The sequence below is a fragment of the Ursus arctos genome, unplaced genomic scaffold, assembly GCF_023065955.2.
Source record: "Ursus arctos isolate Adak ecotype North America unplaced genomic scaffold, UrsArc2.0 scaffold_4, whole genome shotgun sequence".
NCBI lineage: Eukaryota > Metazoa > Chordata > Mammalia > Carnivora > Ursidae > Ursus > Ursus arctos.
Genome location: NW_026623056.1, coordinates 1,438,029 through 1,582,207, shown reverse-complemented (window position 1 = coordinate 1,582,207; position 144,179 = coordinate 1,438,029). Strand labels below are relative to the sequence as shown.

General features: G+C 38.7%; 6 protein-coding genes and 4 pseudogenes across 6 annotated transcripts; 2 read left to right on the top strand and 8 right to left on the bottom strand.

Moving 5' to 3' along the window:
* The first annotated feature begins 20,927 nt into the window (after positions 1 to 20,927).
* LOC113249151 (olfactory receptor 11H6-like) lies at positions 20,928 to 21,863 on the top strand. The gene is given in 1 exon segment (XM_026490689.2): positions 20,928 to 21,863. A coding segment is annotated over 1 exon segment (936 nt).
* Positions 21,864 to 32,296: 10,433 nt separating this feature from the next.
* On the bottom strand, positions 32,297 to 35,497 carry LOC113249160 (olfactory receptor 11H7-like; annotated as a pseudogene).
* A 1,795-nt stretch (positions 35,498 to 37,292) lies between these two features.
* On the bottom strand, positions 37,293 to 38,288 carry LOC113249152 (olfactory receptor 11H6). The gene has a single exon (XM_026490690.2). It carries the CDS (start codon positions 38,286 to 38,288, stop codon positions 37,293 to 37,295), a length of 996 nt encoding a protein of 331 aa, XP_026346475.2.
* A 24,640-nt stretch (positions 38,289 to 62,928) lies between these two features.
* LOC125281849 (olfactory receptor 11G2-like) lies at positions 62,929 to 63,960 on the bottom strand. Its single transcript, XM_048215780.1, has one exon. It carries the CDS (start codon positions 63,862 to 63,864, stop codon positions 62,929 to 62,931), a length of 936 nt encoding a protein of 311 aa, XP_048071737.1. The 5' UTR covers positions 63,865 to 63,960.
* Positions 63,961 to 75,220: 11,260 nt separating this feature from the next.
* Positions 75,221 to 79,193, bottom strand: LOC125281848 (olfactory receptor 11G2-like). Its single transcript, XM_048215779.1, has 2 exons — positions 79,180 to 79,193; positions 75,221 to 76,160 (listed from the first exon to the last, which is right to left on the bottom strand). Exon 2 carries the CDS (start codon positions 76,154 to 76,156, stop codon positions 75,221 to 75,223), a length of 936 nt encoding a protein of 311 aa, XP_048071736.1. The 5' UTR covers positions 76,157 to 76,160; positions 79,180 to 79,193.
* A 7,590-nt stretch (positions 79,194 to 86,783) lies between these two features.
* LOC113249156 (olfactory receptor 11G2-like) lies at positions 86,784 to 87,762 on the bottom strand (annotated as a pseudogene).
* Positions 87,763 to 95,075: 7,313 nt separating this feature from the next.
* On the top strand, positions 95,076 to 95,158 carry LOC113249162 (U4 spliceosomal RNA; annotated as a pseudogene).
* Positions 95,159 to 95,324: 166 nt separating this feature from the next.
* LOC113249161 (olfactory receptor 11H6-like) lies at positions 95,325 to 99,281 on the bottom strand (annotated as a pseudogene).
* Positions 99,282 to 112,900: 13,619 nt separating this feature from the next.
* On the bottom strand, positions 112,901 to 113,869 carry LOC125281842 (olfactory receptor 11G2-like). Its single transcript, XM_048215773.1, has one exon. It carries the CDS (start codon positions 113,867 to 113,869, stop codon positions 112,901 to 112,903), a length of 969 nt encoding a protein of 322 aa, XP_048071730.1.
* Positions 113,870 to 125,321: 11,452 nt separating this feature from the next.
* Positions 125,322 to 126,329, bottom strand: LOC125281843 (olfactory receptor 11H6-like). The gene has a single exon (XM_048215774.1). The coding sequence runs from the start codon at positions 126,327 to 126,329 to the stop codon at positions 125,322 to 125,324; it is 1,008 nt and encodes a 335-aa protein (XP_048071731.1).
* Between the last annotated feature and the right edge of the window lie 17,850 nt (positions 126,330 to 144,179).

Here is a 144,179-nt window from a genome sequence, read left to right as displayed (position 1 = left end):
AAAAGAATGGAGAATATGAAATACTGTCCTGGCACAGTACTGGCCTTTGGAATAACCCAAGTTAGCAATATTTCTTTCCTGTCCTCTGAGAGACTACACCCCAGTGATGGAAAGAAAGTTTTCTAACCTTCTTATTTTATAATAGCTTGATTAAAAACAGTTTACATACCATAAAATTCACCTTTTTAAAAGTGGACAATTCAGTGTTTTTAGTTTATTCACATAATTGTGCAACTATCACCACTAACAAATTTTACAATATTTTCATAACCTCAAAAAGAAACCCCATACCCATTAACAGGCATTCCCTACTCCCCTCTTCCTTCAGCCCTGGAAACTGCTAATCTACTTTCTGTCCCTATGGATTTTACCTATTCTGGGCATTTCAAAAAAGTGGGATCATGCACTGTGTGGCCTTTTGTGGCTGGCTTCTTTCCCTTAGCATAATGTGTATCCACAAACAACTCATCCATGTTATAGCATGTGTGAGTACTTTACTGCTTTTTATTGTAAAACAATATCCTACTGTATGGATATACCACATTTTGTTTACACATTCATCAACTGATGGACATCTAAGCTGTTCCTACTTTTTTGTTAATATGAATAATGATAGGAATATCCATGTACACAATTTTATGTGAACATATATATTCATTTCTCCTGGATATATACTAGCCCATGTAGGCTGCCATGACAAAATACCACAGGCTGGGTGGCTTAAACAGTGGAAATTTATTTTATCATAGTTCCAGAGACTGGAAGTCTAAGATCAAGGTGCTAGCAGAGTTGGTATTTGGTAAGGCCTCTTTCCTCGGCTCACAGACAACCACCTTCTTACTGTATCTTCAAATGCCCTTTCCTCTGTACATGCACGGAGGTAGGAGCGGCACTTCTGTGTCTCTTCCTTTTCTTGTAAGTACTGCAGTCTTATCAGATTAAGGTCCTACCCTTTTGACGTCATTTAACTTTACCTCCTTAAAGGCCCTATATACAAATACAGTTGCATTGGAGATCAGGGCTTCAAATATGAATTTTGGAAGGACACAATTCAGTCCATAATGATACCTAAGTAAAACTATTATATCATATGATGACTCTTTTGAAGAATTTCTGGACTCCAAAATTGCTATACTATTTTATAATGCCACCAGCAATTATTAAGAGTCTCAAATTCTCCACATCTCAGCCACACTTGTTATTCCCTCCCTTCCTCATGTCCTCTTTTTTCTTTTTTTTTTTCTGACCTAGACATTATGAAGTAGTATCTCACTATGGTTTTGATTTGCATTTTCCTAATCACTTATATTAAACCTCCTTTCATGTAACTATTGACCATTCATGAATCTTCTTTGAAGAAATGTCAATTCAAATCCTTTGCTCCATTTTTAATTGGCTTAGTTCGTAATTTTTACTGCTGTTGAGTATTAAGAGTTTTTTAAATACTCTCATTATAAGTGTCTTCTCAGATAAAAGATTCGCAAAAATTCTCTCCCATTCTGTGGGTTGCTTTTCACTTTTCTTGACAGTGTTATTTGCAGCATAGAAGTTTTTATTTTAATGAAGTCCAATTTATTTGTGTCTGTCTCTTGTTCTTTTGGTGTCATATCTAAGAAGCCACTGCCTAACCCAACATCACAAGTATTTATGCCTTTTTTTCTCAGAGAGTTTTACAGCTTTATCTCTTACATTTAAGCCTATGGATCATCTTGAAATAATTTTTGTATATGGTGAGAGATAGGGGTCCAACTTCATTCTTTTGCATATGGATACCCAGTTGTCCCAGCACCATTGTTTAGACTATACCCACCCCAACAACCTAGGGACTTATCTCAGCACTCTTGTGGAATAATAAACAATAAATATAAGGATTTATTTCTGGATGCTCAATTCTAAGTATATATGTCTATTATGCTAGTACCACCACAAGCTAGTACAAGATTATTGTATCTTTGTAGTAAGCTTTGAAATCAGGAAGTGAGAGTCCTCCAACTTCGCATTTCCATATGAATTTTAAAGTCAAGTCATTAATTTCTATTTTTTTAGGTAAAACAAATGATGCACTTTATGCATTTCCATTAATTTTTTCACACTTATAATATTTTATAACTTTATATAATTTTCTAAAGTTATGCTTGCCAAACTTTAAAATAGCAATATTAATGTGCTTGGGCCTAAGAACACATGAAGTAAAAACTTAGAGAATTGCAAGGAGGGAGAAAGAAAGAAATCCACTATTATAGTTAAGTTAAACATCTCTTTTTCAGTAACTGATAGATTAGGCAGGCAGAAAATCGGTAAAGACAACATTTACCTGAATAGCACTATTAATAAACCAAATCTACTTGACATTTATAAAATATTCCATCCAACAACAGAATACACATTCTTCCCGAACGTGCATAGAACATTATTTGCCAAGATAGACCATATTCAGGGCCATAAAACACACCTTAACAAAGCTTAAAAGAATAGAAATAATACAAAGTATGTTATCAGACCACATTGAAATTCAAGTAGAAATCAATAACAGAAAGATAACTGGAAAATTCCCAAATATTTGGAACTTAACATACTTCTCTTCTACACATGTGGCAACGAAGCCATTTCAAGAGATTTGAAACCATTTTAAACTGACTGAAAATGAAAACATATCCCATCAAAACTTGAGAGATGCAGCAAAATCAGTATTTAGAGGAAGGTTTATAGCATTTATTGCATCTATTAGAAAAGAAAAAATATATAAAATTAATTACATAATATTCTACCTTAGGAAATCTAGAGAAAGAACAATTTAAGCTAAGACAAGCAGAAAAAATTAATAAAATTCAAAGCAGAAATCAATTGAATTGGAAACAAAAAAAAGATAAAATCAATGAAACAAAAATTAATTCTTTGAAAATATTATTAAAAATTAGTAAACCTCTAGCCAGGCTAAGTAAGTTAAAAAAAAAAAAGGAGCAAGAAGACATAGATGGACATTAAAAGAATAGTAAAGAAACTATAAGTTTATGTCTGCAAATTTAATAATTTAGATGAAATGAACAAATTCCTCAAAAGACACAAACTATAATTCACACAAGGAGAAACAATCTGAATATATCTATATGTATACATCTAGTATCTATTACTATATGTCTATTTAAAAAGTACAATAATAAACTTTTAAAAACGTTATCAACAAGGTCAGATGATTTTACTCGTGAATTAACAAATAAATGATACCAACTTTCCTCAATATATTTCAGAAAATACAAACAGAGGGAACATTTCCTAATTCCTTCTATGGGCTCACCATTATACTATCATCCTATTCCCAAATCCAGATAAAGGCATTACAACAAAGGGAGAGGTACAGGTGGAAAATAAGCACATGAAAAGTTGCTCCCCATCACCCATCATTAAGGAATTATAAATCAACATAATGAGATACCATTACAAGCCATTAAGAAGAACGGCCAAAAGCCAAAAACTGAGGATAACAACTGCTGACAAAGATGCCAAGCAACAAGAACTGCCATTCACTGGCTATTCGCTGGGAATGCAAAATGATCCAGCCACCCTGGAAGACAATCTGGCAGTCTCCTCCAAACTAAACTTAATTATACCATACTATCCAGCAATTGCACTTCCAACCATTCACCACAAGCTGATTCAAAAACATATGCCTACGAAGAAGACCTGCACACAAATACCTATAGTAGCTTTATTCGTAATTACCAAAATCTGGAAGCAACAAAGAAGGCCTTCGGTAGGGGCATGGACAACGAACTCTGATACACCTATACACTGGAATATTTTTCAGTAACAAAAAGAAATGAGCCATCAGAACTTGAAAAAAGATGGAGGTCAAGTCTTTAATTTCTGTTGAAGATAACTCAGGGAGTATTGCCACTTAAGGGTATTAAATCTTCCAATCCTATTGTGGGATCTTTATTTATTTAGATTTATAGTAACTTCTTGCAACAAAGCTTTGTAGTTCTAGTCAGTATTCAAGTCTTGCTCTTTTTTTTTTTGCTAAATTAATCTGTCAGATTTTCATTCTTTTTGATGTTATTGTAAATAGAATCAGGATGCCTTATATTTCTTTTTGTTGCTGAGGCTTAGAACTTCCAGTACAATGTTAAATATAAGCGACAAGAACATTTATCCTTGACTTGTCCTCATGATAGTGGGTAAGCCTTGAGTATTTCACCATTAAATGTAAGGTTAGTCATGGATATTTTATAGATGCCCTTTACCAGATTCAGGAAGTTCCCTCCTATTCTAGGTTGGTCGGTCAGTCGGTCTTTCTTTCTTTCTTTTTTTTTTAAGGATTTTTATAATGAAAGAATGTTGAAATTTGTGAAATGCTTTTTTGGTATCTATTGAAATGATCATATATTTTTGTCCTTATTCTATTCATATGGTAAATAACACTAAATGATTTTCAAAGTGAAATAACTTTGCATTCCTGTGATAGATTCCATGTGGTCATGACATAGTAACCTTCTTATATATTACTCGATTTGTTTTGCTAGTATTTTTTTGACATATTTTTTGTCTAGCTCATAAGGGATATTGGTCTGTAGTTCTATTTACTTGTGACAACTTTGTCTGGTTTGGGTCTCAGAGTAATACTGGCCTCATAAAATGAGTGAGAAATATGACTTCCTCTCCTTTATTTTTGAAATTCTCTTCCTCCATTATTACCTCCTTTTGTGTTAAATATATATTTCTTAGTATACCACCTTAATTCCCCTTTCGTTTTTTTTTTTTTTTTGGTGCATTTTTAGAGATATTTTTTCAGTGGTTCCATCTTAAAACAATCTATGTGGATTAGTTTCAACTTAATTTCAATAGGATAAAAAAAAACCTGGCTTCAGTGTACCTCCTTTCCCTCCTTTCTGCTTTTGTTGTCATACAGATGACATCTTTATACATTATAAACCCACTGACACAGTTTTATAATTATTTCTTTATGCAGTTGTTTTTTGAATCAGAAGAGGAAAAGAGTTACAAGTAAAATACATTTATACTGTATTTTATATTTACCTTCATTGTTATCTTTATTGGTGTTCTTTACTTTTTGTTATGTTCAGTTAACCAGCATATAGTACATCATAAGTTCTTTTTGTAGTGTTCAACGATTCATTAGTTGTGTATAATACCCAGCACTCATCCCAACATATGTCCTCCTTAATACCCATCAGTGTAACCCCCATCCCCCACCCCTCTCCCTTCTGTAACCCTCAGTTTGTTTCCCGGAGTCCAGAGTCTTTCATGGTTTGTCTCCCTCTCTGATTTCTTCCCCTTCAGTTTTCCCTCCCTTCCCCTGCGGTCCTCCCCATCTTTCCTTATGTTTCACATAGGAGTGAAACTATATGATCATTGTCTCTCTGCTTGACTTATTTCACTTAGCATAATCCCCTCAAGTTCCATCCATGTCAATGCAAATGGTGGGTATTCATCTTTTCTGATGACTGAGTAATATTCCATTGTATATATGCACCACATCTTCTTTATCTTTACTTTTTAACACAGATTCAAGTCTAGTCCTTTCTTGTCTACCTAAAGGACTTCTTTTAATATTGTTTGTAATGCAAGTTTGCTAGCAACAAATTATCTCCATTTTTGTTTGAGGAGGTCTTCATTTTTTCCTTCTTCTGTAAAATATAGGTTTACTAGATATAAGGTTACTGGTTGACAATCTTTCTCTTTCAGTCTATTTGAAAATGTCAATTTAGTCCATTTTGCTTTCCATGGTTTTGAATGAGATCAGCTGTTAATCTTATTTAGGATCACTTCTATGTGATGAGTTGTTTTTCTTTTGCTGTTTTCAAAATTTTCTCTGTCTTCTTCTTTCAAGATTTTGACCCTGATGTGTTTAGACATGGATCTCTTTGAATTTATCCAGCTGAAATTTATTAAACTTCTACTATGTGTTAATTCATATTTTTCATCAAATTTGGGGTATATTATTTCTTCAAGTACTTTCCTCCCCCTTTTTATCTCTTTTCTTGTTCTTGGATTCCCATTAGACGTTGGTATGCCCAACAGTACCCTACAGTTCTCTCAAACTGTTCATTTTTCTTCATTTGTCTTTCTTTTAATTTCTAGTTTGGATAATCTCAATCTATTTTCAAATTTACTGATTCCTTCTTCTGCATACTCAAATATTCTTTTGAACCCCTCTATTAAATATTTTTGTCACTGTACTTTTCAACAAAGAGTTTCCATCTGGTTCTTTTTGATAATTTGCATCTCTTTTTTAATATTCTCTACTTGGTGAGATATCATTCTCATTATTTCCTTTAATTCTTTATTTTTTTAATTTTTTAAAGATTTTCTTTATTTGACAGAGACACAGTGAGAGAGGGAACACAAGCAGGGGGAGCAGGAGAGGGAGAAGCAGGCCTCCTGCCGAGCAGGGAGCCCGATGCAGGGCTTGATCCCAGGACCCCAAGATCACGACCTGAGCCGAAGTCAGACGCTTAACGACTGAGCCACCCAGGTGCCTCCCCTTTAATTCTTTAGATATAATTTTCTTCAAATCCTTGAAGTTGTTTATAAAAACTTATTTAAACTCTTTGCCTAGTAAGTCCCACATGTGGGATAGTTTCTATTGACTGCTCTTATTATTATTATTGTTTAAATTCCATTATTGAATGTATAGTACATCATTAGTTTTTGGTATAATGTTCAATGATTCATTATTTGCATATAACACCCAGTGCTCATCACATCTATGGGCCATACTTTTCTGTTTCTTTGCATGTCCTTTTTTTTCATCTAAAACTGGATATTTTAAATAACATAATGTGGCAACTCTGAAAATCAAATTTCCCCCACTCTTCCAGGTGTTGCTCTTGTTCCATGTGGTTGTTCTTGCAGCTGATGATGTTGTTTGTTTCTTCAATGACTTTTTCTTTTTGATAATTCTATAAAGTCTGTATCACCTGTTATATGTAGCTCCTAAAGTCTCTGTTTGGTTAGCTTAGTGGTCAGATCATAATTGCACAGAGATTTCCTTTAATGCCTTTAACCAAAAGGTTATCCTCTCTTTGCAGAGGGACTCTGTGTGAGGACAAAACTTCAGTGTTCCAGGAGTTTATAACTCTGCTTTAACTCTCATTTCCTATTTGTGTGGGGCCTCATATGCAGCCTCAAGTAAAACATTGTGGCCTTCTTAAATCTTCTTTGGAAAAGTGCATAGTCCTTCACATATGTGTGACCTTCTAGATCCCCAGGAATACACTGAGATATTTAAAAGATCGCTATAGACATCTCAGTCCCTAGAGCTACTTTATAAGGTTATTTTTCCTTTCCAGCTTCCCATTTGTCCCAGCTAATAGCACTGCTCCAAACAGCTGTAATGTTGAACAACTACCTTCACTATATTCAAAAATATCCTGGGATAGGGCTTTTCCCACTGATCGAACTCTGCTTCAAGCCAAATAATGAGTACTACACATAGGGTTTTTCCAGGGAGCTGTAAGATGGGCCAAACAGTGAGAGTTCTTTGGTGATGGGGTTTTTTGAGGAGTTCCAAACCTATTCTTCCCTCTCTAGTGGCTGCTAGTCTATTGGTTTTCACAGATTCCATGGTTTAAGGCTACTGGCTTTTAAGGTTGTTGGGAAAGCGGGGAGAGTGAGAATAACGCCAGTTAAAATGCCACAAATTTAACTCTTCTTACCAAAATTCAGCTGATTTATTGAAAAAAAATATTCTTGAATTGTTGCAAGCCTTTAGTTACTTTCCAGAGTTATGACAAAACTTGTTTTGATAATTCTTGCTTGATGCTTTTTTGAAGGAGTGGGTTTTTGAAGGCCCTTACTCTTCCATTCTGGAAGTCCCTTTCTAAATTTCTAACCTCTTACAGTACAATAGTATGAGTTATATAATGACTTGAATGTTACGTAGTCAAAGTGTTTGAATAATATCATAGAAGCAAAGCCATAGCCAATTCTGCCTGTAAGGGTGAATATAAAATGTAATATAAAGGTCATGACATTTGAGTTATATATTGAAAAATAAGCAGAAGATATGTGCACATATATTCTAGGAAAACAACTCAAAGGAAGACATAAAAAAATAGAATCAGTCCCATAGTAATATAGGCAGAAAGCAAACTTAAAGCACTTGAGTTCTACAATATAAGAGAACAGAGTGTCAACTAAGGAAGAGTGACCAGAGAATTATGAAGATACCCATTCTCATGATCCCTTTACTTTGGGTGATCCCTTTAATTTTGCTGTCACCCTACACCAATCTCACCTACAGTTTTCATCATGTTGTTGCTGAGAACAGATTCTATGCTTTATTCTTATTCTTGCCTCCTAAGACATGAAGAATGAATTCTTTCACCATTTCGACAATTTTCTATTACAGTCTTCCTTTTTGCCAGGAATTATTCTAGGTGTTGGCAATAGAGAAGTGAATAAAGGCACAAGACAAAACCTTTGTTCTCATAGAACTTATGCTCTGGAGAGGACAAGAGAATGACAATAAAGAGGTACAGAATTCCATTTACTGTTAAGTGATACAAACAAAATAGAATAAGGAAAGGGAAGCGGTTGATGTGTATTTCAAACAAGGTGATCAATAAGTCTCCTTGAAAGAGATGGAGATTAGAAGTGAATGAAGCAAGGAACCAAGATATATGAATACCTGGAAGAAGAATATTCCAGGCAGAAAAAGATATCTAGCACATAGACCCTCAAGGTGGAGCAAAACTAGCATGTTCAAGGTACATTTCCTGTGCGACTGGCTTGGAGTGAATGAGAATAAGATCATTAAGGTAGCCAGAGCCTGGAATATGTAGATCTTGTAGGCTACAGTAAAGATGATGAGTGTATCTTAAGAAGATATTACTGATAATAATGATAGCAGTAGTAATCATTTTTATAGTTTGCTGCAGCAAGGGAGAATATCCCAAATGAACCACAGGACATCTCAGTAAGAACCTGGAGAGGTTTTATAAGATTTGAGCTTTATGTGATTTGAGGGAAAGTTCACCAAAATGGGAATCTGTTTTAGATAAGCTGCTGTCAGAAAGTGAGCAATTTAGTGATTGGCATCTTAGGTATTTTTACCTAGAAGGTGGGGGGAATTAAGCAAGACTGGAGTTGTCAACAGTAAAGAAGCAGGAGTCACTCACACAAGTGGGGAGAAGGTGACGTTCAGTTATTTTTGTGGTTTTTAGAGGGCCCTTGTCTTTGTCTCTCTTCACATCTGATTACAAAATGATGTTGGTTAGTCTTAATCCACCATAGTCACGGAGTAACCTTATCTGATACTTTATGCAGATACTTAGGCTTAGTGGGGGAACAATACAGTATAGCACTCAGGCACTGGTTCTCTGCACTATATTTTTCTCTTTCTCAGTAATAATAGGAAATGCTTACTTTGTATTAAAAATATGTCAGGCTTTATATATAAATTTATCTGCTTTAGAAATAAACTCATTTAATCTTCATCTCAACCATATTAAGTAAACACTATTACCACTTTAAAGATGATCAAACTTAGAGCAAAGGAAATTTATTCAAAATTACAGACTTCCTGGGGACACTTCACAGTAATCATTCTTAAGACCAAGTCTCCTGAAGAGGCAGGTGCCGAATGGGAGGAACAACTACTCTAGAGCTGTCTCCTTCTCAACTACAAAATGATTCCCCAAGAAGGAAAAAAAAGACAGAATTCACATTCTGCTTATAATTGCTCTTTGAGCTAGCAATGACAGAGTGAGCTGCCCTGCATCTTCACTTTGCAGGGCTTGCTGCCACTCGGTCCTCTCCCTGTTTGGGTGAACATTATTTTTTACAATAATATGATACAGAAGATAGTAAGAGTAGACTTAGACTCAAAATTATTTTATTCTTCTCCCTGTTCCAGACAGGAAAGTGGAATAGTCAATATTCAAACCTGAAAAGAAATATGAACTAGAACACTACCACCCATCCAACCATTTATTTCTGCGGATTCTGTTATCATTCCATGGATGTCATCTCATTCTGTTTGCTCAAGGAAGAAGAAATATTTGAAGCCTTTCCAAAATATTTCAAAAATTTTTGAAAATTAGTAGCAGTCACCAAATGACAGATCCAAGAATCTCAAGGAATAAAATGCTTAATAAATACCCATACATGTGAACCCAGATAAATACTATTTAAACTGCTGTGAAACTATAAGCCAATATGTTTGATGACTATAAAAGCAAATTTTCTCAACAAAATACTAACAGATGTAATTCAACAGCACATTAAAAGAATCATACACCATGATCAAGGGACTTTTCCCCAGGATGCTGGGAAGATTCAACATACACAAATCAATATATGTAGGTGAAATATATATATGTGTATATATACACATATATGTTTCTAATATATAATAGGTTATGTAGGATTTATGTTATGCAGTAATAGAATATATAAATATATATATTATACAGTAATATTAATTATATATATTTAAACATATTTAAAATACATGTTATATATTCTACTATGCATGTTTTATGTGTATTATTATAGAATATTATTCAGCCATCAAAAAGAAGGAAATACTGAAGAGGAAATTTGTGACATCCTTGAATAGTGAAGGCATTATGCTGAGTGTAATAAGTCAGACAGAGAACAACAAATATTGTATGTTCTCACTTACATGTAGAATCCAAAAAACCTCAACCCATAAAAACACAAAACAGATTGGTGGTTATCAGAGATAAAGAGTGGAGAAAATGGGTGAAGGTGGTCAACATATGCAAACTTCCAAGTTATAAGATAAAGAAGCTCTAGGGATCTAAAATACAGCATGGTGACTATACTTAACCATATATTATAATTGCATATTCAAAAGTTGCTAAGAAAATAGATCTTAAAAGTTTCCAACACAAGAGAAAGAAAATTTTGTAACTATGTGTAGTCATGGCTATAAATTAAATTTAGTAGTAATCATTTTGCTATATATACATATATCAAATCATTATGTTTTACAACTTAAATTTATATAATAATTAGGGGAGGAGTTAAGATGGCAGAGGAGTAGGGGACCCCTTTTTCAGCCGGTCCCCTGAATCTAGTTGGATAGGTACCACACCAGCCTGAACATCCACGGAATCAGCTTGAGATGCAGGAAGATACATCTGGATCTCTACAAATGAACATCTCCAGCACTGAGTATTGAGGTATGAAGCAGGGAGCCGTGAAACTGCCCACAGATATTGGAAGATAAACAGAAGGGGGAGGAAGCTGCCATGTTCAGGCGCTGAGAAGCAGTAGCCACCTGCACGGGGGAGAGGGCGGACTCGCGGACCGGCACCCGCGAGAGAGGAGACTGAGACCGTGAGCCGGGGGAACGCGCGCGACCAGACTGAGGGCCGGAGCATCGAGCACGTGGGGGTGGCTGGAGGCTGGCAGCTGGCGGTATTAGAAACACAAAGGACAGAGACACGACAGCCCTGGAAGTGAGGGCTGGGACACCGGGTGTGGGGCGCACATGCCGGGACGCTGCAGGGTTGAGCAGCACCAACAATAACAGAGTTAGAGTGGCCAGAACATCAGTGGAGAACGGTCCGCAATCCCTCTGTTCTGAGACAGAATGAGATTCTGCCACTGCTGCTCTGAATCTCAGAAGAGGCATAGCAAACCGCCAGGGAAAGCCGCCAGAGAACAAAAGCCTGGAAATACTGGCTCACAGTGTGCCCATCCCCATCCCCCCTCGCAGGGGACACGGAGACTCTACCCAAACAGGGTTGCCTGAGTATTGGCGTGGCAGGCCCCTCCCACAGAAGGCAGGCTGAAAAATCAAGAAGCCCACATCCCAGGGCGCCTGGGTGGTGCAGTCATTAAGCGTCTGCCTTCTGCTCAGGATCCTGGTGTTCTGGGATCCTGGTGTTCTGGGATCGAGTCCCGCATCGGGCTCCTCCACTGGGAGCCTGCTTCTTCCTCTCCCACTCCCCTGCTTGTGTTCCCTCTCTCCCTGGCTGTCTCTCTGTCACGTAAATAAACAAAATCTTAAAAAAAAAGAAGAAGAAAAGAAGACCACATCCCTAAGATTCGTATAAAACAAGGGTGCACGGCCTGGGTCCCGGTCAATCATTTGGCCTCTGGACAACCCCGCAACCTCTCCTCATCAGAATGACGAGAAGGAGTAATCGCCCCCAGCAAAGAAAAGACAATGAGTCTGTGCCCTCTGCGACAGAACTAATGGATATGAATATAACCAAATTATCAGAAATGGAATTCAGAGTAACAATGGTCAAGATGATGTGTAGACTTGAAAAAAGTATTAACGAAAATGTTAATGAGAATATAGATTCTCTAAGGGCGGAAATGAGAGTGAATCTGGCAGAAATTAAAAATGCTATGAGCCAAATGCAGTCAAAACTAGAGGCTCTGATGGCCAGGGTGAATGAGGCAGAAGAATGTATCAGCAAATTGGAGGATGGGTTAGTAGAAGAAAAAGGTAAAATAGAATCTGGACTCAAAAAAATCCACGCTCAGGAATGTACATTATGGGAGATTACTGATTCAATGAAACATTCCAATGTCAGAATCATCGACATCCCCGAGGGGCTGTAGAAAAACAGAGGTCTAGAAGAGATATTTGAACAAATTGTAGCTGAAAACTTCCCTAATCTAGCAAGGGAAACAAACATTAGTGACCAAGAGGCAGAGAGGACCCCTCCCAAGCTCAACCACAACAAACCTACCCCATGTCACGTCATAGTGCATTTCGCAAATATTAGATCCAAGGATACAGTATTGAAAGTGGCCAGATCAAAGAAATTTCTCATATACCAAGGCAAAGGTATCAGAATTACATCAGACCTGTCTACACAGACCTGGAATGAGAGAAAGGGTTGGGGGGCATTTTTAAAGCTCTTTCAGAGAAAAACATGCAGCCAAAGATCCTCTATCCAGCAAGGCTGTCATTCAGAATGGATGGAGAAATAAAGACCTTCCAGAATTGCCAGTCATTGACCAATTTTGTAACCGTGAAACCAGCCCTACAGGAGTTATTAAGGGGGGTTCTATAAAGGTAAAAAGGCCCCAAGAGTGATACAGAACAGAAAGTCACAATCTATAGAAACAAAGACTTTACTGGCAACATGGCATCATTAAAATCATATCTCTCAAAAATCAGTCTCAACGTAAATGGCCTAAATGCTCCCATAAAACACCACAGGGTTGCAGATTGGATAAGAAGACATGAGCCATTCATTTGCCATCTACAAGAGACTCATTTTGAACCTAAAGATACATCCAGACTGAAAGTAAAGGGATGGAGTACCATCTTTCACACCAATGGACCTCAAAAGAAAGCTGGGGTAGCAATTATATCAGATAGATTGGATTTTAAAATAAGACTATAGTTAGAGACACAGAAGGGCACTATATTATTCTTAAAGGATGTATCCAACAAGTGGATATGACAATTATAAATACATATGCCCCCAACAGGAGAGGAGCAAGATACACAAGCCAACTCTTAACCACAATAAAGAGACATATAGACAAAAATGCACTAATAGTAGGAGACCTCAACACTCCACTATCAGCAATAGACAGATCACCTAAGCAAGAAATCAGCAAAGAAACAAGAGCTTTGAATGCGATACTCAACGAGTTGGACTTCATATATATATATAGAACACTACACCCCAGAACCAAAGAATACTCATTCTATTCTAATGCCCATGGAACATTCTCAAGAATAGACCATGTTCTGGGTCACAAAACAGGTCCCAACTGATACCAAAAACCAGAAATTATTCCCTGCATATTCTCAGACCACAACGCTCTGAAATTGGAACTCAACCACAAGGAAAAATTTGGAAGAAACTCAAAGACTTGGAGACTAAGAACCATCCTGCTCAGGAATGACTCGATAAACAAGGAAATCAAAAATCAATTTAAACAATTTATGGAGACCAACGAGAATGAAAACACAACGGTCCAAAACCTATGGGATACTGCAAAGGCAGTCCTAAGGGGGAAATACATAGCCATCCAAGCCTCACTCAAAGAATAGAAAAATCTAAAATGCAGTTTTTATATTCTCACCTCAAGAAGCTGGAGCAGTAACAGAGGGACAGGCCTAATCCACGCACGAAGCAGCTGACCAGATTAGAGCTGAAATCAATCAAGCAGAAACCAGAAGCACAGTAGAGCAGATCGACAGGACTAAAAGCTGGTTCTTTGAGAGAATCACTAAAATTGACATAATGCTGGCAAAACTTATCCAAAGAATAGAGAAAGGACCCAAATTAATAAAATTATGAATGAAAAGGGAGGGGTCACAGCAAACACCAATGAAATTGGAAGGATTATTAGAAACTTTTATCAACAGCTATATGCCAATAAATTAAGCAATCTGGAAGAGATGGAATCCTTCCTGGAAACCTATAAACTACCAAGACTGAAACAGGAAGAAATTGATTTCTTAAACAGGCCAATTAATTATGAAGAGATTGAGTCAGTGATAAACAACCTTCCAAATAACAAAACTCCAGGCCCGGACAGTTTTCCTGGGGAATTCTACCAAACATTCAAAGAAGAAATAATACCTATTCTCCTAAAGCTATTTCAAAAAATAGAAACAGAAGGAAAGCTACCAAACTCATTCTATGAGGCCAATATTACCTTGATCCCCAAACCAGGCAAAGACCCCATCAAAAAGGAGAATTACAGACCGATTTACCTAATGAATATGGACGCCAAAATCGTCAACAAGATCTTGGCTAATAGAATCCAACAGTACATTAAAAGGATTATCCACCACGATCAAGTGGGATTCATACCTGGGATGCAAGGGTGGTTCAACATTCGCATATCGATCATTGTGATACATCATATCACCAAGAAAAGACTCAGGAACCATATGATCCTCTCAATTGATGCAGAAAAATCATTTGACAAAATACAGCATCCTTTCCTGATTAAAACCCTTCAGAGTGTAGGGATAGACGGTACATTTCTCAATCTCATAAAAACCATCTATGAAAAGCCTACGGCAAATATCATTCTCAATGGGGAAAAGCCGGAAGCCTTTGCCTTTAGATCAGGAACACGACAAGGATGCCCACTCTCACCACTATTATTCAACATAGTACTAGAAGTCCTTGCAAGAGCAATCAGACAACAAAAAGGGATAAAAGGTATTCAAATCAGCCACGAAGAATCAAAATGACTCTCTTCGCAGATGACATGATACTCTATGTGGAAAACCCAAAAGAATCCATGCCCAAACTATTAGAAGTTATAGAGCAATTCAGTAATGTGGCGGGATAGAAAATCAATGCTCAGAAATCAGTTGCATTTCTTTTTTTTTTTTTTAAGATTTTATTTATTTATGTGACAGAGAGACAGCCAGTGAGAGAGGGAACACAGCAGGGGGAGTGGGAGAGGAAGAAGCAGGCTCATAGCAGAGGAGCCTGATGTGGGACTCGATCCCAGAACGCCAGGATCACGCCCTGAGCCGAAGGCAGATGCTTTAACGACTACGCTACCCAGACGCCCCATCAGTTGCATTTCTATACACAAATAATGAGACTGAAGAAAGAGAAATTAGGGAATCCATCCCATTTACAACAGCACCAAAAAACATACCTTACCTTGGAATTAACTTAACCAGAGACGAAAAGGATCTTTATTCTAGAAACTATAAATCACTCTAGAAAGACATTGAGGAAGACACAAAAAGATGGAAAAATATTCCATGCTCATGGATTGGTAGAATTAACATAGTTAAAATGTCCATGCTACCCAGAGCAATCTACACTTTCAATGCTATCCCGATCAAAATACCGAGGACATTTTTCAAAGAACTTTAACAGATAGTCCTTAAATTTGTATGGAACCAGAAAAGGCTCCAAATTTCCAAGAATCGTTGAAAACGAAAAACAAAGCTAGGGGCATCACAATGCCAGATTTCGAGCTGTACTACAAACCTGTAATCACAAAGACAGCATGGTACTGGCACAAAAACAGACACATCGACCAATGCAACAGAATAGAGACCCCAGAAATGGACCCTCGGCTCTTTGGGCAACTAATCCTTGATAAAGCAGGAAAAAACATCTGGTGGAAAAAAGACAATCTCTTCAATAAATGGTGCTGGGAAAATTGGACAGCTACATGCAAAAGAATGAAACTTGACTGCTCTCTCACGCCATACACAAAGATAAACTCCAAATGGATGAAAGACCTCGATATGAGACAGGAATCCATCAAAATCCTAGAGGAGAGCATAGGCAGCAACCTCTATGACATCGGACACAGCAACCTTTTTCATGACACATCTCCAAAGGCAAGAGAAACAAAAGATAAAATGAACTTGTGGGACTTCATCAAGATAAAAAGCTTCTGCACAGCCAAGGAAACAGACAAAAAAACTAAGAGGCAGCCCACGGAATGGGAGAATATATTTGCAAATGATGCTACATATAAAAGACTGGTATCCAAGGATCTACAAAGAAATTCTCAACTCAATACGTGAGAAACAAATAAATCATAAAATGGGCAGAAGATATGAACAGACACTTTTCCAATGAGGACATACAAATGGCCAATAGACATGAAAAAATGTTCAACATCATTAGCCATCAGGGAAATTCAAATCAAAATCACATTGAGATACCACCTTACGCCAGTTAGAATGGCAAAAATTGACAAGGCAAGAAACAACAATTGCTTGAGAGGATATGGAGAAAGGGAATCCCTCCTACATTGTTGGTGGGAATGCAAGTTGGTACAGCCACTCTGGAAAACAGTGTGGAGGTCCCCTAAAAAGTTAAAAATTGAGCTACCCTATGACCCAGCCATTGCACTACTGGGTATTTACCCCAAAGATACAGACGTAGTGAAGAGAAGGGCCATATGCACCCTAATGTTCATAGCAGCATTGTACACAATAGCCAAATCGTGGAAACAACCGAGATGCCCTTCAACAGATGACTGGATTAAGAAGCTGTGGTCCATATATACAATGGAATATTACTCAGCTATCAGAAAGAACGAGTTCTCAACATTTGCTGCAACATGGACAGCTATGGAGGAGATAATGCTAAGTGAAATAATCCAAGCAAAGAAAGACAATTATCATATGATTTCTCTCATCTATGGAACATAAGAACTAGGAAGGTCGGTAGGGGATGAAACAGATAAAGAAACGGGGGGTAATCAGAAGGGGGAATGAAGCATGAGAGACCATGGACCCTGAGAAACAAACTGAGGGTTTCAGAGGGGAGGGGTGTGGGGGAATGGGATGGACTGGTGATGGGTAGTGAGGAGGGTACGTGTTGCATGGTGCACTGGGTGTTATACGCAACTAATGAAGCATCGAGCTTTACATCGGAAACCACGGATGTACTGTATGGTGACTAACATAATATAATAAAAAAATAAAATAAAAAAATTATATAATAATTATATCTCAATGAAACTGGAAAAAATAAAATAGAATAAGGGAATATTTCACAAATATCTTTTCTTATCAGAAGGGAGAACTTTACTATGTATGGGAATATATATAGTATGCATGTGTTTGTCTCTCTGTGTATTTTTAGATCTATTTTTTTAAAAGATCAAAAGTGCTCCTCAACTCCCTCCAGTTGAATTCTACAGTTTAACACTTCAGTTCAACTATCTGGGGTGGCAGCAGCCACCCAATGAAAGTAGAATAAATTCCTGCTCCCAAATTATAATTTTGGCAGACCTTAGTGTCAAGAAAATTCTTTGTGCATTCAAACATCAAAGGCTCTCAATGAATAAATCACTCAAAAAACGGGCTGTTATGCCGACTAGGATATCAATTTTCATGACTCAAAAAGTGCTGTTACCATGTAAAAGACAAAAACACATCTCTACCTTACAGAGATGATGCTGAGAAAGTGAGCAAACTTCAAGTCATAAACCCTCATGAAACTTTTTGCTCGTGGATGCTGTGTAGCCAATAATAAATTGTTAACAAGAGTGCAGTCTCATTACAGATGGCTCCAAACCAATAACAGAAGAAAAACATTATCAAATATATCATCTAAGTACACTCATACTCATGTACACATGCACACATCAACATAAAAGGAATAAAAATGAAAAGGTCCGAAAGTTCAAGTAGCCTCTTTCAGCAATAACTCACGAGAAAGAAAAAGAAAATTTCAACAATCATACCAACCTTTAGGGTCATTTGCTAAAACAGTCTGAAATAACCTAAAGGGCTACATGGGGACGTGTCTTCTAGAACTGTGGCATTCCATCACATTCCCCATGTTCTCTACTCCTGGAGTTGTTCACCGTGAAATGGAATTTACTTATCAGTGTCATATTAGAAGCACAGAGTGAACCGGGGAGAAAACTTGTTACTATAAAGAACGAATAACCCCTTTCAACCCATGGAGCGAGTCAACAGGAATGAGCATGAGAAATCTGATGCCATGACTCTGATACTGACCTATAGGAGAATCTAAAACTTGTTGCAGACTCAAAAAATGAATAAAATTGAAGGTAAAGGAAGAAGAAAATAAATAAGAAGCTCATGTCCCAGGTCAGCTGGTGTTGCTATAGTGACTGCACCATCAAAAGAGTAACCTGTCCAAACAACAAAATACATTTGTTCTAAGAATAGCATGAGAGTATCTATCTGATCACCACTAGGGAGCCTGAGCCCCAAAGGCCCATCAAGGGGCTCCTGAGGGAAGGAACATTGGCACATAACTGATAATCTTCTCTCATGAACTCTCACTTCTGGAATTCACAAGACACTATATCCCCAGGGAGGAATCGAACACAGATTCCAGAGAAACATAGATAAGTCTCCTGTTGTGCAACAAATATGCCAATTTCTCTCCAAAGCAGTATCATGCCTCCAGCAATGTAAGCACCCTCTCTGGGCTGCTCTCTGCCAAGGACGTCGTGCCCTCCATCGTGCCTGCCTTCTGCAACAGTGAAAGCAGAAGGTCTGTAAGGAGGTAGGTTGAGAAGACATGCAAACATAGGACAGCTCTTAGGTGGGCCCTGTAGCTCTGCCTTCTTTTACGTGTTTGTGGAAACAATAGCACCTCACCTTACATGAAGAATGTGTGGAGGTTCATCTTTACAACTGAAGGGAAGACAGTCAGAAAATGAGAGAGACGAGGATGAGGAAGTATGGAAAGTCCGACCTTATTACCCAGGAGGTGCATCCAGTTAGAACAAGGTCTTTGGGGGAAATAGCATGTTAGTGAACTGACATCTGGAAATGACTGACAAATCGGCTCTGAGGAGCAGGCAGATAAAACTTCATCTCTCTCCAATTTTAGCCGAGTGTGGCTCTGCCACAGAGCAGATGCGCAGGCATCGTGAGGAGGGAGAACAACCTGACGGAGCACTGCTGGGTGGTGGGTTCACTCCCACATGGCTTACAAAGCCCTTGCAAACCTCATACACATTAAGCACCAAATACTCCCTTTAGACCTCTTTCCCAGGGTTTCTTTGTCTTCTGGGTTTCTCCAAATTCTTGACATAGAGAAATTGCTCACAGCTCATTTTACCCAAACATGATCTTGTCACAGACCCAAGAGGAGCATTACGGAGAAGTGTGGTGTAGAAAATTCTGAATTACTCTGATCTCTTGTGTCACTGATTCCAATCATCAAGATCCTCCTCTGGAAAGTAATGCATTTTATAACTAACACAATCAATTTTTCTTTGCTAGAATACTTTTATTAAAAGCATCTGGATCTCTATTCTGTACTTATATTTTATGAAAAAACATCACCACTCAATCATGTCGCTTGGGGCACTTAGGCCCAAATGATGACTGTTCCTCAGTAATGGAGTGGCTCCTAAAATAAACTAATAAGTTAAGACCAGACGACTAATAACAGAATTGTAGGCAATTTCATAGGCTTTGTTTTGCTTTTCTCACCATGGAAATCACACACATCTAAGTCTAACTCAGAGAAGGAAGTTTCCACAACGATTCTCCTTCAACTGCCCAAAACAACGCCAACTTTCCACACCTAGAGTAGGATGAGGGTGACAGAGGGGTGAGGAAGTAGAAGGGGAATCTTTGTCCAGTGGGAAAGTTTATGGCTGCCACCACTGTTCTTGGTTCCCAGAGGCCTCTGCTTGGCATTATCTGACCTTTGGGAGTCTCTGCCTCTATCCATAAGCCAGAAGATTAGAGGCTTTTACAAGACACTTGGTGACACTTCAGGCAAAACCCTCAAAAATCCTTAAATGATACGCTAGATACATTGCTCAGTTTTTCTACCTATTAGTAGAGATGTAACCTAGACCCACGTTTTACAGAAGTATTTTAATTCAACAGGTAGAAGACGGAACTGATATGAAACCCATTATGTAGGTGTCTGGGAGTTCAAATTTTTATTGACTTAACAAAACATGATGAACACTGAAGAATGGATGGTACCTTTGATGCTTTTTGTCTCAGTTATCAGACACCAACACTTAGAATTCAACCCTGATCCAGAGTAACAGTGAAATGCATAAAGATTTCAGTGTGTTTTTACCTTTCTCCCTCTTCTGATGCCTAACAATGGTGTCTCTAATTCCAAAGATTTAAGTGATTGAAATTCTGTGTGCAATATCAAGGGTCTATATCTCTTAATCTATAAATATAAATACATGATTTTCATACCTACTTACATTTGTGAGTACTGTCATTAACCTTTTCCATGCTGCTTATCACATAACATCCTGTCTTTTATTGTGAGAAAATCCTGAAAGAGAAATGTGAGAATACAAAGATTCAAAGTCTGATCATACCAACCACTCTCCAAAGGTCATAGACTTCAGCAGTATAGTTATATTATTTATTTAATGGAATAATAGAATCTGAGGGAGTTAGGGATCTCCAAAAAGGAAATAATCCTGAGGATGGTAGATTAAGGCCATCTTTGTCATTGTCACTTTTCTTCTCCATCCCTTAGGAAGCCATGAATATGTCAGGAGTCAGCACAGTGACTGAATTCGTATTCCTGAGTTTTCCATGCTCCAGGGAGGTTCAGATCCTCCTCTTCATGCTGTTCTTTCTGTCCTTTCTGATGGGGAACGGGGCCATTGTCTGTGCAGTGAAGCTGGATTGCAGGCTTCACACCCCCATATACATTCTGCTGGCCAACTTCTCACTCCTGGAGATCTGTTACATCAACACGACTATTCCCAATATGTTAAAGAACTTCCTATCTGAGACCAAAACCATCTCTTTCACAGCTTGCTTCTTCCAGTTCTACTTCTTCTTCTCCATGGGCACCACGGAGACCTTCTTACTGCCCCTCATGGCTTTTGATGGGTACTTGGCCATCTGCCAGCCTCTCCATTATCCTATCATCATGAACAGCCATCTCTGCATGAAGCTGGTGGCCCTGTGCTGGGTCACAGCCTTCCTCTGCTATCTGATCCCTATCTACTTTATCACACAATTCCCCTTTTGTGGCCCCAACACCACTGACCACTTTGTCTGTGACCCTGGTCCTCTTCTGGCCCTGTCCTGCGTCCCTGCCCCTGGAATTGAGCTTTCCTGCTCTATATTGAGCTCTCTTATTATCTTCATCATCTTCTTCTTCATCCTTGGGTCCTACACCCTGGTTCTCAGAGCAGTGTTGTGTGTCCCTTCAGCAGCTGGCCGACGTAAGGCCTTCTCCACCTGTGGTTCCCATCTGGCTGTGGTGTCTCTTTTCTATGGATCCATCATGGTGATGTACATCAGCCCAACCTCTGGAAATCCAGGTGGGATATAGAAGATTGTAACCTTGCTCTACTCATCGGTGACCCCACTTATAAACCCACTGATCTACAGTCTCTGGAATAAGGATGTGAAAGTTGCCTTGAGAAAAATTTATCCGTGCACAGAAATTAGTCAAAGCAAGTGAGAACTCATGAGTGGACAAAGATCATAAAATTTTTCCTCATTTTTTCCCACTGAAGTGGTCTTTATTCATCCATACACCTGGAGATACAGACTGGAATTCATCTATTTCTGCCTAGTTAAATATAGGACAATAATATGCCCAATTAAACCAGATCTTGCCTTGAAATCAGGGCTTGATTGGTGGTAACTTGAATTAAGTGACCTGGGTGTCTGAACTTTGGACTCTTCTACCCTGACCTCCAATAACTGCTTGCTTGTTATCTGTGGTAACTCACCTAGTCCTTGACCTCATAATTTTTTTGACTTTTATTACACGAATCCATACTTACACTTGGTTTTTCTAGTCAAAAGTCTCTGCTCTACTTCTAGTGGGAGAGAAGAGCATTGACACCTATTACTCACGTTAAAGGAAATTAGTGCTAACCTGAAGTCTAACTGAACCAAATTTTTATTATTTATTTATTTATTTATTTTTAAAGATTTTATTTATTTATTTATTTGACAGAGACAGTGAGAGAGGGAACACAAGCAAGGGAGTGTGAGAGGGAGAAGCAGGCTTCCCACCAAGCAGGGAGCCGAATGTGGGGCTTGATCCCAGGATCCTGGGATCATGACCTGAGCCGAAAGCAGATGCTTAATGGCTGAGCCACCCAGGCACCCCTGGACCAAATTTTTAAATTTAATTGACCCCTTAAAGACTAAAATGTTCTAAAACACTGTGTCTCAGACCTGTCTACCTCATAATTGTTTGTGTATCTTTTAACTTTTTAATTTTAATCTTAATTTTCTTTTAGATTTATTTATTTGACAGTGCAAGTGGGGGCAGGGGCAGGAGGAGAGGGAGAGAGGGTATGGCAGATTTCCTGCTGAGCACAGAGCTCAATGCGGGACTGCACCCCATGACCCTGAAATCATGACCTGAGCTGAAATCAAGAGTCCAATGCATAATGGACTGGGCTATCCACATGCCCCTATTTGTGCATCTTTCTACAAAAACAGTTTCCCAGGTGTTTCTCCTGATCTTCTAAATAAGAATCTTTGAAGTAGACCCAGAAATTCCTGTTAATGTTACTCAGGTGATTCTAGTGCACCTAGACCAGCACCAATCCACGCAGACTGATCTTATAGAGCCACTATAGACACCATAAATAAGTGACATAGAGGAATAAAAGTCTTATATTGGAAAAAGTGAAAGAAGTTACAGTGAATACCATAGGTGACTCAATCACTCATGACAGCAGGAGTTTCTTTTCCTGCATCAGTTTTGAAATCCTCCGTTTATAAAATAAGGACTAGATTACATTCTTAGCTTTTCTTAGCTGTGCAAGAAAATTAAGATACCTGGAAACAGGTCTATATTTTTTAAAGGTTGGCACTTAGAGGTTGGCTGGGTGGCTCAGTCGGTTAAGTAACTGACTCTTGATTTCGACTCAGGTCATGATCTCAGCATCCTGGGATCAAGCCCTGTGTTGGGCTTTGTGCTCAGTCCTGAGTTTATTTAGGACTCTCTTCCCCTGTCCCTCTGCTCCTTCACCCTGCTCTTTCTCTTTCTCAAATAAATCTTGAAAAAAATAAAAAGAATAAAATGAAGATTTGTGACTCATAAGATACTATATTAGTAAGAAGTTCTGTCTCCAGTTATGAATTTCCTTTAAAGTAAATTCAACATTTCCCTATTTAAACTATATTAGATAATGTAGTTAAATGCCCAGCTTGGTATATAAAAATCTAAGTAATTCATAATATACTTGTACATATGAAACTGTATTCCAACTAACACCCATCCTGAGAAAAGTTCTTAGCAATCTGGGGATAGACAGAAACTTCTTTGATCTGTAGCAGACATTTCCAAAAATCTGATCCAACATCATACTTGTGAAAATGAATGATTCTCCTCTAAAATCAGGACAAAATGTCTGCTCTCACCACTTCTATTCAACATTATACTGAACGTGTTAGTGCAAACAGGCAAAGGAAAAAAAGTTATCTAGATTGACACAAATAAGATTTTCTTTCATTAGATGTGGAATGATTATGTAGAAAATCCAGTGAAATCTACCAAAAAAAGGCTACTAGAAGTATTGCATACGTTTTTCAACATTTCAACATACAAGATCCATATACAAAAAGTTTGTACTTCTATATGCCATTGCTAATAACAATCAGAAGTTGATATTAAAAATGCCATATACAAGTCACAGAAACATTTAATAGAGATAAGTCTGATAAAAGATGTGAAAGACCTATGCAATGAAAACTACAAAACTTTGCTGAGGGAAATTGAAGATGTATATAAATGTAAATATATAACTTGTGCATGGGTTGGAAAAGTACATATTTTTTTTTAATTTGAGTATTGTTGATACACAATGTTACATTAGTTTTTGATGTACAACATAGTGATTTAGCAGCTCTATACATTATGCTATTCTCACCACAAGTGTAGCTAACCGTCTGCCACCATATAACACTATTATAACTAAGCTGTATCTTTTATTCACATGACTTATTCATTCTATAACTGGAAGCCTGTACCTTGCACTCCTCTTAAATCTTCATTTTGCCCATCTCCCAACCCCCCTCCCTTCTGGAGGACACCAGTTTGTTCTCTGCATAGGTGTGATTCTGCTATTTGTTTGTTCATTCATTTTTTTCTCTCTTTTTCTTAATAATATTATTTATTATATTATATTAATCACCATACAGTACATCCCAAGTTTTTGTTGTAAAGTTCCATGATTCATTACTTGCATATAACAGCCAGTGCACCATGCATACGTGCCCTCCTTAATACCCATCACCAGCCTATCCCATTCCCCCCCCCGCCCCGCCCTGCAGCCCTCAGGTTGTTTCTCAGAGTCCATAGTCTCTCATAGTTCATTCCCCCTTAAGTTTACCCCCCCTTCTTCTTCTCTTTCTTCTACTGATCTTCCTACTTCTTATGTTCCATAAATGAGTGAAAACATATGATAAGTGTCTTTCTCTGCTTGACTTATTTCGCTTAGCGTTATCTCCTCCAGTCCCTTCCATGTCGCAGCAAACGTTGAGAAACCATTCTTTTTGATGGCTCAGTAATATTCCATTGTATATATGGACCACATCTTCTTAATCCAATCATCTGTTGAAGGGCATCTTGGCTCCATCCACAATTTAGCTATTGTGGACAATGCTGTTATGAACATTGGGGTGCATGTGGCCCTTCTCTTCACTACGTCTGTATCTTTGGGGTAAATACCCAGTAGTGCAATGGCTGGGTCATAGGGGAGCTCAATTTTTAACATTTTAAAGGAACCTCCACTGTTTTCCAGAGTGGCTGTACCAACTTGCATTCCCACCAACAGTATAGGAGGGATCCCCTTCTTCACATCCTCTCGAACAGTTGTTGTTTCTTGCCTTGTCAATTATTGCCATTCTAACTGGTGTAAGTTGGTATCTTAGTGTGGTTTTGATTTGAATTTCCCTGATGGCTAATGATTTTGAACATTTTTTCATGTGTCTGTTCGCCATTTCTATGTCTTCATTGGAAAAGCGTCTGTTCATATCTTCTGCCCATTTTTTGATTTGTTTCTTGTGTATTGAGTTTGAGAAGTTCTTTGTAGATCTTGGATACCAGTCTTTTATCTGTAGCATCATTTGCAAATATATTCTCCCATTCCGTGGGCTGCCTCTTAGTTTTTTTGTCTGTTTCCTTGGCTGTGCAGAAGCTTTTTATCTTGATGAAGTCCCACAAGTTCATTTTATCTTTTGTTTCTCTTGCCTTTGGAGATGTGTCATGAAAAAGGTTGCTGTGTCCGATGTCATAGAGGTTGCTGCCTATGTTCTCCTCTAGGATTTTGATGGATTCCTGTCTCACATCGAGATCTTTCATCCATTTGGAGTTTATCTTTGTGTATGGTGTGAGAGAGAGGTTTCATTCTTTTGCATGTAGCTGTCCAATTTTCCCAGCACCATTTATTGAAGAGACTGTCTTTTTTCCACTGGATGTTTTTTCCTGCTTTGTTGAAGATTAGTTGCCCAAGGAGCCGAGGGTCCATTTCTGGGTTCTCTATTCTTTTCCATTGGTCTATGTCTCTGTTTTTGTGCCAGTCCCCTGCTGTCGTTGTGATCACAGCTTTGTAGTACAGCTGGGAATCCGGCATTGTGATGCCCCCAGCTTTGCTTTTTCCTTTTCAACAATTCCTTGGTGATACAGGGCCTTTTCTCATTCCACACAAATTTAAGGGCTGTTTGTTCTAGCTCTTTGAAAAATGTCATTGGTATTTTGATTGGCATGGCATTGAAAGTGTAGATTACTCTGAGTTGCATAGACATTATAACTATGTTAATTCTTCCAATCCATGAGCATGGATTATTTTTCCATCTTTTTGTGTCTTCTTCAATGTCTTTCAAGAGTGATTTGTAGTTTCTAGAATATAGGTCCTTTACGTCTCTGGTTAAGTTAATTCCGAGATAATGTATGATTTTTGGTGCTATTGTAAATGGAATGGATTCCCTAATTTCTCTTTCTTCAGTCTCATTGTTCGTGTATAGAAATGCAACTGATTTCTGACCATTGATTTTGTATCCCACCACATTACTGAATTGCTCTATAACTTTTAATATTTTGGGAGTGGATTCTTTTGGGTTTTCCATATAGAGTATCATGTCATCTGCGAAGAAAGACAGTTTGACTTCTTCTTTGCCAATTTGGATACCTTTTATCCCTTTTTGTTGTCTGATTGCTGTTGCAAGGACTTCCAGTACTATGTTGAATAATAGTGGTGAGAGTGGGCATCCTTGTTGTGTTCCTGATCTTAAGGGAAAGGCTTCCAGCTTTTCCCTATTGAGAATGATATTTGCTGTAGGCTTTTCATAGATGGTTTTTATGAGCCTGAGGAATGTACCCTCTATTCCTACACTCTGAAGGGTTTTAATCAGGAAAGGATGCAGTATTTTGTCAAATGCTTTGTCTGCAACTACTGAGAGGATCATATAGTTCTGGACTCTTTTCTTGTTGACATGATCTATCACACTGATTGATTTGCAAATGTTGGATCCCCCTTGCATCCCAGGGATGAATCCCACTTGGTCTTGATGGATAATCCTTTTAATGTACTGTTGGATCCTATTAGCTAGGATCTTGTTGAGAATTTTGGCGTCCATATACATCAGGGATATTGGTCTGTAATTCTCCTTTTTGATGGGGTCTTTGCCTGGTTTGGGGATCAAGGTAATACTGGCCTCATAGAATGAGTTTGGTAGTTCCTTCTGTTTTTATTTTTTGAAACAGCCTCAGGAGAATAGGTATTATTTCTTCTTTGAAAGTTTGGTAACATTCCCCAGGGAATCCGTCAAGCCCTGGACACTTGTTTTTGGGGAGGTTTTTGATCACTGCTTCAATCTCTTCATAATTAATCAGTCTGTTTAAAAAATCAATTTCTTCCTGTTTCAGTCTTGGTAGTTTATAGGTTTCCAGGAAGGCATCTATTTCTTCCAGATTGTTTAATTTATTGGCATAAAGCTGTTGATAAAATTTCTAATGATCCTTCCTATTTCATTGGAGTTGGTTGTGATCTCTTCCCTTTCATTCATAATTTTATTAATTTGGGTCCTTTCTCTATTCTTTTGAATAAGTCTGGCCAGTGGCTTATCGATCTTATTTATTCTATCAAGGAACCAGCTTCTAGTTCTGTTGATCTGCTCTACTGTGCTCCTGGTTTCTAATTCATTGATCTCTGCTCTAATCTTGATCAACTGCCTTCTCGTGGGTGGGTTAGGCCTGTTCTTCATTTCCAGCTCCAGCTTCTTGAGGTGAGAATATAAAAACTGCATTTTAGATTTTTCTATTGAGAGAGGCTTGGATGGTTATGTATTTTCCCCTTAGGACTGCCTTTGCAGTGTCCCATAGGTTTTGGACCAATGTGTTTTCATTGTCATTGGTCTCCATAAATTGTTTAAATTGTGTTTTAATTTCCTGGTTTACCCAATCATTCTTGAGCAGGATGGTTCTTAGTTTCCAAGTGTTTGAGTTTCTTCCAAATTTTTCCTTGTGATTGAGTTCCAGTTTCAAAGCATTGTAGTCTGAGAATATGTAGGGAATAATCTCAGTCTTTTGGTGTCGGTTGAGACCTGTTTTGAGACCCAGTATATGGTCTATTCTGGAGAATGTTCCATGTGCATTTGAAAAGAATGAGTATTCTGTTGTTCTGGGGTGTAGTGTTCTGCATATATCTATGAGGTCCTTCTGGTCTGTTACTCAAAACTCTTGTTTCTTTGTTGATTTTCTGCTTAGGTGATCTGTCAGAGTGTTGAGGTCCCCTACTATTAGTGTATTTTTATCTACATGTCTCTTTATTCTGGTTAAGAGTTGGCTTGTGTATCTAGCTCTCCCCTGTTGGGAGCATAGATATTTATAATTGTCATATCCACTTGTTGGATACATCCTTTAAGAATAATATAGTGCCCTTCTGTATCTCTAACTACAGTCTTTAGTTTAAAATCGTATCTGTCTGATATGAGAATTGCTACCCCAGCTTTCTTTTGAGGTCCATTGGTGTGAAAGATGGTATTCCATCCCTTTACTTTCAGTCTGAATGTATCTTCAGGTTCAAAATGAGTCTCTTGTAGACAACAAATGGATGGGTCATGTCTTTTTATCCAGTGTGCAACCCTGTGGCGTTTATGGTTGCATTTAGGCCATTCACATTGAGAGTGATTATTGAGAGATATGATTTTAATGATGTCATGTTGCCTGTGAAGTCTTTGTTTCTATGGATTGTAACTTTCAGTTCTGTATCACTCTTGGGGCCTTTTTACTTTTGTAGGACTGCCCTTAATATCTCCTGTAGGGCTGGTTTCATGGTTATGAAATTGGTCAGTGACTGGCGATTCTGGAAGGTCCTTATAATTGCATCAATTCTGAATGAAAGCCTTGCTGGATAAAGGATCCTTGGATGCATGTTCTTTTCAAATAGAAGTTTGAAAATACCCTGCCAACCCTTCCTAGTCTGCCAGGTCTCTGTAGACAGGTCTAACGTTATTCTGATATTTTTACCTCTGTACGTAAGGATTTTCTTCCCCCTGGCTGCATTCAATACTGTATCCTTGGATCTAATATTTGCGAAGTGCACTATGATGTGATGTGGTGTTGGTCTGTTCTCATTGATCTTGGGAGGGGTCCTCTCTGCCTCTTGGACACGAATGATTGCTTCCTTTGCTAGATTAGGGAAGTTCTCAGCTACAATTTGTTCAAATATCTCTTCTAGACCTCTGACTTTCTTCACCCCCTTGGGGATGCCAATGATTCTGACATTGGAACGTTTCATTGAGTCAGTAATCTCCCGTAATGTACATTCTTGAGATTGTGGTTTTTTTTTTTTTATCCAAGTTTCTGTTTTAACTTTCTCTTCTTCCATCCTATCCTCCAATTCACTAATTCATTCTTCTGCCTCATTTACCCTGGCCATCAGAGCATCTAGTTTAGACTGCAATTGATTCATAGCATTTTTTATTTCATCCAGACTAGCTCTCATTTCTGCCCTTAGAGATTCTATATTCTCGTTAATATTTTTGTTAATATTTTTTTTCAAGCCTACACATCATCTTGACCATTGTTACTCTGAACTCCATTTTTGACAATTTGGTTATATCCATATCCATCATTTCTGTGGCAGAGGCCACAGACTCATTATCTTTGCTGGGGGGGGATTTCTCCTTGTCATTCTGATGAGGAGAGGTTGCGGGTATGCACAGAGCCCAAATTATTGACCAGGACCCAGGCAGTGTGCACTTGTTTTATAGAAGCCTTAGGGATGTGGGCTTCTTGATTTTTCAGCCTGCCTCCTGGGGGAGGGTCCTGCTGCACTGATAGTCAGGCAACCCTGTTTGGGTAGAGTCACCCTGCCCCTGTGAGGGGGGATGGGGATGGGCACACTGTGAGCTGGTATTTCCGGGCCTTTGTTCTCTGGCGCTTTCCCTGGCGGTTTTCTGTGACTCTTCTGAGAGTCAGAGCAGCGGTGGCTGAATCCTAGCCTCTGTCTCAGAACAGAGAGATCGCAGTCAGCTCTCCACTGAGCTCTCTTGGCCACTTTAACTCTGTTTCTGTCGGTGCTGCTAAAAACCCTGCAGCGTCCCGGGTTGTGCACCCCATAGCCTGTGTCCCAGCCCTCACTTCCAGGGCTCACACGTCTCTGTCCTTTGTGCTTCTAACACCACCAGCTGCCCCCAGTTCCCGAGCACACTCCCAAGCTCCCTGTTTCAGTGTGGTTTACGCGCGCTCTGGAGTGCCAGTTTTCAGACTGGTTGCATGGGCTCCCGAGCTCCTGGTTTCAGTCTAGTTCGAGTGATCACTCTGGAGCTCCGGTTTTCAGACTGGTCGCATGCATGTTCCCAGGCTCATGTTCTCAGTCTGCTTTCTCGGGGGTGGCGGTCTGGGAGTTTGGCCGTCTCCCCAGTGCAGGTGGCTACTGCTTCCCGGTGCCAGAGCACGTTGGCTCCCTCCCCTTCCATTTATCTTCCAATATCTGTGTGCAGATTCACGCCTCCCCGCTTCATACCTCAATATTCAGCGCTGGAGATGTTCATTTGTAGAGATCCAGATGTATCTCCCTGCATCTCAGGCTGATCTCGTGGGTGTTCAGGATGGTCTGGTAGATATCCAGCTTGACTCAGGGGACCAGCTGAAAAAGTGGTCTCCTACTCCTCTGCCATCTTTTTACCAATCTCCCTGATGTATTTTAGATGCATTATGAAGGACACATAGCACAGCCTGGGAATGTTTGGAAGGCTTTCTAGTGGAAATGATTTCTGAATCACATCTTAACAAAAGAATAGGTGTTAAGTTGCAGTAGGAGGATACGTGTGAGCTGTTTTATACAAAATAATTTCTGTGCCTTTTTTAGCTAACAAGTTCAGTTGAATCACTAAGATATTAGTGCTGAATTAAGGCAAAACTGTGGTGGATAGTTTAGTAGCTTCCCAAGTAGATGTCTAATTCCTGTCCCACCTTTTTTCAGTCCTTCTACTTACCTTGAAGCATAATGCTCTGTAGTTGCACAAGAGTTTCAAAGAGATGTCTTTTGGTCTTCAGGTGAGGGTTTTCTTCATTTCTTAAGCTATAGCGTTTAAAAAACCTTTGTACTCTATTTAATTGCTTGTTTTAGACTTGGTAGGGTCTAAACACAAAGGAACTTTATTTTTTCTCACCACTTTTACTTTGGACACTTTCTGATGTTCTATTCGTCTCCATCTGTGGATAATATCTTGGGCCAATGTGATAGCTTTTCTGATTACTTTTAGTATTAAATAGGGTCTCTTTATCCAGATATTGGAAGTTCTAGTATAATCTAAAACCAAAATTTTTTATTTTTTATCCAAATTAAGATTTATCTTCCAGACTGGGTCTGACTCAGGCTTGATGTACTTCTTCTCCTCTGCCTTTTTACTCCTGTTTCCCACATGACTATACTGCCTCTGGTTACTCTAGATTTCACGTGGGAGAAAAGTAAAGGTAAAAGGCTTTTCCTTGACTGGTATAGTTGCCTTATTGTTTGGGAGAAGTTTGTATGTTGATTTTGGTGGTGGTGTGGGGAGCTCCCTAAACTGCAGTTCTCTGATGTAAGTAATGCTTCATTGTTGGCTGCTTATGACTTCTTTCATCCCTGGATTCTGGTGACCCGTGCTATATAGACTCACTTTGGGGGTTGCTTTATTCTCCAAGTAGTGCTTTTGGGTGAAATCCCTTTCAAGATGGTCTAAGTTGGTTACTTTCCATGAGCCCTAACTAGGCTAAAGGTGAATATTCTGTATTTGCTCTATTAGTGGTGGGAATTCAGTTTGCTCCTGTTATGGCCCATTTTCTTTGTGGGAATCGCATACTAACAGCTCATCAACTATATATTTCCTCATGGCTTACACCAAACTTCCAGTCTCTCTTTGTGCACTGTTGATGAGGGTGAAACTGAAGTTACAGTCTCTTAGTGTAGCCAACATTGATGTGTGGGGTTTCTGCCAAAATTTAATAAAAGGTGAAAGATTTATATGATCTGAAGAGAAACCAGAGTATTCTGCCAAAAATCCAGGACAAAAGGCATTTTATGTGTTATGTGCCTTTTTAACAAAGCATCAGGCAGCCATATAAACAATAACCAATTTGATTAACATCTCTTAACAAAGTTGTATGGGCAGAAATTGCATACTGAAAAAGTCAAAACCTTCCTGGAAGTTAATATTAAAATTTTTAGGAGTTATTTTTTTTCTTTGTAAGGGGTGGCAATCTCTTTCCATGGAAACACATTTATGAAACTAAAAGCACATCAAAGTATGATCAAATACATGATGAATTTTTCTTTGCACCACAGGACCATCATAGTTATGAATAAAGCCAAATCTGGGTTAAAAGAGGAGGATTACCGTTCCACTGTCAGAAAATGAATCATTGTCTTTCACAAAACCTATTCACAAAGGCTGGACGATTCTCATTCCACAAAAGACCTGACAGAGGGCAAATTTCACGTCCTTGTTGTGTAGGCTGTAGATGAGGGGGTTTAAGACTGGAGTCACTACAGAGTATATCATGGTGATGATCTTGTGCATAGCAACTGAGTTGCCAGATGTGGGACTCACATACATCACCATTATGGTTCCACAGACATAAACACTACAACTACATGGGATCTGCAGGTAGAGAAGGTCTTTTGCCGCCCAGCTGAAGAAGGAACTTGAAGCACAGCTCTGAGCACCAGGGCATAGGACCCAAGAATGTACTAAATGGTGGTAATGATGATAAGAGAGCTCACAGAATGGAATACGTGCTCTATGATGGGTTCAGGGGCACATGACAATGCCATCACACAGAATGTGATCAATGATGTTGGGACCACAAAAGGGTAGTTGAGAAATGAAGAAAATAGTAATTGCATGTCCAAGGAAACCAATGATCCAACAAAGAGACACCAGAATGACACAGAGCTCCCCAGTCATAATAGAGGGATAGTGCAGTGGATGGCAGATGGCCAGGACCGATCATAGGCCATGACACAGAGGAAGAAGCACTCGGTTGTGCCCAGGGAAAAAAAGAAGTAGAATTGAGTGAAGCAACCAGAGAACGATATGGTCTTGGTTTTGGAAAGAAAATTGACCAGCATGTTGGGGACTGTGCAAGTCACATACCAGATTTCTAAGAAGGAAAAGTTGGCCAGGAGCACATACATAGGGGTATGGAGTCGATGGTCCCACCTCACCGCACAAATGATGGCTATATTCCCAGTTAGAGTCAAGATCTAGATCAACAAAATCATTGAGAAAAGGATGCTCCATATTTTCCAGGTACCAGGAAAACCCAACAGGACGAAGTGTGTCATAGTAGATATCCCTGACTTATTCACGGTCTCCGGACTGTGGAGAGAAGACAGACAGATTTAGTGACAAGTCACTTTGCTGCTGAAACATTTGACACTTCTTAGGACAGGCAGTTTGAGTGATCAGGCAAGTGTATTACAAATCCTAAAACAAGTCTTGAGTAAATCCTGCTCTGTTCTGAGTGAGCCATTTGGCCCTGATTCTTTGTAACTGTACAATTCTAGGTTGTTTGAACTCTTTGTCAGTGGGCAAAATCAGTTAAATTTCACCTTCTTTTGATAGAAAGAAATACTTGAGTTAGAGGCAAAAATAGTTTGTCTTATATTTAATTTTTTTTCAGTGAAAGTTCATATGTAGCAGTTAGTGCTATAAATTCACTTCAAAATGTGAGTATACTTACGCTATCATTTAAAAATAGGTTTGTATCTAACACATTTTATAGATTTAAATGGCTTGAGCTTCGATGTTATTACAAATTCTCTACCTGTCTGTCTCCCCCCACCTTTTTCTTGAGCTATTTCCATTAGGAGATTTATTTTCTATCACTTTTTCATGATACTGGAAGAAAATCAACAAAGATACCTGGATAATTAATTCTTACTGCTATTTCCTATTTAAAGATTACTTTCACATGATAATTTATCATACACTTCATATCCATTTAAAATATGTCATTAAAGATTAATATAACATATGCAGTGTATTGGGGAAGAAAATTAAAATCACCAGGAGATTGTCTTCTAAAGCTTTTCTCACTGCTGTCACAAGTCTTTCTTCAAGTTCACTGTTTGGAAGATTTTACTTCAGTTTCTTTAAAAAGTACCCCCAATTTTGATAGAAAACAAGACTTGCCCTTATTCCCTTTACAACACCATCACCAAAGATGATGTCTTTTTAAGAATCAACTACAACTCAGAGAAAAGAGCACAATGGTAGCTTTAACATATTGTAACCTCCAGACATTTTTTAACAAGAAACCTCTTTGATAAGAGGAGAATTTTCCTTAAAAACAGTTGATAGAAGTGGTGTACATAGAATATTCATAGTACTCACTGAACATAATCAAATGGAAAAAATCCTCCTATTCAGTCAGGTTATATTAAGTAACATAAAAGTGTTTATAATGAAGCAGCTGTTGCAGGTTCACTAAATGAATAATGCCTAAAGTGAACTATGAACCTATTCCTCTAGAAGCAAACATGACCTTCCTATTGGACTGGTTCAGCCAAAGAAGGTTGTAGTCTTGTGGAAAAGAAACCAAGAGAAAGACATTGAAAGATGGGGATACATTCTTTTTTCTTTTTTGAACTAGGATGATTATAAAGAAGTAAACTACCCTGCATTGATCATCATTTTGATCAGGGTTCCAGAGAATAGATCATCTTGTGAGAAGCAAATGGTTCCTCACTATGGGAACTCCGTGCTTTCCAAGCAAGAGACCTCTGTTCTCAACAAGACAAGAAAGCAATGATGCAGAGAGCAGCCACTTACCACCTGGAACAACAGCCCAATAACTTGAATCAGATTCACAGACTTTGACTCGAAATCAAAATGCACAAGACTTAGGTCTATGTATTTGAGCCATAGACTACTCTTTTAGAAAAAGACCTCACGGAACAACTATTAGCCATAGGGAAAGCATGGTAAATGAATTTCACAAATAATTTCCAACATGATTAAAGAAGCAATTCCTAATATATTCACCATTAAATTATATGTGAATCTTACTCATTATATACACTGATTTGATTTTACCCTTAAAATTTTTTTAATGCCACCTCTCCTGAGGGTGGAGAAGAGTAATGCAATGGACAGAGGGGAGAGCTGAGAGAGGAGACCAAAACAAAACAAAACAAAACAAATCCCTATTTTCTCTTGGTTTTGGTCCCAGTGGATGGAACTAGTTCCATACTGTTTTGTTCAAAATATCTATGAAAATCATACCATTCTTGGTGTTCCAGTCACTTCCTGAGAAGGGGAAGATCTGTGGATGACTTTGGCACCATTTAGTACACTTATCTGGGGGAGTGTGAGTTCCAGGGTTATCTAAATACTCTGAAAGTTCTGTCTTTTGAGTTGTGAGGAACCAATATTCCTTGATACTCAATCTCTTGAGCATATTGAATGAACAAATGTAGGTGAATAGACCCACCTGTGGTGCACAATAGCAACACCCATTAGAGATGCCTTTTCCTGTATATTATGAAGCTTTCCCAGGTCCTGGGGAGAGTTCATAGGGAGGTCACAGATTCTCTCTTTCACTGCCCTTAATGTGGAAGCCCTGTGTGAGAGCTTCATGCAGGCTTATTTCACCTCCCTTGCACCAAAAGGTTCTAGTGGCCTGCTTCCAACAGAGCATGACAGAGATATGTGCTGGTGTTAATTTATGTGTCAGTTATCCATTGTTGAGAATTCTGAGTTATGTCTTCGTATGATCCTAGAACGTTCCATTTCTTCCCTAGGGACCTTCTTTCTTCTTGCCTGGGGGTTTCATCAATATTTCTGATAAGTTGGCCCATAGTGATTAGTAGGTAATGTGCTACATTGACTCTCTGGGGACCCCATAATCTCTTTAAGTTTGTTTTCTCAAACAGGGTATGTGATTCTGTGCCATGGGATACACACAGCCCCTAATTAAATGTCTTCCTGAAGGGACAGTTTTACTCAGACAAGATAATTTTGTATTACACTAATTATGTATGGTGGAACAGAAAGTATAATTTGTGATTATTTTTAAGATAAAGCTTTGACTTTAAAAGAAACATTGTCCCCAGATGCCCATGTTCTCTGACCACGGTGTGCCAAACACTATTTGGTGGTGAAAAGATTTGAGGAATGGTGTATGAGAGTATTTCATCACCTAGCACCAGCAAGCCTATCTTCCTGGCACATCTAATTTCATTTCCAATACAGCCATAACTAAAAGGGTATACTTTCATTTTAAGTAGATTGGCCTCTCAGCTAATGGCTTTTCTGTTTCAACATGGGGTTTGGGCAGAAAGCTGGAATTTGTTCTTGGTATAATTTTCTCTTAATACTTTTCTGACTGAGCCATTGCCCTATAACTTTCTGAGAGGCATAAAAATATGTTTAGGACATTGTTATTCCATATTGCAAGTGGCATTGTCACAGTTTATTTGGGGGAAGTGCTATGAGTAAAGATGTCCAAATGGAAGAACATATAGATAGATCTTTGTGAAATGCAGGCTTAGAAGACTGAATGGAGCAGTGTAGTGAATGAGAGCTTTGACTGGCAGGAGAGTTTGTACTTTACGTAATGCAGGTATGAAGCATACTCTGTTTTTGGTGTAAAAGACAGCTTTAAACAACGGCAATGTCTGTTACTGGGTGGGTTTATTTTTTGGTGCCCCTTTGGTCCATTGTCTTTAAGAATATTTTCTGAATTTAGACGATTGCACTCCTATTGAAAGGCTCCAGGTACACATGCATTTCATTCTTTCCACCAGCTAAGATTAAACCAGGAAAGATACATCAAAAACAACATACATATAATAACAAAATGTAATTACTTAGCAAGGTAATGCATGTTTAAAATGTTTTATTTAGCATTTTTCACTGATGAGTTGAACTTGAACTGCTAAGGAACTATGGGAAAAAAAGTATCTTCCTCTACTTAAGTATGAGCCAGAACATGACTTACTGAAGCCATTCTCTATTGTTTTTATAAATAATGACACATTCTGCTTCTTTCTTTCTTTCTTTTTTAAAATGTTTTATTTAAATTCAATTGAGTTAACATAAAGTATATTATTAGTTGCAGGGGCAGAACTTAGTGATTCATCAGTTGCATATACCAGCCAGTGCTCATTACATCAAATTCCTTCCTTGATGCTCATCACCCAGTTACCCCATCCCCCCACCCACTGCCCCTTCAGCAATCCTGTTTGTTTCCTCGAGTTAAGGGTCTCTTATGGTTTGCCTCCTTCTCTGATTTATCTTATTTTATTTTTCCTTCCCTTCCCCATGTTCATCTGTTTTTGTTTCTTAAATGCCGCATATGAGTGAAACCATAGAGTATTTGTCTTTCTCTGACTGACTTATTTTGCTGAGCATAATACCCTCTAAAAATGTCTCAGTTTTGGTTAGTTCTTAATCCTAGGGCTTTCTTTAGGGCATCTTTCATGTCTTTGTTTCGGAGACTATAGATAAGGGGATTTAAGAGTGGAGTCACTGCTGAGTATACCAAAGTGATGATCTTCTGCATTCCTGTTGGAGTCCCTGATGTTGGGCTCACATACATCACCATAAGGGTTCCATAGAATAGAGACACCACCATTAGGTGGGACCCACATGTGGAGAAAGCTTTAGTTCGACCAGCACCAGAAGGAACATGAAGCACAGCTCTGAGTACCAGAGTGTAAGATCCCAGGATGGAAAGGAAGGGCCCAAAGATAATCAGTGAGTTGAAGGTGTAGCATATAAGCTCAGTGGAAGGAGCAGGGATGCAGGCCAGTGTGAACAATGGGCCTGGGTCACACACAAAGTGGTCAATGATGTTGGGTCCACAGAAGGGAAGTTGGGAGATGAGGACAATGGGGACTGGATAGCAGAGAAATCCACTCACCCAGCAAACACAGACCAGGACCACACAGAGCTTCCCAGTCATGATGGAGGGGTAATGTAGTGGGCGACAGATGGCAAGGTATCGATCATAAGCCATGACCGATAAGAAGAAACATTCTGTTGTACCCAGTGAAAAAAAGAAATAGAATTGGAGGAAGCATCCAGTGAAGGAGATGGTCTTGGTCTCAGAGAGCATGTTGACCAGCATGTTTGGGACAGTAGAAGAACTGTACCAGATCTCTAGGAAGGCAAAGTTTCCCAAGAAGATGTACATGGGCGTGTGAAGCCGCTTGTCCCATTTCACTACACAGACAATAACCCCATTCCCCAGCAGGGTGAGGAGATAGACCACCAGGATGAATGAGAAGAAAAAGTTCTGCATCTCCCCCTGACCAGGGAAACCCAGAAGGACAAACTCAGTCACAAAATGCTGTGTTGTTGTGTTCTGGGATTCCAAAGCTGTTAGAGAAACAGAAGTAACTAAGGAGTGAATAATAATGAACATTTATAGGTTTTGTTAACAATTGACTTGTACAAAGTATTTTTATTTTACATTATCTCATTGATCTTCCAAATGACCCTTTGAGCTGTAGGGAGGTGTGCTTCTTCATCCTTCTCTTTCACAGATAAGAAAACTGGAGTTCAGAGAAATTTAAGGGGTTTACTTAAATGTGCAAAGGCAGGAATTCCTGGATACACTGGCTTATTTGGAGATTGGTTTGGAGCAAACTTCACTTCATTTCGAATATTCCTGTAACATTGAGTCTCAGTAATGTCTCATATTTCATATTAAGATCATTGCCTCTTGGATATTCTACATGTAAGTATACACTTTGGATACATTCTTTTACTTTGAAACAAAATTTGAGAATAAATCTGAAACAATAAATTATCTTCTTAGAATTTCACATTCAAAAGGCCAATAAAAAGAGAAGTAGAACTGTGTGGTGGGAGTCTTGAGCCCCCTTGCATTTCTGCTCTGAGAAAGATGCTCTATAAACCTCAGGATTCTGTAAAATGATGGGAAAATCATTTATGTAGCCCCCTCTAAGTCACATTCTGTTAGGTGGCATCTGGATTTGTAGAACAGTTTAGCTCATTCCCTCTTGAGGAGCTCTGGTTCTCTCAAAGTACTTTATGTTGAGCAAAATCTGTCTCCTTTTTACTTCTATGCATTGATCCTGCTGGGACTCTCTTTTGCTGAAGCTCTACCAAATAAGTCTCATTCCTCTTCCATTATGGTGATGATGGGGGGGGTAAATAACAGATGGAAGCTATTGTGTCCAATATACATGACCTTTTTTTGGATGCCACCATTTTTTCCTGGCTTGTTTCCCCCTAAGCTGCACTATTCTACATCATGGCTAGGCTTTTGAGGTATCTTGCAGCTGGTATGCCAATTTTGTGTAGTAACGAAACCATGTGCCTTTTTTTTTTTCCCTTCTGGGAATTAAGCCTTAAACACCATAACTCACCATTTATCATCTTGCTTTTACCTAAATTAAATAATGAATTAGAAAGTTCACCTTAGGATACGCCAAGACCAGAAAGATCATCCTCATATTGGCTGAGTTAGGAATTAAGACATGAGTATAACTTTGGATGTTGCTTAAAACCTTTCTGAAGCTCTTGATCCAGGCTCACTTGCTTAATTAATTATTAATTAATTAATTAATTATTAATTAATTAATTAATTTTGCAAGGGGTGGGGGCAGAAGGAGAGAGAGAATCCCTGAGATCATGAACTGAGCCAAAATCAAGGGTCGGCCGCCTGACTGACTGAGCCACCCAGGTGCCCCATGTCCAGGCTTAATTTTTTGTCCTAGAGGTTCCTGGTTAAAATTCAAGACATTTGGCTGGGTAAAACCACCATCAGGATTTTAAATTTAGTAATATCATGACTAAAGATATAGGATAATTGACCGTATTATTAATGTTGCTGTTAAGATATGAAATTGCATCTTTATGCCAATTAATCTTCAGAGATCATGAGGCCCGCTTCTCAGTATTTGATCAAACCTGGAGCAAACTGAGAGGTAAATGTTTTACTGTCAAGGTAACTTTGGATATTTGTATTGATCAACAATATTTTTAGAATGATGAGAAAGACTCTAATAAACATGACTTTTATGAAAATCTAAATTTTGTCCAAGTAGGTTCGTTCAATGGACTATAATATGACCATATATATCAAAATTTCTAGAAGAGTTGTAATTTCAAATATACCTCCCATAACTATACCTGTATTTGCTAGACCACATGCTATCATTTTTGATCAGAAAATATAGTTATTTGGCTTGTAATTAAAAAAAAGTTGAATGTTGAATTTAAATTGTAGCATGTTATCCATTTACTTATTCATTTCAGCATTAAACAAATGTTTATTCACTGTTATATTCCCAGCAGTGTGCTACATCCAGGGGTACAATGGTAAGCATAAAAAATAAAATTCCTCCCCTTTTGGAACTTATGACTTACAAAAGCAATCAAGACTGCCACCTCCATCTGTAGTGTCTTGAACTGTGTGTTTCCATAGCACATACCCAGTTATATACTGTGAGCCTGAAAAAGCTATTTATTCCAGCTCATAATAACTTAGATAAATCTATGTAGTGAGGGTAATAGCATGGTTGCCAACCTTATTTGACATAAATGAGCTATTTTTGGCTTTTCAAGACAGTAGGCAGAGACCTGAGACACAAATTGATTTACTTTACTCACAACCCAGGAAGTTCTTGTCACCAAGAAAAGAAATATAATTCCAATTCATGGTTTTTGACTTGGAACCAGACATCATTATTCTTACCTCCTTCCTGGTCATCTGACTTCATGATGTCCAGGACCTTTTGACGTTTGTGCTGCAGTGAAATTTGAGTGACCTATGGAATATAGGATCAGAAAAGGGGGCAGGGGGGGCGCCTGGGTGGCACAGCGGTTAAGCGCCTGCTTTCGGCTCAGGGCGTGATCCCGGCGATCTGGGATCGAGCCCCACATCAGGCTCTTCCGCTATGAGCCTGCTTCTTCCTCTCCCACTCCCCCTGCTTGTGTTCTCTCTCTCGCTGGCTGTCTCTATCTCTGTTGAATAAATAAATAAAATCTTAAAAAAAAAATTAAAAAAAAATAAATAAAAATAAAAAAGAAAAAGGGGCAGGGGCGCCTGGGTGGCACAGCAGTTAAGCATCCATTTCTGCTTCCTTCACCTCAAAGTATATCTATCAGTAGCTCAAAGGGTGAACTTAAATCCACTTCTTTCATCTTTCTATTCACCTCAAGTGATACAATGAATGAACATTTGGAGAGATGAGGAGGAACAAGGAGCGTGGATAGTCCATTCCGTACAAACAGATAAGGAAGCCAGATGCTCCTCCGTAACCCCAACCACTTGCTCGACATTTAAGCCACTTGCCCAGAGAAGTGAGGGATTCTTTTTCCTTTAAATATTTATATATTTAAGGTTAATTTGTGGATTTGGTAATTTGGTAAATCTAAAGGACAAGGGAACCTGCAGATGACTTTCTTGTTTTCCATTTCCCACTTGTCACTTATCAAGAACTCTGAAAAGTAAGAACATTCCGCTTTCGTTGCCCTTGCCGAAGGATATTGTCCAACAAAACTTTACTGAACAATATTAGAAACAAAGTGCAGTGCAAGACTCAGACTACCTTCTAACTGAAGATTTAATGGCCCCCAAAATGTCGAAGACATTTGAACCCCACCTTCCCTAAGTGAGTTGTAGAGTGGGAACTCTGTGATGCTAGAGTGAGTCCTTAATGTGACTATATTACCCCAAACAGAAGTGCGTTAGGAAAAGAGAACTGCAGGGCCTAACACATTGTTCTTTTTTTTTTTTTTTAATTTGCACAAGGTTTTACTAAGTTAGGAAATGGATTGCAACTCAGGCAGTCCCATCCCAAGGCTGGCATCTTTTTTTTTTTATAATGTTTTTGATTATATTATGTTAGTCACCATACAATAGACCAGTGATGGGTAGTAAGGAGGGCACGTATTGCATGGTGCACTGGGTGTTATACGCAACTAATGAATCATCAAACTTTACATCGGAAACCGGGGATGTACTGTATGGTGACTAACACATTGTTCTTAACAAAGAACAAAGGAACAAAGAATGAATGGATTTGCGGAAGAACCAGCATGCTCTTAGTATCTGACAGCAGCGGGTACATGGAGCAGTGATGCCCTGATGCAGGCAGACTCTCCTTACATACCTGGTGGTGCTTCTGGCTCCAAGAGGAAGATGTGAGGGAAACACCAGCCACAAGAGTATCCTCATTTAACAATCTAAAAGGCTCCTTCATGGGTGGAGAGCAGTTTCTGTGGCCCCATAGACTTCCTTCCTTTAGTATTCTGAACCAAATGAAATGCATCTTTCATGCTAGTCGTTATTAAGAATTTACATGTCCCTGGGCGCCTGGGTGGCACAGTGGTTAAACGTCTGCCTTCGGCTCAGGGCGTGATCCCAGCGTTATGGGATCGAGCCCCACATCAGGCTTCTCCGCTGTGAGCCTGCTTCTTCCTCTCCCACTCATCCTGCTTGTGTTCCCTCTCTCGCTGGCTGTCTCTATCTCTGTCAAATAAATAAATAAAATCTTAAAAAAAAAAGAATTTACATGTCCCTCCTGAATAGGATCTATAGTTCCCCCCCATGTTCACTGGTGATCCTCTGTTCATGTATCTCTGTGCATGCATCTAATCCTGTCTGTATTTGTGTATATTTTCCCTAGTGGTTTGATTAGTAAGGCACAGAGGTCAGAATAAATATCCAAGAAAGACAGGGAAAATTGTCCTCTTGATGGAGATATCCTTCCTCTAAGGACCTGATCTACCTGGGGGATGAAGTGGAGGAGAGGAGTGAGTGGGACAGGTTAATGGGAGAAGAGAGGAGAGGAGAGGAGAGGAGAGGAGAGGAGAGGAGAGGAGAGGAGAGGAGAGGAGAGAGATGGAGAGACAGAGAGAGAGGGAGGGAGAGACACAGGGTGTGGGGTGGGTGGGTTTGGGGCCAGGAGGGTGAGCTATCTTTCCAAAATATACCTGTTTTATCTTGGTGCCAAAGTTATAAGCACTTAAATTTTAAAAAATTGTTTCTCTATACATAATTTACTTAATTTTTGTTCAACATAAGGTAAAGAATTTCCATTTTCAATTTTAAGTATAACTTGAACACATTTGTTTGGAAAATAGTCTTCTATAAAAATAGATTTGTAATGTTGTTGACTTACATGATGCAATATTAGTAAAAATGAAGGTTTAGCACTGTAAATGGCTCAGAGGTAGGAAGTATGAATTGTTTTCCTGGTATCAGGAGAAGGAGAACAAAGAAGAGACAGAGCATCTGAGAGGTAGATGAATTCAATCATAGCAAGAACTCCAGGAGAGAACACTACCGGGTTTAGGAGTGAGGCTGTGTAAGGACAGAGCAGGTTCTCAAGAATGTAGTCCCTATACCAGCAAAATTGTTAAAATGCAAGTTCTTGGGCTCCTTTCTGACTTAGAAACTCAGTGTGGGCCCAGCAATCTGTTTTATCAAACTTGCCATGTGTTTCTGTTGCATGCCGATGTTTGAGAACCACTGTGTAGATGATAGAGCATTAGAGTCTGGGTTAAGGAGAGGGTGTGTGAAACAGCTTGGGAGGGATTTCAGTAGGATCAGGAATTAATTGATCATGGTTTGGAGAGAGGGTTAAGAATGATATTTGTAGGGATATTTGTCACTAGAAGCTGAGTTATGGATGACTGCATCTGGAAAAGCTGGATTGGATTGAAGCATGGGGGGGGGGCTTTTGAAAGAGGCCTGGGAGAGGCAGGGAAGTGGGGGAGAAGGTTATTCAGGCATCATATGAAAAGAAGTGACCTGGGATAAAAAGGGGGCATTTTTTATGGGTGGAAACAGAGTTGAACTTAAAGAGAAGGTGGTGGGGTAAAAGAAAACTAGGACACAGAAAATTTTGGTTCTAGCCTAAATGTTTTTACTTACAGCTATGGGAGCTTGGTGGGCTCATTTCACATTTTAAATATTAGACACATAATTTTTCCTTGTATTCTCCATAAGGTTGATATGAAACTGAGATGAGATACTAGATATGAGAATATTTTGTAAATGTCTATATAATCATAGTATGATCAATATGGTTCAAGAACTTCAGGAGTATATTTGTAATTTGCCACTATCTCTTTTTTTTAATTTTTTAAGTTCTTATTTTAATTCCAGCTAATTAACATACAGTGTAATATTAGTTTCAGATCTACAACATGATGCAACCACTTTATAGGTTAGGCTGTGCTCATTACAAGTGTAGCTGCCATCTGTCACCGTACAGTGCTATTACAATATCATTGACTACATTCCCTATGTAACTTTTATTTACATAATTGGAAGACCCTATCCTTCACCCATTTGCCCTACCCCTCCCCTCTAGTAACCATCAGTTTGTTCCCTGCATTTATGGTTTGATTCTGCTTTTTGTTTTTTATACATTTGTTTTTTAAAATTCTACAAAGAAGTGAGATAATATGATATTTGTCTTTCTCTGTTAAAACCCTAGTACATATAAGATAAATTCATTTTTTTAGCTTTGTTTTTTCTTTAAAATTTTTTAAATTTAAATTGTAGTTAGTTAACATATAGCATAATATTGGTTTCATGAGTAGAATTCAGTGATTCATCACTTACATATAAAAACCCAGTGCTCATCACATGCTCTGCTGAATGCCCATCACCCATTTAGCCCATCCCCCGCCCACCTCCCTCCAGCAACCCTCAGTTTGTTCTCTATCATTATGAATCTCTTACGGTTTGCTTCTCTCTCTCTCTCTCTCTCTCTTCCCCTATGTTCATCGGTTTTGTTTTGTTTTATTTCTTAAATTCCACATGCGAGTGAAATCATACAGTATTTGTCTTTCTCTGACTTATTATGCTTAACATAACACACTCTAACTTCATCCACTTTGTTGCAAATGGCAAGATTTCATTCTTTTTTTTTTCATTTTAAAAAGTATTTTATTTATTTGAGAGAGAGAGAGCATTCCCTCAGAGGGAGTAGCAGATTCCCTGCTGAGCTGGGAGCCCAAGACAGGGCTCGATACCAGGACCTTGAAATCATGGTTCGAGCCAAGGTAGACACTTAACAGACTGAGCCACCCAGGAGCCCCTAGATTTCATTCTTTTTGATGGCTGAGTCGTATTCCATCGTGTGTGTGTGTATACCACATCGTCTTTATCCATTTTTTAGCTTTATTTTAAAAATTTTTTATAAGATGAATTCCTGTTTAATATTTCTATAGCATGTTATATATGTCTTCACTAGATCTTGTGCCATAATGATGAAATCATGTATTTGTTGCCCCCTAGATTGAAAACTTTTATAATTAATGAATGACATTAATTTATCTTTATATTCTCAGTTGACTGAGTTTATAATGCATACTAGGCATTTATTGAATGAATTAGTGGTTGAATAAATTTCAGACTTGCCATCTTATCACCAAAAAGCTAATCTACTGAGTTCATGAACTATCATTGAGCACCCAATCTGAGCATCATCAGACAGTCTTAGTGACACTGACCAAATGTGTAGCAAGGTCACATTTAAACCTGTGGCCTACTAATCCTTTCTTGCCTCATATCCCTGTCATGTCAGTGCCCATTCTAAATATAAGCCTCCTTAGTCATTTGCTCTTTTATATTTTCAAATCTATAATCACCATTCTGCTCAATACTTCTTATGCCATCTTTTCCTTTATAAAAGCTCCCTCCCCCTTTTGTATGTTTCTTGGTGCGTGGCTCCACTCTTGACATTTGCCAAAGCCAGAAACTTGATCATTCAAGACATTTTCTAATTCTGTCACCTCCCATAGGCAGGCAGTCACCGTATCCTGTTGATTTTCCCTACCAAATGTTTTTCAAACCCATCCTGGGCACTTAGGAGATCGATGTAAATGCTTTCTTTGTTTGGATGGTCCAGCAATGGAGTGGAGCTGCTATACATGTAATCTAGAAAGAAAAATGGGCTTTATTACAAAGGACTGAGAGCGTGGTTTTAGGAGAAAAGCACCTGGTTTGGTGAGGAAGGAAGAGATCACCCACTCTGGCAATATCTATGTGGTGACATACCATAGCTGTATCAGGTTCACAACTGATTGACTCAATCTAGTACTATATAACTCAGTGGTCCTCTTCTATCACTGTACTTAAAGGAAAATAAATGATAACATCATGTTGATTTAGAATCAATTACCATATGACATACTCTGTGCTCTTGAGCAAGTTAACACCTATTTTTCAGACCTCTTGTGCAGATACTGTTGAATACATACACCTGGTACAGTTCCTGGAATATATTAGACCTGAAAAAATTCATAGCTGTTGTTAACACTACCAACAAATATGATTACAAAGTAGCTAGGATAAAATTTTCAGCATACATTTATAAACCTAAATGAAAAACAATATTAAATGAACCTAAGAAACATTAAAAAGTCATTAAGTTTCAGTGTATCACACAGCAGAGCTATGGGTAGCTCTCTTTTAACTCAGATTTATTTTACTGTCTTTCTTATGTATTCTGGCTCTTAACATAGAGCTTCGTCTGCTATAAAGGAAAAAGACATTAAAACATGGTAGTGTTAATAACTCAAGATATAGAAAATAAATGGTTAAAGGAAGGGCACTACATTACCTGTGATGTACATAAGAGTTAAGGGGGGATAAGTTATATTTAATTTGGGGTGTTGTATGTAGAAAATGAGTTATTGAACACAACACTGAACAGTCTTCTAATACCAAATTATATAATTTATCAAATTTCTGAATAATGAGGCATTCCTTTGTGAATCATTAGGCAAGATATTTTTAGGGATTGTTAAGCTGCAGGTGATCTGAGTCTTGGGCCCTGGAGTCAACAGTTCATGTAACACAACTTATTATTAAGTTACTGGAGATACTGTGGATAAAATCACATATCCAGAGACATAAAATCCACACAAGTTTGCAAAAATGTATTAATATTAAAACGAGATTTTACTGGAGCTAGCATCCTCTTGTAGCTGTCTTAGAAGAAATGCAGTGATGCCTAGACAGAAAAGTTACTTACCCTTCATGATAGGGCTACATGTGGAGAAAGCTGGGAATAAACACTGAGTCTGTATCTTCTCATTGATTCCTCTCTTTCCTTTATGTGCACTAAAAATGCAGCGGCCTGACCCTGAGAACCCTGGGATATACAAATGTAATGGTTGCAACTCCCTTTCTTCCCTTCCTGAAGTGTTCAAAAGAAACAGTTATAGCAATAGGGTACTTATGTTGGGCAACAGTGAAAAGAAGCACAGCCCTATAATCCGTCCTTGAGGTGTGGGCCTCAATTGACATATTGATATTTTCATGAAGAGCTGTCTAAGAGACCTCAGTCACCCCCAGACACCCAGATATTTTATTTGTCTCACTCAGCAGAGGAAATTTAACAGGTGAATTTTATATATTGGTTACTTTTGCTGTAGAATGGCTGAAAGAAGTGAGATCTGAACCTTATTAGGAGATTTCAAGATGGGGATACAGATGAATAAAGGTGAAGAGTGTATTGTTGAGACTCGAGGGTGCAATTAAAGTTTCATCGTAGATTATTGTGAAGTCTTCAGTCTCCCCTTGGGATGGTTTATGACTCCCCCAAGACTGCTTGGTGTGACATCCTTTCTTTATCCATAGTTTTCATACAGTTTGGGTTAAATTGGCCCCCAGCGTGAGGGCGGGAATAATATCTCAAAGGCAATGGTGAGGTGTCTGTGTGATTTGGGGAGAATTTTTGTTTTTGGGAGAAATCTTTTTCACTGTGAAATATAGAAAATGTTTACAACATACATTGTACCCTGGGAGTGTGTTTTCTTCACACATGTGACATTTGTAAATTTTTGCTTCTAATCCTTAATTACTAGTAGAATATTTGTTTTCTGTCTTATCTGTTCTTTGTTTCTTCTTTCTTGCTTTCTTTTGTATTATTTGAGTACTTTTAGGTCTTTTTCCTCTATTACCTCTTTTTCATGGTTTTATAATATTTTGTGGTGTGGTAAAATACATATAACATAAAAATAACCATCTTAACCATTTTAAAGTGTACAGTCCTGAAACATTAAGTTCATTCACATTATAATGCAACCATCACCAACATTCATCTCCAGAACTTTTTCATCATCCCAAACTGAAGCTCTGTACCCATTAAGCAATAATTTCCTATTCCACTCTCCCACAGACCCCGACAATATATTGGGGCAGGTGGAGAAAATGGTATGTGTAAATTCAAGCAACAGTTGAACCATGGTCACAAACTTCCAGGGATGGCTAATTTTTGGTTTTCCTCTGAAAGGTGGTCAGGTTTAGTTCTGGCTCATACTTCCTTGAGGATGAAGACCACTAAGGGTTCGCTTATGATGTTCCATCACCTTGATGTGAGCCCTGGGTTCCCATCTCCATCTCTTCAGCCAGGCATTGCCATGATGCATACGGATTTGAACTATAGGCAAGTGCACTGTGAACATGAATGACTTTAGTGCTTGCCATTCAGACTTCCAAAAAAAAAGTTGACTTAGGAGTTTCGTGTTGTCTTTCCAGATTGTCAATATTTTTAAGTTTTGGTTTGGTTTGTTTATTTATGAATATTTTATTTATTTGACGAGAGAGAGAGAGACAGAGAGAGAGAGAGAGCAAGCAGGGGGAGTGGCAGGCAGAAGGAAAGGGAGAAGCAAGTTTCCCACTGAGCAGGGAGCCTGATGTGGGGCTCTATCCCATGACAGGATCATGACTTGAGCCAAAAGCAGATGCTTACAACTGAGCCACCCTCGTACCCCAAGTTTTACTTTTTTAATTCAGTATTTTTTGGGGTGCCTGACTGGCTCAGTGGGTGGAGTATGTGACTCTTTTTTTAAGGTTTTATTTATTTACGTGACAGAGAGACAGCCAGCGAGAAAGGGAACACAGCAGGGGGAGTGGGAGAGGAAGAAGCAGGCTCCCAGCAGAGGAGCCCAATGTGGGACTCGATCCCGGAACGCTGGGATCACGCCCTGAGCGGAAGGCAGATGCTTAACGACTGCGCTACCCAGGCGCCCCGGAGTATGTGACTCTTGATCTCAGAGTGGTGAGTTCAAGCCCTATGTTGGGCGTAGAGATACTTTTAAAAATTCAGTATTTTTCTTTATTCTTATTGGGATGGTAGATTGATGTAACCAGCTTTCTATTATGAAAACTTGTGTTTACTAAAAATTTTATTTTATCTTAATTATTTGAGAGAGAGGGAGAGAGGGCATGCACACATGTGCGTGTGAGCTAGGAGGGAGGGGTAGAAGGAGAGGGAGAGAGAGAATCCCAAGCAGGTCCCAACACCCAGAGCCTGAGCTGGAGCTCAATCCCATGACCCTGAGATCATGACCTGAGCTGAAATCAAGAGTTAGTGGCTTACCTGACTGAGCCACCCAGGTGCCACCCTACTAAAAATTTTAAAATAATAATTCAGTTTGGACTTCAATTTACATCATATTTTATAGTCATTTTTATGGGGGGAGCTCATTACTCTCTAGGAGTCGTTATATAGTGGCTTATAGAGGAGTGCCTAGACATATTATTTTCCTAAAAAATTAAAATTAATTATTTTATTTATTTATTTTTTTATAATTTTTTTTATTATATTATGTTAGTTACCATACAGTACATCCCTAGTTTTTGACGTAAAGCTCCATGATTCATTACTTGCGTATAACACCCAGTGCACAATGCAATACGTGCCCTCCCTTTTTAACTTCAAGTGTAGTTGACCTTCAATGTTACATAAGTTGCAGGTACAACATAGTGATTCAACAATAATATAACCGCCTTCTATTCCTGTGACTTACTCATTCCATAACTGGAAGCCTGTATCTCCCACTGCCTTTCACTCATTTTGCCCATCCCATCACTCCTCTCCCTTCTGGTAATCATCATTTCTCTGTATTTATAGGTCTGATTCTGCTTTTTTGTTGATTCATTTGTTTCATTTTTTGGATTCCACACATAAGTGAAATCATATGGTATTTGCTTTTCTCTGCCTCATTTTACATAACATAATACACTTTAGGTCCATCATTTGTCACAAATGGCAGATATCATCCCTTTTTATGGCTGTGTAATATTCCATTGTATATACCACATCTTCTTGATCCATTCATTTATTGATGAACACTTAAGTTGCTTCCATATCTTGTCTATTGTAAATAATGCTGCAATTAACATTGGGGGTGCATATGTCTTTTGAATTAGTATTTTTGATTGTTTTTTTGGTAAATACCCATTACTGGAATTATTGGATTCTATGGTATTTCTATTAATTTTTTGAGGAACGCTCATACTGTTTTCCACATTGGTCATGCCAATTTACATTACCACGAACAGTACACAGGGTTACTTTTTCTCCACATCCTCGCCAATCCTTGTTATTTCTTATTTAGCCATTCTGACAGATCTAAGGTGATATCTCATTTTGGTTTTAATTTGTATGTCCCTGATGATTAGTGATGTCAAGCATCTTTTCATGTGTCTGTTGGCCATCTGTATGTCTTTAGAAAAATGTCTATTTAGGTCCTCTGCCCATTTTTAATTGCTATTATTATTTTCTGGTATTGAGTTGTGTAAAGTCTCTGTATATTTTAGATATTAACTCCTTATGTGATACATTATTTGCAAATGACAGATACCTTCTTCCATTCAGTAGGTTGCCTTTTTGTCTTACTGATGGTTTCCTTCACTGTGAAAAGCTTTTTATTTTGTGTAATCCCAGTAGTTTGATTTTGCTTTTGTTTCCCTTGCCTTAGGAGACATATCTAGAAAAATTTTTCTATGGCTGATGTCAAGGAAATTACTGCATATGTTTTCCTTTAGGATTTTTATGTCTTCAGGTCTCATATTTAGGTCTTTAACCCATTTTGAGTTTATTTTTTGTGTATGGTGTTAGAAAGTGGTTCAGTTTCATTCTTTTGTGTGTAGCTGTCCAAGTTTACCAGCACCATTTATTGAAGAGCCTGTCTTTTCCCCATTGTAAATTTTTTACTTCTTTGTCATGGACTAATTGACATATAAGCATGGGTTTATTTTTGGGCTCTCTGTTCTATTGATCTATGTGTCTATTTTTGTGAGAGTACTATGCTGGTTTTTTGTTGTTGTTGTTGTTGTTTTTTTTGGGTTTTTTTGTTTGTTTGTTTGTTTTTTCCAGAGAGAGTGAGTGAGTGGGAGAGGGAGAGAAAAAATTTTGAGCAGGCTGCATGCCTAGCATTCTTTTTGGAGTCTGATGCAGGACTCCATCTCATGACCCTGAGATCATGATCTGAGCTGAAATCAAGAGTTGAACACTCGGAGCACCTGGGTGGCTCAGCCGTTAAGTGTCTGCCTTCGGCTGAGGTCATGATCCTAGAGTTCTGGGATCGAGCCCCACATTGGGCTCCCCACTTGACAGGAAGCCTGCTTCTCCCTCTCACACTCCCCTTGCTTGTGTTCCCTCTCTCTCTCTCTGTCTCTCTCTTTCAAATAAATAAATAAAATCTTAAAAAAAAAAAAAAAAGAGTTGAACACTTAACCTACTGAGTACCCAGGCATCCCTGTGCCAGTGCTATACTGTTTTGATTACTACAGCTTTGTGGTGTATCTTGAAATCTGGGGTTGTGATACCTCCTGCCTTGTTCTCCTTTCTTAGGATTGCTTTGGCTATTTGGAGTCTTTTGTGGTTCTATCCAAACTTCAGGATTATTTGTTCTAGTTCTGTGAAAAATGTTGTTGGTATTTTGATAGGGATTGAATCTATAGATTGCTTTGGGTAGTATGGACATTTTAACAGTATTAATTCTTCCAAAACATGAGCATGGAATATCTTTCCATTTATTTTTTTTTGAGATTTTATTTTTATTTATTTGTCAGAGAGAGAGAGAGCACAAGCAATGGGGAGCAGCAGACTGAGGAAGAAGCAGGCTCCCCACTGAGCAGGGAGCTTGATGTGGGACTTGATCCCAGCACCCTGGGATCATGACCTGAGCTGAAGGCAGATGCTTAACCAATCGAGCCACCCAGGTGTCTCTACCTTTCCATTTATTTGTGTCATCTTCAATTTCTTTCATGAATGTTTCATAATTTTCAGAGTACAGGTCTTTTGCCTCCTTAGTGATGTTCATTTCTAGGTATTTTGTTCTTTTTGGTGGAACTGTAATGGGGATTGTTTCCTTAATTTCTCTTTCTATTACTTCATTATTATTATATAGAAACATTACTGATTCCTCAGTATTAGTTTTGTGTCCTGAAAATTTACTGAATTCATTTATTCTAATAATATTTTTGGTGGAGTCTTTAGGATTTTCAATGTACTGTATCATGTCATCTGAAAATAGTGACAGTTTATCTTCTTCCTTACCCATATAGATGCCTTTTATTAGAAGCACTTTTGTTTTGTAACCTGAGGTGTACTTGCAAAAAGAAAATGCCCTATGATTAGTTATGCTTAAATCTTCTTTCATGTGACACAAATCCATGCTTGTGCACATGCTACTTCTCATGATCTTTCATAGTATTTAGTCTTTCCCCTATTGTACTTGTACCATTTAATAAAAAGAAAACACAATTTTATTATGCATCTCTACTATGAGACTGTGAGCCCTATGAGGGAAGAAAATGTCTCTTATGTACTTATGTATCAATTTCCCAGTTCAATGTCTGGTATTGTAGTTGTTTAACAACAAGAGTATATAGTTGAACAATGAGAGGGAGGATGTCTAAATATAAATGTGATACAGTAGTTACAGTTTGCCACAGGATATTTGTAGAAGCTCTAAGAGGAAAAAAGACATGTCTCATATTTTCTCTGAAGTGCCAAAAAGTCTAAGTGAAAAAATGTAAAGATGTTCTTTGGACCCTACTTCAACTTTTTAATAAATGGATAGGCTCCTAAGGACTCCTAGAGTTGTTGGGGGGGTATTGGGGGAATGATTTTCTATATCGAATTATTTAAAAATTCCTCTAGAAAGTTATTCTTTATTTAAAAACAACTGTATTATTATTTATTTAAAAATTTAAAATACATGGGGCACCTGGGTGGCACAGCGGTTAAGCGTCTGCCTTCGGCTCAGGGCGTGATCCTGGTGTTCTGGGATCGAGCCCCACATCAGGATCCTCTGCTGGGAGCCTGCTTCTTCCCCTCCCACTCCCCCTACTTGTGTTTCCTCTCTCGCTGGCTGTCTCTATCTCTGTCAAATAAAATAAAATCTTAAAAAAAAATTTAAATACATTATTTAATTTAAATGAATTAAATAAATTTTTAGTAAATATTATATTTAATAAATTTAAATAAAATTTTAAATTTGGTTAAGATGGCAGAGGAGTAGGGATGTCTTTTTCAGTCGGTCTCCTGAGTCGAGCTGGATAGGTACCTGACCAGCCTAAACAACCACGGAATCAGCCTGAGATGCAGGAAGATACATCCGGATCTCTACAAATGAACATCTCCAGTGCTGAGTATTGAGGTATGAAGCACGGAGCCGTGAAACCATGCACAGATATCGGAAGATAAACGGAAGGGGGAGGGAGCTGCCGCGTTTGTGCGCCGGGAAGCGGTAGCCACCTGCATGGGGGAGCAGGCGGGCTCACGGACCAGCACCCACGAAACAGCAGACTGAGACCATGCGCCAGAAACACGCGCCACTAGGCATCTCGCAGAACTCTGGAATCCCATTGTGCTCACTGGATTCAGACTGAGACCAGGAGCTCCGGGAGCGCGCGGGGCGGCTGGCGCTTGGTGGCATTAGAAACACAAAGGACAGAGACGCACCAGCCCTGGAAGTGAGGGCTGGGACGCCGGGAGTGGGGCGCACATCCCAGGATGCTGCAGGGTTGAGCAGCACCAACAGACACAGAGTTAAAGTGGCCAGAACATCAGTGGAGAACGGGCCGCAATCCCTCTGTTCTGAGACAGAGGCTGAGATTTGGCCTCTGCTGCTCTGACTCTCAGAAGAGGCACAGCAAACCGCCAGGGAAAGCTGCCAGAGAACAAAAGCCTGGAAATACCGGCTCACAGCGAGCCCATCACCATCCACCTTCGCAGGGGACACGGAGACACTACCCAAACAGGGTTGCCTGAGTATCGGCACGGCAAGCCCCTCCCCCAGAACAGAGAAGGCAGCCTGAAAAATCAAGAAGCCCACAACCCGGGGCACCTGGGTGGCGCAGTCATTGAGTGCCTGTCTCCGGCTTAGGGCGTGATCCCAGCGTTCCGGAAAGGAGTCCCTCATCGGGCTCCTCCGCTGGGAGCCTGCTTCTAGCTCTCCCACTCCCCTGCTTGTGTTCCCTCTCTTGCTGGTTGGCTCTCTGCCACATAAATAAATAAATAAAATCTTTAAAGAAGAAGCCCACATCCCCAAGATCCCTATAAAACAAGGGGCACGGCCTGGGACCCAGTCAATAATTTGGGCTCTGGACAACCCCGCAACCTCTCCTCATCAGAATGACAAGAAGGAGAAGCCCCCCACCCCCAGCCAAGAAAAGACAGTGAGTGTGTGGCCTCTGCCACAGAAATAATGCATATGGATGTAACCAAATTATCAGAAATGGAATTCAGAGTAACGATGGTCAAAATGATGAGTAGAATTGAAAAAAGTATTAACGAAAAGGTTACTGAGAATATAGAATCCCTAAGGACAGATATGAGAGCAAATCTGACAGAAATTAAAAATTCTATGAGCCAAATGCAGGCAAAACTAGAGGCTCTGATGGCCAGGGTCACCAAAGCAGAAGAACGTATTAGTGAATTGGAGGATGGGTTAATAGAGGAAAAAACAAAAATAGAAGCTGGTCTTAAAAAAATCCACGCCCATGAATGTAGGTTAGGGGAGATTACTGACTCAATGAAACGATCCAATGTCAGAATCATCAGCATCCCCGAGGGGGTGGGGAAAAACAGAGGTCTAGAAGAGATATTTGAACAAATTGTAGCTGAAAACTTCCCTAATCTAGCGAGGGAAACAAACATTCGTGTCCAAGAGGCACAGAGGACCCCTCCCAAGCTCAACCACGAAAAACCTACGCCACGTCACGTCATAGTGCATTTCGCAAATATTATGTGCAAGGATACAGTATTGAAAGTGGCCAGGGCAAAGAAATTTCTCACGTACCAAGGCAAAGGCATCAGAATTACGTCAGACCTCTCTACACAGACCTGGAATGAGAGAAAGGGTTGGGGGGGGCATTTTAAAAGCTCTTTCAAAGAAAAATATGCAGCCAAGGATCCATTATCCAGCAAGGCTGTCATTCAGAATTGATGGAGAAATAAAGACCTTCCAGAATCGCCAGTCATTAACCATTTTTGTAACCGTGAAACCAGCCCTACAGGAGATATTACGAGGGGTTCTATAAAGGTTAAAAGGCCCCAAGAGTGATACAGAACAGAAAGTCACAACTGATACAAACAAAGACTTTACTGGCAACATGGCATCATTAAAATTCTATCTCTTAGTTCTTAGTGTCAATGTAAATGGTTTAAACGCTCACATAAAGCCACACGGTTGCAGACTGGATAAAAAGAAATGACCCATCCATTTGCTTTCTACAAGAGACTCATTTCGAACCCAAAGATGCATTCAGACTGAGAGTAAGGGGATGGAATACCATCTTTCACGCAAATGGACCTCAATAGAAAGCTGGGTTAGCAATTCTCATATCAGATAGATTGAATTTTAAACTAGAGACTATAGTTAGAGACACAGAAGGGCACTATATTATTCTTAAAGGAAGTATTCAAAAAGTGGATATGACAATTATAAATATATATGCCCCCAACAGGGGAGCAGCAAGATACACAAGCCAACTCTTAACCAGAATAAAGAGACATATACATAAAAATACATTAATAGTAGGGGACCTCAACACTCCGCTATCAGAAACAGATAGAACACCCTTGCAAAAACTAAGCAAAGAATCAAAGGCTTTGAATGCCATACTCGACGAGTTGGACCCCATACATATATATATATATATATATATATATATATATATATATATATATATATAGAACACTACACCCCAGAACCAAAGAACACTCATTCTATTCTAATGCCCATGGAACATTCTCAAGAATAGACCATGTTCTGGGACACAAAACAGGTCTCAACTGATAAAAAAAGATTGAAATTATCCCCTGCATATTCTCAGACCACAACACTCTGAAATTGGAACTCAACCACAAGGAAAATTTGGAAGAAACTCAGACACTTGGACACTAAGAACCATCCTGCTCAGGAATGACTCGATAAACCAGGATATCAAAAATCAATTTAAACAATTTATGGAGACCAACGAGAATGAAAACACAACGGTCCAAAACCTTTGGGATACTGCAAAAGCCATCCTAAGGGGGAAATACATAGCCATCCAAGCCTCACTCAAAAGAATAGAAAAATCTAAATTGCAGTTTTTATATTCTCACCTCAAGAAGCTGGAACAGCAACAGAGGGACAGGCCTAATCCACTCACAAGGAAGCAGTTGACCAAGATGAGAGGAGAAATCAATGAATTAGAAACCAGAAGTACAGTAGAGCAAATCAACAGGACTAGAAGCTGGGTCCTTGAGAAAATCAATAAAATTGATAGACCACTGGCAAGACTTATCCAAAAGAAAAGAGAAAGGACCCAATTTATTAAAATTATGAATGAAAAAGGAGAGGTCACGACCAAGACCAATGAAATTGGAAGGATTATTAGAAACTATTATCAACAGCTATATGCCAAAAAACTAAGCAATCTGGAAGAGATGGAGGCCTTCCTGGAAACCTATAAACTACCAAGACTGAAACAGGAAGAAATTGATTTCTTAAACAGGCAAATAATTATGAAGAGATTGAATCAGTGATAAACAACCTTCCAAATAACAAAACTCCAGGCCCGGACAGTTTTCCTGGGGAATTCTACCAAACATTCAAAGAAGAAATAATACCTATTCTCCTAAAGCCATTTCAAAAAATAGAAACAGAAGGAAAGCTACCAAACTCATTCTATGAGGCCAATATTACCTTGATCCCCAAACCAGGCAAAGATCCCCATCAAAAAGGAGAATTACAGACCGATTTCCCTAATGAATATGGACGCCAAAATCCTCAATAAGATCTTTGCCAATAGAATCCAACAGTACATTAAAAGGATTATCCATCATGACCAAGTGGGATTCATACCTGTGATGCAAGCGTGGTTCAACATTCGCAAATCGATCAGCGTGATACATCATATCAACAAGAAAAGACTCAGGAACCATATGATCCTCTCAATTGATTCAGAAAAAGCATTTGACAAAATACAGCATCCTTTCCTGATTAAAACCCTTCAGAGTGTAGGAATAGAGGGTACATTTCTCAATCTCATAAAAGCCATCTATCAAAAGCCTACTGCAAATATTATTCTCAATGGGGAAAGGCTGGAAGCCTTTCCCTTAAGATCAGGAACATGACAAGGATGGCCACTCTCGCCACTATTATTCAACATAGTACTAGAAGTCCTTGCAACAGCAATCAGACAACCAAAAGGGATCAAAGGTATCAAAATCGGCAGAGAAGAAGTCAAAATGTCTCTCTTTGCAGATGACATGATACTCTATATGGAAAACCCAAAAGAATCCATGCCCAAACTATTAGAAGTTATAGAGCAATTCAGTAATGTGGCGGGATACAAAATCAATGCTCAGAAATCAGTTGCATTTCTATACACGAATAACGACCTGAAGAAAGAGAAATTAGGGAATCCATCCCATTTACAATAGCACCAAAAACCATACGTTACCTTGGAATTAATTTAACAAGAGCCATAAAGGACCTATTTTCTAGAACCTATAAATCACTCTTGAAAGACATTGAGGAAGACATAAAAAGATGGAAAAATATTCCATGCTCATGGATCGGAAGAATTAACATACTTAAAATATCCATGCTACCCAGAGCAATCTACACTTTCAATGCTATCCCGATCAAAATACCGAGGACAATTTTCAAATAACTGGAACAAATAGCCCTTAAATTTGTATGGAACCAGATAAGGCCCCGAATCTCTAAGGAACTGTTGAAAAGGAAAAACAACGCTGGGGGCATCACAATGCCAGATTTCAAGCTGTACTACACAGCTGTGATCACAAAGACAGCATGGTACTGGCACAAAACCAGACACATAGACCAATGGAACAAAATAGAGAACCCAGAAATGGACCCTCGGCTCTTTGGGCAACTAATCCTTGATAAAGCAGGAAAAAACTTCCAGTGGAAAAAAGTCTCTTCAATAAATGGTGCTGGGAAAATTGGACAGCTACCTGCAAAAGAATGAAACTTGACCACTCTCTCACACCATACACAAAAATAAACTCCAAATCGATGAAAGACCTGGATGTGAGACAGGAATCCATCAAAATTCTAGAGGAGAACATAGGCAGCAACCTCTGTGACATCGGCCAAAGCAACGTTTTTCATGACACATCTCCAAAGGCAAGAGAAACAAAAGATAAAATGAACTTGTGGGACTTCATCAAGATAAAAAGCTTCTGCACAGCCAAGGAAACAGTCACAAAAACTAAGAGGTGGCCCACGGAATGGGAGAATATATTTGCAAATGATGCTACAGATAAAAGACTGGTATCCAAGATCTACAAAGAACTTCTCAAACTCAATACGCGAGAAACAAATAAACAAATCAATAAATGGGCAGAAGATATGAACAGACACTTTTCCAATGAAGACATACAAATGGCTAACAGAAACATGAAAAGATGTTCGAAATCATTAGCCATCAGGGAAATTCAAATCAAATCCACACTGAGATACCACCTTACGTCAGTTAGAATGGCAAAAATTGACAAGGCAAGAAACAACAATTGTTGGAGAGAATGTGGACAAAGGGGATCCCTCCTACATTGTTGGTGGGAATGCAAGTTGTTACAGCCACTCTGGAAAACAGTGTGGAGGTCCCTTAAAAAGTTAAAAATTGAGCTGCCCTATGATCCAGCCATTGCACTACTGGGTGTTTACCCCAAAGATACAGACATAGGGAAGAGAAGGGCCATATGCACCCCAATTTTCATAGCAGCAATGTCCACAATAGCTAAATCGTGGAAGGAGCCAAGATGCCCTTCAACAGATGACTGGATTAAGAAGTTGTGGTCCATATATACAATGGAATATTACTCAGCTATCAGAGAGAACGAATTCTCAACATTTGCTGCAACATGGACGGCACTGGAGGAGATAATGCTAAGTGAAATAAGTCAAGCAGAGAAAGACAACTATCATATGATTTCTCTCATCTATGGAACATAAGAACTAGGATGATCGGTAGGGGAAGAAAGGAATAAAGAAAGGGTGGGTAATCAGAAGGGGGAATGAAACATGTGAGACTATGGACTCTGAGAAACAAACTGAGGGCCTCAGAGGGGAGGGGGGTGGGGGAATGGGATAGACCAGTGATGGGTAGTAAGGAGGGCACGTATTGCATGGTGCACTGGGTGTTATACTCAACTAATGAATCATCGAGCTTTACATTGGAAACCGGGGATGTACTGTATGGTGACTAACATAATATAATAAAAAAAAACCCACCCCCTCCCCTCTGAGGCCCTCAGTTTGTTTCTCAGAGTCCATAGTCTCTCATGCTTAAATTTATTTTTAAATAAAAATACAGGCACATACACAAAAATTTAATTCAAAAGGAGGTATGAAGCAAACACCTCCTTTACAGTCTTTCCTCAGGCACCAAATTCTCCTCACCTGAATACACTCCTCTTATCAGTTTCTGGATCTCCTTCAGGAGATAGTCTATACATTTACATGAAAGGTAGTTACACTCAGCTACTCGCATTGCTTTCTTCACTCAACAGTATATCTTGGATGTCAACTATACTTCAAAAATAATAATAAGTCCCAAAATATAATATATCTTGGAGATATTATACCATGTTACATATAGAACTACTTCACATTCTGTTAGATTGAAGACAGTATTCCATTGCATGACTGAACCATAGTTTGTTTAACTAGTCTTCTATTCATAGGAACTGACATTTTCCTCAGTGTTTTGCTATTACAGCAATACTGCAATGAATATTCATATACTTTCATCATTTCCCACGTGTGTGAGAATATCTGGACTGAGTACCTTAGAAGTTGGATTGCTGGGCTACAGGGTGTATGTCTTCTAAATTTTGATCACAGTTGCCTGATTGTCCTGTATAGAGCTTATAACATTTATTCTCCCACAGGCAAGCATGAGAGAAGCCATTGCACTGTCCTCAACCACACAGTGGTTATCAAACTGCTTAATCTTTGTTATTTGGATGGGTTAAAAATGAGATACCATCATAGGGTTATTCTACCTTTATCTTTTTATGAATGAATTCATGCCCTTATGTTTAAGAATCTTTTCTGCATGTTGTCTATATCCTTTTGCTTATTATCTTATTGGGATATTGTTCTGTTCTCTTACTGTTCTTGGAGTTTTATGTATAATAAGGAAACAAACACTGTTTAATTGGCAGATGATTGAGACTTCCTAAATTACTATGGGAAAATAACTGAAAAGTCCTAAAGATAGAAATACAGGATTAGTAGGTAACAAAAAAGCAACTTGGGCTAGTGAAAAGGGTGGTGGATAGGAAATTTTTATTTTTTACCATCAAAGTTATTATCCTCAACATGCCACTCCTGATTCCCAACCTTTGTTTTCTTCATCTGCAGATCAGGTCATTGAATTAGTAAAGACATTTCAGTATTAAGATGGCCTTTCATTTAGGACTTGGGAGGGAGTTCGAGGAGAACCAGTCCAAGTGACTAATATAACTCCTGGGTAAATATATTTACTGATTTACAATGCTGAGCACCTCCTATACAGAAAAAAAAAAAAAGCCTTAATCTGTTCTCTGTGGTTCTGGTGTTAGCTCTTCTTTTACTGTAAGCAGGACTGCCCTGCCCCCACTTCTCCTTGGGAATCTGTAGCTGCTTGCAATAAAAAGAAAAGCAGGTCTGTATCCCAAACTTGTGTTTATGCCAGTCCCTATATCCACTCATTTCTGATTTGTCTCAGTATTTTTGCTTGGTTTTCTATAAGATCGTCTTTGGAAAGTGAAGGAAGTGAGACCATGTGGAATTTAGATGCAATAAAAGCAATAGAAAAGAATTTCTGATTTTGTCATGACTAAGCAGCTTGTCTTAAACAAACCTTCCCACCAAAAATAACCATAAAATCTGGACAGAATACCATACCTTGAAAGCACTGGAAAACAGTCAACACAGGGGACTTCAGGGGTTACAATTCCAAGAAGGGAAGGACAAGGAAACAAGTTCTACATTCACCTCGAGTGATTTTTTCCTGAGGATGTTTGACAGTTCCCTGGGTGGGGGCAGTATGGGGATATGGAGGCATGTGGGAAAGAATGGTGGAAAGGAAGAATAAAGTCTCAGCAGAAAGCAGGAATTTCACTGATTTGAGAAGATAAAGGGTTTGGTGTTTGTGGCCACTAGAGAAGCTAGAGTTTGAGAACGAAGTCCCGGAGAGAGGAGAACCATAGAGAAGTGAGGCTAAAATATGATGTGGTATCCCTTCAAGGCATTTATTGATTTCTAATCCATTAAATGCAAGATAAGATTTCGAGAACTCTAGCAGAAAGCAAAACTGGGAGGCTAAAGATCTGAGGAGAGGTTTCAGGAGCACGGGGTTCAAGGAGCGCAGAAATAGGAAGCCAGGGTACGCTGAAGTGGAGGGGCCCTGAAAACAGTCCAGGCTAATAGATGAGACTCAGAAGACTTTCCTGGAGTATGAGTCACATTCCAGGAATAAAGGCAACACTGGCCTAGGCTATTTTTATACTTAAATTATAGTCCTTAAATGAAATCAAAATTTTCAGCCTCATTTTCTCTACCGCTACAAGAAAACTTAACTTTTGTTGATTTACTATACCTGTTGTCTTTACAATTTTTGAAATATAATGTTTAGCTTCAGTTAAAAAAATTGCATGCTAAGAAACAGGACAAATGATCAAGTACCAGGGAAAGAAATAAACAACAGATACATTCCTATAGGTGCTTAAGGTTTTTGGTCAGCAGTACAATGAATACTTTTGGGGAAAAAATTATTTTTTTTTATGTTCAACATCTCTGATCATCAGGGACAATGTAAATCAAAATCGCAATGAGATATCACCTCACATCTGTCAGAATGGCTAAAATAAAAAACACAAGAAACAACAAGTGTTGGCAAGGACGTGAAGAAAACAGAATCCTTGTGCACTATTTTTGGGAATGCAAACTTGTGCAGCCACTGTGGAAGACAGTATGGAGGTTCCTCAAAAAATTAAAAATAGAAATACCATAAGATCTAGTAATTCCACTACTGGATATTTAACGAGGGGAAACAAAAATACTAACTCGAAAAGATATGCACATCCCTATGTTTATTGCAGCATTATTTACGACAGCTTAGACATGGAAGCAAGCCAAGTGACCAACAACAGACAAATGGATAAGGAAAATACACACAATGGAATATTACACAGCCACAGAAAAGGGTGCGGTCTTGCCATTGAGACAACTTGGATGGACCCTAGAGGGCATTTCTCTAAGTGAAATATGTTAGAGAAAGACACAATGCCATATGATTCCACTTACATTCCACTTGTAAGTGGTATTTTAAAAAATGAATAAACAAAAAGCAGAACCAGACCTATAAATATAGAGAATAAACAAATGGTCGCCAGTGGGGAGTGGAGTGGGGGTTGGGCAAAATGGGTGAAGAGGAGAGGGAGGTACAGGCCTCCAATTATGCAATGAGTAAATCACATGAATAAAAAGCCAGAGCATAAGGAATACAATCAGTGATAATGTAATAGCAATGTAATGAGACAGATGATAGCTATACTTGTGGTGAACATAGCATGATGTATAAGCTTGTCAAATTGCTGAGTTGTATACCTGAAACTAGTGTAATATTGTGTGTCAACTATACTCAAATTTTTAAAAACAAACTAGTTTTTTTAACCTGAAAATAAGTTAAATACAATTTTTGTAAATAAGTTAAATATAATATTGGGCTCTAATTTCCCAAGAGCCTTTTTGGTGAATACTGTTTACATGCCCAGAAGTTTCTGCAGTGCATTTTTCATATCTTTGTTCCTAAGACTGTATATCACAGGATTAAGGAGTGGGGTCACAACAGAATAGAACAGAGTCACAATCTTTTGTGTTCCAGCTTCATGCTCAGATGTTGGGCTCCCATACATAACAAGTACTGAGCCATAGAACAGTGGAACCACGGCCAGATGAGACCCACAGGTGGAGAAAGCCTTTCTTTTCCCAGCTGCTGAAGGGACTTTGAGTACTGCTCTTAGGACCAGAGCATAAGACACCATGATTAATAGAAAGGGAATGACGAGGGGCAGAGGACTTAAAGTGGAGAAGACATGCTCTACTACAGGAGCTTTTTTGCAAGTGAGTGCTAGAAGAGGACCCGGATCACACAGGAAGTGGTCAATGACCCTGGATCCACAGAAGGACATTTGGGAGATGATGATGATGGGAATCAAGAACCAGAAGAAACCAAGTATCCAGCAACTGACCACAAGATTGGTGCAGAGACGTCCTGTCATAATGGTTGGATAATGTAGAGGCCGGCAGATGGCAAGGTACCGATCAAATGCCATAATAGCCAAGAAAAAACATTCTGTAGAACCCAAGGAGAAGAAAAAGTAGAACTGGAGAAAACATCCAGAGAAGGAGATGACCTTGGTGTCAGAGAGGAAGTTGGCCAACATGTTGGGGACAGTGGAGGTGACATACCAGATCTCTAGGAAGGAGAAGTTGGCGAGCAAGATGTACATGGGAGTGTGGAGTCTCTGATCCCAGCGCACAGCACAGATGATAGATGCATTGCCCGTGAGGGTCAGGAGGTAGAGAAGGGAGAAGAGCAGAAAGAGGAGGATCTGCCCTTCCCTGGGGCAAGGGAAGCCCAGGAGGATGAAGCCAGTGATGGTGCTGGAGGTGTTGGGGGTGTTGGAGATTTTCATGGGTCTGGGAGCTGTAAAAAGACCATCAAATTACTGAATGACAGTGTAAAGACAGGTGGGAACCCAGATTATATTTAAACCATCTTGGGAAAGAAAATAGAGACCTATATCTTAATAATTACTTTTTGTCCTTGAATCTGAAATATTGATCTGGGTTACTTTTTATTCTCACCGACATTTTCACTGTGGACTCAAGATAACTTTGGTTAGAATTGATAAGGTCTTGAAGGACAGTGTTGTAGAGGTGTTTTAAGAGTATATTAGACCTTATATTTAATAGAGTTTCTATCCACCTACTTACCTATTCTTACAAAAATGGAATTTTTTCCATTTTCAGAAGAGGTGACATTGCAGTTGTGGCAGAAACTATTATGTAACACAAGCTAGGAACTTTTTTGAATGACTTCTTTTACATGATTTTTGAAACTGGCCTTATTTAAAACTAAGTGATTAACTTAATAATATTATATGCCAATTTTATGTGTAAAACAGTCAAGGCAACTGAAGGGAATTAGCCTTAGTTTCTGTTGTGTTGAAACAACAATTTTAGCCATCCACAGTTGACCAAGGTGAGAGAATTGTTAATAGGCCATGTAGAAACAGGTCTGTGCTTACCAGAAAAAGAGATGTGAATTTTCCCAGTTTACAGTTACAGATATAATTCTATTTCAATAATATAAACTATGGATATTATTAATAACATGGAATTCTAAATAGTGGTGGGTTTGTAGGGGATGCAGAGCTAAACTTCACTCCATCCCTCACTAACTACTGAGGATGATCTCAAGGCAGAGTGACTTTTAAAGGTTGAATATTACATATAATGCTTTCCTTTTGTTCTAAATGAGTTAGAATACCTTTGTTAAGCAATTATGCACTTGGGCCTTGGAATCAATTAGAAATCTCTGTAAATAAATGTATAAATAAGCAAGAGAAGGTCTGTGTTCCCCACCCCTCCTTTTATGTTAAGTCTATATTTTGCTTTTGGAAATTTGGCACAGGGACCCAGGCAGTCTAATAATTTCTTACTGTGAGTAGTCAAGTCCTGAGAAAACTGTAGGACCAAGAGCAGAAGGTGACAGCAAGCAGCTGATACTCCTCAAGTATTAGGTCTGGGCACTTAGAGAGTTGCATTGGAGGGAGAACACAGTTGTGTAAAGGGAGGTGGCAGGGGATGAGACTGGAGGAATTGCAACACAATAAATATTCTTTTAAAACCCTTTCTGGGTCATTTTAAACTCAGAATCCCCTGTTCTGATGGCATGGGGGATTCTTGGGGCTGATAAAATCTCCACAGATCTGCCCAGCTCTATTTAACATGTAAAAACTGGAATAAGGTTTAATGGACTCTGCTGTTGGTGGGGGAAAAGTAAGCTAGATTCTTCTGGTACCTGCACAATGAACTTCCATTTCCTAGAAGTCTTTTCTTTTTCTGCTTTTAAACTCATTTGTGTAGGGGCCTAGTAAATTTCTGAGACCACACATTTATCTTTTAAAAAAGGGAGTTGGAAGCAGGCAACAAAAGAGTGTAATATATTTTTTAAAGTCACTCTGTACCAGCTTCACTCATAATTAAGGATGTTAAGCATTTAGCCTTTTTTTTTTTTTTTTTTTTTTTTGCAGCACACCCTGCGGTGTGTTCTCAAAGTTATGTTGGAGTCACATGAGCCCGTTGATTGCTAAAGAATAAAACAGGGACACACAGGAGGCATTCTGCTATGTGTAAAGGTTCTTAATGGAGTCTAAAAAAAGGTTACGTCTGTAAGTCTAGTACCAATTCAGATGAAGATGACTTAACTATGATCATTTAAAAACAAGGGTTACTAATAATGATTAGTATTTTTGACCAGGGTTGTTTTGCTGGTATTTGTGAAATTTCATTTTAGGAGTAAGCATCTGCTCAACAATCTAATAATTGGCCCCTGGATTAAATGTTTAAGAACTCTATTCCCCCCTGGTAGAACTTATTTCAGTGTGGTATTTCTTGCCTTTCTTTTGCCCTCACATCTCATTCATCAGCAATTTCTGTTCATTTGTCTCCAAAATAAGTCTCTGGTCCACCTACTTCTCTGTAGTTCAAGCTGGACCAAGGTGATGCTGTCCTGACTGCTTCTACCCTTCCTCTCTACAACCTGCTAAGCATGCCACAGCCAGAGTGACTATTTAAAAAAGGAAAGTCAGATCAGTCCTTTTTCTTGCATGGAGACTTCAATTAACTTCCCAAAGCACTTAGAGTAAATAAAATCTCCAAACAAGCGTCTTTGATTTGACCCTGCTTAACATCTCCAACTTCATCTCATAATTCTGTACATGTACATACTTTCTTTGTCCATCATACACACATGCCCCCCGACATACACTGTTGTGCAAAGGGGGTGCACACACTTCACTGACACCAGGACTTCAAATATGAAATAGGGTTCAACAAGCAGAGGTGTTGCAGAGTGTGCCCTTCTCTGTGCTGATCTCACTGAGGGGTGTACATATTTGGATTATACTCACACTAGCCAGCATTTCAGTAAATACGGACCCATTTCTGTAATGCTTTACACCAAGGGTCAGCAAATTTTGTCTTAGAAATTTTGGCCTGCAGGGGCGCCTGGGTGGCTCAGTCAGTTAAGTGTCTGCTTTAGGCTCAGGTCTTGATCCCAGGGTCCTGGAATTGAGCCAGTGGCCTCAGGCTCTCTGCTCAGTGGGGAGCCTGCTTCTCCCTCTCCCTCTACCTGCTGCTCCCCCTGCCTGTGCTTTCCCTCTCTCTCTTTCAAATAAATAAATAAAAATCTTAATTTTTTTTTTTTTTTTTTGGCTTGCAGGCCATGTAGTCTCTAACTACTCACCTTTGCTGTTCTGTGAAAGCAACTATGGACAATACCCAAGTGAATGCACATGGCTGTGCTCCAATAAAATGTTATTTATGTCCACTGAAATTTGAATTTCATGTAACTTTCATGTGTCGCAGAATGTTATTCTTATATTGATTTTAAAATGTAAGTTAAAAATGTAAAAATTCTTAGTTCACTGGTCATAAAAAACAGGCAGCAGGCCAGGTTTTTTCCATTGGTTATAGTTTACTGACTCCTGCTCTTTGTATTTATAATAGGAAGGCAAGGACCATCCATTTGTCTGTGGGATGATGGCAACTTGGTCCAACAATAATGACATTTTAAGAAAAAGAGGGGTTAGCAATTGGAATCAGCTTGTTCTGCTGAGCAGACCTGTTTGGACAGCTTTCAGCTAAATTACAAAAATGAATTTATAAAGCTATCAGGATTTGCCTTTTTCTCTCTGTCTCTTTACACACACACACACACACACACACACACACACACACACACGTATGTGAACACAGTGGTTCAGAAATATAACACTGGCCTTCCTCTAGTTTCTAGAAGCAGTCAAGTACTTTCCTGACTCAGGCTCTTTGTTTTTTGTCCTTCAAGTTCACTTTTTATCCCCAGTGCCCAGCACCATTTGAAGAAAATAGTATTTTGTAAATATTTGTTAAAGAAATGATTATCTACATTGTTACAGAGTATAGATAGATAAGTATTTACCAATTATTTCATTTGAACTTGAAAAATCCTGTGAGATGAAATTTTAGGTAATGAAGTGTAGAAGAAAGACGCCAAATGACCTGAGACTACCAGACCATTGGCCCGGACTTGAGAGGAATTCCGTTCAAAGGAAGCAATGCAAGATGAATGTTCTGGATAGTAGGACATGTTTCCACCCCGACCCGGAGATTTTCTCTCGACTGCTAAAGATAGTTGTGGTCCCACAGCTCTGGAAGTTGAAGTAGGAGAGAGTGGGATGGAAATTCTAGATTCAGTGTCACAACAGAGTTTCTTAGTGGCTCTAATGGAGGTTTTTGTTTTGTTTTTTGTTTTAAATCTTTATAAGCTTTGATTTCTTTATATGAAAAGGGAGTAACAGCATATGATTTTAAATCAATTTTATTATAAAATGCTTACTCCTATTCCAAGTACAGCAAAAGTACACATGCTATGAAGACTTTACAGACCTGGAGGTGGTATTTTAGTCACATTTATGTCTCAGATAAAACATCAGTTGGATAGATTGTTGCTTGTATAGGAAAACCGAAACATCCAGGCCAACAGCCTGTCAGGGCAATTCTCCCATGTTGAGAGTCTGGCAGAGCTGCCCTAGAAAACAAGAAGAGTGTCAAAAAGGATTCTCTGTGTGCCATCACGATTTTATGCTTGACCTAACTAAACTGACAGTGAGTGAAAAAAAAAGACATTTTGAACAAGACTGCATTGTTACTCACCTTTTATTAGTTGGCATATCTGTACAGAGAGCAGCAGCGTTTTTCTGGCATGGGGCTTTGGTCAATGGCAGAAAGATTCTCCAGACTCAGTTTTAGAAAGTACTGTGTCCGATGTAGTGCACATATGGGTACAGTGCTGTCAAAGCTGTGGTAGGTACTCAGCATGTGTAGACTGAGTTAATTAAAAAGTCCAACAAAATAAACTACACTCTCACCTTCATTATATCTTGGAAAGGTTGGGAAACGCCCAATCTAGGACAGCCAGGTCCTGAGCTGTAAGATGAAAGACGTCTCTCTGATATGTCGCTTTTTTCCTGAGGCAGGTCCAAGAAGACACCACAGTATGGAAGTACTATCGGCCTGCTCTCATAGTAGCACACCCATCTACTTCATTTGGTTTGGACAGATGATCCCACCTGTCCCATTTTTGCAAAGCCCTTTAAAATAGGAAGTGTTCTCATTTATGAGAAGTGATAGGCAGCTAAGCATAGTAGAAAAGCAAAGTATTTGGAGTAAGGAGCCTAGGGTTTGAATTACAAATCATATTTTACCAACTGTATGAACTTTGTCAGTTATATAAATCATTTCCCAGTTTGTTCTTCTGCAAAATGGGCTGAGTAACAGTTTCACCAAGGGGTTGGGGACTCTGAGATAACATGTGGAAGAACCTTATCTAGGTCCTGACACAAAAATGCTTAGGAATTGTTAGTCCTGAAGCATAGTGAAAGGGAGCCTTGTTTAGGGGGTAGTAGTTTTTCTAGCTCTTTTACGTTTATTTTCTCCTTTAAGCATTACATCATTGCTTTCAAGGGGACAAAAGGGGAATCCAAACCTGAAGTTTCTCTTACAGTGTCTGATCTTCCTGGAGAGGAGAGCGAGTATCTTCCACAACAACCATCAATGAGAGACGGTGTAGAAATAGGGTGCTCTCTTGGTGTTTGCCAGGGGTTGGAGGGATTATAAGCAGAGCCCCCAGAGAGTGAGCCCTCCTCCGTGAGGATCCCCTTTCCACTTCTAGAAAGAGAACCATGTCAGGAGACTGTTCTGTGCTAGTTCTTTTCTTCCCCTGGGGCCTGCCTTCTCTGGAGACTCTGATGCCTTCCACCTTTGTTTTCTAGTAGGGTAGAAAATATTACCTTTTCCAGCCCCAGACTTCTCAGGGATGACATGAGATCTAGTCAACCTCCAAACTCACTCAGAGCACCTGCCAGCTGCCCGAGGGAAAATCTGTCAAAGTAACAGAAGATGTGGTGGCTGTATGCAGGCAGCTACTCACTGGGCCTCTAGTGAGTGGTGTGAATCATGGGTTTTAGGGACAGAGCCTCTTCTGACTTTCCAGAAAGGAGAGAGGGGGGGAAGGTGTGATGAGATCTCAGGCATAATGGGCTGTGCAGTTGTAGCAGGAATTGATCTTCTTGGCTCCTACCTGGTTTCTTTTTAGATCTTTTCCTTTCTTGTTTATGACTGGGCTCTGTGAGCCCCAAGCAGCTGAATCTTAGGGCTCACTTTCAGGTCCAGGAGAGGCCAGAGCGGGGCATTTCATAGTCCCACTCCAGCAGTTGCATCCGGGAGTCGGGCTCTATGCCTTCCTCATCTCTGATGGAGTGCAAGTCTTTTGGCACAACTCATTCTCTGTCCCTCTGTTTCCAACTGTGGAAGAAGGTTCCTCTTAAAGACTGATTAGTTCATTTTGCTTCCTTGTTTGGACAGCTTTAATGAGTCTCTCTGTTCACAGCACAAGATTCAAAACTGACAAACAAGAACACCTGCAATTCAGCTCTAACATTATTATTCCTGTTATTTTCCTTTCTCCACCATTTCTGACAGATGTCCTTGTGTCATGGCCACATTAAGCTACTTAGGCATGCAATGGAAGGTCATATATTTTCATGGAGTGAATAATTTCACCCTCTGAAAAGTAGAGAAGAACACTGCATTGCTGACTGGCAATGGGAGAGTTAAGCCCTGTGGTGTGAGGGACCCGGGGAGACTAATTTACTCATGTAGATAGAGAGAACTAATGTATGATGTGTCCTCTTTGTATTCTTTCTATTTGTTTGTTTGTTTGGTTGGTTGGTTGGTTAGCCTCTCCTCTCATTGATTCCCTCAGCCCAGGTTTTTTCTCACAGAATTCTTGGAGGTGGTGTTAGTACAGTGTAACAGAGGTCATCGGTTCCCTGTTCATATTCCCTCCATATTTCCTCCTTTGTTTCACTTTAGTGTACCTGCCAACCTCCACATTTATTTCCCAAAGGATTTTGTTGTTGGTTTTATTTCGTTTTGTTTTCTGACTGGGAAACTGGCATTGCCTGCCTGTTCTTCATTTCTCCAGGCCAGAAGTTCTGGAAGTTAATGACCTCTGCACTCCCCAGAAGCCCTCAACTATGGACAGATGAGAACTGGGATATCAATATTCCAGCTTCCTTGCCCCTATAGCGGGATAACTCTGGGACGTCTACTTGGCTACTTTGGGGTTCTCCAGAGGGTCTATCTCTAGTTACCCACAGTGGTAGCTGGCTTGACAATGTACCTATCTTTGTGGGAATACTTCCTTGTTTCACTTTTCTCTGTCAATGTTCCCTTCATTACCCAAATGAACTACTTGCACTGGAATCCTTGTCTCAGGATTTATTTCTGGGGAGACCAGCAAAGACATAGTGGCAGGTACATTATGGCCCTACCACCATTTGTAACACTGTTTAGATGAGCAAATTTGTTTCAAGTTTCAAACAACCAGTAAACATGTTTTTTTTCCAATTAAACTTTTTGACAATTTAAATATTGTCAGATGGTTGCTATTCTTTATAATGGTTTCTTTAAGAGTATTACTAACTTAGCTTGGAAAGGTGAATTATGAAAGTTTATGAAACAAAAACATCAACAATTTGCCCTTAAATTTCATCTATAAATAACTCTCCATACTATCCACTCTACAACTTTTTGCTTTACCTAATTCTGTCATCTCCTTTTCATTGGTCATAATAGCTGGACAAGATTAGATCTGGGGCAAGTTTTCTGCTTCTCTTTATGAGAATTATGAAACCAAACAAGCATAGCCACTCGGTTTTCACCAATAAACTTTGGTCAAAATTGATTTTTTTTTTCTGCTTTTGAGTTGTAGACGTTCTTTATGTATTTCAGGTTTTAACCTCTTGTCAAATATATGCTTTGCAGACACTTTGCCATTCTGTAGGTTGCCTTTCCATTTAGTGCATTGTTTCTTTTGCTGTGCAGAAGATTTTTAGTTTGATGTAGTACGACTTGCTGCTTTTTGCTTTTGTCGCATGTACTTTTGGTATCATATTCAAAAGTCATTGCCCAGACCAGAAACTTTTCTGTGTGGTTAAGAAGGTTTTCCCCATATGGTGTCTTCTAAGAGTTTTACAGTTTTAAGTCTTATGTTTATCTTTAATCAGTTTGAGATGATTTTTGTATATGGTGTAAGATATGGTTCCACTTTCATTCTTTTGCATGTTGATATCCAGTTTCTCAACCCCATTTATTAAGGAGACTATCCTTTCCCCATTTGGTATTCTTTGGTCCTATTGCCAAAGATTAGTTGACCTTATATGCATAGGCCTAGTAGATGTGTCTTCTTTCACCTTTGTAAGCTTACTGTTATAATTTTGAAACCTGCTACAATGTTGGATGTGCTAATTGTTAATTTTCCCATCTGCTGTCTGAACTGGAGAATAGTATGCTGTACTTTCTTTTCCAAAGTAGTCACTTACACAGTCAAAACAGATGTGTTCACATCCTACTCAACATGTATGTTCCTTCAAAATATTGCTACAGTCAGAATATTTCAGGTTCTTATCCAGTTGGTTGTATAAGTTTCTTATTGCTAATACAACAAATGCCACAAATGTAGTGGCTGAAAACATAATGTTAAGCAAAAACAATCAAGATAGTTTATATTATATATTTCCCTAATTTAAGACAACCATACTCTATAAATTTACGGGACTATATGTGTATATTGTGCATGGTTATATAAGGTATATGTGGAGTACAAGTGTGTGAAAGTGTGTCTCTGTATAAATATATAATTACATGGGTATGGAGAATAACATAGAAGGATATGCATTGGGTCATTAAGCTTATTTAATAGAGTGTGAGGTGGTTGTGGAGAGGAGAAGTGGGGAAGGAGCAAAGGGAGGAAGAGTAAGTAAAGAACAAGTAAAGAAAAGTAAAGAAAAAAGCAAAGGATGCCTTCCATAGAGACAGCAGCATGTCTGTTGTGGCCATATATGTAAAAATATATATGTGTGTGTGTATAAATTATTTATATCCATTAATATAAATTATATACTATATATAATATGCATATGCAGATAGACACATCTGAGGAGATGGTTACCTAAAATTTAATGATAGCTCTCTTAGGATAGTGGGATTTGGGGTGATTTATATCTGTTTATACTTTACTATCTAAAAATGTTTATAATAAAGAAGCATAGTGTAAATGGAATTAAGATGTTTTCATTATAAAAATAATTGCTCATGCTTCATGAGAGACTATGGACTCTGAGAAACAAACTGAGGGCTTCAGAGGGGAGGGGGGTGGGGAATGGGATAGGCTGGTGATGGGTGGTGGGGAAGGCATGTATTGCATGGTGCACTGGGTGTTATACGCAACTAATGAACTTTACATCAAAAACCAGGGATGTACTGTATGGTGACTAACATAATATAATAAAAAATATTTAAAAAATAAAATAAAAATAATTGCTATATTACAAATGCATATTGAATAGAAAAAAACTGATTTTACTTTGAGATATGCTGAATGTAAAGGGTAGGGTAAAGAGCTGACACAGTTTCCAGCTCTTATGGTTCCTACCCAAAGGGAAATCAGATGGTCTATTTGAGTTTCCATGTCTCTTGAAGAATAACTTCCATGTTTCCGTTATATGATATAACTTTCATTTGCACATGTTGTGTTTTAAAAATGTATTTTGATTTTAATTTTTGTCATATTTTATGTTTAGACTTTTGCCTGTAATTGCAGTAAATTAGAGAACACGAGTTGGACTTTAAGAGCTTCATAGACACTTCCTAGAGACACTCCTGACCTTTATTTTTCTGTGACCCTGTAGACCATGAGCTGTAGTTAGCTGAGTGGAAATAGTTCATTTTCCAGTCTTTGTCCCTCACCTCTCCCTACTTTGCACTATTTTCCAGCCAACTTCCATAGCAACTAATATCTCTCTTGGTTGTAGTCCATCTCACAATTTAAGTTTTTTCTCATCATAAACTGTAAACTCCATGGGGGACTAACATGATTTATTCACCTTATTTGATTCATTTCCTAGCTCTGTACCCAACACATTGAAGTTATTCATTAATTTTTTTTAAAGATTTATTATTTATTTATTTATTTTTTATTTATTATTTATTTAATTTAGAGAGAGTGCATGAGTGGGAGAAGGGGCAGATGGAGAGAAACAGACATTCTGCTGAGTGCAGAGCCTCACACAGGTCTTGATCCCATGACCTCAAGATCATAACCTGAGCCAAAATCAAGAGTCAGATGCTTAACCGGCTGAACCACTCAGGAGTCCCTCATTAAATGTTGTTTTTTTTTAAGATTTTATTTATTTATTTGACAGAGAGTGAGAGAGATAGCCAGCGAGAGAGGGAACTCAAGCAGGGGGAGTGGGAGAGGAAAAAGCAGGCTCCCAGCCGAGAAGCCTGATGTGGGGCTCGATCCCAGAATGCTGGTATCATGCCCTGAGCCAAAGGCAGACGCTTAAGGACTGCCCCACCCAGGCGCCCCATAAATGTTTTTAATTAATGAGTAAACAATAAAGAATATAAATATAATAGTTCTGGAAAGAGTCTGCCTATAACTTTAATGCAGTTTATTTCCTCCCACAAATTCTCAGATGACAAAGTGATTCCCACTTGCTCTTGCAGAACTAAGAAGTCTGAATGAAATGATGTCTGTGGGCTCTTAGATCCTGGCTCCTTCATATGCTATGGAAGGCGGCCTGCTTTATAGATTCCTCAAGGAACCCAGGAATTGTGAAGGAACTGTTCATCAGGATCCAATTCTTGGAAAATTTTCCAGGAGAGATGACATCAATAAAATTTGGTATCCAGGATAACAATAAAATTTGGTATCCAGGATAACAAAGTACACGGTGAAAATAAATCTTTTCTTTTGTATCCAAGACACCCTCCATCCTCTCTTCCCAAGTGCAACCATTGTTAGGCTTCATATCTATCCTTTGAAAGCATAGTCTATCCTTTTTAAACAAAAATGCACAAATTTATAATTTTATACATAAATGACAGCAATACATCATTTATTCACTTAACAATATAACTTGTAAGTTATTTCATATCTGTACATTTAAACTTCTCATTTAAAAAATGTTGTATCATTTGCCATTGCATGGGCACATCATAAATTACCTAAACAGGTCTCAATAAATGGGCATTTAAGGGGTTTCTAGTAATTTGCTATTACAACGCTGCAACAATGAATAGTCTTCTGCATGCATATTTTCACGTATGTATGACTGTATGTGTAGACCAGGTATTTAGGAGTGAGTGTAATTTCTGGGTTAATGGATAACGTGCATTTTAAAGTTTGTTAAATTGTGATTTGTTCTAAGTAGAAGTTGTACCAGTTTACATTTCTATCAGTAATATATATATTTCTCCCTCCTTGGATGAAAGACTATTTGACGGCTGCATATCTGAATGGCAAAAATGTTTTCTTATAGTTTATTAGGTATTTCTTTCTTTATGAGTAGAAAGAGCAGCTCTTTAAAAAATAAAAAAAGATTTTTCTGTGCATTATAAAGTTATGACCAGAGCAGGTGACAAAATTTCCATTCTCCAGCTTCTTCATCTATAAAATGAGGGAATTGGATAATGTTTCTGAGTCCTTTCTTGCTCTGAAGATTCTAGGAAAAGTATAAACACCCACAATGAATAAGTTCAATGATAAGGTTGAACAATTCTCAGAGTGGTATTGGTTATTAATTTTTTTCACCTGAAAAAGTATGAAGGTAGGCCAGTTACCCAAAGATATTTTTTTTACCAAGGTCAAAATTTTTATATTCCTAGAAATTTCTGCAGGGCATGTTTCATATCTTTGTTCCTCAGACCATAGATCACTGGGTTAATGAGTGGGGTTCCTACAGAATAGAACAGGGTCACAAGCTTCTGCATCCCAGATTCATGTTCAGATGTTGGGCTCAGATACATGACCATCACTGAGCCATAGAACAATGAAACCACAGCCAGATGGGACCCACAGGTGGAGAAAGCTTTTCTTCGTCCACCTGCTGAAGGCACCCTCAACACAGCTCTCAGGACCAGAGCATAGGACACCATGATGCAGAGGAAAGGAATAAATAAGAGCAAGGAACTTAATATCATCCAAAAAAACTCCATTACTGAGGCTCTGGCACAGGTGAGTGCTAATAGGGGACCTGGATCACACAAGAAGTGGTCAATGATCCTGGATCCACAGAAGGACATTTGAGAAATAACAATGATAGGGACTGGGAACCAGAGGAATCCAAGTATCCAGCAACTGACCACAAGATTGGTGCAGAGACGTCCTGTCATAATGGTTGGATAATGTAGAGGCCGGCAGATGGCAAGGTACCGATCAAATGCCATAATAGCCAAGAAAAAGCATTCTGTAGAACCCAAGGAGAAGAAAAAGTAGAACTGGAGAAAGCACCCAGAGAAGGAGATGACCTTGGTATCAGAGAGGAAGTTGGCCAACATGTTGGGGACCGTGGAGGTGACATACCAGATCTCTAGGAAGGAGAAGTTGGCGAGCAAGATGTACATGGGAGTGTGGAGTCTCTGATCCCAGCGCACAGCACAGATGATAGATGCATTGCCCGTGAGGGTCAGGAGGTAGAGAAGGGAGAAGAGCAGAAAGAGGAGGATCTGCCCTTCCCTGGGGCAAGGGAAGCCCAGGAGGATGAAGCCAGTGATGGTGCTGGAGGTGTTGGGGGTGTTGGAGATTTTCATGTATCTGGGAGAGATGAAAGAACCCATAATTACTGAATATTCCTGGAACAGCAGCAGGACTCCATTTTCTTTGTCCAAAGAAGAAACTGAGAATAGTTTATTCATTGTGAATTCAATATGTATTGAGTGTTTACTGTTTGGTAGGTATTTTTTTTATAGATACTGGAGATATAGCAGTGAACAAAATAGATTAAAAATCCCTATTGCATTTAGCTTATCCCAGGTAGAAGAATGCAGTGTAGACTGACACTATGTGTAATTCTTTTTCTCTCCTCTTAAACTAAATATACTGGGTTAACTCTCTTCTTGACAAATGCCTTTTTAAGAGTAGGCTGAGGTTCTTGTTATGTCCAGCTGCAGTGTCATGGAGGTGACTGGGGGTACAGATGATCTTCGCGTTTAGAAGGGTTTCTGTAATTTTTTTTAATGAATGGATAAATGCCTTTAGGAACTCCATGAACAGTCACCTAATGCACCTGCTTGTAGGCAGGTGCCTTGTTCGTCATGTGATTCTGGAGCAAGAAAAATGTGGGACTTTTGATGTCACTTAAAAATTATTTGACATTTAGCTATATTTTAAACTAACCTTGTGATTCACTCTCTCTAGTGCCATTATCTCCCAATTCATTGGGCAAATCCATCAAGTTTCCTGGAGAAAACTACCTGAAAAAATATCACCTAAGGCCATTTGGGTAGATATCCTAAAAAATAAAATTAACATCAATAATCTGAACATATTGGAAAAGGTCTGTTCTCTGGGGTAAGGATGCAGTGGTGTGCTGGAACCCCTTCTCTGGGCCGTTTGTTTAGGACATTGACTTGATTGCCAGGTCAAGGGGTACTCATGCGTCCCCTAAGAACTTCTAAGATTCTAACCATCTCTGTCTCAATGTGTATTACCACAGGGCTTTCCTGGCCTCTGCTAGGATTGGAAGGGATGGGGAGATGATGACTGCATTATGAGCTCCATCTTCTGTATGCGTTCGCCCAGCTTTAAAATCGTCGGTGTCAGAGCTCAGGTTAAGTTCCAAATGATTATATATTTATTTCTCATAAAGGGGAGCTGAAAGCAGGTTTTATTTAAAATCTCTAATTGATAAACAACTCTTTTCGTGTAGGATAAAAATATTCAGGACTTTTTGCCTTTGTTGGAGAAAAATTGTTATCCTAATTTGCCTGTCTTTTTGTAGAATGTGTTATAACTAATATTGGAGTGACTTGGTACATTGCTTACTCACAAGCGGCAGAGGGTGGAATTTGATATAACCCATGAACTCAGGCTATCCAGTCTCAGAAGTTAAAACAGAAATTTTATGAAGCTTGTGAGTTTATAATATTAATTTACAGATGTGATTCCTGGATTTAATCAATTTAAGGAATCTGTTGCTTAGTAGTGATTGTGTGGTTTTGGTTTGGATTGTTTGCTGGGTTTCCTCAAATCTCAATTTATACTCAGTCATCTATTTGACCATCTTATTACTGGAAATGTGTATAGTTGAGTAAATCTTTGAGGGCTTTCTTTTTTTTCTGTATATTTTAATATCATATCTCCCTTTCTCATCCTTTATAACTCAGTTGCAATTTCTATTTGTTCTTTTTCTAAAATTTGTCTTGATGTGTCTGCTTTTCTCTCTTTTCCCTGCACCTCCTTGTTCAGACTACCATTATTATTTCTCTGGATTACTACAAAGCCTCCTGAATGATCTCTTTTCTTCCTGCCCTGTGTCTTTACAAGCAATTCTCTACAGCAGCTATACTGACCTTTTAATAATGTAAATAAGATTGTGTCATTTCTTTGTGTGAAAACATTCAGTAACTTCCCCAACCTAGAATAGAATCCAAGTTCCTATTTATGGAGCATGAGCCCCTCAATGATCCAGCTTTCACCTACTTCACCAGTTTCTTCCCTTCTTCCTCCTTTTCCCCTTGTCTGCCTTTCCCTCTTTCTACTTACTCAGTTACATGGGCCTTCTTTCTGTACTAGAAAAAGCCAAGCCCATCTCTGACCAGGTGCTTTTACTCTAGGTTTTTGTTTTTGTTTTTTCTTGGTCTGGGAATCTCCTCTGGAACCCATTCTTCAGGTTTCACTACAAATATTCTCTTCTTCAGAACACTCGATGTTAGTTCCTCTGCCATTCTTTCGTTCCTAAATTTTTATTTATTTTCTTTTTAGCACTTATCAAGATCTGAAATTATTTTATTTCTTTACTTATTTGTTGTATTTGCCAGTTGAATGAAGTCAGAGAACTTTTCTGTTGAATTCATTGTTTTTGATTATAGTTGTGGCACATAGCAAGTATTCAATAAATTGTTGTATAACTGCTCTTTTTTTCAAAAAAAATTTCTGATTATGAAATACATGTATCATATGAAACTTCGGAAAAATACATGAATTGTAATGAAGAGAATAATAAAAGCTTTTAAAAAAAATAAAAGTCACTTTAGGAGAAATATGTTCTAAGCCTTAAAATGATATTATTTATATGAAAGTGATTTTTACACCATGGGAACCAAAAAATAATGTGAGTGAAATTTGCAGGAATGTATTCTTCAGTAACTTCTGTGTATTACCTTGAGTTACTAGATTTCAGGGAATCTATTTTTGAAAGGGGGTTATGAGAGATTGAATGTTCTTGGTAAGAGAAGCTCTTCTATTTTTAAGTGATCTCTTCAGTTGCTAAAGAATGGCTGGCAGAGTGGAAAAGTAGAAAGACAAAGGCCTCAATTCTGTTGATTAAAAAACTAACTTGTTTATGGATCTAGCATAGTAATTTAACATCTCTTAGTTTCTTAAGTGTAGAGTGGGAACTGAACCACAGAATTCTTAATCCTATTCATGTCTGAGATGTTTGTTGTTATTCTAGGAATGCCCAGACTGCACAGGATAGTTGGACTTGCAAATCTAGAAGTGATATATAATCCTGGAATGAAAACCCTTGCTGGATGTTGTATTAATTATATCTGAAGATACAAGACACAGGACAGCTTGCAGAATAGTTTTCCAGGTAAAAGCCTGACAAAACTGTCTTGGAAAATAGGAAATATGTAAAAATATTTTATGCTAATTCTAATAAAATTAAATGTGGTTAAAGATAGAGGTATTTCTGCTAAGCTGTTTTGTTACTCACCGTTTTTCAGTTCGGTCCTAAGTGTAGAAAGCAGATGCTGTGTTAACTGTCAGTCTAAGTTGGCTGGGTCCCACTGAATTGGCCTCAGAGGTGGTGTGGCCAACATTGTGGAAACATGAACACAGGAGCCTCAACTGTGTCTATGCACTCAGGCTGCTCCGACAGAGAATTAACAAAACAAAACAAAGAAGCTTCACTTTTTAACTTGTGAAAGTATTATCCATAATCTTGACGCATCCAGCTGGTCCCAGAAACATGGTGGAGTGCGAGTCTTGGTATCCTCACTAGTTAAGTTCTTCAGGCAGCCAGCCAGCCAATTCCCCTGTGAGCATAACCCTCTGCCTTACACCTGGCAGGAGGGGTGGGAGGTGGGGGGTAGGCAGGCGGGGCTGCTCCACGGAGGACCACATCTGGGGTCAAATCCTACCTTCCCCATTTCCAGCTGTGAATGCATATTCACCTTTCTATGATTTGGTTTCTTTTCTGGAAGGTAGAGAGAGTGAGAGTATTGACTACAGAGGGTGCTTTGAGGATAGGAGTGGGGTGGGGAAATGGGATAGACTGGTGATGGGTAGTAAGGAGAGCATGTATTGCATGGTGCACTGGGTGTTATTCACAACCAATGAATCATTGAATTTTACATAGAAAACCAGGGATGTACTGTATGGTGACTAACATAATATAATAAAAAAGATTATTATAAAAAATAAATAAATAAATGGAATCATAAAAAAAATAAATAGTATTTGTAAAATGCCTGGCAACCAGTTAGTGATATATAGCCCTCTATCCCATTGTAGAAACTTTCTTGGAAGCCCTTGAAAGTAAATGTACTTATCCATTGCTGATAAGCTGTAGGCAATGCTGCATAATAGAAGTAGACCAGGATTTGAATATGGGAGCCCAGGATTTGAATTCCAGCACTTACACTGCATTGTTGTGGGAAATTCTACAGGCCAGTTATTTCTTATCTCTTAGCTTCCTCAAATGTCAGAGGGCGGTGATAATGCCTTCCCGAAGGGTTGGTATAAAGACAGCTAAATGATATAACAAACTGACAAGGTGGAAGCACTTTGTTCATATCTGGCATATAATAAATGTTAGATGTGTTTTGTAAGACTGTAGCAGAATTAGCGGGAAACTTTTTTTCAGAGATGTAGATTCTCCAGCTCTATTTTAATATTTTTCCCCTCTGAAGCACTACATTACCTTCCTTCCTGAAGCAGGAAAGGGAATCCCAACGGAAACTTCTCAGCCAGTTTCTTATAGGCTTTTCTGAGAGTAGAAGTAGCTGCCTTTGTGGTAACCAGCTGGAGAGAAGGTGTAAAATAGGTTGGAATGGAGATGAGTGGATGTATGTGCTGTAGGATCCAGGAATTATAAGCAGAGTTTGTCTTTTGCTCCTTGAGGATTCATTTACTCTTTCTAGAAGGGGAACAGCGCCAGGAGACAGGTCTGCACTACTTATTCCCTTGCTTACTCCCTACCTTCTCTGGAGACCCTTGTCCCTTCATTTCTGTCTTTGTTTTCCCCAGTGGTGGAGGAAGTAATATTTTTACTGGGTCTAAGTCTCTTAGAGATAGCCAGAGATGCAATCAGTAGCAATTGCTCCCTCACCAACCTGTTCAGCATATCTGTCATATGCTCAAGGGAAATTCTGCCAAACAGGACCCTAGATAAGGTACCAGTGTTACAGAAGTTTATTTTTTGGCCTTCTGATACATTGATGTCAATCATGGGTTTTGGGGACAGATTCCCCTTCTCCCTACCAGAAACAGATCGGTTGGGGGACCTTAGCCAAGGGACTGTGGAATCACTGTCTTCCCAAGACCACCATGACCTCCTCTTCTTTCAGATCAAGGTTCTGAGTTAAAACAGTTTCACTGAAGAATCCTGCCTCTCTGGAACACTTACCAGCCTGAGGATGCTCTTGGCCAAGGGGGCCACATAGCAGGGTCATTCTGCCGTGGTGTGCAGAGAAGCTGCCCTTGGGGTGTAGACTTCAAGTTTTCTTCATCCTCAACAGAAGAGCAGATCTTTTAGCACAGCTCACACTCCTTGAAGGAGATTTCCTCCTAAACATCTCACATCCTGTTGAAGCACCTTTGACATTTCCCCTACCCACAGTGTAAAACTCGAAGTCTATAGCCTGGTCAGTAAAGCCCCTGCAGCACAGCTCCGCCCTATCTTCAAGTCTTGCTTCTCAGAGTTCCCTGCTCCAGCCATATTACCTATGCACACACACAATTCCAGCCACGTATTTGCTGAGTGAGTCATTTTACCCTCTGAAAGGCTTGAAAGAACACCCTGACTCCGAAAGCAGGAGAACCCACCTGGAGTGAGCTGAATTCAATATCCAAATAGCAGGTTTACAAGTTAGTTGTATGCAAGAGTATCCATGTGTTTCTGTGCTTATTTTTCTTCCGTTTTATTTGCTATTCCTACCCCTCCTGGTACCTGTATTTAGATCTCAGAACACATCTATGCTATGAGCAAGTACATCATGGATTGGATAGGATACTGTGTGCTGACGTAGGCACCTAATCACCATTTATAATGTGTAAATGGGAAAAACTTGTTGCAAATTTCAGTCAGTCTTGGCTTGTATTTGTATTTTCAGCAATGATTACTTTAAAAGCATACACTTTATATGGGAAACTTGTCACATAAGAGGATGGAAAACAAAAACATCGGTGACAACTAAATCCTCAGGAGAGTTGATGGTGTTTATTTCACAATATTCTCCTTTTCCTGCACGTTTCCGGTCAGCTATTTTTAAGGATGAAGTTCAAGATATTTGCACATCATCGTATGCTGTTAGTAACAGTAGGTGCAACGATCAGCTGTAACAAAATTCTCTGTTTCTCTTTTTGTTAATTATGACCACAAATATATTTCATGTGGTTCTATCACGACGTAAAATGTGGAAACTTCTTCTGTAGTGTATTGATCCTTTGTGTTATTTCTTTAGAATTATTTTTCATATTTTCTCAAATATACACACACAAATGTACATACACACATATATGTATGTATCTGTATTTAAATAAAACTGGGTTCTGAGTTGTGATTTTTATTATCGTTTGCAGACCAACTTACTCTAGGTGTTCATTTACACTTGTTAGATAAATCCATTTAAATAGTAAAAATAAAGTCTGCCAACTTTTGGGGGACATATTACCTTGGAATGTGAGGCATACGAACCTGCAGTCTGTGATTGATATGTCTTCAGTTTGCCGTATTGCTAGAATGACTTCATCACGATTTACATCTCATCAGCTGATATAAGAGTGCAGTACCCATGAGACTGACTGAAATGAAGCTGGTGGGCCAAGAGGGCTTTCTCTTGCTAGCCACTCTGAAGTGTTCATTATTTAACTTCCTGCCCTGCCCCCATTCTCTCAAGGGACTTAGCGCTCTCTCTTAGCTTAATTCTGAGAAATTTCAGAAAACACGTTTTGAAGTGATAAGCTTTATTACAAGAAAGTAAGGGACAACTTGGTTAGTGAGATTTTATGTAGATGAATATCCGTAAGTTATGCCAGTTCTTTTGAACTGGGAAACTCTGAGCCAGATTTATCATTCTTATTATAATTAAAGATAGTTTATTATAATAACAAATAAAATTATTAATGTATAATTACTTGATAGAGAAACATTTTAAAATAAAACCTAAGATTGGAAAAAAAATAGGAAAAAGAGACCTCCATATTATTACCTAAGCATTGTCATTTAAACTATTTTCGTGTTCTGGCTGAAAGAATAAGTTCTGAATGTAATATGTTAAATATTAGTATAATAATTGTACTTTGTTCTTTAAAGATTGATTTTTATATTTCAATACGCAAAAGATTTTAAAAATTATGTTCAGTTAGCCAGGCATTTTTTATTGTTCTCTGATTCTCTTTAACATCTATTTATCTTGATTGTTGAATTGTGAATTATATTGCATCTTGGAGCCATATTTACCTTGATTAAGGATGTTCATCACTCATTAGTATATCAATAGGTTTTGCCAATCATAAATCATGATTAGTAATCATGAGTAGTAAGTGCCATATGGACACCTATTCTAGAAACGCTTCTTTTCTGTGTATTGCAATGTACTTGTAGATAGATTGTGATCTCTGAATGGTTGAATGCATTTTTCAGAACTTGTCATGCTTTCTCACCCCTTAATACTCTTGGCTTTTACCGTACTCTTTTTTCACTTGCTCCCATGTCAACTTATGATTTCTTTGTTGCTAGCACATCTTGTCCATTTACCACTAGTTTGTGAGCCCCACAAGAGAAGGAGATATGTCTTACTCACTTCTGTGTGTTAGTCATCTTCTAGCTCAGTGCCTAGCGTATTAAATATATTTAATTGTTTAAATGAGTAAGGGCTCATGGAGAAAAATGGTACAACAAGAATAAAAATATAGCCACTTTCACTTTTTCGTAGTTTATGTACTCTCATAGGTCCTCAGAGGAGGAAGACATTTCTACTTTGTTCTAACAGAACCAAAGAATTTTAGTGAGATGACATCAAGAGGTTGTCAGTTTTCTTCTTTTCCATTTTTCCATCAACAATCAGTCCTCTTCTTAATTTCCCAAAGAATCAAAGAATTATGAAGAAGTGTTTCTCTGGTCCTAATTTCATAGTGGAATAGTTTTAAAATTTATTTTTTTAATGTTAAACCATTGATTGTTTAAATGTGTGTTTAAATCCAGTACACGCTTATAGAGAAAAATTTCAAAAATACAAAAGCATACGCAGTGAATGTCTTCTTTCCTGGCCCCAAATACCCAGTTCTCTTTCTCAAAAGCAATCACTGTTCTGCTTTCTTCTTTCTTCTTCAAGAAGCATATAGTATTTATGAACACAAATATATATTTACCCATAATCTTTCTCCCCATGAAAGATAGCTCAAGATAGAGAGTTTTTTCCATCTTGCTTTTCCTTTAATGATGTACTTTGAGGATAGTTTTAGATCAATAGACATGTACAGATCTTCATTTTTTACAGTTATATAGTATATTTCATTCTATGGATATATAGTAATTCAATACTTAATTGATAGGAATTTAGATTGTTCTACTCTTTTGCTATTAGAAACAGTAGTCAATATTCTTGAACATAGGCCATTTTTCTTACACGTGAGTATACTACTCAAATCACGATCTAAGAGTGGAATTGCTGAGTCAAAAGTCCCTTAAATTTTGATAGTTTTTGTCAAAATGTCCTCCATAGCTGTTGTAACAACTTATGCTCTACTAGCAAGGGAAGAGATTGCTGTTTTCGCCCACATGATGTTTTATCTTTGTCAATTTTTGTATTTCTCCAGCTCTGAATAAAATAGAATGTCTTTTTAGATATTTGAAAACATCTGCTATTTATTTATTTTTCATACATTTGGCAGTTTTTCTTTTGTGCTGATGCTATTTTTCTTACTGATCTGAAGATATATCTTCAGATCTATCTATATATGTATATATATATGTATATATATGTGTGTGTGTGTATATACATACATATATATATATGTATATATATATATGGCTATTAATCCTTTGTGTATAATTGATGCTACCAACATTAAGTTTCTGGAGGGCAGAAATTTAAGCTCAATCAGAAGAATTAGGTCAATTTGTTGTTGTTGAAAGGATAATAGAAAACTTTAGGTTTGGGGCGCCTGGGTGGCACAGCGGTTAAGCGTCTGCCTTCGGCTCAGGGCGTGATCCTGGTGTTATAGGATCGAGCCCCACATCAGGCTCCTCCGCTATGAGCCTGCTTCTTCCTCTCCCACTCCCCCTGCTTGTGTTCCCTCCCTCGCTGACTGTCTCTATCTCTGTCGAATAAATAAATAAAATCTTAAAAAAAAAAGAAAACTTTAGGTTTTGCCATAGAGTTATAATCTTGTGTAATTTGTGAGGCTAAATACAAATGAAAAAATACAGGCTGAATTATCCCATTGAAAATAAGGGAAGAGACTTTCTGCTCTCCCCCCTTTTTTTTCCTTGAGCATTGACTTTAGAAAACTTGTAATTAAATTATTTTTCTCTCTTTGAAATGTATGTAAAAATTAAAAATCTGAAAGAGCCTCTTTTTTATTTTTTTTTTTTAAAGATTTTATTTATTTATTTGACAGAGATAGAGACAGCCAGCGAGAGAGGGAACACAAGCAGGGGGAGTGGGAGAGGAAGAAGCAGGCTCATAGTGGAGGAGCCTGACGTGGGGCTCGATCCCAGAACACCGGGATCACGCCCTGAGCCGAAGGCAGACGCTTAACCGCTGTGCCACCCAGGCGCCCCAAGAGCCTCTTTTTTAAATTATGTTCAGTTAGCCAACATATAGTACATCATTTGTTGTTGATGTAGTGTTCAATGATTCATTAGTTGTGTGTAACACCCAGTGCTCATCACAACACTTGCCCTCCTTAATACCCATCACCCAGCTACCCCAGCACACCAACCCCCACCCTTCCTTAACCCTCAGTTTGTTTCTCAGAGTCCAGAGTCTCTCATGGTTTGTCTCCCTCTCTGATTTCTTTGCCTTCAGTTTTCCCTCCTTTCCCTTATGGTCCTCTGTGCTATCCCTTATGTTCCGCACATGAGTGAAACCATATGATAATTATCTTTCTTTGCTTGACATATTTCACTTAGCATAATCTCCCCCAGTTCCATCCATTTCGATGTAAATAGTAGGTATTCATCTTTTCTGATGCCTGAGTAATATTCCATTGAATATATGAACCACATCTTCTAAATGAGCCTTTTGCCAGCTTTTTGATGCAGAAATATCTTTGTCAAGGACCTAGGAAGTGTCTTTGAAGTGTAATCATCAAAGTGGGTAGTGCCCCAGTCTCCCAGTTTCTGTGGGGGTGTAGGAGCCTAGCTTTTTTGGCCTGTCTTCCAATGTGAAAAACTATCCCAGGTAGCATAGATAGGTTTATTTTTCCTTTGTTGGAAGCCAACTGGCAAACACAGATGGCTATCCCAATTACTAGGTGAATCTAGGATGAAGTATGTGTGACAAAGGGTGCTGTCAAGTCTTTCTTGAGGACTAGTTACTATTTATCTTGAGAACATGTATGTAAATGGGTTGTGGTTGCTTGGCTACATAAAGGAATGAGAATTTTTATGTCTTTCTATCTCTTAACAGATTTCCATGATACACATATTCCCTTGCTTTAATGATTATTCAATAATAAAACTGTTCTATTCTCTTCTACCACTGTGGAGAGGTTTTCTGGCTTGGCAGGAGACGTTTATAATTCGACTTCTCCAACAAACTCAGTTCAGTTTATCATTCTAGGACTCTATCAGTTGTATAATTAGGGAGATGGAGTGCGTCTCTGTGATTCTTTATAGCCCTATAAAATCTAGGAAATAAACTGTATGGTGTATAAAGTTCATAAATAATATAGACAATTTTCTGAGTGATGTGAGTCTTCTTTTTAACTAAGAAATTAAAAACAGATTCTGTCCCCAAATCTTTTAAACCAAGACTCTTACTTTTAGGTTCCCAATAATTTCTTTATAGCATGTTTCATATCTTTGTTCCTCAGACTATATATTACAGGGTTGATGAGTGGAGTTACTATGGAATAAAACAAAGTCACCATCTTCTGCATCCCAGCTTCATGCTTGGATGTTGGGCTCACATACATGATCATCACTGAGCCATAGAAGAGTGAAACTACAACCAGATGGGACCCACAGGTGGAGAAAGCTTTTCTTCATCCAGCTGCTGAAGGAACCCTCAACACAGCTCTCAGGACCAGAGCATAGGACACCATGATAAAGAAAAAGGGTATACCTAAGAGCAGAGAACTTAGGGTAGAGCTAGTTAACTCTATTACAGGGGCTCTAGGACAGGTGAGGGCCAACAGGGAACCTGGATCACACAGGAAGTGGTCAATTATCCTGGATCCACAGAAGGACATTTGGGAGATGATGATGATGGGAATCAAGAACCAGAAGAAACCAAGTGTCCAGCAACTGACCACAAGATTGGTGCAGAGATGTCCTGTCATAATGGTTGGATAATGTAGAGGCTGGCAGATGGCAAGGTACCAATCAAATGCCATGATAGCCAAGAAAAAAGATTCTGCAGCACCCAAGGAGAAGAAAAAGTAGAACTGGAGAAAGCACCCAGAGAAGGAGATGACCTTTGTGTCAGAGAGGAAGTTGGCCAACATGTTGGAGACCGTGGAGGTGACATACCAGATCTCTAGGAAGGAGAAGTTGTTGAGCAAGATGTACATGGGAGTGTGGAGTCTCTGATCCCAGCACACAGCACAGATGATAGACCCATTGCCCATGAGGGTCAGGAGGTAGAGAACAGGGAAGAGCAGAAAGAGGAGGATCTGCCCTTCCCTGGGGCAAGGGAAGCCCAGAAGGATGAAGCCAGTGATGGTGCTGGAGGTGTTGGGGGTGTTGGAGATTTTCATGGGTCTGGGAGCTGTGAAAAGACCATCACATTATTGAATGTCTGTGTATATAGGGACCCAGATATGTATCAAAACCACCCAGCGGAATGCAATAAACACTTATATCTCAGTAATTACTGTTTTTGCCTAATCCTGAAATACTATTCTAGTTGAGTTGTTGGACTGAAAAACACAAGAAGTTGGTGAATATCAGTGGGTAGACAGAGATGTTTCTTTATTGTGAAATACATGCAAACATACTTACTACATAAGCTTATAACTTGATCATTAACATAAACTTCCGAGGTAACCACTGAGGTCAAGAAAGAGACTATCACTTGCACCCTAGAACCTTCTCTCATGCTCCATCCCAATCAGTATCCTCTGCCTCTCTATCCTTCCAATTGTAATATTGTCCTTTCCTTATGGTAATCACTTCCTTGTTTTTATTTATTTTAGTAACTAAGTATGCATCCCTAAACAAAAGTATTTGGTTTTGCTTGTTTTTGTAGTTTACATAAGTGAAAGTATACTTTTGGCTGGCTTCTTTGTTCAACAGTAAGGTTTGTGAAATTCGTGTTGTTGCATTATCTGTAGTTTCCCCATTTTTACTTCTCTATGTTATTACATTCTATGAATAAATCCTCCACTTAGATGAATTATTTCCACTTTGGAGCTACCAGGAATAATTCCATGAAGATATAGTTCATTTTTCCTGGTTCACACTTGCACTCGTTTCTATAGGCTGGACACAGAAGTGTGTATTTTCAACTTTATTAAACTAAACAATGTTCCATCCCTATTGCACTATTTTTCACTTCTATTGACCATATACGAGAGCTCTGATGGTCTACATTCTTTTCTAATGTTAAGGTCAATGTTTACCAGGGCCTGGGGAATGCTGTATAGACTGTTTTAATGGCTTCTCCCTTTTTTGTTTCCTTCTGGTGATGTTGGACTGGGTGGTTCTCTTCTTGTCAGAACTTTTTTCCTAGAGTAGTTGGTTATATCAAAATTGCTCTGCTCTCAAGACAGTAGTCCAGAAGTGAGGGGGGGAAAAAAAAAGAAAAAGAAAATGGTCCCCAAAGTTGATTTATGAGAACATTGTAATGCATGATGTAATTTACAGCCACATTTGGGGAGTTTGTTGCTCATCTTACATGAACATTGAGTCTTGTGATCAGCCTTATAATTTAAATAAGGCATTTCTTTACTGTACCTACATTTCCGATGTGCCTCTCCCAGAGAGAATTATTTGAAGTGGCTCACTCAGAAGCATCTTTCTGAAGAGGAAGTTTCATATAGACCTTTTTTGTAGGCTTGAAATCAGTTTGTTTAAGCTACTTTACCAGAAATGCTTGGGAATTAGCATAATGCTTTGCACTTAGGCAGCTTTTAATAAATACCTATAAAATGAATGAATAATGCACTTTTTTTCAGTTCCCAGAAAGAGATCACACCAACAGAGCTATGGGCAAAGCTGACTCAGATTGTGTGGCCTTGGAGCAGCGACCCTTGGGCCTATTGGAGTCACTTTCTGTTTTGAGGGAGTTAACAAACTCACTTATTCTATTTGGTAAGGCCATCTACCAGCTTCACGAGTAAAACATTCAAGTTGTAGGAAATAGCTGCAGCTCACCTCTGTTACTATAGTTCCCCAGCCACCTAGGGTAGATACATTTCAGGGATAGATGAGCATTAATGTGGTTTTGTGGAAACAAGTCTTTGATGGTTTGGGCTGGGGATATGACTCTACAAAATTTTCTGTTTTGTAGAGATGTTCTATTTCTTTTTTTTTTAATAAAGATTTTATTTATTTATTTGACAGAGATAGCCAGCGAGAGAAGGAACACAGGCAGGGGGAGTGGGAGAGGAAGAAGCAGGCTCATAGCAGAGGCGCCTGATGTGGGGCTCGATCCCATAACGCCAGGATCACGCCCTGAGCCGAAGGCAGACGCTTAACCGCTGTGCCACCCAGGCGCCCTGAGATGTTCTATTTCTATTTCTATTCTAGTTCCATAAACTGTGGAACCTGATACTACTGCTCTAATGTTAAGGTACATGTAGCAGGAAACTTGAAAAGAAGAGAAAACTTTAATTTTTTTGCTTCCTTCTAGTCACCGTTTGGGAGTACCTCAAGGCAGAATGACCTTGGATGGTTACACATTTGCATAATGGCTTCATGTTTTTCTGAGTTAAAACAAAACAAAACAAAACAAAAAAACACACCACAAAGCACAACTTTTGTTATATAATCCCACCCTCAATCCTGGGTCTTGGTTATGGAAGCCTCTGTAAATAGGGCATACATAAGGAACGTGAAAATATCCATGTGCATTATCTGGAATGTAGTATCAGTTAATCAAACTATTTCTGAGAGTTGGCATAGTTATGCAAGGAGTCTGACAGTGGTCTTTTGGAGTATTCAAAAACAGTAAGATTTCCCTGAATAAAATGACAGAAGTGTCAGGGGAGAAGTCCTTGATGATAGTGCATTCTTGTGTTGATTTGAGAGGAAGATTTATGATCGGGGACCAGCAAGCTGAGTAATAGTTTGGAACTTCTAAACTGTGTACAAAACTTCCCTCTCTGAGCCAGATCTATTTCTGGATTTTGTATGATTTTCACGACATGGTGAACTCATGTGGCCAATACAATTTCCCAAGATCCTGCTAGTTTATGTCTTATACTACAGTGGGTCTTTGAGAGCCTCAGCTGTGGGAGGAAGAGGCTCTGGTTCTTGGACCATAGACTTACACTTTCTAGATGCCCTTGCCTCTCTGATTTTAAGAACGTGTGACTTGGGACTGTGGCTAAGTTTCAGATACCAAGTATTCATCGTTTGAAGGCAAACTTAAAGCAGACATAAAATATCTAATACACCTTTGCGTTACTTTACCCTATTCTCATTCAGGATGAGCATTTTCAGAATGTGGTCTTTCCTGAAGCAACCACATTTCCAAATGCCCTGTTCTTTGAATGGGGCAGTGAACAAATGTCGAAGCCATGACAATACATAACTGGTAATGAATGGAAAGAGGGACTCAGAATAAATTTGTTTTAACATGTGAAAGCCGCATATGGACTCTAAATTCCATAAAGTTAGAAAAGGTCCTTCTTAGGCCTAACAGTTTTAATACTGACTCTGAAATGTCATTCAGTTTTCAATAGGTCAAAATAATTTATTACTAATTGTGGTCGGGGCATTTCTTTTCTTTCTTTCTTTCTTCTTTCTTTCTTTCTTTTTCTTTTTCTTTTTCTTTTTCTTTTTCTTTTTCTTTTTTTTTGTTGGCACCACGCCCAGCATGGGGCTTGACCTTAAGACCCTGAGGTCAAGACCTGAGCTGAGATCAAGAGTCAGATGCTTAACTAACTGAGCCAGTTAGGCACCCTGTGGTTGGGGCATTTTTAATCAAAGTGCTTTGCAGGATGCGTCTAGAGGTTATTTTTTGCAATAATCACTTCGTCCATCACCTCAAAATATTTTCAGCACTTTGAATGGCTTAATGTTCAAGAAGTTACTTTTCCTGGTTTAGTCTAAATTGCGTCTCTTCCTTTTTTTACCCCTCACATCCAGTTCACCAGCAAGATGTTGCTGCTTCTAAACTATGACTCGTGTCATACACTTCTCTTTGTCTTCGCTGTTGTCTCCCAAGTTCAAATGACCATCTTTTCTTCCTGGGACTTCGGCAGCAGCAACCTAAAAGAACTCCTTGCTTCTACTTTTGTTCCTCTACCCTCCATTTTCCAAGCAGCAGCATATAACTTCTTAAAAACCGAAACACCAATCATGTTAGACTTTTGAGTGAAACCATTCCCTCTCAGAGCAGTTCTGTGTCAGGGGGTCTCACAGCGCTCTTCTAGAAAACAGGAACGGCCATCACCATTTTACGCTCCAACTAATATATTTAACAGGACTGTATTGCTACTCACCTTTTACCACTTAGCTCCTCTGTACAGAAGAAACTATGATGTTTACTGGCCACAAGTCTGAGCAGGAGCTGTCAAAAAAAAAAAAAAAAAAAGAAAGAAAGAAAAGGAAAAGAAAAGAAATACTGGTGGATTCCTGCTGCATGGACTGCAGAGGGCGCTGTGAACATCAATGTGTTTATGACCCCAGGCTGAGTTAAGGGACTGAGTTAATACACAACAATCATCATTTTTGGGTTTACTTGTTAAATTTGGGAAAGGTTGAGATGGACTGAGTGAGTGAGTGAGCCAGGTCCTGGGATACATAGTTGGAGGAAGACATTTCCTGATCATGGTGTGTGGACGGGTTTGGCCCTGTCTCCATAGCTAGTCTGGAGATGGCTCATGACCACTCAATTCCCTCAGTTAGCTAGCTTGTATAGTTTCCGCGAGGGTGCTGTCACATTTTTAATGTTGGGTAATCTGTAGAAAATACTGAAGAGTAAGGATCATTTTCCTGATTGGGGTGAGTGGTAGGCAGGTGCGCATAATGGAAAAAACATTGGATTTAGAGTCAAGAGCTTTTTCTTATTAGTCATAGGAAATTGATACTCCGTTTCTTTAGTGATAAAGTGGGCCTAATAATGCCCTTTCTAAAGGGCTGTTGTAAAGATTATCGAATGAGATAAATGCCTGCAGCAGTACTTGGACCACTGCCTGACCAGTAAAAGCTTGAGAAATAATTGGCTGAATGTGTACGGCTGTGGCAATTTCGAAGAGAGCTATGGACAGAAGCTAGTAGATTATGACTTTTGCTCTTCTAAACCCTTCATAATCTTTTTATCTGGGTCAGCAAAGGGAATTCCAAGCTGAAGCTTCTCAAAAGCTCTTTATTTTCTTAGATGGAGAGGAGAAAAGAAGTGGAAGTGGTCGTGATAAGGATCATTGATTCTGTTTGTGGAAGTTGTTGAGGGGTTATAAACAGAGCCTGTCAGGAAGTCAGCCCTGTTGTTTTGATCCTTGAGGATCCATTTACTCCTTCTAAAAAGAAAACAGTGTCAAGAGACATCTCTATGCTTGTTATTTGCTTCCCTTGGGGGCCTACCTTAATTTCTCTGTGTGTGTGTCTGTTTTTCCTATACAAGTTGAAATACTTTCCTTGCTTTATATCTCATACCAGTAGAATGATATATTGACAAATCAATTGATTGTTATATTAGTCAACCCACAATTCTATCTCTAACTTCCCTAAGTATGCCCCTTTGCAATTCCTCCCTCCTTCCTCTCCCTGACATCACTCTCTACATAACCACTGCTATTTCTCTTACTGTAGATGTTTGCATTTTTCATAGCTATATATATGTGAGATATATATATATATCTTATATATATGACATATATGTTATATGTATATATTTGGGATCATACTTAATGTATTTTTTCTAGTTTCTTTCATTCAGCACAAGTGTTAGATACAACAACATGAATGAATATCAATCGATGCATTATTCCTTTTTATTTCTGAATCATATTCTTTTATATAGGTAGACATGAATTTTCTCATTTGTTCGCCTTTGATAGATGTTTGGGTTGTTTCCAGTGTTGTGTTATTATAAATAAAACTGCTAGGAACATTTGTGTATAAGACTTTGCGCGTCCCATGCTTTTCTCTCTTAGGTAAATAGCTAGGGAGAAAATGGCTTTACGATATGGTGGATACATGCTTAACTTTATAAGAAACTGCCAAACTGTTTGCTCACGTGCTTGTGCCATGGTACATTCACACTAGCAGTGTACGGGAGCTCTGGTGCCTTTGTGTCATCACCAACACTGGGACAGTTGGCCTTCTCCATTTTAGTGATTCTGGAATGTATACAGTGGTAGCACATTGTGATTTTAATTTGTAATTCCCTAACGACTAGTGATGTTGAATATGTTTTCATTTGCTTATTTTCCATTTGTATATGTTCTGTTCAGTGTCTGCTCAAATATTTTTCCATATTTTTATTGGGTCATTTGTTTTCTTATTGATATTTTGAGTGTTTTTTAAAATATATTCTGGATGCAAGTCCTTCAGCAGAACCAAGCTTTGCCAATATTTTCTCCTAGGCTGTGGCTTGTCTTTTCACTCTTAATAGTGTCTTTCCAAGAGCAGATATTTTTAATTTTGGTGGAGTCTAGGTTATGAATTTGTTGTTTTATGAATCATGCCTTTGTCATTGTATTTAAGAAATCTTTGCCTAAGCCAGGGTCACAAGGATTTTCCCCTGTCTTGTCTTTTAGATATTTTATAGTTTTAGATTTTATAATCATTGACCCATTTTGAGTTAATTTGTGTGTATTTTGTGAGGTGTTGATATATTGTTTATTTTTTTGATATGGGTATTCAATTATCCCAGCACCATGTATTAAAATTACTATCCTTTCTCCACTCGTTGCTTTTGTTTAAAATCGGGACTATTTCTGGATGCTGTTTCCTTCTATTGATCCGTTTGTTTAACTTAATGTCAATGCTGCGTTGTTTTGATCATTTGTAGTTTTATAATAAGTCTTAAATAGTGTTACTCCAACTTTATATTGTCTAGTGTAAGTCCTTTGCATTTCTAAATTTGAAAATTAGCATTCTAATTTCTGTCAAAAAATCCCCTGGGATTTTGATTGAGATTGCATTGAATCCATAGATCATTTTGAGAAGAATTGATATCTTAACACTACTGAATTTTCTAACCCATCGAAAAGTTATATCTTTACAGGTATTTATCTCTTTAATTTCTCTCAACTATGTTTGTCGTTTGCATTCTGTAAATCTTTCATATCTTTTAACAGTTCTATCTGTATTCAGTATATTTTGATGCCATTGCAAATGGCATCATTTTTTTTAAATCTCAATTTCTGATTGTTGCTAATGCTTAGTTATAGAAATACAATTGGTTTTAATTTTTTATTTAGTTTTTTAAAGATTTATTTATTTGACAGAGACAGAGTTGCAGAGAAGCAGGCAGAGCAGTAGGCAAGGGGGAGGGAGAAGCAGGCTCCCTGCTGAGCAGAGAGCCCAATTTGGGGCTCAATCCCAGGACCCTGGGATCATGGCCTGAGCAAAAGGCAGACGTTTCACTGACTGAGCCACCCAGGAGCCCCATACAATTGATTTTTATATTTGGTTCTTATACCTTGAAATCTTGAAAGACTTGCTTATTAGTTATAGTAACCTCTTTTGTTGATTCCATCAGATTTTCTACATAGATGGTCATGTCATGTCTAACGACAGTACCCCTTCTTTCTTCAATCAGGATGCCTGTTGCTTTGCTTGATTGCACTACCATTTGCAATACAACGTTGAATAGAAGTGGTAAGAGCAGGATTCTTGTCTCGTTTCTGATTTTAGGAGAAAGCATTCACTTTCACATTTAAGTATGATGTTTAGATGTAGGTGTTTGAAAACATTCTTTACAGATCAAAGATGTTTTGAGCTTTGCACAGTGGCAGTATCATAGCCAATGAGGTTCATCTGAGGTGTGATTATTGCTAATTGAAAGCTCTTCACAGATTGAAGAGGCTTCTGTCTACCCCCATTTGCTAAGAACTTTTATCAGGCATGGGTGTTGGCTAGAATATAGTTCAGGGTGCAGGTATATGATGTGTTACCTAGATTCTTATGGGCCAACTAGGGCATTTACATCACCTAACAGGGTTAAATGGGAACACTAATGTCAAATTTCAAACAACCCAGTTCTGAGAAACGTTTTGCCTGTACATTCCAATTGTTAGTTGATAGTTCCCTGTATTAAAGTTTCATTTTTAAAGGAAATATCACATAAACCTCAGCAATAACTAAGTCTTCAGGGCCCAATAAAATAAAAACGTATTCTTCATGTCTGGTGTTTTCATGGCAGCATACACTACTCATGCCAATGACATAGGAGTATTTTCTTAGACAGAGGCTGCATCCATAAGGTATCACCAGTGCAGGTGTTAGCAGCCTATGGCCTGTGATCTCAAGTCGGTTCAGTTTGCCAAGGTGACTCTCACTATCACAGACGTCTATTTATGTGTAGAGGTTACTCTTTGCTCTGGAAGGTGACTTGTTCCCATCAAACTGTGTGAGAGGAAACCATAGTTGGGGAGTAGTTGGTCCTTGTGGCTGCTGGATATCCTTCTTACTATGTTTTAATTTCTCTCTCCCTGCTTCCAGGATCCTGAGGGCACCATGCTCTCACTGCCGCTCACCTCAGTATCTGCCCTCTAGAGTCCTACAAATTCCAGTCACTATCCTATTTGGATCAAGTTATAGAAATGAAAAACCCACTCTCCTTATTTCAGCCAGCATTTTATCTTGTACATTTGAAAGGAAAACTCTAAGGAAATAAAAAGAACAATACCAAAGAAAATGCATTTCTTCAGAACATAATTCAGGTAATCAAAATAGTTACCTGAAAGTTTGTTTGAATAATAGAGTTTACTGGATTTATGTACTGCTTCTCATGACCAACCCCCTGCCCCTCATTTCAATCATGTCAGGAGGAACTCTTCCTCACATATCCACTTCTTTTTCCATTCTCCGTCACCCTTTCCTTCAACCTCTCACTTTTCTTTGGATAGCAGGTATGACAGCCCTGTACAGGTAAATTACTTTCAGTTCACAAAGAGTCTAATAAATTTCTTAAGACAACTGTTGTGATAACAACAGTTCCCTCCATTCTTGTGAGTAGTCCTTGAAACTCAACTTCTGTATCACAGAGGAGAACTTTTGTATCCACATAAGGGGTTATTAATCTTTGATATGGGTGAACATGCAATTAGCTCTAAATTTTATTCTTAGGATATTCTGGGTCAGACTTTTGGATTGAGGAAGAACATCAGAAAGCTAATATTTGTATCAAAATTATTAGATCTTGTAAGAATTACTCCTCTTGAATTATACTTCTACATAATGCTTTTGAATCTTATTGAGAATGTTATAAGAAGCAGCTATACTGACTTGATTATATCTATGTACCTATCTATGCATGTATGTATTTATCTATCTGTATCAGATACTTTTGGGGACCAGTGTTCACTGTATTTCTTAGTTTTCCTAATGCAAATCCCCATGAAAGAAATTATTATTGGACTAAGAGCCATTAATTTAGCTTTCCCTGTGAACCCACTTTTCTTTTTCTTTTTACATTTAATGAAAATCATGTAAATTAGCCCCATCTACATTTAATGAAAATCATGTAAATTAACCCGTCTACCCTCACATTTTCCGTATTCATATATTGATGTTTTATTGAGAGATAGTTGACATACAGCATTATGTTAGTTTCAGCTATACAATGTAAAGATTTGATATATGTATATATTACAAAATCATCACCCCAATAAATCTAGTTAACATCTCTCTCTCCACATAGTTACAAATTTTCTTTTCTCTGTTAATCTTTTCTATACTGCTATGACTGGAATTATAGATTTATGTGTTTACCTGATTATTATTTGTCTCCCTCACTAGAATGTAAATTTCACAAAGGGAGGGACTTTATCTTCTACGTTGATGTAATTCAAGGCATATTACAGAGGTAAATAAATGTTTATGGAATGAATAAATGAAATGTGTCAATCCCAGACATGAACTGAGCAATTTATTTTTGACCATAGTTGAGCCAAATAACCAGGAGTGGTCAATAAATTTCTCTGCATCTGTCTTTATCTCAGTCTCTTAGAATCATTGGCTTTGGTTTGTTTGCTTTCACCTCTTTTGGGTTGCGTACTCAACTCCGACTTCCTTCATATAAAACTAATCCAGACTGTAATGCCACTACATGACAGTCTTCTTTTAAAATGTAAACCTATTTCCAGGTATCTTAATTACTGTGCATAGGTAAGAAATGGTAAGAAGAATGTAATCTAGTCCTTATTTTTTAATGGAGGTTATCAAAGTTGATGCAGGAAAAGAAACTAATGCTACTGTCATGAATGTTTGAGTCACCTTTCGTACACACTGTAGCTTTTTCACTTTTCCCAGCTAATGTAAGATTTTATTTCTCCCCATCACAAATTTATTTAAAACTGTGGCTCTGTAAGATCAGTTTGTGAATTCGTATTGGTCTCAGTGCATCAGAACCTCCTGAGTAACATTAAAATAAGGATTTCTAGGGGTGCACTTGAAAGATTCTGATTTAGATTTGGAGAAGGGACAGGGAAACTGTCTTTCAAAAAGCTCCCTAAGTAATTATGACACAGGTTTGGGAGACAGTGCTCAGATCATTGTCAGTCTTTTGGATGTCAATTAAACAAAAATTTGGAATAATTATGATTTGATTCTCACCAATTACTTTTTATTTGAGCTACAAAGGTATGAGTACTCTTCTGAGGAGCAGAGCAGGATGTCTAAGCAAGAAAAACCAAGTAAATGAATGGATGCACTTAATAGAGGTCAGAAAGGCATGAAGCTAGGGACTGTGTTATTAATCACACATAAATGGACAAGCAGTTATTGGAGGTCAGGATAGAAGAAAAGACTAAAGTCCATATACCCAGGTCATTTAATTCAAATTACAATCTACAAAATCCTGATTTGAGGACAAGATATGATTTAATGTGGCATGCTCTTGTCCATTGTATATCTAGGCAAGAATAGATGAATTTGAGTCTGTGTTTCAAGGGGCAAATGAATAAACACCTACTTTTTAGGTGGGGATGAAAATGGGGAAAACAATTAGTTCGGATCTTTGGCCAACTCATGAGCTTTAATTTGCTTTGACTAATTTCTGTGCACATATGAATTTTTCCCAAGGCAGCTTTCATGTCTTTGTTTCGGAGACTGTAGATCAGTGGGTTTATAAGTGGGGTCACCGATGAGTAGAGCAAGGTTACAATCTTCTATATCCCACCTGGATTTCCAGAGGTTGGGCTGATGTACATCACCATGATGAATCCATAGAAAAGAGACACCACAGCCAGATGGGAACCACAGGTGGAGAAGGCCTTACGTTGGCCAGCTGCTGAAGGGACACACAACACTGCTCTGAGAACCAGGGTGTAGGACCCAAGTATGAAGAAGAAGGTAATGAAGATAATAAGAGAGCTCAATATAGAGCAGGAAAGCTCAATTTCAAGGGCAGGGATGCAGGACAGGGCCAGGAGAGGACCAGGGTCACAGACAAAGTGCTCAGTGGTGTTGGGGCCACAAAAGGGGAGTTGTGTGACAAAGTAGATAGGGATCGGATAGCAGAGGAAAGCTGTGACCCAGCACAGGGCCACCAGCTTCATGCAGAGATGGCTGTTCATGATGATAGGCTAATGGAGAGGCTGGCAGATGGCCAAGTACCTATCAAAAGCCATGAGGGGCAGTAAGAGGGTCTCAGTGGTGCCCATGGAGAAGAAGAAGTAGAACTGGAAGAAGCAAGCTGTGAAAGAGATGGTTTTGGTCTCAGATAGGAAGTTCTTTAACATATTGGGAACAGTCGTGTTGATGTAACAGATCTCCAGGAGTGAGCAGTTGGCCAGCAGAATGTACATGGGGCTGTGAAGCCTGCGATCCAGCTTCACTGCACAGACAATGGCCCCGTTCCCCATCAGTGTCAGGATGTAGGACAGAAAGAACAGCATAAAGAGGAATATCTGAACCTCCCTGGAACATGGAAAACTCAGGAGTATGAATTCAGTCACTGTGCTGACTCCTGACATATTCATGGCTTCCTAAGGGATGGAGAAGAAAAGTGACAATGACAAAGATGGCCTTAATCTATCATCCTCAGGATTATTTCCATTTTGGAGAACCCTAACTCCCTCAGATTCTATCATTCCATTAAATAAATAACTATACTGCTGAAGTCTATGACCTTTGGAGAGTGGTTGGTATGATCAGACTGTGAACCATTGTTTTCTCTCATTTCTCTTTCAGAATTTTCTCATGGTAAAAGATGGATGTTATGTGATAAGCAGAGTGGAGAAGGTTAATAATGGTACTCACAAAAGTAAGTAGGTATGAAAATCATGTATTTATATTTATATATTAGGAGATATAGACCCTTGATATTGGACACAGAATTTCAATTACTTAAATCTTTGGAATTAGAGACACAAATATTAGGCATCAGAAGAGGAAGAAAGGTAACAACACACTGAAATCTTTATGCATTTCACTGTTACTCTGAATCAGGGTTGAATTCTAAGTGTTGGTGTCTGATAACTGAGACAAAAAGCATCAAAGGTACCATCCATTCTTCAGTGTTCATCATGTTTTGTTAAGTCAATAAAAATTTGAACTCCCAGACACCTACATAATGGGTTTCATATCAGTTCCATCTTCTACCTGTTGAATTAAAATACTTCCATAAAACGTGGGTCTAGGTTACATTTCTACTAATAGGTAGAAAAACTGAGCAATGTATCTAGTGTATTATTTAAGGATTTTTGAGGTTTTTGCCTGAAGTGTCACCAAGTGTCCTAGAAAGGCCTCTAATCTTCTGGCTTATGGATAGATGCAGAGACTTCCAAATGTCAGATACTCCCAAGCAGAGGCTTCTGGAAACCACGAACGATGGTGGCAGCCATAAACTTTCCCACTGGACAAAGATTCCCTGTCTACTTCCTCACCCCTCTGTCACCCTCATCCTACTCCAGATGTGGAAGGTTGGCATTGTTTCGGGCAGTTGAAGGAGAATCATTGTGGAAACTTCCTTCTCTGAGTTAGACTTAGATGTGTGTGATTTCCATGGTGAGAAAAGCAAAACAAAGCCTATGAAATTGCCTACAATTCTGTTGTTAGTAGTCTGGTCTTAACTTATTAGTTTATTTAGGAGCCACTCCATTAGTGAGGGACAATCATCATTTGGGCCTAAGTGCCCCAAGCGACATGATTGAGTGGTGATGTTTTTTCATAAAATATAAGTACAGAATAGAGATCCAGATGCTTTTAATAAAAGTATTCTAGCAAATAATATTTATTGTATTAATTATAAAATGCATTACTTTCCAGAGGAGGATCTTGATGATTGGAATTAGTGACACAAGAGATCAGAGTAATTCAGAATTTTCTACACCACACTTCTCCGTAATGCTCCTCTTGGGTCTGTGACCAGATCATGTTTGGGTAAAACAAGCTGTGAGCAATTCCTCTATGTCAGGAATTCGGAGAAACCCAGAAGACAAAGAAACCCTGGGAAAGAGGTCTAAAGGGAGTATTTGGTGCTTAATGTATATGAGGTTTGCAAGGGCTTTGTAAGCCATGTGGGAGTGAACCCACCACCCAGCAGTGCTCAGTCAGGTTGTTCACCCTCCTCAAGATGCCTGCGCATCTGCTCTGTGGCAGAGCCACACTCGGCTAAAATTGGAGAGAGATGAAGTTTTATCTCACCTGCTCCTCAGGACGCTTTGTCAGTCATTTCCAGACGTCACTTCACTAACATGCTGTTTCCCCCAAAGACCTGGTTCTGACTGGATGCACCTCCTGGTTAAAAGGTCGGACTTTCCAAACTTCATCATCCTTGTCTCTCTCATTTTCTGACTGTCTTCCCTTCAGTTGTAAAGATGAACCTCCACACATTCTTCATGTAACGTGAGGTGCTATTGTTTCACAAACACATAAAAGAAGGCAGAGCTACAGGGCCCACCTAAGAGCTGTCCTATGCTTGCATGTCTTCTCAACCTACCTCCTTACAGACCTTCTGCTTTCACTGCTGCAGAAGGCAGGCACGATGGAGGGCACGACGTCCTTGGCAGAGAGCAGCCCAGAGAGGGTGCTTACATTGCTGGAGGCACGATACTGCTTTGGAGAGAAATTGGCATATTTGTTGCACAACAGGAGACTTATCTATGTTTCTCTGGAATCTGTGTTCGATTCCTCCCTGGGGATATAGTGTCTTGTGAATTCCAGAAGTGAGAGTTCATGAGAGATTATCAGTTATGTGCCAATGTTCCTTCCCTCAGGAGCCCCTTGATGGGCCTTTGGGGCTCAGGCTCCCTAGTGGTGATCAGATAGATACTCTCATGCTATTCTTAGAACAAATGTATTTTGTTGTTTGGACAGGTTACTCTTTTGATGGTGCAGTCACTATAGCAACACCAGCTGACCTGGGACATGAGCTTCTTATTTATTTTCTTCTTCCTTTACCTTCAATTTTATTCATTTTTTGAGTCTGCAACAAGTTTTAGATTCTCCTATAGGTCAGTATCAGAGTCATGGCATCAGATTTCTCATGCTCATTCCTGTTGACTCGCTCCATGGGTTGAAAGGGGTTATTCGTTCTTTATAGTAACAAGTTTTCTCCCCGGTTCACTCTGTGCTTCTAATATGACACTGATAAGTAAATTCCATTTCACGGTGAACAACTCCAGGAGTAGAGAACATGGGGAATGTGATGGAATGCCACAGTTCTAGAAGACACGTCCCCATGTAGCCCTTTAGGTTATTTCAGACTGTTTTAGCAAATGACCCTAAAGGTTGGTATGATTGTTGAAATTTTCTTTTTCTTTCTCGTGAGTTATTGCTGAAAGAGGCTACTTGAACTTTCGGACCTTTTCATTTTTATTCCTTTTATGTTGATGTGTGCATGTGTACATGAGTATGAGTGTACTTAGATGATATATTTGATAATGTTTTTCTTCTGTTATTGGTTTGGAGCCATCTGTAATGAGACTGCACTCTTGTTAACAATTTATTATTGGCTACACAGCATCCATGAGCAAAAAGTTTCATGAGGGTTTATGACTTGAAGTTTGCTCACTTTCTCAGCATCATCTCTGTAAGGTGGAGATGTGTTTTTGTCTTTTACATGGTAACAGCACTTTTTGAGTCATGAAAATTGATATCCTAGTCAGCATAACAGCCCGTTTTTTGAGTGATTTATTCATTGAGAGCCTTTGATGTTTGAATGCACAAAGAATTTTCTTGACACTAAGGTCTGCCAAAATTATAATTTGGGAGCAGGAATTTATTCTACTTTCATTGGGTGGCTGTTGCCACCCCAGATAGTTGAACTGAAGTGTTAAACTGTAGAATTCAACTGGAGGGAGTTAAGGAGCACTTTTGATCTTTTAAAAAAATAGATCTAAAAATACACAGAGAGACAAACACATGCATACTATATATATTCCCATACATAGTAAAGTTCTCCCTTCTGATAAGAAAACATATTTGTGAAATATTCCCTTATTCTATTTTTTTCCAGTTTCATTGAGATATAATTATTATATAATTTTTTTATTTTAATTTTTTTATTATATTATGTTAGTCACCATACAGTACATCCGTGGTTTCCGATGTAAAGCTCGATGCTTCATTAGTTGCGTATAACACCCAGTGCACCATGCAACACGTACCCTCCTCACTACCCATCACCAGTCCATCCCATTCCCCCACACCCCTCCCCTCTGAAGCCCTCAGTTTGTTTCTCAGAGTCCATAGTCTCTCATGCTTCATTCCCCCTTCTGATATCCCCCCTTTCTTTTTTTTTTTTTTTAAGATTTTATTTATTTATTTATGTGACAGAGAGACAGCCAGCGAGAGAGGGAACACAAGCAGGGGAGAGTGGGAGAGGAAGAAGCAGGCTCGTAGCGGAGGAGCCCGATGTGGGACTCGATCCCGGAACGCCAGGATCACGCCCTGAGCCAAAGGCAGACGTTTTAACGACTGCGCCACCCAGGCGCCCCTGATATCCCCCCTTTCTTTATCCCTTCCTTCCCCTACCGATCTTTCTAGTTCTTATGTTCCATAAATGAGAGAAATCATATGATAATTGTCTTTCTCTGCTTGACTTATTTCACTTAGCATTATCTCCTCCAGTGCCGACCATGTTGCAGCAAATATTGAGAACTCGTTCTTTCTGATAGCTGAGTAATATCCCATTGTATATATGGACCACAATTTCTTAATCCAGTCATCTGTTGAAGGGCATCTCGGCTCCTTCCAGGATTTAGCTATTCTGGACAATGCTGCTATGAACATTGGGGTGCATATGGCCCTTCTCTTCACTACGTCTGTATCTTTGGGGTAAATACCCAGTAGTGCAATGGCTGGGTCATAGGAACGTTCAATTTTTAACTTTTTAAGGGACCTCCACACTATTTTCCAGAGTGGCTGTACCAACTTGCATTCCCACCAACAACGTAGGAGGGATCCCCTTTCTCCACATCCTCTCCAGCAATTGTTGTTTCTTGCCTTGTCAATTTTTGCCATTCTAACTGGTGTAAGGTGGTATCTTGGTGTAGTTTTGATTTGAATTTCCCTGATGGCTAATGATTTTTGAACATTTTTTCATGTGTCTGTTAGCCATTTGTATGTCATCATTGGAAAATTGTCTGTTCATATCTTCTGCCCATTTTATGATTTATTTGTTTCTCGTGTATTGAGTTTGAGAAGTTCTTTGTAGATCTTGGATACCAGTTTTTTATCTGTAGCATCATTTGCAAATATATTCTCCCATTCCGTGGGCTGCCTCTTAGTTTTTTTGACTGTTTCCTTGGCTGTGCAGAAGCTTTTTATCTTGATGAAGTCCCACAAGTTCATTTTATCTTTTGTTTCTCTTGATTTCGGAGATGTGTTATGAAAGAGGTTGCTTTGGCCGATGTCGTAGAGGTTGCTGCCTATGTTTTCCTCTAGGATTTTGATGGATTCCTGTCTCACATTGAGATCTTTCATCCATTTGGAGTTTATCTTTGTGTATGGTGTGAGAGAGAGGTTTCATTCTTTTGCATGTAGCTGTCCAATTTTCCCAGCATCATTTATTGAAGAGACTGTCTTTTTTCTACCGGATGTTTTTTCCTGCTTTATCAAAGATTAGTTGCCCAAGGAGCCGAGGGTCCATTTCTGTGGTCTCTATTCTGTTGCATTGGTCGATGTGTCTGTTTTTGTGCCAGTACCATGCTGTCTTTGTAATCACAGCTTTGTAGTACAGCTGGAAATCCGGCATTGTGATGCCCCCAGCTTTGTTTTTCCTTTCCAAAGTTCCTTGGCGATTCGGGGCCTTTTCTGTTTCCATACAAATTTAAGGACTATTTGTTCCAGTTCTTTGAAAAATGTCCTCGGTATTTTGATCGGGATAGCATTGAAAGTGTAGATTGCTCTGGGTAGCATGGACATTTTAACTATGTTAATTCTTCCGATCCATGAGCATGGAATATTTTTCCATCTTTTTGTGTCTTCTTCAATGTCTTTCAAGAGTGATTTGTAGTTTCTAGAACATAGGTCCTTTACATCTCTGGTTAAGTTAATTCCAAGGTAACGTATGGTTTTTGGTGCTATTGTAAATGGGATGGATTCCCTAATTTCTCTTTCTTCAGTCTCATTATTCGTGTATAGAAATGCAACTGATTTCTGAGCATTGATTTTATATCCCGCCACATTACTGAATTGCTCTGTGACTTCTAATAGCTTGGGCGTGGATTCTTTTGGGTTTTCCATATAGAGTATCACGTCATCTGTGAAGAGAGACATTTTGACTTCTTCTTTGGAATTTGGATACCTTTGATCCCTTTTAGTTGTCTGATTGCTGTTGCAAGTTCTTCTAGTACTATGTTGAATAATAGTGGCGAGAGTGGGCATCCTTGTCGTGTTCCTGATCTTAAGGGAAAGGCTTCCAGCTTTCCCCCATTGAGAATGATATTTGTTGTAGGCTTTTCATAGATGGTTTTTATGAGATTTTGGAATGTACCCTCTATCCTTACTCTCTGAAGGATTATAATCAGGAAAGGATGCTGTATTTTGTCAAATGCTTTTTCTGCAAGTAGTGCCAAGTTTTTATTTAAATTCCAGTTAGTTAGCATACAGTATAATATTTGGGAATAGAATTTGGTGATTCATCACTTACAACATCCAGTGCTTATCACAACAGGTACCCTCCTTAATACCCATCACCCATCCAGCCCATCCTCCATCCACCTCCTTCCATCAACCCTCTGTTCTCTATAGTTAAGAGTCTGTTTTATGGTTGCATCTCTCTTTTACTTCCCTCTATGTCCATCTGTTTTGTTTCTTAAATTCCACATATGAGTGAAATCATAAGGTATTTTTCTTTCTCTGACTGGCTTATTTTGCTTAGCATAATACCCTCTAGCTCCATCCATGTTATTGCAAATGGCAAGATTTCATTCTTTCTTATGGCTGAGTAATATTCCATTGTATATATACCACATCTTTATGCATTAATCAGTTGATAGACATTTGGGCTCTTTCCATAATTTGGCTATTGTTGATAATGCTGCTATATTAAAGCTTGAGAAATACTAGCTTAGACCTCTATTAATTCCATGTCCAAAGATGAAAAATAAATAATTAACTATATTTTGAGTTGCAATTGTCAGGTAACCCATTTTTTGTCTTCTCTACCTTTACTCTTGTTCATAAAGAGCTTCAACTGATCCTAAGAAAACTTATTCCCAGTCTGTATCTAAGGTTGTCAAACCCAGCTAATGAGGAATCACAAGAATATAAAGTTCATGTCTATGCTGGTATAAGATAAGGTTGACTAATGAAAGTGATGACAGACTTTTTTACACCTCAAGAAAACTATCTGCATGGTTATTAATGTTTTTCCTCTACAGAAACATGAAGGAAAGCAGAGCAGAGGAAGTGGGAAACCAGATCACAGGGGATTAAGGGGTACATGAGAGATGAAGTGGTGGTTGACCATACACTATTTTTTCATGTCATCTAGATATGGAGGAAAAATGTGAGCACCTGAAGATGAATACATTCCACGGAGACAGTTTCTTTTCTCAACCTCTCTCTCAATCCCCCTCCTTTCCTGTCTCTCCTGTTTGGAGAAGGAGGCTTTGGAAAGATAAAAGTTTAATATTTATGATTCTGGAAAACAAAGGTAAATATTAAGTCTTTGGAGATGTATAGAAGATGGGTTCAAGGAAACAGTGGAGAGGTTGCCTACGAAAAGGATGAGAAATGCCTTATTTTCTAAGAAGGAAGGTCTAAGAATGAAAGTAGTGTAGATGTGGCAGTAGGAATGCTTATGTGTTCTGATAGTGAGAGGCATAATTGGGAAAGATCAGAGTTAGTATTTGTTTTGGTTTAGGTTCCCCAAATCAGAACCTCAGATAAAACACAGGTGTACAGTTTATTTGGGGTTACCTAGGAAAGAGGACTAGAGGGCAGGGAGAGTGAAACTTAGAAGCAGGAAGAACTAATGCCAGTTTGTATGTTTCAAGGTCTCCAGTGTAGGCAATTGGGATATATGCGGCTTCATTTTGCCAGCATGTCTAAGAAGCAGGAACATTTATCCACTGGCCACTCCACCCATTAGGTTGACAGTTGTCTTTAAGGGTAACACTTTCTTTATATTCTGGTTGCATTTTCTCTCTAGCTGACTGGGTCCCAGAGGCTTTGGAGAAGGCTCCAAGACAGAAAATAAAAGGATATGTAGAAGTCTTGAAGTTATTAACAGGGCATCTGGGCATCTGAGTTGGTTAAGTGTCTGCCTTCAGCTCAGGTCATGATCCCAGGATCCTGGAATTGAGCCCCACATCAGGCTCCCTGCACAGTGGGGAGTCTGCTTTTCCCTCTGCATCTCTGTCCCACTCCCCCACCCCTGGCTTTTGCTCTGGCTTTTGCTCACTCTTTCTCTCAAATAAATAAATAAAATCTTAAAAAAAAAGAAGTATTGAGGTTAACATCACCATGAGTCCAAGCTTGCAGCTGCCTAGGCAGCTGTTGCTGAAATAGGTTGAGTAGATGTAATGCAAGGGCACCAAGAGCTTTTCTATAGTCCTCTACTTGACCTATTCAGATCCATTTGTTCACTGTATTATGTCTACACTGTTTCTGAGTTTTCAAGGTTCTGGTAGCCTACAATCTATAAAAATACAGTACAATACAACCTATAAAAATGACTTCATGCAGAATGGTTAATGAATAGCCATCATAGATTCATCCCCCTCCTCCACCACCCATTCTAGCTGTCCCTCATCTTTGTTGAACAACTCAGATAGTCTAACTTGTTTGCCTGCTGGGAGCACCTAGATCTTTATCTCATAATTCTGAGCCTTTGGTTGTTTTGCCCTTGCCAGGCTGCATATGTTGCATTTTCTTGTACAGCGATATGACTGGGCCTGAGAGCACCAAAAGAAGCCCCAGTGAATTCTCTCAATTCCCAGCATACTCGTCCCATCCCTATTTTGTAGCAGCAATCATGGATAATTACAATAGATTACACCGACCAGTATAGTGAATCCTTTATCTGTCTGTTGGTCTGCCAACAAGAGAGTTCTAAGTAGAAGCAGTCATAGCTTCGGGTTTAATGGAACCCATTCTTAGTCCCCTCATAGAATCTTCTCCTCCTCCCATCCTGGTAGCTCATGATTTATTGGCAGAACTTAAGTTTGTAGAGGCAGCAAGAACAAATTCTGCAAGTGAATCACTGGAAATTATGGGGAGTCAAACTTACTTCTAGTTTCTTGTTCTCAGACTTTTGTAATTTTAGTTGTTCAGGGTGAAGCCCTTTTTACATTGATTAAATATGTGTACTACTTTCTGGAGGACAGAGTCGCAAATGCTCGGTGTAGCCCCAAACTGATCCTCATTTACTCCAGTGGTTCTCGAATGGAGACAACTCCCCCCACTGACCAGGGGATATTTGACGCTGTCGGGAGACATTGCTGGTTGTCACACCTGTCACACTTGTAGGTGGACGGTGGGTGGGGGTCAGGGATGCTGCTAAACATCTGCACTGCAAAGGATAGCTCCCCATAACAAAGAATTATTTAGCCCATAATGTCAGTAGTACTTAGGTTGAGAACCCTGGTGATCCTTTAATGTTGCATTCGTGTATTCAGTCAAGTCGACTCCTTCAGTGTGATGCAGTGTATGGTAGGACCAGTGAATCATGCGATCATGTGCCTGTTTTTTTACTTTGTGGGGTGGTAATGTTATGCAGGGACCCATATTAGTAAATCAGTTATTCCATAAGCATAAGGATAGTGGTACAGTCAGAGGCTCTTCAGGAAAGGAAGTCAAACACACATCCAAGAAAAAAAAATCACAGAAAGGACAAATAATGAAAGTAATTTGAATGCAGTCAATGCTGCTTAGTTTTCTTAAAGGATCGTGCCACACTGAGGGTTTAGCATTTGTCTCTGATTGAGGATGCATCCTCAGTAGCTCAGTGGCTTTACCGGCCTTGGTAGGAGAGGGTCCATGTTTTGTGGCTTATGTATAGCCTCCATCCCTACCACTCACTTCATGTGCACTTTGTATAGGCACTAAGGTGAAAGGGGTCGGAGCTGCTTGATATTTCCTGGATGACTTGTTCTTTGTACCTGGAAGGACTCCACTGTGGAGGATCCTCTCTGACGGACTTTGATTTGGGACACAAAGATTTGCACACTTTGTGCTCACACTCGTAGGTCTATTCGTATACTGCCTCTTCAAACTTTGACTCTGAAGTTCCTATCTGGTTCCTTCTGGGGCCTTGACCAAGCAGTAAAACTTTTGCAGCAGTCATTAGGCATGTATATTCTCATCTTGTGTAGCAGGCCATTTCTCCCACCATGAAAGTAGACCACTAAGTGTATTTCTCCCAGCACTTTGCTTTATGAGAATTTCCTCCACCCTTATACTCTATGGCCACCTGTGAGAGGGGCTACGGTACAGCGGTAGTACATTTTCCCCTTGAAGTAGCATATATTCATTTGTGAACCAGGCCTGAGGTTCTTTTCCTTCTTTGTCAGCTGGTTTATGAAAGCTCACTTCCACCATGAAATTATAGGTATGAACTTAAGGAAGAGATGTTGGTGAAGTAAAAGTGGGTCTATGTCTTAAGGGAATGCTTCTTAGTATACCAAATAATTTGCAGTTCTATCTAGATAGTGTCAGAAAACTTAATATGAGGTAAAATAACATGGGTGAGAAAAATTTGGCTAATAATTAACTTGAAGACAATTAAAAATATAGGCACTGTACATCTTCATAAAAATCAATACAACATTTTATTAAGAATCACTAATTCGTAAAATTTTTTCCTATATAATTAAGAAAGATGAATGGAACTGGCATGAACATTCTTTTTTTTAATTTTGTTTATTTTCTTGAGAGAAAGGGTGAGAGAGAGAGCATGTGAGAGAGAGAGAGAGTGAGCACACAAGCAGGAGGGAAGGGCAGAAGGAGAAGCTGACTGAGCAGGGAACCTGATGCAGGACTTGATCCCAGGACCCTGGGATCATTACCCAAGCTGAAGGCAAGCACTTAACTGACTGAGTCACCCGGGCACCCCTGGCATGAGCATTCTTTAAGCTCCACAGATGAATATCAACTAAAATTAGTAGCACTTCAAACCTACCATTGGATATTCTTTATGGATTTGTCAAAGATTAGTTGAGCATAAAGTTGCAGGTCCATTTCTGGGGTCTCTAATCTGTTCCCCTGAACTATGTGTCTGCTTTTGTGCCAGTACCATGTTGTCTTGATAATCACAGCTCTGTAATATAGCTTGAGGTCAGGCATTGTGATATCCCCAGCTTTGGTTTTCTTTCTTAACAATCCCCTGGTGATTCGGGGTCTTTTCTGGTTCCATACAAATTTTAGGATTGTTTGTTTCAGCTCTGTGAAAAATGTCGATGTTATTTTGATAGGGATTGCATTGACAGTGTAGATTGCTCTGGGCAGCATAGACATTTTCACAATGTTTGTTCTTCTAATCCATGAGCATGGAATGTTTTTCTATCTCTTTGTGTCTTCCTCAATTTCTTTCATAAGTGTTCTGAAATTTCTAGAGCACAGATCCTTTACCTCTTTGGTTAGGTTTATTCCTAGGTATCTTATGGTTTTGGGTGCTATTCTAAATGGAATCGATTCCTTAATTTCTCTTCAGTCACATTGTTAGTGTATACAAATGCAACAGATCTCTGTGCATTGATTTTATATCCTGCCACGTTGCTGAATTGCTGTATGAGATCAATTAATTTGGGGGTGAAGTTAAACCTACCATTGAAGTTGGTTTGAACAAAGTTCTAAATGGCTTGTATTTTCTTCCAATATAAAGTATTTTTCAGACAGTTGTTCAGCCATTTAATTTGTTTCTTATGTGAAGTAGGATAAAGATAGCCACTTCTTTTCCAGAATTCAGAAATCCTGCCTTTCAAGCTTAATAAATATTCGCAGTCCAAGTTCTTAATGAATTAAAATCCAGTTGCTGTTTCACATCACTTTGTGGAGCAGATGACTTCTTGAAGGCTACAAACTAAAATTCTGTAAATTACATTTTATATTATGATTTCTTTTAATTGTGTTTTGGAGAGTCATGTTTAAAAAAAAAGTGGCAACAGAAAAAATAAAAGTCATAATTAAAACAACGATGTTAATTAAATATTTTATGGTGGTAGTTTTTATTTTTTTAATTTTTAAAAAACATTTAAAAAGATTTTATTTGTTTATTTATTTGACATAGAGAGAGAGACAGCCAGTGAGAGAGGGAACACAAGCAGGGGGAGTGGGAGAGGAAGAAGCAGGCTCCCAGTGGAGGAGCCTGTTGTGGGGCTCGATCCCAGGACTCTGGGATCACACCCTGAGCCGAAGGCAGATGCTTAATTACTGAGCCACCCAGGCACCCCTGGCGGTAGTTTTTAAATTTTTATTTATTCATTTTTTAAATTCCACTATTATGATGAGGACTGAGTAATGTTTAGAATTGTTCAATCACTAAATTGTACACCTGAAACTAATATAACACTGTACGTTAACTATATTAGATTTAAAATTTTTAAAATTAAGAAATAAAATTGAATAAAGGTACAGAACAGAAAAAACAGAAGGCTGTATTAAGTTTAAAAGTGAACATAGAGGTATTTACATAAATTCAAGAGGCTAAATGTAGGAAAATATTGATGGATCAATAAAGTATTGGTTTATTTTTGTATTATGCCATAAAAACTCACTGAGACAGGTCACTAGTTAAATATATTGAAAAAAAAGTTCCCATATAATTAACATACAGTGTTATATTAGTTTCCATGTGCAATACAGTGATTCAACAATTCTAAACATTACTCAGTGCTTATCATGATAAGTGTATTCTTAATCCCCTTCACTTATTTTACCCATCCCCTCATCTATCTGTCCTTGAACAACCACCGGTTCTCTATATTTAAGAATCTGGGTCTTTCTGTTTGTTTGCTTATTTGTTTTGTTTCTTAAATTCCACCTGTAAGTGAAATAATATGGTATTTTTTTTATTCTGACTGACTTATTTTACTTAGCATTGTACTCTTTAGACCCACCGATGTCATTGCGAACAGCAGGATTTCATTCTTTTTTATGGCTGAGTAATATTCCATTGTGTATAATGTGTATACCATATCTTCTTTATCCACTCATCTATGGATGGACAGTTGGATCACTTCTTTATCTCAGCATTTGTAAATAATGCTACAATGAACCTAGGGGTGCATATATCTTTTCTAATTAGCATTTTCATTTTCTTTGGGTAAATACCCAGTGGTGGAATCACTGGATCATATGTAATTCTTTAATTTTTTGAGGAACCTCCATACTGTTTTCGGTGGTGCCTGCACCGGTTTGCATTCCCACCAACAGGGCACGAGGGTTCCTTTTCCGCCATATCCTTGTCAACACTTGCTTCTTGTGTTTTTGATTTTAGCCATTCTGACAAGTATGAAGTTTATAGAAATAGTTTTAAGGATACTTATATTAAAATAATTCACATAGTGCTAACATTAAAACTCACATGGTACCAGAAGCTGTTGTTTAACTGGATTTACCCCAAAGTGAGTTATGCTCTGAGAAATGTCTTAGACTTTATGTTTAGCTCTTATCTTTACTATATTCGAGGTAGCTAATACACTTTAAATTCCTAATCCTTGTGTTGTACACTCTGAAAAGTCACTAATACCCAGCTAAGGCTCTTAGTCTATGTCTTTAAAGACACATGCTGCATTCTGACAAGGTAGACTTCCTTCAAATTTGAATCTTCTTTATTGGTCAATATGTCTCATAGAGAATTATTGGATTATAGCATTAATCCCCAAAGCAATCTGTGATGTCTGTTACAAGTGTAACAGTTGCTTCAACTCAGTAATGCACAATAGACTCTGTCTTCTTTTTAGAAATTGAATTACATATACCAGGACTAATGGGCTTAGATACTAAAATTTCACTTACTTGATATTTAACCCAAAACAAAATTGAATCCACTTGCTAAAACATTCCTGAATAAGACTACTGCATCTTGTGGTGAGTGGTGTTTAAGATGATAGTAGTAGTTTCTTAATAAAACTTAATTTATGGACAAATATATCACCCATGTTTTATTAAGGTAATTTGCACTTGAGAGATGGAATTCAACTCTCATTTACATTTTATGAACACCGTGTTCAGTCCCAAAGATTTTCCTCAGAGCAGTCTTCATCTCCTTGTTCCTGAGGCTATATATTAGAGGATGGCAGAGGGGTGTTATCACAGAATAAAATAAGGTAATGAATTTTTGAATTTTCACTGGGTGTCCTGATCCAGGACTAACATACATCACCATAACGGAGCCATAAAGCAGGACGACAACAGCCAAATGAGAAGCACAAGTGGAGAGAGCCTTGTGTTGGCCAGCCCGTGAGGGCATCCGCAGCACAGTCAGAATCACCAGAGCATAGGAGCAAAGAATAAAGAGGAAGGTGCCAATCATGAAAATAACATTGAAAGTAGAGTAAAGGAGCTGAGTGATGGTGTCTTCAGAACAAGGCAGCGTCATCAGTGGGACAGGATCACACAAAAAATGGTTGATGGTATTTGGGTCGCAGAAGGGCAACTGTGAAATGAGAACAACTGGAGTTAGGAATAGGATGAGCCCACCCGACCATCCGAAGATGACAAGGCCGGTGTACAGCTGTTTAGTCATGATGCGTGGGTAATGTAGAGGACGACAGATGGCAAGGTACCTGTCAAAGGCCATGATGCAAAGGAAGAAGCCCTCATCACACCCAAAAGAGAAGAAGAAGTAGAACTGTGTGAAACAGCTCACAAAGGAGATCGACTTGCTTGTGGACAGGAAATTGGCCAACATATTAGGGACAGTCGTGGTGACATAATATATTTCTAGGAGAGAGAAATTGCCCAAGAATATGTACATGGGGGTGTGAAGACACCGGTCCCACAGCACAGCATAGACAATGGCCGTATTCCCCATCAGAGTCAGGATGTAGACTACTGAGAAGAGCCCAAAGTAGAGGAGCCGCATTTCTGGGCTTGAGGGAAAGCCCATGAGGATGAAGTGGCTAATGGAGTTGGTGGTTTCTGTGCTGGACACATTCTTTGGTTTGGAAGACATGGAGATGACTTGGTTATTGTACTTTAATGGAGTATGCTGGTTCTTCCTGAAAACACCAAATTTCTTTACCTTTTATTTCATAAAGTAGTAAACAGATTTTTGCTTAAGCAACAAAACTGACTTTCATGACTCAGCCCCTGAACAAAAATTATTTTTCACAGTCACAATAAAGGAAAGAAGGAAAACATGAATTGGAGACAACTTTTTCCTTTCTAAGAATGCTAGGCTAGATACTAGGAATGCCAGCTTTTGTGATTCTGGATAATTATCTCTATTAGTCTACTCTTTCACCTGTTTACCTACACTATCAATAGTACATTTCTGTGCATGTGGAGTTCTTTCAACAGTCTGAGTACTTGATTCTTTATGATTTATAACTGATTAAATAAGAAAAAATATTAAACCAGGACACTTTAAGAATCTGTCTAAATGTAGTATCGTGTCAGGACATAAACTAATATTCATTTTCACTTTCAGTTCCTCCAAGTTGCTCATGGTTTTAAAATGACAAAAAATACTTCTGTCATTCCAGGACTTTTTTTTTCTCTCTCTCTTTTTTTTTTTTTTTTTTGCTACTTTATGTATTTATACCAATGTTTAGTGTAAAAAATGTTTCCTTTCCCTTTTAGGCAACTGAATGCACTATACACTGTGAGAAAGAGTCCTATACCTTGGCCTCTAATTTGCTCTGGCTAAATATTTTGATGCATTTCTATGTGCATATGTGAACTAGATATGACCATTATGGCAGTTGACCTGAGGGAAAGCAGCTGGTCTGAGTGACTGTGACCAAGTTCATTGTGTGCTCATTCATATTCAAGTTGGCTGCAAGAAAAATGGAAAAATAGTTTTATGTTTCTGTGAGGATTTTCATAGCTTTTTTTCCCCCCACAGACTTTTCCCACATGTTCCTTTTTCTCTCTTTTAGGCAGACCTTTGGTATCACTAAGCCCCATCTAGGCCTTTCCTGTCTGGGCATATCTGAAACAAGCAGCTTCTCACTTCTCTTTTTCTTGGGCTACTTCCATCTGAAGTAGTTGTTATTAAATCAAAACTCAGTTCTCCTGTTTCTTTGGTACCTTACTCTGACCTTTTACATTAAGCAAAGTAATTCATTCAAAAATACTTATTAAAATTCTTATTAAAGATACTTATTAAAATTCTCTTATTAAAGATACTTATTAAAATTCTTATTAAAAATACTTATTAAAATTCTCTACTGTGTTAAGTGGTCTTTTAAGTGCTAGAGAAACAGATGTGGATATGACAGATCTTGCATTAATAGAGCACTTATTTTTTCCCCACTCTTGGAAATCTTTTTGAATTTTATAAGGAATATTTAATAAATCGAAGAAGCTTTTTCAAGGTGGAAATCCAAGACTCTCAGTGAAGGAAATCCTGGACCTATTTGTGTAAAGGTCAGACCATATAGATGGCTGACTCTTTTATTTGACCATTATAATGGCATCTAGATGGGAAGGACTACTATTTATAGATTCTCATTGCCCTGAGATTGTATATACAGTTGTAGTAAGTCAGGTGAGCCAAATCCTTGACTCTGTGAGTTTTCTAAAAACAGTTTATATTAATGTTTTTAAAGAAAGAATAAACTCGTTCACACAGGGCTCTTGAGAAATCATGTCCTCTAATAACCTTATTGAAAGTTTAAAAAAATTTATTGAACTATACTTGTTATATGTCAGGTGTACAACATAGTGATTTGACAATTTTATATGTATTGCAATGCTCGCCATGATAAGTGTAGTTTTCATGTTACTGAACATGTTTTTACAACATTATTGACTATATCTCCTATGTTATACTTTTCTATATTCCAATGGATTGTCCTGTCCTTTAGACATTCCTGTGGTCCTATTTACTCAGGACACTAGTGTGAGCCATATCAGTTAAATTATTTTATTTACAGAACAGTCATTAACAAAGGATTTGTTTCAAATCATTATTGATACTTACCCTTCTTGTTTTAAAATATTTCCTAGGGATAATAATTGTCCAATGCCAGAGTTTAGGGTACATCCTGTATGTACAACAAAAATAACAATAAAAACACAATATGCTGAAATCTTGTGTTACTTCAAAAAGAACCCACATTAAACCAGTGCTCATTAATATAACGAAACTGAAAAGTAACATTTGGGCTTGGGAAAGAAGATATCTCTGGAAAGAGAGATTTGCTGTATTTACTCACCAAGCAACAAAAATCATCAAAATAAATCCTTCTCCAGCGATTTGTCAGTTAATATACATCTTCACTTGAAATCCTAAGCTTCTTTGTATAGGTCTTTTATTTATCTTTCAGAGTGAAATACAAACTGAGTAAGAAATATTCTCCAGAACTCAGAGAAACAAGGAAATTGATATTTTTAGGCTTTATTTTTTTGTCAGCATTTCATTCTAATGAAATATTTTCATTGTTTCAAAGATAAGACACTTCCTGTAAAATAATTTTTGCAAAAAATTCGAGCACATGTGGCCCACATGTTATACAGTTTCCACTTACTCTTTGGAGGAATGCTGAGAAGAGGTTTAGAGCCCAGACATAAAATATTACTCCATAGAGCAACAGGTACATGAAGGACTCCTGAGAAATTGGATGATCCAGTTTGTAATCTCTCAGGGATTTCAAAGGGCGAACCTTACAAGGTATTTCATCTCTAGCTTCAAAGTGCAAGTTTCTGATTGAAATGAAAGCCCAGATGAAGGGGTTAGCGATGTCTATTTCTTTGCATCATGAACTCTCAGGATTTGGGATTTATCCTCTTGATGATTTGATAGTATTTGTTCAAAAGAGGAGATAATTTTTGAATTTTCACTTACTTATAATCAAGCACCAAGTCTTAGTATTCCACAAGAAATAATGAAGATATAGAAGTTAATTCTATCTTTTCTTCCTTCTCTGGTATCCATGTATTGTTGAAGGTTTTGGGGGACTAATTAAGTCGTAATAAGGATGGTCATAATAGCTACAATAGGAAGCTCTATCGTTGGATTCCCTTTATCTACTTTGAAGAAGAAACCATTCTTTGATCATCAAATATCTGTACTTGAGGTAGTTTGTTAGAGATTTCTTGGGTCTATTTTATGTACAGCAGAAAGAATTGGCAGCTTAAAATCATAGAAACAAAGGGTAGAATGGTGATTGTCAGGGACTGGGGGTGAAGGAAATGGGGAGATGTTTGTCAAAGGGTACAAACTTCCAGCTATAAGATGAATAAGTTCTAATGTACGGTATAGTGATTATAGTTAACAACTATGTATTATATACTTGAAAGGCACTAAGAAAGTAGATTTTAAATGTTCTCACCACCACCACCACCAAAAAAAAAAAAAGTAATTATATAAGGCAATGGAAGTGTTAACCTTATTGTGGTAATCATTTCACAATATACAAATGTATTAAATCATCATGTTATAATGTTATATATAGATTTACACAATGTTATATGTCAATAATATCTCAGTAAGGCTGGGAAGAATTGGCATCTCAAGAAATTTAATTGGCATACTGTTATTTCACAAATATCTATTGAATACTTACCATGTACCAGTCAATATTTAATGTCCCAGGGATATTGTATGAAACAACCTTACAACTCCTGTCTTCACAGTACATATATTCTTTTGGAGGGAGAAAAAAAATAAATAACATAAATAAGATAATTGTATTATTAGAAAATATGAATAAAAAATAGAGTAAGGAGTGAGGAGAGAATGTTAGAATGGCAGGATTTCATGACTTTAACTAGGGTGGTAAGGCAATTCTCATAGAGAAGATAACATTTAAACAATGTCTTGAAGTGAGAGAACAAACTGTATGGTTATCTGGGGGTATTGCATTTCAGGCAAAAAGAATAGTCAGTCATAGGAACCAAAGGCAGAAGAAAGGGTAATATGTTGGAGAAAGAGCAAAGAGGCCAGCGTGGCAGTGGGAAAAGTAATAGGACAAGGCGGTAGAGAGATAACAGGGTGAAGACGGAAGCTCTAGGGACTTACAGGCTATTGTAGACATCAGCTTTCACTGTTTAGAAAGGATCAGTGAGGGAATTTAAGCAGAGAATAAAGTTATCTGGCTTGAGGTTGTTTTTTTTTTTAATTTTAAAACATGGTCCCTAAAAATATGCATACTGTAATTATACAGCTCACTGAATTACTAAAAGAACATACTTCCACTTCACCACCACCTGAGTAAATATCATTACCTTGACTCTCAGAAGCGTCATTGTCACCTTCCCTGGTAGTACTTCTTTCTCCAGAGTTACCTCTGTCTCTACTTTAAGTAACATCAATTTACCTGTAATGGGGATTTGGGACGTTCTTTCTTTTTTTTTTTTTTTTTTCTTTTTTTTTTTTAAGATTTTTATTTATTTGACAGAGATAGAGACAGCCAGCGAGAGAGGGAACACAGCAGGTGGAGTGGGAGAGGAAGAAGCAGGCTCATAGTGGAAGAGCCTGATGTGGGGCTCGATCCCATAACGCCGGGATCACGCCCTGAGCCGAAGGCAGGCGCTTAACCGCTGTGCCACCCAGGCGCCCCTGGGACGTTCTTTCTTGATGATTTGACAGTATTTGTTCAAAAGAGGAGATAGTTTTCAAAATTTCACTAATAATCAAACACCAAGTTTTCAATTTGCCTGATTTTGAAATGTACATAAATAAATCATACAGCATCTGTTTTGTGTCTGGAAACTCTTACTCATAATTAAATTTCTGAGATTTATCGGTGATCTTTCATATAAATGTAGTACATTTATTTTTATTACTACATATTATTCCTTTGTATGAATGTACCACATCTCCACCTTACTGTTTTGGGGACATTTGGGTTGTTTCCAGTTTGGGGGAACTATGAGTAATGCTGCAATGAAGTACTCTACATATCTCTTGGCGAATGCTTACAAGAATTTATGTTGTGTATGTATAAGATTGCTGGATTCCAGGGAATGCATAAATTCAACTATAACAGATAATGTCAAAGAGTATTCCAAAATGGTTAATCAAATGGATAGTCTCATGAGTAGTCTATGATAATCCTCACTATTCTGTGTTTTTGTTTTAGTTTTTGTGTTTTTTTTATTATATTATGTTAGTCACCATACAGTACATCCCTGGTTTCTGATGTAAAGTTCTATGATTCATTAGTTGTGTATAACACCCAGTGCACCATGCAATACATGCCCTCCTTACTACCCATCACCAATCTATCCCATTCCCCCACCTCCCTCCCCTCTGAAGCCTTCAGTTTGTTTCTCAGAGTCCATAGTCTCTCATGCTTCATGTTTTTTGTTTTGTTTTGTATTTGTCCTTGGTTATGTCAGTTTTTTGGGAAAAAAAAACATTTAGGAAAACACATCCTGTGTTATTTCCTTTTTAAAATAATGACTTTTCAAGAGGCTTGCTCATTTTTAAATTATTGGGAATTTTAAAGGTTTTAAAAATATATTCTGGGGGAACCTGAGTGGCTCAGTCAGTTAGGTGTTGGACTTTGATTTTGGGTCAGGTCATGATCTCAGGGTTGTGAGATCTAGCCCTGCATCCGGGCTTTATGCTTAGTGGGGAGTCTGCAAGAAAGTTTGTCTCTCCCTCTTCCTCTGCCCCGCCACCCCCCCCCAGTGTGTGCTCTGTCTCTCTCTCTCTTAAAATAAAATATATATATATAATATTATGTATAATGTGTATTTTATATATATATTGAAAACAAGCCTTCAATCAGTTATATATATTCCAAATACTTTCTCCTGTTTAATAAGCTTCTTTTTTCAGTCTCATAATTGCTTTTTAATGAGAAGTTTTTTCTTCTAAATTTGAATTTCAGCGTAGTTAACATATAGTGTCACATTCGTTTCAGGTGTACAATATAGTGATTCAGCAATTCCATGTATCACCTATTTCACCCATCCCCCATTTATCTCCCCTCTGATAACCATCTGTTTTTCTCTACAGTTAAGATTTTGTGTTTTGGTTTGTGTCTCTTTTCTTCCCCTCACCCTTTGCTTGTTTTGTTTCTTAAATTCCACATATGAGTGAAATTATATGGTATTTGTCTTTCTCTGGCTTATTAATGAACAGAAATTCTTCATTTTAATGTGTCTAATTTATCAATCAAGTTTCTTTATGGCTAATTCTTTTTGCTTATTTCAAAGTTATGAAAATATTCCATTTTTTAGAAGTGTTGGTGCCTTACTTTCAAATTTAAAAACTGCAATTATCCTGGTCATAATTTCTGTGTATGGTGTGACAATAGGTAAAATTTCATTTTTCCACATGAAAATCCACTTGACTTAGACATTTTTTAATTAAACCTATATTCTACACCTGCTGTGTAGTCCTATTTTTATCATAAATTAAGTGTCCATGTATGCATGGGTTGGTTTCCGGATTCTCAATGAATTTTGTCTGTCTCCTTGTACCTATTGTACCAGTACACGTTCTCTTAATTATTGTAGCTTTATAATAAGTTTTGATATCAAGTGAGATAAGTCCTCCCAATTTATTTCTCCTCAAACTCTTCTTGATAGTCTTTGCCCAATGACTTTCCACATAAATTTAGAATCCTCTCATAAATTTGCACAGAAATTATTGCTGGAATTCTGATTGGGATTGCTTCTAATGGGGACATTGATTGTCATCTACAGAATAATTATTCTTATAATCCATGGACTTGGCATATCTTCCTATTAATTTATATCTTCTTGAATTTCTTCCAACAAGTTTTCTGTACAGAAGGCTTCTCAAATATATTTGTTTTCCTTTTTTCCCACTGAGCTCCTCTCTTCATTGTTTGCCATTGTTATAATACAGAGAGATGGGCTGGGGGGCAAATCGTAACATGGAAATTTGTAGCCAATTGTAAGGATATTTGTGAAGTTTGCGGCTTGTTGACCTCATTCCAACTTGGCAGTTTGAGGTCAATTTCTTACCTCCTCCCCCTCTTTTCCAGTTGGGGATCCCTTTACCAAATGAAGCAGTAAAGTCAGAGCACTTGGCAGGTCCAAGTTGCTTCCAAGGCTGTCTTGCTATCCTAAATCCCCAGAGTTTCTGGGTCCTTTGGTCCCCCTCTTCTGGTTCCTCTTTATTTGCCTGGAGTCTTCTCACTCTGTTTGTCCTCCCGTTTTGTTGAGAAATAATTGACATACATCACTGTATAAGTTTAAGGTGTGCAGCATGATGGTTTGATTTACATGTGTTGTGAAATAATTACCACTATAAGTTAACTTAACCTCCATCCTCTCGCATAGATACAATGAAAAGAAAAGAGAAAATTTCTCCTAAATGACAACTCTTAGAATCTATTCTCTTAGCAACTTTAAATCTCTAAGGTCTGTGAGTAGTTTGCACTTCATTATTTCTCCAAACCAGGGCTCACTATTTAGCACATAGGAGACACTCAGTAAATGTTTGGGAGATGAGTATATTAAAAAATGAGTGCAGGAATATTTCAAAGGAGAAGAAGAAAATGGTGGGAAAGAGAAAATACATCATTCAGATATCATATGGTATCTGAATAATAGACACTGACAATTAGGTTTCAGCACCTTTGAATGTGTTTGGGATGGGAAAATAGTGTACATTTTGTCAGTAGTAAGTTCATGGCTTCAGGAGTTTCTATAAGAATAATGTGAACATTATCTCCTCCAGTGCCGTCCATGTTGCAGCAAATGTTGAGACATCGTTCTTTTTGATAGCTGAGTAAAATTCCATTGTATATATGGACCACATCTTCTTAATCCAGTCATCTGTTGAAGGACATCTCAGCTCCTTCCACGATTTAGCTATTGTGGACAATGCTGCTATGAACATTGGGGTGCATATGGCCCTTCTCTTCACTACATCTGTATTTTTGGGGTAAATACCCAGGAGTGCAATTGCTGGATCATAGGGTAACTCAATTTTTAACTTTTTAAGGGACCTCCACACTGTTTTCCAGAGTGGCTGTACCAACGTGCATTAGAGATTATGCTAAGTGAAATAAGTCAAGCAGAGAAAGACAATTATCATAAGGTTTCTCTCATCTATGGAACATAAGAACTAGGAAGATTGGTAGGAGAAGAAAGGGATAAAGAAAGGGGGGGTAATCAGAAAGCGGAATGAAGCATGAGAGACTATGGACTCTGAGAAACAAACTGAGGGCCTCAGGGGGAGGGGGTGGGGGAATGGGATAGACTGGTGATGGGTAGTAAGGAGGGCACGTATTGCATGGTGCACTGGGTGTTATACGCAACTAATGAATCATGGAACTTTACATCAAAAACCAGGGATGTACTGTATGGTGACTAACATAATATAATAAATAATATTATAATAAAAAAAGAAGATAACCAAAATTATTCACCCATTCATAAAAAGAAAGAAAGAAAAAAAAAGAATAATGTGAAAAGAATTTGGTTTCCAGGGTGGGATGTGGTTTCAATATTGATAATACCATTCTCTGGGGCCTAAGATCTTAAAGACGATCTAAGGCACATTTTGTTGGGGGATGAAATTCAAGAGGAAATTCAGAAAAAAATTCCTGGATATATTGATAGGGAGGCCTGGAAGGATATGGGGAAAACTAAAGACACAACTATTTTTTTAATTATTATTATTTTTAAAGATTTTATTTATTTATTTGACATAGAGTGAGAACGAGTGAGTGAGAGAGAGTATGAGCAGGGGCTGGGGGAGGTAGGGTGGGGGGCCTGAGGGAGAGGGAGAAGCAGGCTCTCCACTGAGCAGGGAGCCCAATGCAGGGCCAATCCCAGGACTCTGAGATCATGACTGAGCATAAGGCAGCTGTTTAACTGACTGAGCCACCCAGGTGCCCCAAAAGACACAACTATCAAAGAAATTAAACTTGTCAAAATACATAGATCAGGTCATTTTCCCACACACAGGGCTGATAATTAGAACTCTGGGAAGGAAATCATTTTAGGGAGACAACCTTGAAGACCTGAGACTCACCTGCCTAAATCTCTCCTAAAATATCTTTTAGTGTGCTCTCATCCTAGAAATAAAAGTATTTTTCTTATCATTTTAAGTTATATACCACTGTAGGACATTTGCTTTTTGACTTGTTACTAGACATACACACTGTGCTAGGAAATTATATACAATTAAAATGACTATTTTAGAAAATCTAAGAAAAATTGGCAAATATGAAATAATATAGAAAAAATTAAAAATACTATTAATGACACTACTAGTCCTTTAATGGGTCATATAAAAATAATACTTTGTCGCATTTCCCCACTTTTCCCATTCCTAAGTTATTTCTAATCATTTTATAGCAATTTTTTGCATGTCTTCATAAAATTTTAATCTTTTTTTTTATTTTATTGAAGTATAGTTGATACACAATGTTACATTAGTTTCAGGTGTACAACATAGTGATTCAACTTCTCTGCTCACCACAGTGTAGCTACCATCAGTTACCATACAGTGTTATTGCATTTCTATTGGCTATATTCCCTATGCTGTAAGTTGTATCCCTGTGACTTATTCACTCCATAATTAGAAATCTGTATCTCTCACTTGCCTTTACCCGTTTTGCATGCCCCCTTACTGCTTTTTCATTTGGCAAGTGGAACTGTGGGATCTTTGGTATTTCTATTTTTAATTTTTTGAGGAACTTTCATAGTTTTCCATAGCAGTTATACCAATTACATTCCCACCAACAGTGTTCAAGGGTTCTTTTTCCCCTTCATCTTTGCCAACACTTGTTATTTCTTGTCTGTTTGATGCTAGCCATTCTGCCAGATGTAGGGTGATATAACTCCTTGTAGTTTTGATCTGCGTTTCCCTGATGATGAGTGATGTTGAGCATCTTTTCATGTGTCTTTTGGCCATCTGTATGTCTTCTTTGAAAAATATCTATTCAGGTCCTCTGCTCATTTTTAAATCAGATTGGATGTGTGTGTGTGTGTGTGTGTGTGTGTGTGTGTGTGCGTGCTGAGTTCTATAAGTTCTTTATATATTTTGGATACTAACCCCTTATTGGATATATCATTCACAAATATTTTCTCCCATTCACTAGGATGCCTTTTAGCTTTGCTGATGGTTTCCTTTGCTGTGCATAAGTTTTTTTGTTTTGGTATAGACCCAATAGTTTATTTTTGCTTTCATTTCCCTTGCCTGTGGAGCTCTATCTAGAAAAAAATGTCGCTAGGTCTGATGTGAAACAAATTACTATCTATGTTTTCTTCTAGGAGTTTTATGATTTCAGGTCTCACATTTAAGTCTTTAATCCATCTTGAGTTTATTTTTTGTGTATAAGAAAGTGGTCCAGTTTTGTTCTTTTGCATGTAGCTGTCCAGTTTTCCCAGCACCATTTGTTGAAGAACAACCATACTATTTTATTTCTTTTTTAATACTATCTTATTTCTACCCTCAGACTTATACACACTATCCTCTCTGCATGGTTAGTTTTCATTCCACACAGACAGAAAAATTCTTTAAAAATCATAAAGCACTTAAAAATCAATTATTATTATTTCATTAAGGTTTTTCCAGGTAATCATATTTCCAGGTCTCATCTCTGTTTCAGTACATTTATTCTTTTGTATTGAATGGTACTAAGATAAGGAATACAGTAAGTTATAAGAACGTAAAACAACCCAAAGAGCAAGCAGTTAGAAAAAAACCTATTTTCACAAAATGCTATTTAAGAGTTAGATTTGCTGAGAAGAAATTTTTTGACGAGCCCAGTTTGAGGAACAATCCAAAACTGCAAAGGGCCTACATATAGAAAACAAGTATTCTGAATGAGAAAGGAAAAGATGTTCTGGTTTTTCTGGTGGGTGATGGGAAGAGCATGAGGAAAGAAGAGAAAGAGGCAGAACAGGTATAATATGAAAGATAGGCTGCATGTTCTAGCACAGTGGCCGTTCCTATGACTTTACCTAACCCCAACCTGTAGTCAGGTTAATAAACGCACACAAAACTGGAATTACTTCGTTTTTGGATAAAATGTTGAAGGGGTGAGTCTCACATTCAGACTGATAAGATCAAAACAAGATAGGGGGTAGATTCAGGGGTGGGAGAAAGGAAGCACACATGAACATGTTTATACGGTATATATGTAGGGAAATAGTGGTGGGTATCTAAGGCATGTGATCCCTGAGAAACTGGGTATCAGAGACAAAGTTACCTATATCTGTAAAAGATAGAAGCTGACCAGGTGACATCTGGGTTATATTTGATTTTCTCCAAAGAGTCCTGATAATGTTTCACATTTTCCTGTTTGCATGCAAGACACACAAGAATATTAATACAATAAAGCCTAGTACACACGATTGATGCAAGTTCTTGTAAGATCTTATTTGCTATTTGCTTCATTGAGATGCATTTCTAAAAATATTCCAGGGAATATGGGAGACATATTTGCCTCTCAAATTTACTTAAGACCATTAACTTCCTATAATTTTATATCACTATGTGTCCTACACATATATGGATTCTAGTTCTTGAGAGGTTGTCTTTGACCAAATCTCATCATCCTAAACAGTTTTCTCAGGGCCTTCTTCATCTCCTTATTCCGGAGACTGTAGATGAAGGGATTGAAAAATGGAGTCATCACAGAATAAAATAAAGTCACAATTTTTTGGGTCCCTGCTGGATTGCCTGCCGTTGGGCTCACGTACATCACCATGATAGAACCATAGAACAGGGACACTACAGCAAGATGGGAGCCACACGTGGAGAAGGCCTTCTGCCGGCCTTCTGCTGAGGGTACCCTCAGCACAGCTCTGATCACCAGAGTATAGGAGCTGGTAATGAAGAGGAAGGTGGAGAAAATGAGGACTGAGTTAAAGATGGCACAGATGATCTCAGTAGCAGGAGCTGGCACACAGGACAGCTTCATAAGGGGCCCTGGGTCACATAAAAAATGATCAATTGTATTGGGACCACAAAAAGGAAGTTGGGAGATCAGGTAAACTGGGAGGAGAAAACAAGAAAAGCCACACACCCAGCACCCAGCTCCTATTCTGATGCAGTGCTGAACAGTCATGGCAGTGGGGTAGTGCAGGGGCCTGCAGATAGCAAGGTACCTGTCAAAGGCCATGGCAGACAAGAAGAAGGTCTCAGTGGTGCCCATGGAGAAGAAGAAGTAGAACTGGAGGAAGCAGCCATAGAAGGAGATGGTGCTGATCTCAGAGAGCAAGTTGGCGAGCATATTGGGGACAGTAGAAGTGACATACCACATCTCCAGGAAGGCAAAATTGGCCAGCAGGATGTACATGGGGGCATGGAGATGGGTGTCCCACCACACTGCAGAGATAATGCACAGGTTTCCAGTTAGTGTCAGGACATAGACTGCAAAGAAGAATGAGAAGAGGAGGATCTGAATCTTCCAGGAACAAGGGAATCCAAGAAGAATGAATTCACTCACAGGGTCAGAGTGGTTATTTTCAACTGGGTTTTTCATTTTTTTCCCCTTCAAACTGCAATAATAAGATATCACCATGTTACAAATGACTACATCTTAAGATGTTCTCCAATCTTCTTTACAATTCAATTGGCAGCACGGTTTTAGATTACTTAAAGATATTTAGCACTACTTGCCCCGGTGATATTGGGAGGAAATAAGGAACTTGGGGGGGTGCGTGCTTGTTACAGCTTACCATCATGATTGCCATGGCCATCATGGGCCGTTAAGCCCCTGCTTTTTTGTGTGTGTGTCCTCAGCACTACATAAAATGAAGATAGATGCTTCTTGTCATTCAGAGGCTTTCAACCAAGTCCAGGAACGTCAACTTTAAATCAACTGTTGCTTATAGCAAGGCCACTTTGACATTTGTGTGCCCTCTTATTTTTAAAGATCTCCTGAAATCACACAATTTGCAATATTACTTTCTCTCAGGGTTTAGTGACATAGGCACAATTCTTCAAAGCATTCTTTATTTTTAACTCGGTTCCCTTTGCAGTTAAAAATTTGTTGCGGAAGAGGAGTAAGCTGCTTGTTCTGTCACCTTGAATAAACATTTTAAGTGAAATTGGTATGAATGAATAAGGCTTATTTTTTTGACTTTTATTTTTTTAAAGATTTTATTTGTTTGAGAGATAGTGAAAGTGAGAGAGATCACAGACTCCCCACTGACCAGGGAGCCCAACGCAGGGCTTGATCCCAAGACCCTGGGATCATGACCTGAGCTGAAGGCAGATGCTTAACCAACTGAGCCACCCAGGTGCCCCTGAATGAGTGAGGTTTAGAGTAAAGACTAATGTTCTCTTTTAACTGAGATTTACCCTAACTAGAGTACTCAGGCTTCAGTCCTCATTTGAAATTTATCACATGCAGGGAAAGTACCTCATGATGGTATTCTATATATATTTTGTCATGTAAAGTAAAAATAACTACAGTGTTATGTCACTAAAAGCATTCTGAGATTTGAATTATATTAGTTGGAGATCTGTGCATAGACTAGTCATTCTCATTTCTCTCTGTATATTATCACAGGCTTCTGTGTCAGAGTTTCTCCTGGTTGACTTGATCTGTACATGTTTTCCGCTCCCCGCTCCCTGCACCAGACCTAATCCTTGATATTTTTCCTTCTCCAACGATCCTCTCTCTGTAAGTGACCTGCCAGTTAGCCCCTTGATAAAAAAACCAACCATCTATGTAAGATGAAGCCATATTTTTCCTCTCCCTAGCTATGAAGTCTCTTCTGCAACCTGGATTTATCCACCCAATTTCTTTCTCAATATCTCCATTTGATATCTAATGGAACATGCCTATGATTAAACTCTTTTTGATTCTTCTCCCCTCAAACTGGCCGACCCTTCCTTCACTGCCATATCACAAATGGCACCACCATTCACTCAGCTGCTCAGGCTATTCACTTTGGCCACATCCTCACCACTCCTCTCAATACTCTACATCAACAAGCGCTCTGGGCCTCATGTTCAAAACATTCAGAATCTGAACAGTTTTTAGCATTCCTATCAGCTTCCACCCTGGTGCATGCTACCATGAAATTCTCATTTTGACTACTACAAAACCCTCTTAAATTGCCTGTTTCCATTTTTATATGCCTAGAGACTGTTACCCACATAGTAGCTAGACGACAGTTTTTAGAAAAATTGACCATATCAACTACTTGCTTTCAATCTTTTAAATACACGTAAAACCCCCCAGTTCCTTACCATAGCTAGGAAGGCCAATGAGGCCTTCCTCCATGTCCTCATTTCCTACCACTCTTCCCCCTGCTGGCCCACTCCAGCTGTGCTGATCCTTGACTATGCCAGGGGTGGCCCATATCCAGGCCTGGAACATCCCTCTCTCTGTCCCTCTCTCCACCTGGCCAGTATTCACGTGCTTTAATCTGTTACTTCATTCAGATTTCTGGTAAAAATCAGAAACTCACAGAGGCCTTCCCTACTTTAGCCCATCTTTGCTATTCTGTTTCCCAGTCCCACTTGAGTTTTCTTCAAAGTGCCTATCACTACCTGGCATTGTATTATCTACTTAGTGTGTATTTTCTGTCTCAACAGTATGAATGTAAGAGGAAGACATTATTTTGCTTACCAATGTATTCCTAGAATCCAGGACACTCTCTGGTATTTTATAGGTGCTTATTAAATATTTACTGTCTCAATTAATGAACATGGCCTAATACTAACCAATTAGGAAAATACTTGCTTGTAGCCAGAGGAAAAAGCTTTTAAAAAAAATGCAAAGTCTGGAAACTCTACTTTGCTAAAAACAAAAGCAGGGCAACAGAGATTTTGCTTGTTACGGGGATACACCATCAGTCCAAGGAAACAGGAGCCTGCTCAAGACAACCCCGTTTGACTCATTTCATCTTTCGTTATGTCTCTTTCATCCACGCTGCTTTGCGCCATGAGCTTTCTCCCTGCTGCTAGGCTATAATCTGCTCTAAGCCTGTGTGTGTGCTGGATGCGCACACTGTTTCTTGCTGTCTTCTCTGTTTCTCATTGTCCATATCTTTATTTTTATTAAATGGCTTTTGTAATTGTTCCCTCTCATTTTTAAATAGGTAAGTGAACTGCTTTAGGTTATTCCCTCTTGAAGAAAATGTGTTTCTAGTCCATAACTGACATTTTTTCTCTATGTAGTCAGTCAGTGTCCTTTATGGAACAGTGTCCCTCTCTTACTGCCTGATGTTTTCTTCTGCCCCATAGTCAGGGTCAGGATATCTGGTGCATGTGACTGAGTAAATAATACGGTATAGAATGGAGTTGTCATTCCATGGTTTATTCTTGGCCCATGTGGTTTGTGGTGCAGCTGACATCTCAGTTTAAGTAAAATACTGTTATTTTTACTAGATATATTTATTAGTATATTTATAAATAAACCACGTATAACAACATTTATTTAGAACAGTTCTGATGCAGGAGACTCTGTTATATAGTTGAGAGAGTAACCAATTTCCATTAGGAGGAAGCTAGTTTAAATTACATTTTCATATGGAAAAAATACAACAAAGGGTTAGAGGAAAGTGAAAAGGACATTACCAAAACAATCTGAGCTGTACCTTACCTAAAGCTGTTATGGAGGCTTATAGAATCGAATAGAGGGCAGACATTCAAATGTCGGTTTCTCTCTCCTGGAGTCGGCCTCCGTCTCCTTGTTCTCTCATTTCAGCAGGGGAATGCTAAACACAGGGGTGCTCCAATATACGTTTCTTTTCAGGCTTCTGACAGGGGATGAGTGTTGGAAGGTAGTATTATCAAGGATAGCAATTATTTGAAGCCCATACAATGACGATATTGACCTTTTCAGGAAGGTTACATGAAGTTATAAAGGGTGCCGTGGTCTCTCCTGATTTGGGAACAACTGATTACAGCCCTGCCTCTAAAGGAGGGTATGTAGCAAACACATTCTGAATCATGATCTTTCTGTTCTTGAGAGTCCATCTTGGAAGTGTGGTGACCAGAGCACTCTGTGTGTGCACTCAGGCCTTACTGCTGAGCTCCAGTCCCTTGTATACTTTTTAATAAACATGCCAAGGTTGGCTTCTGACCCTCCTGGATTACCTGACTTTTCCCAGTGGCCTCATCTAGGAATAACAATGAGAAAGTTTTGGCTAGATCTCAGAATGTATTTCTTTAACTGAGGCCTAAATTGGTCCAACCTCTAGGGGAAAAGGGAAAGATGGTGAAGCCTGGATCTAAGCTGAAGAATAAATAAGTTGGTCTTGAGCCTTGGATCAGAATGTTAAATATAACCAGAAGCATCTGCATATATTTTTATAGTAATGAAGCTGTGTTTTCCCACAAAAGAGACGACATTGGATTTAGGAATGAAAATGTAAGAGCAAAGCATTCTACAAAGCCAAAGGATATAGAGTTCAGTTATAGTAGAGAATTTACAAAACCCTTCTAATGCTGTTCCATCTGTTTTTTTTTTTCTACAATTGAATACATATATCCCCCCAAGCATGCTGCGGTAATTCTGGGATTTTTAGATCAGTAACAACTGTTCCATTATTACTTGACTATAAAGTGTTGGTCTACTTGTTTTGTGAATTTGTCCTTTTCTTCTTACTTCAGCCTGCGTAAAGTAAATTAAATATTTATATCAACATTATAATTACTACAACTAATATTGTGACTTTAGAATGTATAACGGAGGTAATGCTCTAATATTGTTTGACTCTACACACATTGGATAAGAGTCCTTAATAAATTCTGGATCCCATAATTTAAGAAGCAAATGGGCAAATGACAGTGATTTTGGAGGAAAGCAATTTAGAAAGGCTTGAAAGTAAAGTGGGTAAAGTGGGTAAAGTGGAAGGAACTTGCATATTTAAACTGGAAGACAGAAGACTCTATCAGAAAAAAGGGAAGGTGATCATTTAACAGAACAATTCAATTTGTCCCTTTTGTCTCCAAAGTACAGAATTAAAAATAACAGTTAAAAGTTATAGGGAGTTACATTATAATTCAATATGGAGAATAGCTTTTTAACAGAGAAACCTGTCCAGTGATGGAACACACTACTTCTGAAGACTACTTTCCATCATGGGTTTTGTCAGAAGTAGGCTGGGAAAGTGGTAGAAGGGATTTAAGTAAGCATCAGAAGCAATTCTTTTTTCAATCCTGAAACTCCATGATATGCATTTAAGGTATGTCAAGGGAAAAAGATCACAACTTACGCAGGTAACCTCAATGACATAAAAAAAAAAGTGTAATGGGAAATACTAAAGTTAGTGAGAACTTGAGGTTTTCATTAACACTGATAAATATGAATAGTATTTTCTAAAGGTCATAAGCTGACAATAGACAAAGTGGTGAAAAGGGAATTCTAGACTATGTTGTGGTCAGTAAGATCCCAGAGTTATGTCATGGGACTACAAATAGTCCAATTCTATTAATTGAAGAAATTGTTATTTTCTTCCTGAAAAATGTGTGTAGGATTCTCTTGCTCTCTGAGCCAAAATCTGAACTGCTCTTTAGTTTGGCCAAAGGCAGTTCTGTAAGAATTGTGTAGGGGGCTTCCAGGGATTTTGAGGAAAAGGATAGGACCATGAGGTGGCAGTAGCACACACAACTTTTATTTGGGGACACTGCTTTGAACATTTGCTTGTGGGGGAAATCCCTCACCTCTCATGAGATCTGTCAGAGGCTATAGGCTTATAGGCCAGTACTCAGAAGGGGAGGAGGACTAAGGGCTAACTAACCCCCAGGAGAAATATGGGGATCAGAGAGTAAGCTTACTTGACTAGGTGCTGTTAGCCTGGAAAGGGGGAGGACTCTATGTCAGAAAGTTCCAAAGGGCAGCAATAACTTGAGGGTCTTTATCTACCTATGGCTGGCAGAATTTATCTTTTTTTAATAATAATTTTTCATTATGTTATGTTAGTCACCATACAGTATATCCTTGGCAGAATTTATCTTATCCATGGTTAGAAGATACTGGGCAGAGTTTCCTGGGATATGCAAAGTAGGCAGGCTCTAGGTGGCTAAAAATCTATTTATTTGGGCTATATATAGAATAATTAGATATGTAAAAATTTTGGCACCTCTGGGCTTTTGATATACCAGGATTCAACCAGCTATGAAGAAATAAACAATCTAGGGGCCAATATACAGAAGCCATCACTGGCTCATTTATATAACAAATGGGCTTTGAAATAGATTGTGATGGCTTTTTACTTTATTCTCTGTGTTTACCCAGACTTCAGAATTCATGCTTTCTCTACATGCTTTCATGTATACATGTACGCATATATATGTATATGTATACACACACATACATACCACGTCTTCTTTATCCATTCATCTACGGATGGACACTTGGGTTCCTTCCATATCTTGGCTATTATAAAAAATGCTGCAATTAACATAGGCATGCATATATCTTTTTGAATTAGTATTTTTGTTTTCTTTGGTAGTAGAATTACTGGATCATATGATAATTCTATCCTTCATTTTTTGAGGGACCTCTACAGTGTTTTCCACAATGGCTATACCAATTTACATTCCCACCAACAGTGCACAAGTGTTCTTTTTTTTCCCACATCCTCACTAATGCTTATTTCTTATTTTTTGATGCTAGTCATTCTAACAGGTGTAAGGTAACATCTTATTGTGGTTTTAATTTGCATTTTCCTGATGATTAGTGATGTTGAGCATCTTTTCATATGTCTGTTGGTCATCTATGTGTGTTCTTTGGAAAAATGTCTATTCAAGTCTTCTGCCCATTTTTAAATCAGATTGTGTGGGTTTGTTTTTTGTGTGTGTGTTGAATTATGTAAGTTCTTTATATATTTTGGACATTAACCTCTTATCAGGTATATCATTTGCAAATATCTTTTCCCATTCAGTAGTTTGCCTTTATGATTTGTGGTTGATTTTCTGTGCATAAGCTTTTTATTTTGATGTAATCCCAATAGTTTCCTTTGCTTTTGTTTCACTTGCCTAAGGAGACCTATCCAGAAAAACGTGGCTAAAGCTGATGTCAAAGAAACTACTGCCTATATTTTCTTCTCAGTCTTATGGTTTTAGGTCTCACATTTAGGTTTTTAATCCATTTTGAGTTTAGTTTTATGTGTGGTTTAAGAAAGTGTTTCAATTTCATTCTTTTCCATGTAGCTGTCCAATTTTCTCAGCATCATTTATTGAGGAGACTGTCTTTTCCCTATTGTATATTCTTGCCTCATAGAAGAATTGACCATATAATCATGAGTTTTCTTCTGGGCTCTCTATTCTGTTCCATTGATCTAAGTGCCTATTTTTGTGGCAGTACCATATGATTTTGATTACTAATACCTTGTACTATATCTTGAAATCTGGAATTGCGATGCCTCTAGCTTGGTTTTTCTTTTTTAAGATTGCTTTGGCTAAGGAACTTAAAATTTAATGCAAATTTTCTGGGACTCTTTTTTTTTTCTTTAGAAAAAAAATTGGAAATAGATCACATATGTGTGTATTTTTAATGTGTTTGGCACACATTTGCTTATTTTAACTTTGTAGCAAGGTAAATTGTCATTGCTTAGAGATAACTGGAGACAGTACTGGTTTGTGATTCAGAGGAACTTGGGCCAAACTTTATGATATACTAGCTGTGCCGGGGTGGTAAATCACTTAACATTTATGTGCTTACATTCCCCATGTAATATATCAGAGCCTCATGAGTTAGGGAGATTTTTTGAGTTTTTGGACCTTTAATGAATTGCAACCATGGCATCAATCTAGCTTCAGAGAACTGACAAAGATCTCATCAATTCTTGCCCCATTCTGCTAGAATAAAGTAGATTTTTTTTAAATCAAACAAATAAAAACATCACTTTCAGCAGGCAGGATAAATTCATTATGAAGAATGCAGATGTCATTCTAGAAAATATTTTTGTGTATTCTTTTTTAAAGGATGCTTTGTGGGTGCCTGGGTGGCTCAGTGGGTTAAGCGTCTGCCTTCAGCTCAGGTCATTATCCCAGATTCCCGGGATCGCATCCCACGTTAGGCTCCCTGCTCAACAGGGAATCTGCTTCTCTGCCTCTCCTCTGGCTCATGCTCTCTCACTCACTCTCTCAAATAAATAAACAAAATCTTAAAAAATAAATAAAGGATGCCTAGTGTTGAAAGGACCAGTAGGTATCAGAACTGTTTTCTGAATACATACCTTGTTTCCGAGTGCCTATTTTTTAAATTCAATAGCCAACATATAGTACATCATTAGTTTTTGATGTAGTGTTCAATGATTCATTAGTTGCATATAAAACACAGTGCTCATCACATCACATCCCCTCCTTTATGCCCGTCACCCAGTTATCCCATCCCCCCACACACCTCCCTTTCTGCAACCCTCAGTTTGTTTCCCAGAGTCAAGAGTCTCATATGGTTTGTCTCCCTCTTTGATTTCTTCCCATTTAGTATTCCCTCCCTTCCTCTATTGTCCTCTGCACTATTTCTTATACATTCTACATGAGTGAAACATCTGATAATTACCTTTCTCTGACTGACTTATTTCATTTAACAGAATACCCTCCAATTCCATCCATGTCAATGTAAGTGGTAGGTATTCATCCTTTCTGATGGCTGAATAATATTCCATTGTATATACGAACCACATCTTCTTTATCATTCATCTGTTGAAGGACATCTCGGCTTCTTCCACAGTTTGGCTGTAGTGGACACTGCTGCTATGAACATTGGGGTACCGGTGTCTTTCTTTGCACTACATCCATATATTTTGGGTAAATATCCAGTAGTGTAATTGCTGGGCCACAGGGTAGCTCTATTTTTAACTTTTTGAGGAACCTCCATACTGTTTTCCAGAGTGGCTGTACCAGCTTGCATTCCCATCAACAGCGCAAGAGGGTTCCCCTTTCTCCGCATCCTCACCAACATTTGTTGTTCCCTGTCTTGTTAATTTTAGCCATTCTAACTGGTGTAAGGTGGTATCTCAGTGTGGTCTCATTAGGTATTCACTAGGAATACCTAATCACATGACAAGTGATGTGGAGCATTTTTTCATGTGTCTGTTGGCCATTTGTATGACTTCTTTAGAGAAGTGTCTGTTCATGGCTTCTGCCCATTTCTTGACTGGATTATTTGGTTTTTGGTGTTGGGTTTGAGAAGTTCTTTATAAATCTTTGATACCAGCCCTTTATCTGTTATGTTATTTGCAAATATCTTCTCCCATTCCATGGGTTGTCTTTTAGTTTTGTTGACTCTTTCTTCTGCTTGCAGAAGCTTTTTATCTTGATGAAGCCCCAAAAGTTCATTTTTGCTTTTGATTCTCTTACCTTTAGAGATGTGTCTTGAAAGAAGGTCTGTGGTCGAGGTCTAAGAGGTAACTGCCTGTGTTCTCCTCTATGATTTTGATGGATTCCTCTCTGACATTTAGGTCCTTCATCCATTTTGAGTTTATCTTTGTATATGGTATAAGAGAATGGTCCAGTTTCATTCTTCTGCATGTAGCTGTCCAGTTTTCCCAGCACCATTTATTGAAGAGACAGTCTTTTTTCCACTGGATAGTCTTTCCTGCTTTGTCAAAGATTAGTTGATCAGAGTTGAGGGTCCATTTCTGGGGTCTCTATTCTGTTCCATTGATCTATATTCTGTTTTTATGCCAGTACCATGTTGTCTTGATGATCACAACCTTGTAATATAGCTCAAGGTCGGGCATTATGATGCCCCCAGCTTTGGTTTTCTTTTTCAACATTCCCCGACTATTCGGGATCTTTTCTGGTTCCATACAAATTTTAGGATTGTTCTCTCCAGATCTGTGAAAAACATCGATGGTATTTGGTAGGGATTGCACTGAAAGTGTCGATTGCTCTGGGTAGCATAGATAATAATGTTTATTCTCCCAATAATACCTAAAGGACCCGGGGAAGGAACAGCAAATAAAGCCTAAACAAAGCAAGAAAAGAGAAATAATAAGGATTAGAGCAGAAATCAATGAAACAGAAACCAGAAGAACAGTAGAACAGATCAACAAAACTAGAAGCTTGCTCTTTGAATTTGTAAGATCGATAAAACTCTGACCAGACTTATCCAAAAGAAAAGAGAGAGGACCCAAATTAATAAAATCATGAATGAGAGGGGAGAGATCATGACCAACACCAAGGAAATACAGAGAATTTTAAGAACATATTATGAGGGATTGAGTTAAGATGGCAGAGGAGTAGGGGTCCCCTTTTTCAGCTGGTCCCCTCAATAGAGCTGGATAAGTACCAGACCATCCTGAACATCCATGGAATCAGCCTGAGATGCAGGAAGACACATCTGGATCTCTACAAATGAACATCTCCAGCACTGAGTATTGAGGTACGAAGCGGGGAGCCGTGAAACCACGCACAGATATCGGAAGATAAACGGGAAGGGGAGGGAGACTCCGTGCTCGGGCGCTGGGAAGCGGTAGCCACCTGCACTGGGGAGCGGGCGGACTCGCAGACCGGCAACGGTGAGAGAGCAGACTGAGACTGTGAGCTGGAGAGTGCCTGCGACCAGTGTGAAAACCAGAGCTCTGGAGTGCACAGCAACCGCACTGAAATGGAGCTACAGAGCTACGGAGCTCACAGGGGCAGCTGGCGGCTGGTGGCCAGCAGTGTTAGAAACACAAAGGACAGAGATGTGCCGGCCCTGGAAGTGAGGGCTGTGACCCCGGCTGTGGGGCACACATCCCAGGACTCTGCAGGGTTGAGCAGCACCAACAGAAACAAAGTTAAAGTGACCAAAACACCAGTGGAGAGCGGTCTGCAATCCCTCTGTTCTGAGACAAAGGCTGAGATTTGGCCACTGCTGCTCTGACTCTCAGAAGAGGCACAGCAAACCACCAGGGAAAGCCGCCAGAGAACAAAAGCCTTGAAATACCGGTTCACAGTGTGCCCATCCGCATCCCCCCTCACAGGGGACACAGAGACTCTACCCAAACAGGGTTGCCTGAGTATCAGTGTGGCAGGCCCCTCCCCCAGAACACAGAAGGCAGGCTGAAAAATCAAGAAGCCCACATCCCTAAGGTCACAATAAAACAAGTGCACACTGCCTGGATCCTGGGCAATAATTTGGGTTCTGGACAACCCCGCAACCTTTCCTCATCAGAATGACGAGAAGGAGAAATCCCCCCCAGCAAAGAAAAGACAATGACTCTCTGGCCTCTGCCACAGAACTGGTGGATATGGATATAAACAAATTATCAGAAATGGAATTCAGAGTAACAATGGTCAAGATGATGTGTAGACTTGAAAAAAGTATTAACAAAAATATTAATGAGAATATAGAATCTCTAAGGGTGGAAATGAGAGCAAATCTGGCAGAAATTAAAAATTCTATGAATCAAATGCAGTCAAAACTAGAGGCTCTGATGGCCAGGGTGAATGAGGCATAAGAACGTATCGGTGAATTAGAGTATGGGTAAGTAGAAGAGAAAGCTAAAATAGAAACTTGGCTCAAAAAAAAATCCAATCTCAAGAATGTAGGTTACAGGAGATTACTGACTCAATGAAATGTTCCAATGTCAGAATCATCAGCATCTCCAAGGGGGTGGAGAAAAACAGAGATCTAGAAGAGATATTTGAACAAATTGTAGCTGAAAACTTCCCTAATCTAGCAAAGGAAACACGCTTTCATGTCCAAGAGGCAGAGAGGACCCCTCCCAAGCTCAACCACGACAAACCTACGCCACGTCACATCATAGTGCAATTCGCAAATATTAGATCCAAGGATACAGTATTGAAAGCAGCCAGGGCAAAGGAATTTCTCACGTACCAAGGCACAGTTACCAGAATTACGTCAGACCTGTCTACACAGACCTGGAATGAGAGAAAGGGTTGGGGGGGGGCATTTTTAAAGCTCTTTCAGAGGAAAACATGCAGCCAAGGATCCTTTATCCAGCAAGGCTGTCATTCAGAATTGATGGAGAGATAAAGACCTTCCAGAATCGCCAGTCATTGACCAATTTCGTAAGCACGAAACCAGCCCTACAGGAGATATTAAGGGGGGGTTCTATAAAAGTAAAAAGGCCTCAAGAGTGATACAGAACAGAAAGTCACAATCTATAGAAACAAAGACTTTACTGGCAACATGACATCATTAAAATCATCTCCCTCAATAATCAGTCTCGATGAAAATGGCCTAAATGCTCCCATAATATGCCACAGGGTTGCAGATTGGAAAAAAGACATGACTCATCCATTTGCTATCTACAAGAGACTCATTTTGAACCTAAAGATACATCCAGACTGAAAGTAAAGGGATGGAATACCATCTTTCATGCCAATGGACCTCAAAAGAAAGATGGGGTAGCAAATCTCATATCAGACAGATTGGATTTTAAACTAGACTATAGTTAGAGATACAGAAGGGCACTCTATTATTCTTTAAGGATGTATCCAACAAGTGGATATGACAATTATAGATATATATGCCCCCAACAGGGGAGCAGCAAGATACACAAGCCAACACTTAACCAGAATAAAGAGACATATAGATAAAAATACATTAATAGTAAGGGACCTCAACACTCCACTATCAGCAATAGACAGATGACCTAAGCAGAAAATCAACAAACGGGTGCCTGGGTGGCTCAGTCATTAAGCGTCTGCCTCCAGGCCAGGGCCTGATCCCGGAGTCCTGGGATCGAGCCCCGCATCAGGCTCCCTGCTCCGATGGGAGCCTGCTTCTTCCTCTCCCACTACCCCTGCTTGTGTTCCCTCTCTCACTGGCTGTCTGTCAAATAAATAAAATCTTAAAAAAAAAAAAAACAAAGAAACAAGAGCTTTGAATGCCATACTAGACGAGTTGGACCTCATAGATATATAGGGAACACTACACCCCAGAACCAAAGAATACTCATTCTATTCTAATGCCCATGGAACATTCTCAAGAATAGACCATGTTCTGGGTCACAAAAAGAGGTCTCAACCGACAACAAAAGACTGAAGTTATTCCCTGCGTATTCTCAGACCACAACGCTTTGAAATTGGAACTCAATCACAAGGAAAAATTTGGAAGAAATTCAAACACTTGGAGACTAAGAACCATCCTGCTTGAGAATGATTCGATAAACCAGGAAATAAAAATCAATTTAAACACTTTATGGAGACCAATGAGAATGAAAACACAACGGTCCAAAACCTATGGGGCACTGCAAAGGCAGTCCTAAGGGGGAAATACATAGCCATCCAAGCCTCACTCAAAAGAATAGAAAAATCTAAAATGTAGTTTTTATATTCTCACCTCAAGAAGCTGGAACAGCAACAGAGGAACAGGCCTAATCCACACACGAGAAAGCAGTTGATCAAGATTAGAGCAGAGATCAATGAATGAGAAACCAGGAGCACAGTAGAGCAGATCAACAGAACTAGAAGCTGGTCTTTTAAAGAATAAATAAAATTGGCAAACCACTGGCAAGACTTATTCAAAAGAATAGAGAAAGGACCCAAATTAATAAAATCATGAATGAAAAGGGAGAGGTCACAACCAAGTCCAATGAAATTGGAAGTATTATTAGAAACTTTTATCTACAGCTTTATGCCAGCAAGTTAAATAATCTGGAAGAGATGGAGGCTTTCCTGGAAACCTATAAACTACCAAGACTGAAACAGGAAGAAATTGATTTTTTAAAAAGGCCAATTAATTATGAAGAGTTTGAAACAGTGATTAAAAACCTTCCAAAAAACAAAACGCCAGGGCCTGATGGATTTCCTAGGGAATTCTACCAAACATTCAAAGAAGAAATAATACCTATTCTCCTAAAGCTGTTTCAAAAAATAGAAACAGAAGGAAAGCTACAAAACTCATTCTATGAGGCCAATATTACCTTGATCCCCAAACCAGGCAAAGACCCCATCAAAAAGGAGAATTACAGACCGATTTCCCTAATGAATATGGACACCAAAATCCTCAACAAGATCCTGGCTAATAGAATCCAACAGTACATTAAAAGGATTATCCATCATGACCAAGTGGGAATCATCCCTGGGATGCAAGGGTGGTTCAACATTCACAAATCTATCAGTGTGATAGATTTTATCAAAAAGAAAAAAGCCAAAAATCATATGATCCTCTCAATAGATGCAGAAAAAGCATTTGACAAAATATAGCATCCTTTCCTGCTTAAAGCCCTTCAGAGTGTAGGGATAAAGGCTACATTCCTCAATCTCATAAAAAGCATCTATGAAAAGCCTATAGAAAATGTCATTCTTAATGGGGAAAAGCTGGAAGCCTTTCCTTTAAGATCAGGAACACAACAAGGATGCCCACTCTCGCCACTATTATTCAACATAGTACTAGAAGTCCTTGCAACAGCAATCAGACAACAAAAAGGGATACAAAGTATCCAAACTGGCAAAGAAGAAGTCAAAATGTCTCTCTTCACAGATGACATGATACTCTATATGGAAAACCCAAAAGAATCCACTCCCAAACTACTAGAAGTTATAGAGCAATTCAGTAATGTGGCAGGGTACAAAATCAATGCTCAGAAATCAGTTGCATTTCTATACATGAACAATGAGACTGAAGAAAGAGAAATTAGGGAATCGATTCCATTTACAATAACACCAAAATCATGTGTTACCTTGGAATTAACTTAACCAGAGACGTAAAGGGTCTATATTCTAGAGACTATAAATCACTCTTGAAAGACATTGAAGAAGACACAAAAACATGGAAAAATATTCCTTGTTCATGGATCGGAAGAATTAACATCATTAAAATGTCCATGCTACCCAGAGCAATCTACACTTTCAATGCTATCCTGCTCAAAATACCAATGACGTTTTTCACAGAACTGGAACAAATAGTCCTTAAATTTGTATGGAACCAGAAAAAGCCATGAATCGCCAAGGAATTGTTGGAAAGGAAAAACAAAGCTAGGGGCATCACGATGCCGGATTTCGAGCTGTACTACAGAGCTGTGATCACAAAGACAGCATGGTACTGGCACAAAAATAGACACATAGACCAATGGAACAGAATAGAGAACCCAGAAATGGACCCTCGGCTCTTGGGGCAACTAATCTTTGATAAAGCAGGAAAAAACATCCAGTGGGAAAAAGACAGTCTCTTCAATAAATGGTGCTGGGAAAATTGGACAGCTACATGCAAAAGAATGAAACTTGACCACTCTCTCAGACCATACACAAAGATAACCTCTAAATGGATGAAAGACCTCCATGTGAGACAGGAATCCTTCAAAATCCTAGAGGAGAACATAGGCAGCAACCTCTACGACAAGGGCCAAAGCAACCTTTTTCATGACACATCTCCGAAGGCAAGACAAACAAAAGATAAAATGAACTTGGAGGACTTCATCAAGATAAAAATCTTCTGCACAGCCAAGGAAACAGTCCAAAAAACCAAGAGGCAGCCCACGGAATGGGAGAATGTATTTGAAAATGATACTACAGATAAAAGACTGGTATGCAAGATCTAAAAAGAACTTCTCAAACTTAATACACGAGAAACAAATAAACAAATCATAAAATGGGCAGAAGATATGAACAGACACTTTTCCAATGATGACATACAAATGGCTAACAGACACATGAAAAAATGTTCAAAATCATTAGCCATCAGGGAAATTCAAATCAAAACCACACTAAGATACCACCTTACGCCAGTTAGAATTGCAATAATTGACAAGGCAAGAAACAACAGTTGTTGGAGAGGATGTGGAGAAAGGGGATCCCTCCTACATTGTTGGTGGGAATGCAAGTTGGTACAGTCACTCTGGAAAACAGAGTGGAGGTCCCTTAAAAAGTTAAAAATACAGCTACCCTATGATCCAGCCATTGCACTACTGGGTATTTACCCCAAAGATACAGACGTAGTGAAGAGAAGGGCCATATGCACCCCAATGTTCATAGCAGCATTGTCCACAATAGCTAAATTGTGGAAGGAGCCGAGACGCCCTTCAACAGATAACTGGGTTAAGAAGTTGTGGTCCATATATACAATGGAATATTACTCAGCTATCAAAAAGAGTGATTCCTCAACATTTGCTGCAACATGGACGGCACTGGAGGAGATAATGCTAAGTGAAATAAGTCAAGCAGAGAAAGACAATTATCATATGGTTTCTCTCATCTATGGACCATAAGAACTAGGAAGATCAGTAGGAGAAGAAAGGGATAAAGAAAGGGGGGTAATCAGAAAGGGGAATGAAGCATGAGAGACTATGGACTCTGAGAAACAAACTGAGGGCTTCAGAGGGGAGGGGGGTGGGGAATGGGATAGGCTGGTGTTGGGTAGTAAGGAGGGCACATATTGCATGGTGCACTGGGTGTTACGCAACTAATGAATCATTGAACTTTACATCAAAAGCCAGGGATGTACTGTCTGGTGACTAGCATAATAAAAAATATTATTATAATAAAAATATAGAATGTATAGAAAAAGAACATATTATGAGCAACTATATGCCAACAAATTAGGCAATCTGGGAGAAATGGATGCATTCTTAGAGACTTATAAACTACCAAAACGGAAACAGGAAGAAATAGAAAATCTGAACAGACTAATAACCAGCAAGGAAATTGAAACAGTAATCAAAAAACTCCCCCAAAAACAGGAGTCCAGGGCCAGATGGTTTTCCAGGGGGAACTCCACCAAACATTTAAAGAAGAAATAATACCTATTCTCCTGAAGCTGTTTCCAAAAATAGAAATGGATGGAAAACTTCCAAACTCCTTCTATGAGGCCAGCATTACTTTGATCCCCAAACCAGGCAAAGACCCCATCAAAAAGAATTACAGACTGATATCCCTGATGACCATGGATGTCAAAATACTCACCATGATACTAGCCAATAAGATCCAGCAGTACATTAAAAGGATTATTCGCCATGACCAAGTGGGATTTATTCCCTGGCTGCAAGGGTCGTTCACATTCATAAATGAATCAATGTAATTGATAGATCCCATTAATAGAAGAAAAGACAAGAACCATATGATCCTTTCAATTAATGCAGAAAAACCATTTGACAAAAAACAGCATCCTTTCCTGATTAAAACTCTCCACAGTGTAGGGATAGAGGGAACATACCTCAACATCATAAAAGCCATCTATGAAAAGCCCACAGCAAATATCATTTGCAATGGGGAAGAATTGAGAGCTTTTCCATTAAGGTTAGGAACATGACAGGGATGCCCACTCTCACCACCTTTGTTCAACATAGTACTAGAAGTCCTAGCCTCAGCAGTCAAACAACAAAAAGAAATAAAAGGCATTCCAGTTGGCAAGGAAGAAGTCAAATTCTCTCTCTTCACAGATGACATGATACTTTATATGGAAAACCCAAAAGACTCCACCCCCAAATTACTAGAACCCATGCAGCAATTCAGCAATGTGGCCGGATACAAAATCAATGCACAGAAATCAGTCGCTTTTCTATACACTAACAATGTGACTGACGAAAGAGAAATTAAGGAATTGATCCCTTTTACAACTGCACCAAAAACCATTAGATGACTAAGAATAAACCTAACCAAAGAGGTAAAGGAACTGTACTCTAGAAACTACAGAAAACTGATAAAAGAAATGGAGGAAGACACAAAGAGATGGAAAACATTCCATGCTCCTGGATTGGAAGAATAAACATTGTTAAACTGTCAAGTGCTTTCTAATATGTCATCCCATTGGGATTTGGTTTCTTCATCTATCATTTTTAATGTGAAAACTGGGCTTGAACTAAGTACTGCCTATAGACTGCCTTTCTGAACCTGGCTTCCAGTGATGTGGTAGCATCCAGACCCCTGCTGGGAGTTGTTCCTACATGGCTGAATCTCTCTTCCACAGTCCCCAATCCTCTCTCTCTTGCCCACCTTCCCTTAGCCTTTTCTGGAGTTGCTCACGGAAGGCATCCTATTTGATCTCTCTTGGGACAAGTCGAAGTAGTCCTCTTTCTGCAGCTACCAGACAAGGTGGTGGTAGCTGTGCAGCTGCAGCTGATAAGAATAAGTTCCAGAAATAGCAGCAGGAAGAAGCAAGTCCCAGTCTTGGCCACCGAGTGTAGGTGGTGAGCCTGAACTTCAGATTGCACCAGGACCGTCTTAGGGCCTGGCAGCTGAGCACACAGAGCGTGGCTCTCTGCTCTCCACGCTAGTGGCCATCCATCCATCCTGTTCTGCTGGACCACAAAGTCCCTCTGTGGTTGGCATAGCCTCAAATCCTTGCCAGCTCCTTCCTACAGGACAGGAACCAGTTCTTCCAGCACCCAGGCTTTGGCACCCAGGCTCTGTCCTGCCTACAACGGGATACAAGGACATCATAGTGGAATTGGATTCTGGGGTGCTGCCCACCCAATTTCCACCAGCGGCCATAAAAAAGGGATTAAAGGACAGCCAAGCAATGGAAGAAAAGATCAGCAGAAGCACCAGAGTTAAGCTGGTTAAAAAGTCC

Coding starts and splice junctions, on each gene's coding strand:
- LOC113249152 (XM_026490690.2), bottom strand. CDS start 38,288: ATGTTCATTATTATTCACTCCTTAGTTACTTCTGTTTCTCTAACAGCT.
- LOC125281849 (XM_048215780.1), bottom strand. CDS start 63,864: ATGAAAATCTCCAACACCCCCAACACCTCCAGCACCATCACTGGCTTC.
- LOC125281848 (XM_048215779.1), bottom strand. CDS start 76,156: ATGAAAATCTCCAACACCCCCAACACCTCCAGCACCATCACTGGCTTC.
- LOC125281842 (XM_048215773.1), bottom strand. CDS start 113,869: ATGTCTTCCAAACCAAAGAATGTGTCCAGCACAGAAACCACCAACTCC.
- LOC125281843 (XM_048215774.1), bottom strand. CDS start 126,329: ATGGTGATATCTTATTATTGCAGTTTGAAGGGGAAAAAAATGAAAAAC.